The following is a 144,179-nucleotide window of genomic DNA, read 5'->3' as shown; positions in this document are numbered from 1 at the left end:
AATATATCATCAATCCATACAGTAGTAACCCGTACAGTCATTTTAAAGATTCATATCATTACCCAAGTATACATATGGTTTTTTTTATTGTCAGAGGAAATATATGTTAACAAGGAACAACACTTAGAAAGACCTAGAATTAATCTGGTAACACTTTATAATAAACATCATCTATAAAGGGTAAATAATGGTAAATAGATAGTTAATTAGCCTTTAGTTAATAGTTATTTACTGTTAGCAATGAAATGATAGTTAATAATGTTTTTTTTAATGATTTGTAATGCTATATATTTCAAACATATTATACACTTTATAAAGTGTTTGTAAATGATTAACAAAGGATTAATAAACCTTTATTATGGTTTATAAAACATCTATAAACATTACAGACACATGGACCAGATGTTTGTTAATGGTTTATAAATGTTTTATGAAGCTTTTATTATCATTATTTGGATGTTATTATAAAGATTATAATCCCTTACTAATGCTTTATGAAGCATCTATAAACATGTTTTAGATTGATAATTAATACTTTACTCATGGTTTATAAACGGTCTACAATCATTATCTGGATTGTAAAGTTGTAACAATTGTTTATAATACTTTGTAAATGTAAATAAATACTATGTAGAGCATCCATAAACATTAGTTGGATGGTCATTATTAAGTTGAATTGATGTTTATAAAACTTTAACAATTGTTTTAGACAAACTGCTTAGATTTATGTTAATGAATATGATAAAGTTGCAACTAATTCTCGTAACATTTATAACAAACCTTAACCCAGATCACCTGGTTATGATATATAATTAGTTTGAAATATTACAAGAATTAGTTGCAACTTAATGATAGTCATTAACATATATTTAAACGTTATATAAAGCATGCATAAAGCAATTGTTAAAGTTTTATAAACATCAATTCATCTAATGCTCTATAGACACCATTTACAAAGTATTATAAACATCTGTTCCAACTGTATAATAACAATCCAAATAATGATTGTAGATGGTTTATAAACCAACTATTAACCATGAGTAAAGTATGAATTTAAAACATGTTTATAGATGCTTTATAAAGCATTAGTAAGGGATTATAACCTTCAGTTCCAACTTTATAAAAACCACACAAATAATGATAACAGATGGTTCACAAAACATCTATAAACCATGAACAAATATCTGGACTATGTGTCTCTGTAATGTCTATAGATGTTTTATGAACCATAATTAAGGTTTATTAATCCTTTGTTAGTCATTAACAAACACTTTATAAATTGTATGTGTTATAATGTGTGCATCAATAAACTGTTCATATAACATCAATTATAGCACTACATATCATTAAAAAACATTATTAACTATCATTTCATTGTTTGTTAACAGGAAATAACTATGAAATAAAAGTTAATTCACTATATTTACCATTATTTACCATTTATAGATGATGGTTATTATTAAGTGTTTAGCTCTCAATAATAAATAATGATGTTCCCTCATGATAAAAACAACTCTATAGTCAGTGTATGAGAGAAGAACAAGAGCAGGAACCATGAGCAGCGCCACAGGAGAGACACAGCTTTGTTATGTGTACCAAACCAGGCCAAGTCAGAAGCAGGATTATCAATTAAAGGATTATAGGAAAAGTTTTCTTTTGAAGTGGGAAGTGCATTGTTTACCGTACAGAGCATGACAACACAAATAGAGCTAATTCCTGCTGACAGGAGTGGGCTAAATTAGAAGTGAGTGAGGGGGGAAAGAGTGACAGCACAAGGATTGTGCTGGTATCTGTTTACGTGGGTTTCTCTGCAGGGCTAAACGTCTTATTTCTCTGAGATTAGAGTTGTATAGTGTGCGTTGGTTATTTTTAATCATTTATTTTGTTATGGAGCTGGAAGGCCTTTTACACATGTGTTAATATGAATATGATAAACCCTTCCATTTAACACACCTACTTTTATTTCCACTAAGGTAACTGGTGCTGTGACACTGGTAAAGTCAGAGGACAATTGGCCAATTGATAAATCCTTTCCTTTAAACAGTTGTACATGTTTTAAGGCATGACATTTAAGTTTAAACACACACTTGTTGTCACGTGGACTCCACGGCTTTGTAGTTTCAGATTTTTTACATCTGGACTTCATTCACTGATCACAAATGTAATCTTTTAATTCAATATGTTCAACTTTCAATGGTTGTAAGCATGAAAAAAAAACAACTTTTAAACAAAAACGACATTTCTTGTATCAAAAGTAAATAAGTTAAAGCGTCTTATTTTACAATTACATTTAGACATTAGGTCAACATCAAAAAGTTATTTCATTTACAGTATATTTTTTATTTAATTCAGGATTATATCCCAGCCTATAGCATCCAATCACAGCTGGAGAAAAGCACCAGCAAACACCTGCGACCATGGAAAAGGTGTAAGCAGGTTGGAAAATGGCTGTATGGATGGATTCATGATTACATTCATCTTAACATTCAACTGTAAAGACATGATTAGGTATCACCTACTGACATAGAGGAACAATTCATTCCCTGTTTTTCCTTCTACTAAATGCCAGAGATGGGCAACTGTTATCACAGCAGGGATTTACGACCAATCCAACCATTAACACAGGGATTAACAAAGGGTTGTGTCTATTTTTGTGGTCATTTTACATATATTTAGACTTATTTTGGATGTTTTTGTTTTGCTTTTATGTATTTTTGCTTTAATTTTGTGTGTGTTTGGAGTCATTTTGTGCATTTTTGCTACCATTTTGCATATTTTCTATCGTTTTCAATGTGGGTTGTTTTGTTTTGTTTTTTTTTTGTGTTTTTGATGTAATTTTGTGCTTTTTTAAAGATAATTTCCCATGGGGTTTTTGGAGTCATCTTGTGCATTTTTGCTGTCATTTTATTTCCCTTAATTTTGGGTTGTTTTTGTTGTTTTTGTTGTTTTTTTGTGTCTTTTTGCTGTCATTTAGTGTGTTTATGGTGTCATGTGTAATTTTTTTGGGGTCATTCTGTGCATTTTTGCTGTCATTTTGTGTATTTTCTCAAATTTTATATGCAGATTTTATTTTTTAGTCATTTTGTTCCCTTTCTGTGTGTTCAGAGGTCCAAATGTGGCCCCAGGCCAGTAGTTGGCCTTGTCTGCTAAAGACATTGTTATTAATCCTGGCATTATTATTATATCAAGGAGGTTTGAAAGGTGTGTTTGTGTGTTTGTGAAAGGGTCTTTCCTTGCTTTTCTACCCTTACTGTATATCAATCAAAGAAACACCCACACTTGCCTCTGTCTTGTACAGACATAAATCAACTAAAATATACAAAACACAAGCACACAAAAGATACAAAGCCTCTCAAAAGAGAAAAAATTATTCACACAAACAAAAATGAATTATGCTGCAGGATTAAGCTACAAAACTCTTAAATCTTTCCTTCTTTTTCACTCCTAAGGAAGACAGTGATTTGCAAGGCGTACAAAAGAATTCCACCTGCTTTGTTGTATGATTGACAGTTTAACATGTCACAAAAAAAATGGATTGGCTATTTCCAGCTGCGACTAAAATTCCTGAAGGTACACAGATGCAGATTAAGAGCAATATATGGTAAAAACATGAATTTTCCTGTTGATTTGTTTTTAGATTAAAAAAAAAAAAAAAGGGACAAAAACAAATGTAGCAGATCAGAATCCCCTGTTGACTGATGGAGAGAAGAAGGAACTGACTAAATAATGAACTGCCAGATCAAATCAGTCTTTGTTTACATACTACTATGAAACACCTTTTATATACATTAAAAACAGAAATCCGTTCACATTATATTATATGTGCATATCCGTATATTTAATGTGCAGTAGTTCATGTTGTATAATAAAACATGCCAGTTTAACGGGTATTTCACTGTAATCTTGTTTCATTGAAGCTATTCAGCGCAGCATGTTGCATTATCCAGCTTGTACAATGAAAATTGAACCAAGGAAGTCGACAACCGCAAACAATATTACCCAATATTACAATCTTTAACAATTAATGTAATTTCTTGATTGCGAACATGTAATTACTTGTCTAATCTGTTTTATCTGAGTAGATTCCCAATCTGCTTTAAACAGCTTTAAAAGAGTAACTGAACCACATGTTCCTGATGAAAACAAAGGTATTTTGGTTCAGAGTTGTATTGTTTATTCTTGTTCAACTCTTGACATTTCAGTCAAAGTGTTTTAATTTGGTGTATTTTGTTCACTCTGAGTTTAAACCCTGCTACTACGACTGGATTTTGGTATTGGCTGAGAATAGGGGTTTGTGACGTTTTGGTGGCTTCTTACATCACAAACCACCACTGTTGGCCACACCCCTTTTATAGAAACTAGCACCTGTAGACTGGATTGAGAGAATTGTAAATAAAGAGGAACAGTGAGTACTGAGTAGGGAGTTAGCATAGCATGGATTGTTCTTTGGAGATTTAATAACATAGACTGGGCGTGTCTTAAATGCTCAAGGAGCTACGCCCACAATAATGGCACTTAAAAAAAACAAAAAATCCAGCCTAGATGCACATCAGCCAAATCCTCGGGGTTCAGTTACAGTTATTCAAAGTATTGTAAAAAAGGAAATATCTCTACATCTCAGACGTCCTCACGTCAGGCTATGGTGCTATGTTGCTAGCTACTGTATATAGCAGTGATAATCCTGGTTCCTCCACCACAAAACCACTAGGATGAGCACAGTGTTCTTTTTGTGTGGGAGTCTATGAGGTGATTAAGTATTCACTGTGTGTAGACGTGCTCATTTGTGTGTGAATATTCATACGCTAGCGTCTGATTTGCATAAGGGAATACTTAGAAAGAACATAAGGCAACTCACACAGAGAGCGTCGAGATGAAAAATGCTTCCAGAAATGTGGGAAACACCCAAGAAGAGATTGTTGAGCTTGCATGTGGCCATCATTACAACTGAACACACACACACACACACACACACACACACACACACACACACACACACACACACACACAATAGCATAGACGACAGCATTGTGAGTGCGCTGTGTCTTCGCTGAGGGATTTGCAGATAGCAGTGAACATAGTGCAGGATTTCTGTCATCATCGAACACATGGGGAGAGGAGTCTGCCTTGACAGCACCATTGACAGATTGCATGAATAATTTAGGAACAAAGTGAGAGGCCTCATAGACCTCTGAATCACTACCAATTGCAGCTGCGTGTTCTGACTTCAGCTTCCTTCTCATCTTTTTCAATGCATGGCGTTTTCAGAAGTTCCGCTCTTAGCAGCGTAGAGCCATGTGAACAAAAAAAGGGCAACACGCTGGATTCTCGCCATGGACGTGTCACGCAATGGCCTGAAGGACAAGGTTCCCAGAAAACAACAAAGATATGGAACTGAAGATTGCCCACAAGGCTTCTGGTAGCACTTACATCTGAGAAGGTCTTTGAATTTAATTGAAATCCGTTTAATCATCACTTTAAAGTCATTTACGTACCCGGAGGAAACAAATCAACCTTGAAGACCGACACACAAGCTAAACTACACCCATAATAAAAGAAATATAATAAACAGACAAAATCTACATGTCAGGAGTAAGTGTGGATTTTTGAAAAACGGTGAAACAGCAACACGTGTTGTGATTTAGCATTTATAGTAGGTGGTAAGAAATTAGCAATTTGGAAAGTAAATAAATGATTCCTCATTATTTATTAGGTATGTTATTCATTCAAAGTATATACTGTAAAATCAATAAGTAAAAGAGAAAAGAGTAGCTACGACATAGCACAAGTGATAAATGTAGGATGTGTTTTTTTTTTTTTAATTTTAATGGGAAAAAAAAAAACTGTCAGGATTCAATCAATGACTAATCTTAACTTAAATAAACACTAAACAAAAAAAGCAAGAACATGCATTATTAATCATAAAATTACAAAAAAAAAAAAAAAAAAACACAATATTGCAATCTACCAACATAATGTCTATATGCAAACAAAATGAATACAACTTATAGCCTATTTGAGGAAGAAACTTTTACATTAACTCATTTGAAATTAACATGTATTTACTATTTTTGATGATTTTGACAGGTGACATTTCTAGTTCAAAACAAACAGTAATGGATTACCGGTACATTGTACTTTTAAAGGAACGATGCCTTAGTCCTCAACCTCTGGAGTTGATGGGAACCCATGTGAAGTCAACATATGGATGAAAGCACCCCCTGCTGTTTGGTGATTGGGAGTAGGTCACAAAGTAGAATGGTGGTTGTTATTATTCATTGGTTTATTCCAGGCTTCTCAGAGCGTGCATAGCTTGGTAGAAGTATTCCTCACCTGGTTCAATAACATAAAACTTTGCCGCTATTTTAAAATGGATTTAGATCAATAAGCAAAAAGTTCCACTGTTTTGTTTTTCTGCTCGAGCCGTTGAGACGTTGTCGTTTCTAATGATTTCACTATGAAAAAAAAATACAAAACAAAAAAAAAAAACACAGCCCTTCTTTTCTTCTTTTGTGCTCACACCACACCATAATATTTTGCTCGCCAAAAGTAGACGTTAATATTTGTATTTTATTTCTTCCATTCATTAAAAAAATAAAATAAAATAATCAATAATAAGAAAAGTTTAGAAACTTCTGAATGAAAGGGGGCAGAAAGAAGAATAATGTGATGTAATCTGTCCCTTTGTATTAATAATCAGTTTACAACAGCATGAGAAAACAACAACAAACAAATACAATGTCTACGATGAATACAAAATAAGCATAGACACGCGTTCAATGTCAAATTTTTCTGCCATAAGAAACCAAAAATAAACAAACCAGAAAACAACACTATAGAACAAAACCATACAAGCAAAAAGGGTAAACAACAACAACAACAACAACACAACATGATGGTACTTTAGAGGAGTTCATTATATTTTAATAATATACTTTGTTTTAATTAGATGTTTAAATATTATTTTTCATTTACATTCGTTTAAATTCTTGCTCATATTGTTCCAACATATAAACAACAAAACATTCACTTTCCTTTTGATGGTTTGTTTTTTTTCGCCAAGGATCCTTTCCAGTTGGAGGACCATTTGGTTTTACCCTAAGGCTTCACAGAAGGCCCGACTGGCATTAATACAACTAATAAAAATAAAAACTAAGTGAGAACGATGCAAGATAGCCATTTTAAACCAGTTTCGGTTTATACGTTTTTTATTTTATTTTATGAAGCTCCAAAAGCTTATGTGACCTTGAAAACCTTTTAAAAAGTGTTTTTTTTTTTTTGTCTTTTCTAAAGGTTTTTTACACCTTTTTCCTCCGAGACATTTGAATGAATTATTATTGGCTTACGGTCAGAGGGTGAAACCTCATTACTCACCTGCAGAGAAAGGCGCGCTAGGTGTTAATATAGAGACTAGTTTCCTCTGACAAAATATCAAAACTTGCCAATTTCTTTTAGAAATCACACACCAAATATTGTGTAAAGTCAATTTATCTGTCTTTGTCCTTATTGTGTCTCTCTTCCGCCATCCGGTACAACTATATGTCTTTTCTTTTTCTTTATGACTTCAACTCACTGCTTTGGCAGCAGCTCTGCACATCTTAATCCACTATGAGCTGCTTTTCAGATCAAAGCTTTACGTATAACATATGTCTTCAATGACTTGTTACGTTTTCTGACTCCTTGACGTTGCATTAACCTAGATTAAAGGAGCCATGTGGCATATCAAAATGCCCCACTAAATGGAAGAATATACCTTTTTATGCAGGCAGAGAGGACATGAAGATGACAGGAGCAACAAAAAAAAGTTGCTAGCGGTCATACAAATATATATCAATAGAGAATAGAATAGAATAGAATAGAATAGAATAGAACAGAATAGAATAGAATAGAACAGAATAGACCTTTATTGATCCCCAAAAGGGAAAATTGACATTTTGCAGAAACAATAGAATAGCACACAGTAAGAACAAAATAAATACCAACGTAGGATAATAGAGCAAATATACGATTGTGGGACATAAATTAGAAAAAAAAATACAAATAAAATAAAATCAATTAACATTAACATTAACATTAACATTAAAAAGAAACAAAACATGACCTTTTATATGATACGTACAATTTCTATATTTCTCCAAGCTAACTATTTTATAATAACAATATGTTAGCGATGCAAACAGCATCTAGTGAGGTAATGTGTGACTTTAGCGCTGGAACTTATTTTAGTTCAGGGTACAAATATGGAGCTCTCAAGTGAGCCGCAGATTTTAGGTAAATAGAACAAGCAACTTTAACATTAATGTGCCCAAGTTTTTACTTCCACTGTATATGATATCTAAAGTATGGAAGAAACCAACAATATCCAAGCAATAAGTGACATAAATAAGTCCCTGTAGGATCTTCACTTTAAATTTCCTTGATATTTGACCATAATTTTTCTAAGTTGGGGAACTTTGGGGGAATAATATATGGAAAATTGCAAGATTTTTGAAAAATGTAGAGTTCTTTCAACAATTTAAAAAAAAAATGACTGACACCATGTGCTATAGGCAGAGGTAGGAGTTTCTTTGAATTTGTGTATTTGGAGAGACTGAATGAATTACAGTAGTTGGTAATTTAAACAATTTGATTCATGTTTTCCCCGTGATCAATTTCTCCTGCGTGCCAAATTAGGTGTTCTACAGGGCCGGATTTAGCTCCCGACTTTAAGTGTTACACATGTGCATTTGATAGATTTTCACATTTTAAAACTTCTAAGATAGACGTTCTTCTGCACCAACACCATTAAATAAAACCAAATGTTAAAATGATTCCACAAGCAACAAGCTGGTCAATTTCACACCATCCTGTTTGAACTCCAGCCAAGCTGCAGGAGGTGATACATTTGTACGAGCTGATAATTACACAGTGTTTAAAACGCTGTATGGAGTTTGTATTTGTGTGGACGCCAGAAAAAAAAAAAAAAAAAAAAACGGAAGCGGACGACAGTCAGAAAAAAGAAAAATCAGGCTTCAACATCAATGCCTTTTAAGTGTTTGGCTTGATGTTAAATTTAGACAACTTGCCCTAAAGAGAGTCTTCACAAGTGTGAAATTCTTCAGAGGAACACGCTTCAGAGGTGTGCTTCAAATCTCCGAGGCAACCAAAAGCATTGTAGGTGCATATCGGCCAAATCCTACTCTGCACATTGCACTCCCCTAAAGGATTATAAAAACACCAAATCCAATGTTATTTTTACTTTAAATGGCCTTGTGGGCCAGAGGTGATTAAAAGCACTACTCCTGTTTCCTGTGTCACATACAGAAGGACTAGCACACGGACATACTGTAATCTGCATTTCCAGCTCTCCCTCCTTTGCACAGCTCTTCCTCTTTTCAAAGTAGAAGTTGAGGGTTTATTAGAGTTGGTGGCCTGTGATTGTGTTTTAATGAGAGAATGACTGTGGAGGGTAGATAAGGCTGCCAGTTCAGGCTGAGAGGTCCTTGGTGGGATTAGAATAATCATCAAAAACCGCCACGTCTTTAAAAAAAAACACACACACAATGGAACAGGGCTGATCCTGACATCCTCCAATCCTCCACCCATTCATCCCTTCACCCTCTCCTCTCCCCCCCATCCCCTATACCTCGACACTAGTCGGCCAATTGACATTCCAGTGCAATGGTCTGCTACTTGCAGCGGAATGCGACATTTCCTCTCATCACATGCTGCGAGCCAAATGTGCGGTTTTACAGATTAGAAAGGGAGAGTGAAAAAATGTGAAGATGGGAAAGTGTAGAGAGGAGATGTGGTAGATGTGAGAGAGTGAGGGGGCACTGACAGGAACAGATAGAGGGAGAAGGGCGATAAGGAGACGTTTGACAACAAAGAATATTCAAACTTATCATAAAAGGGTATTTAAGTACACTCGTCACTGTGTTATGTACCTTTCCCATGTTCCTGTGTAAACTTTAACAGTCAACAATAAGTGATGAGTCCATTATAAATGGTGAAGTGATTGACAGCATGCTAGTGTTGACTTGTATCTCACAACAAAAAGGTCTTGGTGTTAGAGTTGCACCGTTCTGCGTAGAGTTTGCATGTTTTCCAATGTGTCGGCACGCTTTGTCCTCCCACAGTCTAGACACTGAAAGGTTGGGTTCACTGCATCTCATTTACCAATGTCTTTAAGAATCTTCTAAAAAAAACTTGTTTTTTATTCCCCATTTCTACACACGTCATCGTGGGTCAACACGACACATAGTGCAATCTTTTCATGACAACAATGTTAGTTTTTTTTTATGATCTATTTATTATTTTACATGAGTAAAGGGGTTAGGGAGGACAGGACAAAAAGGGACAAGCGCATGCTGTTGTCATTGTGTTCTTAAACCACAGAATTGTTGACAGCCAGCCCTGTTCTTACAGCCTCATAAATTCAGAGTGTGAGCCATTTGAGCATATTTAACATAGGATTAGCATAGGTAACTGCCAATCAGAGCCTATAAAAGGGCATGGCACTGCAGGGCCTTGAGTAGACAAACACATCATACAGAGTTAAAAAAGCAACAACAAAATGCAAAAAGATTGCTGTGGTGCTGAAATATTTGTTCCTTCCGTAAAGAACACATCAGCAACAATATATGCCATTGTTTTTTTCAGGAAATGCCACTTATATAACTATATACTGTATGGCATGGTTTCCAATTTACTTGATTAATTATTGTTGATAATTTTTTTTAAAGCTCTGTAAATGACCGTAATAGGGTGAAACTTTATTTTTATTGATTTTATTTACATTTTTATAATACAATTCAATCTAACTCAGTTTGTGTTACAGTGTTACTGTTTCAATATTAATATTATACAAATATTTGATAATTACACTTACCATTATACAAGACTATTATAATACTTTAATAATTAAAATCAGATTATTTACACTGCCCCCAACACAGTAGATTGTGAAGAGCTGTCCATGGTAGAAGTAGCTTGTGAGCCAAAGAAGGTTGGGCACCCTGCTCTATAGGATTCTGTGGTGGTGGAGCCTTTATATAACCATACATATTAAGCATATGTTTATACTGTAAATATGTAATATGAAGATGTGTGTATGATGACTGCTTTGTTCCGAGACATCAGATTCAACATCTAGAACAAAGTCAATACTGAGTTTAAATAATCATCGATAATCCAATATCTATTATAGATATATTGTAACTGTGGCAACATCTTTCTTAGGACATATTCTTCTGTTTTTCACTAATTTTTTTTATACGTGAAATAGTTTTTGTGAGCCTATATATTTTTTCTGGAATCACATGAGCAGAAATATCCTTTTAGAGGGAGGATAACCAGACCAAAACCCTTTATGTGCTGCAGTGGAGCTAAACACTTACAATGAGGCTTCAGCAGGACTCAGATGTGCTTTTTTTCTCCAGAGCATACTGGAAAAACTGAAAAACATCATTGACTATAAATCAAATGCTAAAAAATCTGTTGGCCTGTTCTTTGTGTCTGATTAATGTACTGTTTTGTTGATATTTGATTCCCTTATGCTGCGTTTACACCGAATGCATCTTCTGCGGCACCGGACGCATCTGCCGTACGAAACATCCCGCGGTGTCCGCAGGATCAAAAAATGTCCCCAGTTGGCTTCAGACACGCGTCTGAAGCGAAGCCCCGCCCACCAGCGACGCATCCAACTCGGAGAGTTTCACTGCCTGCTGAAGCGAGGAGCTGCGCTCTTTTTTGATGAGAACAGAGAACTTTTACCTGCTACTACCACCTCCTCGCTGATTCTCCTCCACGCCTAATCTGTCCTCGTCCGGTCCCGGTTATAAAGGCTGTGTCATACAGCTCCAGGTGGTCTCACACAGCTTCTACTCCATGGTTGAATGGGTGAACAGACTGCCTGACGTCATCATCAACAAAGGCTCTGATTGGCTTTTGTCATGCGAAACAGTCGCAGCAGTTCAATATTTTCAACTTTTGCGAATGTACGGATATGCGTAAAATTGGGAGCACGCTTGCACGGCCAACGCTCTTGACATGCGGATCGGACCGCACCGCCGCACAGGAAAGATTTTGCATCTGGGACGCATCTATCCATTGAATTTGTATGTAATCTGGACGTACGGACATTTTGTGACGCATCCGGCGTGAACGCAGCATTAAAGCACTTCAAAGCAGAAATAAGCTGTTACTGCTTAGGTGATATGATTGTGAAACCTATTGTAGCTCATTCATGATACACAGTGAAGTTCCCATTGGACAGAATGTCACAAGGCTTTCGCTTAGAGACTGACATCTAAGTAATTGACATGCATGTTCGATAGACTTTTGGCCACTTAGGGATAGTGAAAACAAGCACTGATACAGCTTGATTCATCCAACCAACAAAGCAGCATTATCATTTATTTGTTGTTTTTCCCTTTAGCTCCTGACTAAAAAGCCCACTTTTCACTTTCCCTTCAACTCATCCTGTAATCTTAATGAAAATCAGGAGCCATCAACAAGTAGAAACTCCACAAAAGAGAAAGAGCTCGTTACACCCTCTACTACATCTACTGAAATTCAAAGAGGCCCCAGAGGGCAGAGTGTATCCATCATTGTAATTACAAAACACAGACAAACTGAGCGTGATAAGGTGACAAAACCCTGTGGGGCCAAGGATTGGGGAACTCTGCTCAACTGGAACTTTCTCTTATTTACCTCTCTGTAAATACTGTTTAAATCACACCGGTTAATCTGAAGGGTTTACCAGAGTGGATGTGTGTATACAGTCAGTGACAGAGTGAGAGGAGGCAAGGGGATAGGGGATAGAGGAGAGAGGGGGAGCAAGAGAGAGAGAGAGTGGTGGAGTTGGTTCAAGTTTCCTACAGGGAGAGGGGATTATATTCCTCTCCTGTCATGTGTTCTGACATTCAGAATGTTATTAAACTTCAATAGGCTAAGCTTAGGGTTCACTGATTACACTTAGAGAAGCTGAATCCATTATTCAGGTTTTACATCATGTGTGTTTCCTGAAGCCAAAATCGCATCTGCACACATCTCACATGTGCATGATTCTGTGTGTACGAGTATGCATACACACACGCGCGCGCACAGAAAAATGCACACATGAAATAACAACATTTGAATATTTTTGCCATCAGTGAAGCCATGCTCTGGCTAATGTGAGTTTCTTCAATTTATGCATTGGACTTCTGGTTACCGGATGGTTGACGTCTAAAGATAGGAATACAAAGACCTAAAGTTGGATGCTGAGAATAGAAAGGAAAAAAGATTATTCACACACACACTGTATTTGCCTGCCTTGCCCAATCTGCTTTGGAGATTGGCTGGGAGTTAACCTGAGTTGCGACGGGAGGCTCCCCAACTTTGATCATTGTGGAAAGTAGCCCTGTTCCATAATCCCCTCATCTGTCATCCTGTCTGCTGCCATGTGGGTTGCCATACATCTCCGCCTCCCTCCCTGTCCCACTCTCAGTCTCCAGCATTTTTTTTTTTTTTTTTTTTTTAACTACCACCATCCATTTTTCCCTCAAGGCTGCCTCTTTGCTTCTGTTTGCTGAGAAGGACAGTTGGTGGAGCAAAAGGCAAAAAGCACAATTCAGGTTGCCAAATTTGCCCCTAACTTCAAGCAGTAAAGCAACTTTTTTATTCCCACAACAAAGGAGAAGCACATATCTCACATAGGGACTGTTAATCTTTGGAGTGCTGGACTTACAGGAGCTGGGTGTTGATTGACTATCTGTTTTGACCCTGAGTGACCCTCTGTATCTCAGATACATGAAAAGACCAATAAAGCTCCAGAGATGGATCATGACTCATCATACCCGAATACATTTTAATTTATATCGCAATCAAATGACATTATTATAGTTGTAAATCATTAGCTAATGGGATGAGTGGTGCTTTAAAACTGTATGACTAATAATGACCACATTTCATATTAAAGGCAATGCAATGTGCTTGACATGGTTAAAAAGTGCAAACAGATTTTTGAAATTGACATTAAAAATGTTAAATCAACAATAAAACTATTACAAATCTCAGCCTTATACACAGTAGAGAAAAAAGAGCTTTTAACTTGGATTTAAAAATGTTCACATTGGATGCTGACTTCAGCTTTTCTGACAGTTTTTTTTGCAGCAAAACAATTATAAGCAACTTCATCATGTTTACTGTGAACTCTGCGCTCCACTATCTGACCTGTGTCCATAGATCTGAGAGACCTGCTGGGTTCATACCTGACTAACATCTCACTGATGGATTCTGGAGCAAACCCATTCAAAATGTATATGCCAGCAGCAGAACTTTAAAGTCTATTCTGAGGCTGACTGTATAGTCGCTGACATGCAAGTATTTCAGCAATAACACTGGTCTGTGAAACAATCTATTTATATAGTGATGTATCAACACTATTGCACATTAAGTGGAAGAAAAATGTTGGCAGAACTTGAGCGAATAGACAATCTATGCTGGTTTTTGTACAAACAAAAAATAGGCTTGAATAATGAACAGAAATTCTTGGTTTGATTTATAAATGAGTAAAAACAAAGTGAAATGCAAAAGCATGTCTTATATTTAAAGGAGGAATTTTACTTGAGCAAGCAATGAGATGCAGAAATAAATCACAATTTAATCTAGGAGAAACCCACTGCTAGACCAGACTCGTGGGTGTTGCCAATCTGTCTGTTACAGTTGGTGTCATTGAAAAGTAATGAGATCATATACCAGGATAAAAAGATAAAGGTTATAAGATATCACAAGCTGGTTAGAGGATAAATTACAGATCAACAATAAGGCTTTAAAGCTAGGTATTGGTTTTTAATGGAAAGGTAATAAAACAATCTTTTTGTGGTTCACAATATTTCTAAAAACATTCCTTAGTTTGCTCTTGTAAATTAATGTATGTATTTGCTTTGGATGATGCTCTGAGGGGCACATTCACTATACTGTAGGTTTAGGGGTATTAAAACGTGTGCAAACGTCACTTCAGTCGCTAATAAGCCTTACAAACCTTAGGGATTCAGGAGTGCGTGGCTGCTGCACGTCGCAATGCGCCCTCACCCCATTTAGCGTGTTTCCCTCTGATGAATGTGTAGTAGACGAAGCTCACAAGGCGAGCAAAAAAATGGGAGGAGGACATGCAAACAAATTAATGCAGTTGGTGCAATGCAATTCATCAAATCTGGAACCGTTTGTGGCGATTGTTTTAGCACAGGGAAATTGTACGGCTGACAAGCAGGTGCAAACATGCACGTAGAGATCCCCTGTAGTAAATGTTTACACAAAACACAGCGGAAATGGAAAAAAAGGCCCCAGTTAACCTTTCTAGTATAAGAAAATAATTCATATAAAACAATAGTCAATATTAACTGCCATTGAATGAGAAAATTAAGTGTGAGTAAAGTGTGTGTGAGGGTGAGAAAAAGCTGGATGCCTGAAGTCCGGTATGTGTGTGTAAGCCAGAGGAAGCTCTGTGCGGACCTGTGTCGCTTCGGATGCACAGTTCCAGTGAGCTTCTGTGTCTTTCTCCCCATGTTTTGACCGTCAGTAAACTCTCATGTCGATTTGATGTATAATTTATGCAGTGATGGACCAATGTTCACATATGAGAGTGTGTGTCACACAGCGCTGCTCAGACCTGCTGGATGATGGTCAGTAGATTATCTTCAAATGGTGCAAACTGATTGACAGAGTCTGTTGCTGCATTAACTGAGATCAGTGGCAGATCAATAGGACTATTTTTTGTCCAAATCTGCCAATTTTTCACGGACTGATTAGGGCAAAGTTACAGGACCTGACGGAGCAGCCACATTAAATTAGTGGGGACACATATCATTAGGTTTTAAAGTTTAAAAAATAAATAAAATTATTTGTTTATTTAGTTTTCTACATTATTAAACGTTTGTGCAGCAGACAGAAGTCCATCTGCCTCTGCCTTAACTTCCTCAAATGTCACTGTGTGCATCTGTGTGCCTCACCTCTCCACTTTGAACAAGCAAAACTCTCATTTAAATAGGGCGGTCTGCACCACTTTCGCACGCACGCTAATCATTGCTGAAATCTTAGTGAATTCCTCGCAGCAGGTGAGGAAACTGCGTCACCAAAGGATTTAGGGACGCAACTGGTTTACCACCCTTCATTTCAGATCTTACTGAATTCGCCCCTTAGTGTTTAACTCGACAAAAGAAACACTAAAGACGTTACGTACCTTAAACACTTTAAATGTGGCATAGTCATTAATCAACATCCCTTTGAGCCTTCACCAGGACCTACACATTGACATGTAACTTATAGTCCCATGTCAAATAAAGAGAATGAGACTGAACGATGGTGTCTATAAATAAAAAAAAAAAATCATACAGATTTAATCTGACATGAAGTGACTGAAATGAACACATACAGCAGGGAGGCAGGTTGGGATTGCCACTACACTGCATAAAGCTGATAATACAGTATACATTGTTCTTAAATAATTAGATGTAGTAATAACAAAGGTGTTTTATTCACGAATGAGATATTTAAGTACTGCAACAGAAAATAACAGATCTATTCTGCTGTGTCACCAAATCTGATTTACAGGGAACATCAATAACTGATTGCGCCTTTAATTTGGTGTATTAAATGTAAAATTACAAATAATTTCAATAATGAAATTCAATTGGATGACTATTAAGCTATTGTTATGGATTTTTATTGTTATGAACAAATATTAATTTAATATTGAAGGAAATGTTGTTTTGCCTCAGAGCAATGCTTGGGTGAGTTTGATGTCATTGGTATTTGACATTATTAGATCCAACTACACCCTGGCCCCTTTTTTGATATAATAAATTCATTTCTCAATTTCCAGCAAATTCACATTGCAACTGTGAAACTTGCAACCATTTCTAATCATTTCTAACTGCACTTTGAAAAAACTATGTTTTTTCAATCCATCATAATTGTGTGGTGTAACTGGTGTAGTTGGCTGACTGTTGATGTGTGCCAGATGAAAAAAAAGATACATGCATGTGTTTGATCATAGCAACACTAAGTCTGTCCCTCTGGCATTTTCTGTGTTGCCAATGTGTCATTAGATGTTTTTGTCAGATTGCGTCCTACCGGATATGAGAAGAGCCAGAGGGCAGGAAGGATAAGAGATGAGAGGTGCTACGAGCTATAACGGTAAGTTCAGCCTTGCAGCTCCTCTGTAGGCGTGTATCTGTGCTTGTGTGCACCCATGTTCATGTTTTTTATCCCTGGTGTGTAGTAGCAGAGATAACTCCTGCAGCTGTTTGTGGGTGGAAAGGGCACACATTGAAAGACAATGAACAAGCACAAGAGAGGTCAGAGGAAACAGGTGAATTACAAAGGGACTCCAGAGATAGAAAATAATGAGGAACAGTTAAACTTCCATGAAGCTGGGTGCATCTTTTCTCTTTCATTTAAGAGTGAAGTAGTGTATTCAGGCTGTTCCAAGGAAAACCAGGAATCATGTCCCCGAGGGATTTCACTCTACCCACAACCTGAGCTGACAGCATCGTCTTCACCAATATTGATTACCTTTCCATGTTCATTTGGAAAAACAAGCCTCACTTGCAAAAATTACAAACAGACACTTTGGAGTTAAACTTACCTCCTTTAACAGCAAAATCACTAACACTAAATGGAACAAGGAAAACGAGAGTTTGGGAACAGACCTGAAGTCTGTAAAACCAATGAAAAACAGTTTTGGCAGGTAGAGGTTCTAAACTGAAACAAAGTGTGCATTCAAAATGCAGTCACTGTTATTGCTGTTGTGTGAAGGACAGGGCCCAACAGGTTTTGTTTTGATGTTGGTTGTTTGCTTAATTTAAGTCTTAGCATGATTTGTGATACCCAGAAGCAGGAAGAAACAATTTGTTAGTCAGCTTGTTTCACCTGGACTCATGAGTTTACACCAAGCATAAAGAATGAGACAAGCTATCAATGAAGTTAAAGTCTTAAAAGAAATAAACAGTTTTTGACTAAATTTTGAGAAAATGTGATATGAAACCAGCAGTTGGTTGGTTAGTGAGTATATAAGTCAACAACACTTTGCAGCTGCTCAAGTTCAGCTGGTGACAGAAGTACCTGGTGACTATCTTGAATACGTGGCAATTAGTGCTTAGTTATCTAGTGTTGTAGTACTCGAGACAGGTCTTGGTCTCGAGACCACATTTTGAAGGTCTTGGTCTTTTCTCAGCCTGGCCAGACTAGGGACGTTCTGCCAATACCAGCTGAGACCAGCACCGATCACTTCAGGAAAGATTTACAGAATTGTTTGTGCCCATCAAATGTATCTGAAAGAAAACTAAAATTGAAGAGATATCACTCTTTAATGTGTCATGGTTTTTACATAGATTTTTATAGTCTTGGTCTTGGCTTTTCTAGGTCTTGGTCGCGACTTGGTCTCATCTCCCAAAAGTCTTGGTATTGTCTTAGTCTCAATGCATTCTGGTCTTGGGCAAGTCTTGGTTCACATAGTGTGGTCTTGAGTACAACACTATAGCTAACAACACAAATGTTGCCATGTGAGCTCAGAAGACCATTAAACAGGCCTTTGTCTCCAGAATGCTACATCAGATAGCTGCATCTAGACACAGTCACAGAAGTTGAAAACCACAAATCATTTGAGCTGAAAAGGCTTTTTTGCCAAAAAGCCTTTTTGACACTTGGAGTTTACAAGTATTCAAAATGTTTGCATCATCTAAGCACCATGTTCACCTCTAGTGCTGCTTAAAGAGAGAAAAATAAAAACGTTCTGACATTTCTCACTCTGTTGTTTTCTTCTCTGAATAACAATCGTCGAAAAACTGAGTGCATTTGCTTCCTTGTTTGATAAAATAAAGGCCCACAGAAATCATTAGGTTTCCCAAAAAGCGAGAAAAGTGGGTTTTCTCACGGTACTCATTTTTTCCTCATGGTAAAAATTAAGGTACTTTATGTAGCTTGAGGTTATTGCCAGTTAGAGAGATGTTTGACCATACATCCATTATTTGAGGATAAATACTAAATCTTTCATTACGATAACTTGGAAAATAATGTTTTTTGTCGGCTATGATTTAGTGTGCTTGGTGTAATTTTCACACTATGTATCTTTCCATCAGAAATACACTCAGTAGGCCAACCATTTTTTTTATTTGGTAACTTATCAGTGTCTCCAGCAATAAACAATGAGCGAACTCTGCATGAGTGCGTGTCGCACGCACATCTCTGCCCATGTTTCCTGGGGACTGACCCTGCTGCTCATCAACTGCACTTATACAGAGCTTGTGCCTGTTCGAGTTGCAGTTTATTAGTGAAATAATGTGTTTCTGTGTGTGTGTCAATTAGTGTTGGAATTATGCTGGTGATGTTCATCAACAAATTTCTAATGAGAACAGGAAAGAATGAGAAACCTACACCTGGACACATCCTGATGACTATGAGCTCTCTGCATGCTTTTTCCTCCTTTGCACACATTTCTTGTTAAATGTCACACTTCTTGTTAGCTGTGAGCTAACTAAGAAGTGTGAAAGTCTAAGACAGGATAATCCAAAGTAAAAAAGATTCAGTTCACTTGTGAGGTCATTATCTTAATACCGCTGCCAAGGAGGAAATATTTTTTGTTGGCAGGATTACATCAAAAGTATTTATGGATTGTGACAACATTTTAAACAAAGATAAACCTTATGCAATGGAAAATTCCATTAGGTTTTGGAGGGGATCTGGATCAATATATTGATTCTGGATCATTTAAAAAAACAAAACAAATCCCTAAATCTCATCATTGGCGAAAATTCAAATCTTGGTTTGTAATTGTCTTTATGAAATAATACTCAGTTATGTGGGGTTGGCTCTTCAATAACCTCACCAATTTTCATTTCGATCGGATATAGATTGCGCATTTCACTGTGATTTATGGAAATAATGGGTGTGTCCATACATTTGGAGTGGACCTACTGTATTTTTATTAATGGAGACTAATCCATTAAAGTGGAAATGATGGTACCGTGATCAGGATCACTGATCCAGATAACTGCCAATATCTGACAAAGAAGATATTTGACATTTAGCGAGATATGTCATTTTTTCCTAAAAAAAGGAATTTATCGTCAATGACATTTATAAAATGAGTTAATTCTTAAAACTGACCATATTGCCTTATCTCATTGCTTTGTTTTGTAATTAATTCCAATTCTATATCCTTTCAAGAGTTATAGTGCACAGATGGACAACAACTTTTACCTTTTAAGGAGAAAGAAAATAATTTTATATGAAACGTCATCCCTTTGCAACAGGATTGTAGTATAAATGATACACATCTGACTTTTAAAATGTCCAAACTAAGGATTTGGCATTTAATCTTTTTTTTTTTTTTAAATTGTGTTTCAACTGTATTTTCGGGGTGTATGACCTGCCAAATGTAACAGTCCATCAATGGAATAGCAAACATGTGTAGAACATGCATTGTTATTGTTACAGCAATTTTATTAATGTCAATCCCCCCAACGTAGATGTATTAGGTGTGTGCGTAGAAACCCATGCATACTCAAGAACATGCAAACTCCACTCAGTTGCAGCATCTAAAACAAGTACTAAATCTGTTACATATTGTAGGCTGTAGCCCACGTACAAGGCTGTTATGTCATGTCTTACGATACTTTTAAATTTGACAAATCTTCAACCACAAGCCTTGCACATCATTCTGAACAAAAAGAATAACATACTGTTGGAAGGAATGAGGCATAAATCCACCATATACCAGTTTGACAGCAATGATTTAATGTTAGTGGGACCCAGAATGTTGGGGATAAAAGAATGAGAAAAGAGGAATTAGAAAACTTCTCTAACATTCAAATTGCTGGGTTAAAAAAAAAAAAAAGCCTGAAAAAAACGAGAAAAGAAAAGGAAAATCGTGTGACTGCTGCGACACCTCGAGAAAAAGAAGAAAGGGAGCAATGAAAAGATTCTGCAAAAGTGAGATGATAATTATACAGTACAGCTTTGGCTGTCAGGGGAGGAAAGAGAGGGTCCTCTCTGGCAGTTGATGTCACTAATCATTGGGTGTGACACAGCATGACACCCTGCAATCTCTAATGTGGCACACAGGCACCCAGACGGATACATAGACACTGAGGCACATGTGCTGCTCTAAAGGCACTGCAGCACACACCGACACGTTCTATATTTGTCATTTCATTATGATATCCTTCTTCCAGGCTGAGCAGTAAAATGAGACAACTGTTGCATGAGATGTTTCTTCCAGACATTTTCCTATTTATACACACCCGGGGTACAAGCATGCAAGAACTCATGAAATGCGGAAAGGAAAATTAAATGATAATGTTAAACTAACACAACTTTCAATCAGGCTTGTGATGATTTATGTGCAAGTGATTGCTTTTCTGACATCTCAAAGCTTGTGTTGGGAGTATAGCAACAAGGCAGTGTCTGATATATAAAAACACAGTTTTTTCTCTTCTCTGAACATGCACAAAGGAGGGCAGATCCTTTCAATTTGTAATAAATAAGCAATTCTCCAGCTCATCTCCTAATTCTGCATCAATGAAGCAAAGCCTGTCCTCGGGCATTTAAAGTCTGCTGTGGCTGCGTGCTTTAATGGATCGCCATTTTAACCTCTTCTTAAACTTTCTGTCCCTGAAGCTCTTTCTAAAGTTCATGGTTAGGAAACTGCTTTGATATGGAAGGACTCCAATAATAATGTGACAGTTTGATATATCAGATTTGGGGTTGCCATTTAAAGCAGTGAACAATTTGTATTATTACTGGTTATATTTTTGGGCCGATCTGTAAATTTATGTTAGTTTGCTTGATGAAGCAGTGGTAGGCAGGCTGCCCATTAGCAATAGCTTTTGTGGTAGGAATAACCTAGCATTGTTTTTGCAACGTTTCCTTATTTTGGTCATGTTTAGTTAAAGCTGTTGATGAAAAGTAACATAAAAAACTCACCTGTATGCCCTGCAACCCGGAAAAAGGAGGAAATGGTCAGAAAATGGCAGAGGTGAAAGTAACAGATTACAGGTACTTACGTTACTGTAATTGAGTTGCTTTAATTAGTATTTGTAGTATAGTAATTTGACTTGAAATTAAGTACGTTTTAAAAGAAGTAAATTAAATTTCTACACCCAACCATGACTGAGCAAATTATTATTTTTTGTGATTAATTTTTTTATTTCCGTTTCATGGTCTCTTCATAAACATTTACGAATGTAGATACACTTAGAGCCTGAGAATTTTTTTAAATTTTGAATTGAGTTCATTGTTGCTATTTTATTTTTAAAAAATTGTACATTTTGACAAACCTTTTATTTTATACAGATGCCTTTTTAGAAAATAAATTAAGTTCCAAATGTGCATCATTTGGTCTCTTCCTTTTTGTACAAGTTCTGTATACAAGGGAACCGTGGCAAGATTTATTACCAAAAATAAAGTGTGGGATGAAAATAACTAGTAACTTTTACTTTGAGTACTATTTAATTGAGTTACTTTTTACTTGTACTTGAGTGTTTTATGTGACTTACTTGTCGGAACGAATAGCACGTACCATCTTACCGAGAATTCAGTGAAATGACTCGGTTTCACTGAGTAAAACAAACTAAATTGTGCAACTTAAAATCGTAATCTACGCTGAATTGCCTTTGAAATGATATATCACACACGGCTATGTTGCGATAAAATAAGAAATTACCATTTCAAAAACGTCTCCAAGAGGCTCTTGACATCCAGTCATAAAATGTCTGTCAGATTACATCCCGATTCAACGAGCACTAACGGAGGAGTAGTCATTTTAAGAATCGGGCCCCCTGGCACCCTTGTGGTACATATGGAGTAATGGGCCCCATTCATATATTGGTATGTGTTGTCACGGCAAATTTGCGGTTGACCTCATTTGGTGACATGAATTATGCTCTATGTTGAATGATGTCCAGTCAAAGCTTGATGATTTTATAAAAAAAAAAGATTTATTATAAAACTAAATGAAAAGGAGTACAAAAAAAGAGTCCCATCCTGTGGGACGGAAAGGCTGCCAGGTATTAAGCAGGATGGTCCAAAAGGTCTTGTCCCCAGCTCAGGTTATACAGGACTGACCAACAGGTTCACAGTTTAAGCTTTATACAGATATGAGAAAAGGTCCCAACCCTGTAGGGAGGAGAAGGAGGGGGTCAGATGCCCAAGGGATGGAGGATGATGAAGACGTGTATGTTATGAGGAAGGCCTGCGCCACTGGTATCTGTCCTTGATAGTGTGTGTGCGTGTATATCTGCATGTGAGTTTGAGTTTGGCCTTGAAGGTTCAGGCCGGGGTTCTTATCTGTGTGTTAACATGACTCAGCTGTTCAAAAGTGCAAAGAGTAATGCAGTCATGTATTAAAACGTGACAAATTGTACACACGAACACACATTTGATGATATGATGATGAATATAATAATTGTCATAACAGTGTCAATGATTCGATACCACCGACTGTAGCAATATTTGACTCAAATAAATGAGAAAAATTATGTAATTATGTTGAATCACGTTTGAAATCAAACATCACAACGATGTTCCCATAAATTTGGAAATTACCGGAAATGGGGCGTGGGACCCCGGGCCCCCTAACCTTTTTCAAAAAAAGGGCTCCGTGATTCTCATCCTATTCATTCATAGCGTATTCATATCAAACTGAATACCAATCTAACGAGAACTAACGGAGGAGTAGTCATTTGACACGTTCGGGGTAATGGGCCCCATTTATATATTGGTTTGCGCCAATGATTCGTTACCACCAACCGTCATAATGTATGACTCGCAAATAAATGACAAATTGGGCTCAGAGCGTTGATAAATAATACATCCATAGGTTATACCTACCAAATTTCAGCCGAATCCGTTCACGAATAACAAAGTAGCGATTTTAACTAGTGCACACAACAAGAAGATGAAGATGAAGATGATGAAGAAGAAAGTGAGTGGCGTTTTGAGTCCGGTAGCCTGGCCTAAAAATTTCTAAAGTATTTCTACTTGAGTAGGATATATCAGTTGATCAAAAACATAGGAAGAACACCACCATGTTATCACGTAGTGGGTCACAACTCGTAAGTCTGGAAAGTGTTTAAAATTATAATACTTTCATTTTCAAAAACATTTCACGTTAAAGTTTATTTTCCTCCTGTGGCCTAAACTCAGCTCACGGGTCAATGTTTTCAGCAAAGTATCAAAGCATCCCTGAAGATTTAACCAATAAATCCTATAATTTACTAAATGTATCCTTTAGTTGTGACATGGTGTTAGCACAGGTAAGCTAACAATGTTTCACTATTAAATGCTTGTGTCCTTTTAGTCATTTGGCACCAGGAATTATCTCCTCATTGCACTAATGTCCCACTCGAAAGTAATTTCCTCAGATATCATTACTAATATAGTTTTAGAAGTCAAGACATCTGCCCAGAAGACAGCTGTAAGCTCTGAGTGTACATTCCCAAAGAGAGCACATTACCATAACCTCCCTGCTGCGCTGGGAATATGTGGATTGTACTGAATAATGAGGTCAGAGAATAATTATAAAGGTCAGAGTCTGTGTACCACAGTAAACCCAACATCATCCACGTTCTGGTTTTCAACACACGAGTGTGATAGAAGATAAAACGCTAAATCTGTCAGTGAGTTGAAGCAAGTTTGCTAAATACACGTCAGTGCATTGCATTTCCAAGGTCTTTTATGTTGACATATTTTTTCGTCCAACAGTTTGTCAATGAAACATTATTTAATAAGTCAGTGGATATGCTCAAAATACTGTAGGAATTCTGCTTCAGGCACAGTCACTAATTCCATGCGTCCCCCAAAGTAAATGCAAAAAATGATATTAAAATACACAAAAGAGCAAGAATGCACTAAAAAATACAGTAAAAGACAAGAAAAAAAAAAAAACTGAAAATACTCTAGATATACACAAAACTACTGCAAAAATTTACCAAAAGACAACTGAAATACACAAAATGACTCAAAAAAACATACAAAATTTACAGTAAATGACAACAAAAGTAAACAAAAAGACAAGAAAAACACCAAAAAATTACTCAGCAAACCTACAATACTATAAATAAACAAAACAACATCATAAAAACACAAAAAAAGACCAACTAAAAAACAAATAAAATAGATGCATAATATAACTCAAAAAGAGATACATTTTACAGGAAAATGACACTAAAAAACAACAGAAATGCACATAATAAACATACACAGAATGACAGAAAAAAACACAAAATTACTCTAAAATCTCTTTGTTCTTTCCAGAGTTAATGCTCAGATTGGTAATTATTCTAAATACTGACATCAATGTACATAATGTGGCCCTTTGATCAAATGAACACCTTTTTGTGGCCCCTTCCCTGATAAAAGTTGCCACCTCTGCTACTTATTTATTGGTTTCTAACAATTTGCTTCAACAGATTTTTTATTTCTTTTATTTATTTTTTTTAAATGTGCGCCACAGTGTCCATTTCTTATATTGATTCATTATCTTCAGCTTCTCAAAGATGGCTTTCCGTGCTTCCTGCAACAGGTTTGGCTACATAAGTACGTTATATAAACTGGTGAAATCAAGTGGATCCTTTATATGTGGCATTGTCTGTGTGTAAGCCCTAAGATGACCTGAGCTGGGTCTGTACTTTTTCTTTTTCAAACTGCATTGTTTGGAAAATAATACAGCCTTTGTGAGCATCTTCAAGGTAAGAGGATACAGAAGATAAATGGTGGCTTCTGGTAATAACATGTAATGACGCTGATAAAAGTCCTGGCTATGTGAAGCTTCTTTGTATACTGTAGGTCTCCTACTAGATTGACCACCATTTTCTTTGGGCTGCTACTTTCTGATTATGGGTGCATCCTGTGTGTACTAATCAATAGATTGTAAGTAAATATACATCTAGCCTGGCATGTTGTTTACTTATGTAATGTTTGTGACTTACATTTGTAAAAAAAACTAAACTACTGATTATAAAATAACTAAAATTGGGCTATATTATTTGGAGTCTATGTACATATCGGTATCAGGTAATATTATAAATTGAAAATGTATTGTTGGACAGTATTGGCACATCTGAAATACAATACCAAACATCCCTAAAATGAACTATCCATTATTCATTCACCACACAGAAACTGCTACGCCTCTGTCACAACATTGTGCATATCATGGTAGAGTCATCTGGAGTAAGGTAGAAAAAAGTACTTTTTGCAGTTAATAGTCTTTTATAAGGGTGGGGCTGTATTTCGTTCGACAGAATATCACCATATTGAAAACGTCACAAGCATACGCAGAGCTTGCAGGAGGGGCAAGTGGAGCATTGCTCCCCCAGTGGTCAAAAGTTTTACTTACAGTTTTCCCAATTTAATTAAAAAAAATACAATTCTCAATATAATCAGTCCCTCCAGGATTTTGCAGGCATTTTTTGTGATTGTTGCGGGCTGAAACGCCTGATTTCGCGGGCCATTTTTCCAAGAGTTGTGATAAAAAGTTGAGATTTTTTTTCAGCCCTAAAACATACATACATTCTACCAATTATAAATACATATTGAATACACATGTTGCGGGCATTTGGAAAAACAGCAATGCCGCTCCGCTTGATTTTGCGTTAATAGCTGCAATCGCAACATCGCAAAATCCTGGAGGGACTGTAATAATGTACGTAACATGCAAATATTTTAAGTGCCATAAAACACAAAGGATGTACAACATATATATAAGTTAGTTTGTTGTTCTACCTGAAGTGTGTAGTAAGTTTTCAGTGAAATGGCCCCAAACTTTTGAGACTTTAGGTTGGTTCTTCTTCCGTTGTGCAATTTTACTTCACAATGGAAATGGTTTAGCGACACTACTCCCAGCAGTTTATGTATGGTACTGTAGCAAAAATAAAGCAAAAAAATGTTATAAATTATGTTACTAATCATTATTGTATATGCTACACTGATGTAATAAAAAAAATAATAATAATTTGCCCCACCTTGGCAAGAATCTCAAACTTCACCTATGGTCACAAGATGTATTGTTGAAGGTACAAGTGGGGGGTGGGCATACCTTTCCATCCATGCTACATCTGTCCCAAGAGAGCTTGTCTTTTATTCTGCAGGAGATGTAGTCAATGATGCCCAATTGCTGCAGAAAATGTTGGCACAGTAATATTTTAAAAAGATATATATATTTTTGCAGAATATGTCCGTCTTTATTCTGGATTGTTTATACTTGCCACGCTGGGTGGGTGTGGTAGTGGAGGACACAAGTGCAGAGAAGGATGGAGGTAGGGGGCAGGTGTTCAAAAGTGGAGTCCATGTTTATTAAAATCTAACAAAAACCCAAATCCCAAAACTGAGGTATGTACAAAGAAAACTAGGAGTAGGGGGACAAAACCACCACAGCACACGAGGAGGCAACATTGACAATAGCCCAACCACCACTCTGTGTCCAAACACCTGATTGGGAACGAGCCTCACCTGAGGACAGAACATGACTCAGCTAATCAGTCACAACCCAAACACTGACATCACTGGGAGGAGGAGACATAAACAGGAAGACCTTTGTTAAAACACGAAACGAGAATTAGAATTGAAATAAACAGAAATACAAAAAGAGGACCACAAGCAGGGTTGGGGTCATTTATAATTGTATTTGTGTAATTAATTACAATTAGGGCATAATGTCAATCGTAACTGTAATTTTAAGAATCTGTCGCCATTGTAGTTGTAATTGAATCGGAATTGAGTTCAGATAATTGACTTTGTAATTGAAATTACCATGAAAATTCAATAAAAACTTTCAATTACAATTAAAATAAATGCATCACAGCTCTATGGCTTACACATAAGAAGTTAACAAATATTAAAATGTGTTTCATATTAAGTTTTCCCACTACTGTCCACACTCATACAGGTGGGGTTAGAGTTAGGATATAATACAATACATTTTTACAGAGTAACAACACTGTGAATGTAACTGATGTTTTGTACAAATACTTTATAGCTATTGCTAAATTTATACTCGTGTCACTAGTTGGGCTTTTACAAAAGACATTTTAATAAATGCACTAAAATTTTAACATAAAGTACTACATTGTACACACACACACACACACACACACACACAAAACAAAAAAAACCCTGCATACAATCATCACAACGTAATTGTATTGACTTTCAGGGGAAAATAATGATTAGAATTTATTTGCAATTGGAAAAAATAATGCTGGTTATTGTAATCATAATTGTATTGTAATTTAACATGGATAATTGACCATTTAATTGTAATTGAAAAATGTAATTGACCGCAACTCTGACCACAAGGGCTAAAGACAACACTAAACCAAACCAAACCTGATAATATTGTTCTAGAGGTTTTAAAATACATGATTAGTTTAGCATGAATTATCAGTCTCTGGTATGCGTCCAATTTGCAGAGTAGCACTGCATGCACTTTAAATTGGAAAAAAATTGTCCTTTTTATTGTTTTGTTGATTTTTATATTTCATATTACCTTGAGCTAAAAAAATGTATTATCTGTTTATAAACTGTATTTTAACTCTTCCCCACCCTTTCCATTTCCATTTCCTACCCTGACTCCCTCTTCCCTGTTCTCTTCCCCCCACCTAGATCTAACGCTGCTCATTTTCCTACCCCGACTCCCTCTTCCCTTCCCCCTCACCCAGGTGTAACACTGCCCTCTTTTTTTATATCCTCCCTTTAATCAAATCTTTCTTACCCTTCCTTAGTGAGGGCTGGTGATGGTCACAATTATGCAATAAAATAAATTAATTTATTTAATTTCAATAACAAAACATGCATTACTGTCTTTAAAAGATTGCACTTTTTGTAGTTGTAGTGATGACCTTTGACAGCATGTGCAGACAAAGTTAAAATACATGAATTAATAATTAAACTGTATTTTTGTCTTTTTTTTTTTCGTTTAGAGAAATATTGTCTGGTACTGTTGTTATTAGCCCAGTAATGCATGTCGTCCCACACCTACAATTTTACTCACTCGTCTGCTTTAGCAAATGATCAAATGTACTCATGCAAATGATAGTAATTAATTTCAATCACATGGAAGGGAGTGTGAAGGTGGTTTTTAATCAAATGTTGTCTCTAAGCACTTGTCAGTGTGACCCTGATGACGACCAATACGTAAGAAGAATTTTGTTGAGTCGAAAAGGTTCAGCTGGCTTATTTTTACGCTTCACATGCAACAAACAGGCTGATTCTTTTTTTTATTTTTATTTTTTTATATATATATCTTTTGGTTCAGTGAACATTTCCAGACAGAGGGAGCATTTTATCCTGTTTTGCTTTTAATATCGAAAGTCATCTTCTTTTTTGCCCAAGGCAGTGTGTGAGATTTATGGCTCCCGTGGAAATAAAACCACACAGATATCCACAGTTTTATTTCTTTATTCTGTTAAAAAAGCATGATGACTTCCTTCCAGGACACTTTGGTTAGAAAAAAATGACTCCTTAAAAGTCTGACTCCTAATATTTATATTCTTTCATATATATTTTAAAACTGACTCAGTCTTTTTTTTTTTTATTGATATATTTTTTTTTCAAATGAATAATCATTGACATCTTTTCCCAAACTTTAAAAAACAAACAAACAAAAAGAGTAGTAGTGAATCTGATGAACACTGTGATTGTGAACAGATTCCAGCAGTAAAATACAATGGAAATAAAAACAATTGGCAAATAGTCACATTGTGTTAAAATTCAAGCACTTGAAGATACCAACAGGAAATGCTTTAAAAAAAAAAAAAAAAAAAAAAAAAAAAACTAATTAAACCAAATCAAAAATGGCTTTGAAAAGAAAGAAAGAAAGAAAGAAAGAAAAAAAAACAAACACTTTAGCATCTACTGATTATTTAACATCTGTATGTGTGTATTATTTTTATTGTCTTTCAGGTGCCAGCTTCCTGGCACCTACCTCTTCGCTATAATACAAACACCTAATGTCCATTTTCAAAGTTTATTTGTTTTTGTTTTGTACAAATCTCGTTCTTTCATATAAAACATATTTCTGAACTTCGAGCCTCCGACAAAGAGTGCTGTGCTGTGTCCTTTACTCATCATCAGGAGAAGAAGACGACGTGGGATCATCTCCACTGGGGACAATAAAATAAAATAAAAATAAATCTACTATACTGTACTGAGGCAGAACAAACCCAGGAAGATAAAAGTCATTTTATATATACATAACAGATGAAGATATGTAAAATTTCAGTAAACTCTGGCAGGTCATATATCAGATTTGGTCTCTTTTTTAAAAAAAATATTAGAACAGAAACTAAAGGCTAAAAAATACATTGAAAAACAGTGGAAGCAGAGGATGAAATCTGCCCTGTACAGGTGCTTGGGTTTGGCTGTGAAATGAGAGGCTATAGCGTGCGGTACCTTATCTAAAGCTGACCTCTGACACCCGACAGCAGCAAAAATCCCATTTCAAACAACATCATAGAAAGTAAAATCACAGCCTTAGGACGCTCTCAGAACCACTGATACTTCTCTGGCCAGGACGAGGATCAATACATTTCAGGACATTTAAGGTTTTCTATTAGAGTCATTTTGACGTTGCCACTCTCCAAACATCTTACACTTTCTTGTAAAGATTTCCTGTTTTTTTCTGAATTGCTTCAAATCATCCAAGTATATGAAATTGCAGTGCTTTCCAGTGGAAAAGGGTGTGTAGGTGGAGGGATGAAAGAGAGATAGAAAGGTAGGAGGAGGACTGCGTCTGTGTGAAAGTGTGTGCACGCGTGTATTTCTGCAAAAGGCACGTAATGTACCCTTTACTAAGCCTCTGGCTGCTTGTGAAAACTGTTATTGGTTTCTCTAAAGCTTTGACAGCTTTCATCTGTAAGACTTCAAAGGATCAGGATGCCGATGGTCAAGATATTTCTTATTCTAGACAAATCTGATGCAAAGAGAAAGCTCACCAAAAAAGATGACTTTTTTTCGCATCGTGATATAATGTATTTAATACAAAAAGTGCCAGAGCGGACGTTTTTAACTCTGTTGGTAATTAAAAAGTCTTTCTCAGGTTTGTATTTGGAAAATTATGTGATTGAGAGTTGGATTAAAGAAACAAACCTTCCAATTGATTCATCTCATCTTCTATACGTGCTTTAAGGCTGGGATACACTGTGCAATTTTTTTCAATCGTTGTACTCAGCTCAAGCTCAAACTGTGCGACTCAATTGCAGAGTCTGAATGTGCGCAGCTCACGATTCATGTTCTCACACTGCACGGACCAACACTCTGACACAATCTGACTGCTCACACTGTACGTTCATACACGACACGTCGGGGTCTTGTTTCTGGAAGTGCAACGTGAAAAATTAGAACAACAACTCCGAAGCGTCACCATTAGAACAGACGAAAGAGAAGAACCCGGAAGTGGATAGACACTCGCAGCGATGTTATGGACCAGGAACTGACTGGACAGACGTGGGCAGTATGGTCCGTCAATTCTACAGCGATCCTACGGTGTTTGCGCATGCGCAGTGAGAGAGTATGAGGTAAGCCGGTCCGTGGCACTGCTTCAACTGTGCGCACATGTTTGATTTTCTTGTAACCATATGATTGCTGATCCAGAGCTTGTTGTGAGGTGGTAATTGCTTCTTCTGACCCCAAATACGTATACAACATGATGCACGACACATAATTTAGTCAAGACTGGGCTCGATCCCCAAAATAGAGTCAAAAATCGGATCAAAATGGGCCAAAAATCGGAGTGTACGCCCGCCTTTAGGGTCGTATTAGCTGCTGAAGCCCATCCCAGCAGACATAGGGCGCCATCAGATTTAACATGAAATACTTCTAGTTGGAAAAAACAGAACAATATCTTTTCTATGTGATATTCGGGGGACAATAACCAATAAATGAGCATATTAACTAAAGGGTTAGGGTTGTTTGAGGAAATCCATTTTCACAGCATCATATGGATGAATTGATGGCTTGTCATTTTATAAGAAACTTATAAGCCAGTCTTAAAAAAACAAATGGCATTTCCTTGACGTGCATTTTTAAAAGAAGGTTGAATAATAACTTTTTTGTTGTTGAAACTTTTACTCAATGTGATTGAGTAAACGTCTTCAAAAGTCTTCTAAACTACAGCTTCTGTTCCATTCTTTACATAGTTATAATTGAGGTGGTACGATGAAGACATTAGCCTGTACTGCTAAAATAACTGAAATATTCTCGGATTTTCCTTTAACGCCAAGCTAAGATTATCTCTCCCTGATTTCTCTCCACAAAACGAGCAATGCAGCGATCACAGTAACCTTGACTTACGATGAAGATGCACAATACAGTAGTTAACAGTAAAGCTGTCACTGTTTCAATTCCACCCTCCTTTGCAGCTGTTGCGAGAGGGAGGCTAAATTTCCATTTATAGGCCATGAACACAATGAGCAGGGGATAAGTGACTCCTGATAAATTAAGAGTGAATAAATGCACCCATTTGTTATTAGGAACTGAATAGAGCTGTAAATAAACCACAGTGAGCTCGAAAAATTTAAAAAAAATTTCTTCAAATCATAACCTAATTTGTTCATCTTTTTTCCATTCCACATGGACAGCAGAACCCCCCCTCCCCCCCCTGCTGTAACTATGGAAATGCAGTGAATGCCACAACAGTAGACTACAGTGTATGGTCACTCAGTACTGTACATAGCCACAAGGTATTCTATTTGTGTGCCTTCCATGTTTTAATAGAGGGTTAAAGTGAGCATTGTTTTTATGGATCGCAGTTGGGTCTCAAAGTAGAAAAACACTGGATTAGCAAAAAAAAAAAAACACCTAAAAGATCCAGCAGCATGTGTACATGTATCAGTGTAAACGTGCCTGGGTGCGTCGGCTTGTATGGCACCAAAACAAAGGCATGATGTGTAGAATGAGGTGTAGCAGCAATGCATTGCTATCGTAGGACGGTTAACGCAGATTTAAGCAGCATTAACCTTCAGATAGATTGAATCAAACTACGTCTTGACAAAAAACTCTTCACATATTACAACTGTGTAAACCATTTACTATCTCAAAATTTGGCTATGCTACACAGAACACTATGTTTTTTTTCTTTTTTTAAAAAAAAAAAAAAAACTGAAAGCAAAAGTGAGTAAATGTCCCAAAAAACAATATCAGATAATGGTGGCAGTCATAAGTTTTTGTGTCCTCTTCCGCCACATCAGTGTACAAACACATGCCCTTCCCCATTCAGAAACCATTTAGGTACGAGGTCAGAAGTGGAGGTGGAAAAATCGCACACGCAGACTAACATTAAGAGCTCCATCAAAATGGCACAGCGCAGGCGTTACAATAGTTTCTTGTTTTTTTGTTTTTTTTTTTTCACATTAATGAACGCTGTAAAAAATAAAACAAAAAAAAACAAAACAAAAAAAAAACACGGCCCCTGTAGACGACTTTTTTATTGCAGCACTTGGCCTTTCTTTTTTCTGTCTGTTTCAAACATCCACTTGTTGAAAATGTTCCACTTTGAGTGTGTAAAGAGCAATTTGAGGGGTGCCTTTTGGCAGAAATTTATGTTGTGTCCAAGTTGGGCGCGTTGACAGCCAGGAGAAAAAGGCGGGTCAAACCAGACAGCCATGATTTTTGAAGTTATCAGAGTCCAGGGGCTCTTTTTCCTGCCCTACCCTGCCGATCCCTTGCCACCAGCACGGTAACGTGAGGATCACATGCCGGAGGCACCCAGTCCCATGCTGGCGGTGTGGCTCATACAGGGCAACGTTTGGACGGTCTTGGGGAAGTCGTGAGTGAGGATTCTTCCGTTCTCTCCGCCACTCCTGTTACCGCTCATTCTGGTCAGGGTGGAGCAGCGCATGGCGTCATTGATGGATTGCTGTTGAAGAAACAGATCACAGTTAGTCTACGGTCCACATTTAGATAAATTGCACAAATGGTATAAAATATGCACTATTTAGCCCTTTTAACCATCTCAGATAGAGTTATGCTAACTCTGTGGAGGAGTTTACCTTCTCATACATGTACAGTAGAGTGGTTCACAATATAATGGTGCAAAAAAAAAGTTTTCCAAATGTTGCCAGATTACATTTTGCCTTGTTAATATTGATATTTTTAACATCTGTACCAAAAATTGGGCCAATATAACATCTGTAGAGGATGGCACACTTTTTCAGAATCTTTATTGCTCAACTAAAGAATGCATAACTTTCACTGATATCAGACGCTTTAACGATATAAAAGGAAGTATGATCATGAATAGTTTATCCCTGTATTCATAATAAATAAGTAAGAATATTACATTCAAACACTATTCCTGAACATAAAAAGAAATTAAAAAAACGTCAACATTGTTCCGCCCCTAAATGTGCAGCGATTCACTCAATTGTTGGTACAGACGCTTACAATGTCAATGTAAACAAGGCAAACTGCGATCTGGCAAAATTTGGTGAAAATGTATTTGTGAACCACCGTAGTGTACAGTCGGTATGTTGTGGTTTGTAACTCAAGTTGTCAGAACCATTAAGGTGTTTGATAATTGTGGGTAGGAAAGTACTGTGCTCGCCATTAGTCACTTAACCATTTACTCAATTTTAGCATGAAGGAGCAGACCAAAATGTGAAAGTCAAGACTTTACCAGTTTAATAGCTGCGAATCATTTGTATTTCACAATAAAATCCAATGGATTTGAATGCTGATTTCATCGTGTGTAGGTGTGTGCATCTTTCGTGTGCCCATTGCTCATGCTGATTAAATTGGGCAAAGTGAGTGCAACTGGTAAGCGCTACATGAGAATTGGAGAATTATGCCGGCGTATAATTGGAACGGTGTTGTTTTTTCTTTCAAGCCAAACAGTACAAAAACACGGTGAACTAATAGGCTTCTTGCCAGTCTTATCAGCATACTGATCAGGTGCCTCTCACTGGCTGATTAAAACATAAGAGATTCACACAGACGATCGCTCCTTGTCTTGGCCCTGACGTGATATTTTTCTGTTTATCCAGTTCCCCTAGGGAGTTTAGATGTTGGAAAAAAATAAATCAAAGGCTGTCGGTTGTAAATTGTTTCATGAAACAGACGGCTAACAGTTACAACATCACCACTACTGGAGGAGAATCCGCACATCTCTCAATGACGTACAAATCAGCACAACGTCCTTACTTTGACATCTCCTTGCATACAACAGTTGAAGTTAGACGGGTCTTGGTTAAAGCAGTGATGAAAGACATGCGAGCCATGTCGGACCGACCTCATGGTATACATATAAACGATGTTCACCACAATGGGCCCTGCGTTTGCAAGACAGTCAGCAAAAGAAGAGGATAGAGCAAAGGAGCAGGAGATTTGCTCCGAGAGACAGAGAAAGATAAATGTACCACTGTGATTTAAATTGCCTTTACACCCAAGCTCCAAAGTAAAATGTCTGAAACGTAGGCTTTTTATTATTGGAATAAGTGAAGTAATGGGATTTGACAAGAGGACTGTGAGGAACATCTTGTCAACTGAAATGAAAAAGTAAGAAAAGTTGTTCTTTATTCAAAGAAAAAAAATATTCACCCTTATCCTCGAGGCTATATCGTGGAAATGGGGACAAATTCCTCTGTGATAGTAGCAAATCAATGATGGCAGTTATTTCTTAAATATTACAATTATTGTTTAAGGTAGTCTTAACAATTTCTAAATGTTACAAAATTAACAAGGTTAGACAACGTGCATCAATTGCTCTTGTTCAGAAAAGCCAAAAGCGGTTATTAAGCATATGTTGGCCCTCATTTATCAACCATTCATATAACTTCAGATCTGTGCGCATGTTGTGTGTTTGACCATATTCAAGCAAGTTTCGGTATTTATAAATTCTAACGTGTGCGTACGATACAATCAGATCTCGTGTACGCAAGTCCGAGTGTGTGGATTTGTAGTAGTTCAGCAAGACTGAAAATAAAGTAATACAAACCTCAGCTGTCATTTAAGCATAAGAAAACACTCATTCAGAACAGATCTCAATGGATTAGTAAAGCAAACAAAATAAAAAAAAGTTTTTAAAAAAGGCCCACGTTATTACCGATACCACTTTTTTGGTTTTCCTTTCACGGAATACCGTGTAACCCTGCTAATAATTCCTCCATACGGCACATCACTGGGGGCTGTACAGAGGAAACACTGTATGACCTCATTCATGCTTTTAAATATAAATAGTTGAAAATTCTATAAATGCGCTGCAGTAATTGGTAATGTCATGAATTAAAGGTGACCTTTTTAGGACATAATAAACACAGACAAAGGACAACATTTAGTCATTTTTAAGATTTTTTTTTTAAAGCATTTCAATCATTAAATTCTTTTAATGTGCTATTTATTGCCTAAAGCTTGAGGACTGAGATCAATATACAGTACTCAGTGTCATATCCGTGTGTCTCCAGGGTCTCTGTTGTAAAGTTGCTCACTGCGCACACAGGGGGGCAGACGTCACCTGCTTACTAACTGGTTCCCTTCCACAGAGCGTTTAAATGTGCTTCTTAAATTCCAGTTGTTTTCACACGTTCAAAAAGCACATTTATGTTTTGCGCCACATCAGATTTAATGATGCCAATTTTCATCTTGGAAAAACTTATTTTCCTGATCATTTTTACGCTGGGACTGGTCAGATACGAATGTTTCATGGATCACACGTTGGTCCTGTCGTATGACCAAATGTGCACTCGTTTTCATGCAAGGTTGATAAATGAGGGCCATTGAGTCGACACACATGATTTTGTGTTCAATCTAATGAAGTAAAGTTCCTTCTTTGTATTTCATTTATCACACAGGAAGTGACACCCATAAGCAGGAAGTAGCGAACAACTAAAACAGCTGAAAACTAAGTTAATGGCGTAAAGGCAACTTTAAAATCAAGTGATTCATGCCCACGGCAGGAGATCAGTGACATAAAGACCCAAAGCTGAGGGAACGGTACAAGAGAGATACAGAGGAGCGTTTGCACTGCGGTGGAAGCCGTGAGAGGCCCTACTGTGATCACGGTTAGATGGGCAAAAGGAGGGGTGGAGGTGGATGTCATCATCATTATCATCATCATCATCATCATCATCATCATCGAGCCTTGATCACAGCGTTTTCCTACCCCGTGGCTGTGGTCTGCCTTTATATCTTAACAGTGTTGTTGGCGTACACGCCGTAGCTCTGCAGCTCTGTGTAGGGGGCGCTAGCACCACTGTCTAAGGCTGAGCAGTGAAAGGCCTGAGCGGCCGAGGCGGCGGCTGCCCGCGCGGTGGACACCTTCATTCGGCGCGACTCGGTCCGTGACTTGTAGCAAAACTCCACCAGCGCCACCAGCATGGCCAGGCCCAAGCCTCCAATCAGGATGTAGAAGACTCCTGCCACATTACTGAGGCTAAGGGCACTCGTCTTATCCTGTATTGAGGAAGGAAGAGGAGCAGAGAAAAACACTTAGGCGTTTGTGAGGGATCATGACACACATTAGCAACACAGACTAATTCATGCCCACAAAGACGAAAAACAAAGCAATTACAAAAGACAGAAATCACCAGTCCACAGACCAAAAAAAAAAAAAATATATATATATATATTTTTTTTTTTCCATTAATTTTGAGGCCTGTTTCACAAAGTAGGATTACAATAATCAGATGGACAATTTTGATTATAAATAGAACATTCACTCCAAACATCACTCCTTGAACATTAAGCTTCAGATAGACTTTTTCACCAACACAAACTGATAGACGTCCCTCCTAAATACTGCATAGTATGAGTGCTGCAATTCAAAATTATATTGGGCCTTTACACAGGAGCTCTTTGTATCAACCGGTACATTAATGACTTGATTATCAGCTTTACACAAACTATGAGCTGAATTCTGAAAGTAATGACTTGTTTTTTATTTAATCTGAGATCAGACCCATGTGTGCATAGGGCAGATTTCTGGTGATTTATCTCAGCGACTCCAATCTAAATGAACAGAGGGACCCGTAATGAAACACCCAAAAACTCATTTTTTTCTCTAAATAACTCGCTTCAGGTCTTTTTTGAAAGGGTATTAAAACATTTAATCATCACACCTGTTAGAGGATTATAGGACGATCGAGGTCGAGGCTGTCTTTAAAAGACAAAAAAGTCGAACATAGCAGGAATTTATCGTCCGTCAGACTGATTGATCCTTGTTGTGATGTCGGTGAAAAAGTCTACTTTGTCAGAATTTATTATCATAGCTCTGAAATATCTGTAAAGGTGCTAAAATGTATCACAAGTTCCATTTGTTAGAATATGAATTTTACCTCTGGTTTTCGGATCTGAGCAAATTAAACAAACAGCTATTACATTAATATCATTGTGCAACAATTATTAAAAAATAACTCTGTTTATTTATTTTATATTGAAAACTTTTTCAATATGTGATCCACACCCAAAGCCGTTTCTGGCTATATGTAGATGAAGGCCAAACTTGTCTTGATCTCTTATATACTTATATATATAATTTTATTTTATTTTATATATTTTACTACATACTGTATATACAATAGCTAATATTCTACCGTGATGTTCTTGCACTCAAATTTTTAAGTTTAGTTTTATTTATTGGCAATTATTTTATTTTTTTTATTTCACTAAGCTACATAAACTAACTTTGCTTAACCTACTTAGTGAGACAGACCTCATGCAGTAAGAAACAGACCCATTGCAAAATGAAACTGTAATTCACACATGTAAATATTCCATGCATAGTTTTTGCAAAATCAAAATCATCAAATAAACGTCAGTATGTCTGTGAGGTTTTCAGTCATCTAGGACATTTTCAATCATAGTCACTGAAATATATCTACATCTACATATAGCCCAGTATATTGAAAACTGGAGTGCTCTGTCTATTCTTACAAAAAAAATTCCTGCAGATGAATCTGTATGTACTTTTTATGAGTCAAAAAGACAGGACCAGGACAGATCCATGACCCCATTGTGAGGTCATCACAAAGTGACTCATGTCATAATCTATAAACTTTGCCTCTTTTCCTGCTTCTCTAAACTGTGTTTCACTTACTGCCGCACACACAAAACTCACTAACATGATAGAAACAATAGGACCTTCATTTCACCCGTTTGTGGTCAAAGTTCCGCGGCTGATTATTGCAAATAATTGTTGGAAGAAAAGCTATTGTTCTGCTGCTTTATTTACATATTTTCTGTTAGATGTTTAAACAAAGATGCATTATTATTTTAATGCCAAATTTGAATTTAAATATTGTATCCTTTTAGTTTTCTTTAATAACAAAAATATGTTACTCAAGGCATGAGAAGGATGTTTATGACAGTATTTTACAGTGAGTGGACTAAGATTCGGTTTGTTTTCAGACTGAGCTTTTACAAAATGTCATAAACTTTATGAAGATCATACAACTCAGATCCTAAACGTTCTCGTCTGTGACCAAACCTGGAAGATGTTTTAGGTTAAATCTATGTGTAAAGTTTTTCCGCCATTGTTTAAATAATAAATAATTTAAAACATCTAAAGTCTGGAATCATTAAAGCTAATATCTGGAGTTTCTGAGAAATGTATGATTAAAAAATACCTAACTACAGTAGTCTTTTACTATGGTCTACTGCTGGTGGTCATTCATATACATTAATGTATATAAGTCCCGCCTTTGTCCTATAGACCCTTATACAAATGGAAACGAGCGCCGTGATCGCCCAGCCAATAGGCTTTGACTTCCTGTTTTTGAGACTGTCAATCAAAGTGAATGCAGAACTGTGCACGGAAACAAGGCCGCGCGTCACAACAGCCAACAGGTAAATATGATTTTGGCTCTTACCTGACCCATAGACCTATATCAATGTGAACCGATGCGACCTTGTTATGTTCCGCCATGCGCATGCAGAAAAGTAGAGGCGTGGCTTCTGGTAGATTGGCAGTGGCAGTGGGAGGAAGTGGAGCAGTTTAGGGCGGGACATCGAGACGTTTCTCAGAAACTCCGGATATCAGCTTTAAACATGGGACGCAATGTTAAACTGTCCTTTGTGCCAATGTGACTTAAAACAAAACATGTTTATAAAAAATATTAAAATCTGTACTTTGTTGATTAGGAAAAAAAAGAAAAGCAATACTTTAATATTTCTCTAATTACAATGAATCCCCTACATAATTTGGAGGCAGAATGGTACTAAACTATTAATCTCAACAAGCACAGAAAAGGAAGATAATCACATCTTTATTACATCACAAGGCCAAATAAAGGGATTTTCACCAAAAACCTAAAGCTGCATTGACAGGATGTTTACTCAAAGCAACATCATTCATGCAAATTATGCGGCATACTTAAGGTTTTTCCAGCAAAATGACCAAGTTTGCATATATTCATGCACAATCCTAAATGAAAAAGGTCAAGGCAGGGTCGACAGCAAAGCTCCACATGCTTAAAGATAACATAGCCATAAACTATTGTTTCTATGGCATTTTTTTCTCCTAGACTGTTTGATGTTTAAAGAAAAATACTTTTGGATAAATATGAATATTTCATTCACAGCACAAGCGGGGGTATAACAACATTATATGTGTGTATTTAGGGTTGTGCAATCTATACTATAAATAAACCAATGTTTGTCTTTATATGTAATTCAACCTACTCTCAAACACAGAATCTATTTACACACAGCTAATGAACAGTGAAGCTCCGACAACACAAACTCATCATTAGGGAGACACCAGAGCAGTACTGGCCCAAATATAGGACATGTTTTGTGAAGTCATTTCTCATTGTGTGAATGTAAGTAGTTGTTTGATCATTAGCAATACCTTAATGTACTTTAGACCTGTCTTATTGGCCATACAGTGAAATGCATGTTGTTACGATTTAATACAGGCAAGAATTGTAGCAGAGTTTATGATAATTGCTTTGTACAACCCAACATTGTGTTCGTAAGCTCTTGAGTGCATAGGAATCGTTTGAATGTAATAATAACTTCCCTCTAGGATTCTTAATATAGAAAACCGAGGAATTTAAAGCACTTCAGAAGTTGATGTGATTCGTGTTGGAGGGATTTTAAATATGCTGCTGCACGCACTTTTCTTCTGCCAACCTAAACATATTTTCAAGTGCGTGAAGTTTTTTCTCAATCGGGAACCTTCAAGGAAGTCCATTTGCCTTCACAAAGCATTCAGACACTGAGATAAGTATCTATCAGTCCACCTTTCTGATAGGGATCCTATACATGGGCCAGTACAAAAGGACTGCCAGGTGCTGTGGGGAAGCACTGCTCAGTCCCAGAGGCCGAGGGCTGGGGTTGGGCTCTGGTTTTAGGAATCGGGGCAGGGGTTGTGCTGGGAGATGCTTTGAGGTGACAGGATTTAAGATTGGAGACTAACCTTTCTTCCGGAGTCCTTGCTGCCACACTCCCCTTTATCGTACCACCATTTGTTTTTCAGTTTGTCTAAGACGGCTTGCTCATTGAGTTTCAACACCGCTAGGTTTACTGGGATTCTTCCAACCATAAGGAAATAACATAAATAACATATTGTACCATGTTATCTTATGTTATTCAGTCAGAAACACACAGCAGCAAAAGTATACATGAGCTACATAATCAACAAAACAAGCAAAAACACACATCGATCTCACAACCAAACAAATAACATAGCATTAAAAGCATTAGAAACATTAGAGTCAAAGTGATTTGCATTAATACTCCATCTGACTTGTTTGATTGGCTTCTTCATACAGTAGATGTGTATTACTACATCACTTTGTGTAACCGGCACACAATTCTCACCTTCTCATTTGTGGCAAAATCAAATTATTCTGAGTTAGAAAGTGATCTCACAGAAGGCTTGCTTGGTTTAATTAACCACTGAATTTGTTCGTTCGGTCCAAATGGTCCGAAAGGTTGCCACTCTGTGTTTTTCGGATGCATCCTTGCACACACTGCCACTTTATCTCCTCCACAACAACACAGAGATTGCGTGTTGTTTTCCTTGAGTGTGGAACATGCCGGTTACCCCTCCCCCTTCCCAGCCCACCTCCACTCCCAGTGGTGGTGGTGGGCTACCCGCAAGGTTTATCAAACTGGCTCTGACCTTGGAGTCCCCGCCCCCGCTGCCGCATTCTCCCTTGTCGTACCACCACTTGTTTTTCAATTTGTCCAAGAGGCCCTGCTCGTTCAGTTTTAACACTGCCAGGTTTACTGGGTTTCTTGAAAATAATATAGAACGATAGTCATTAGGAAACACTAGGGGACAGATATAAATGTACGGCGGTGGTGATTATGAAAACACTGACTTGATATCTGAGATTCTCCTGTGATTTGTGACTGATGTGAAACAGGAGTGTTTTTAGAAGCACATGATAGTCGTTTACTAGCATGAGGCTGAAATACTGACGACCTACTGTATACAGTAAGGGCGACAGGTTTTACCAAGCAGGGGCCTCGGAGAGAGAAGGAGCATTTTGATGGTGCTTTGGATGCAGAAAACTCTCTAGAGATGGTCATTTCTATTTAGAGGGTACCTGTAGTGAAAATGTATAAAACAAAAAAAATGTGTTTAATGTATTATGTAAGTATGAATTTTTATGCGTGGTTTCTTTTTTTTTTTTTAACATTTTATCATTAAATGTCCAATAGCTCGTATTTACCCATAATAAAACATATTCAGGTCAACTTTCTCAAAGCCTATTTTATTAGGAAACCAACTGTTTCAGAACATCTGATTTCAACTTCATCTAAATCTAACAATAACACAAGCAAGTACGTAAGCGATGAGACAAATCAGACAAAAATAACTGGGACACTCAGATTAACACTAAAAAAGACAGTTTGACCAAAATGCACAAAATCTAAATCATTAACAAATAAGAATAATTCAATTTTAAAAACGTAATACACATTAAACAACTCATACACATATACCTAATGAATCAAATAAAGGAGACACAATAGATCCCTAAATGATACAGTAAATAATAATGACTCAATCCATAATCTTGAACATAATTTGTATTGCTTTATATCAACAGTAAGTGTCATCTTTAACTAACTGTAATAACTGATCGTTTGATTTGTAAATGTGAAACATCTTCTAATTAAAAGAAAACTGTTAGATATAAACTTTTGAAAACTGTGCTTTGACCTAAATAATTTGTGTATGTCTATATAGGAGTGAGCCGACCCTGATGCCCACAGCTGTGCACTAGATGAGTGAATGTTTCTTCTATTGATTTGATATTGGTATTGATTAATTTTCAATACCAATAAAGTGATTGATTGATTCAGCAAAGCAAAAACCTCTGACTACAGTATGTCTCTGTGTATACAATCTCAGGAACTGATTACGAGAGAATCTCAAAACTCTAACAATTACAATAAACAAAATATGTGCATCTTTTTATATATAAAAAAACACATTAAAATGACTTTTTAGACCATTTTTATACCGTAGGGCATTAAAATATGGACAGCCACCATTTTGGACAGGATATGACGGCCTGATGTTTTAAAAATATGTTGCATTGTGAGAGGTAGATGCGTAACAGGTCAGTTTATATTGTGGGAAGTGTAGTTTTACTGTTAGCTATAGGCGCTAAGAAGCTTTGTCTATCCACTGCCTCAGTGATAAAAGTACAGCATCCAGGTTGTAGAAGATTAAATATCACCTTTCTCACCAGCTATCTCCTTCTTGTATGCAGCCCTACGCCAACTTAGCATGTAGCATTAGCCAAACGGACAGTGCTGTTAAAGAAGGCTGTACAGTTAGGTGTCGGAAGTGCACAAATACAACTAGCAAATGTGATAAAAGCTGCGTGAAAGGATATCTGTTCATTGAAGGGAGGATGTGCCGAGGATAAGCACCTGACGGTAGCGAAAAAGAAAAGGTAACGACTCAACATTTCGTCACAAGGAAGTAAGAGGTAACAATGTGGTGGGGGTGGGATTAGTGGAATGACACCAGTCCATGTAAGCAGAAACTCTGAACATGTATGTTTATAAGCTGCATTGAGATTTTCTATGAAGAAATTCTGTCTTGACAACTTTGGCTTGGTGCTTATTAGCTTAGATCATTAGCTTAGCCCATTAGCTTAGCCCACAGATTCCTCCCAGAGCAGCTCGGCTTCAAGCGGTCCTCGCATATCACCAAATTTAGTCTGAAACGAAAAAGTTGTGTATTATGGAGCCAACATCTGGATAACTCTGATTTAGTGTCGTTATTTGGCTTAGGCTTTTTCCCCTTGTTGTTATAGCAACCATGAGCTTTACACTGCACCACTGTTCATAAACTGTAGACCAACAGAACACTGTTGCCTAGCAACAGCTCACAGGAATCAATAAACGTGCGTCATATCCTGTGCAAAACGGCGACTCTCCATAGTTTAAGGCCCGATGGTATAAAAAGTCCTTTTAATATGTTTTTTTTTTTTTTTTTTAACAAAAAGGTGATACATTAAACATATTTTTTGTTATATACATTTTTACTACAGGTACCCTTTAACAGTCAGTATTCACATTATTAAGTTAACTAACAAACAAACAAGGTTTAACCATTAACAACTTTGTGTGCAAGAGAAACCAATGCTGGGATAAAGTAAAATGAATGTGGCTTAAAAGTTACTGTATTTTCACTTCCTCTCAATATGTAGCTACTCAACTGTAACAGGGAAAGTTTGTAACCATCAGTAGATGGAGTCTTCATCTAAAGCACCCTCCCATGGAATGATCTCCTTCTTTCTGGTGGGTGTGTGCGTGCATTTCCTAGAGCTGACAGGCGGAGGACAAAAACTCTTTCCATCCACACAGAAAGGCAGAAGCTGCAGGCAGAATTTGCATAAATGAATTAAAGATTACAGCCTGTGCCAAACTCCTTTCCCTCAAATTAGTGTTAAATCTTTTGTGCTGCAATGATTTGATATGGTAATATTCTGCCTTTCGTCCCAACGAACCGGAATGAGTTTTTATACCCAACATTGAGTGCACCACACAGCTGTAGGGAACACAGGTTTCCTCAGGGCCGGTAAAACCTCCCAAATCCTTTTTTTTCAGCCCAGTAGAGTTGGAAAAGACAAAAACACAATATGGATGTTCAGGAGGCCATTGGTTAGTTGGAAATGAAGGAAGCAATAATACATTAGAGCGATGGGTTAATGTACCAAGCATGTGGCTGGATGGACGTACTGTAAGTGTGCACATGAAGGAAGAATTGGAAAAAGTTCAAAGAAAGATTAAAAACGATGGGGCAGAACGTGCTCTCAGAAGACAATCCTGTCAAATGTAAAAAACGTACAAATCTTGTGAGTTTCAAAGTTGATCAATCAAACCTGCATTGCCCAGAATGTATGTGCACTTTGCATGTTCTCTCCAGGGTTGCTTGGGTTTTTCCTCTCAACATAATTGGCGTCTATTGGTGTGTGACTGTGATGTCTTTACGTGTTAACCACGTTCATACAGCTCTTTTAACTCATTGTGACCCTGCACATGATGAAGCAGGTACAGAAGATTATTAATTTATCTATAAATCTATAAATAATCCTGCTCTAGGGGGCTTGGGCGGACAACGGAGACTAGCCCAGTTAACACAGGGCACAAAATGGGGTACACCCTGGGCTGGTCTCCAGTCTATGCAGTAAGCACACATTTACAACAATGATTCAATCCAAGATTGTAATGACCAAACTCCATGTCTTTTGGCTGCAAGTGGACACTTATGTTGAAGCCCCACAATAAAATAAAACTATGCTTCGAAAGATTGGGGTTCAAACCTATAAGTATAACCTATTCTGTGCAGTGCTAACTCCATCACACACTAAAAAGTGGGAGAAATACTTTTATTATGAAAAACAATGGTTAAATTTATATTTTACCTCTGTCATTCTTCACATGGAGTTCAAGATCAAAGCTAGATTCACTAACTTTGTGGTAACGATTAGGGGCGTGAAAAAAAAATTGATTTCATGATATATCGCGATTTTTTTTGGGTGCCAATTATAAATCAATTTTTTAATTTAAAAAAATAGATTTTTTTTTTAATTAAAAAAAAGACAAAAATATAATTTTTTAAAGTCATATTTTAGTGTATTTGTGCAATATTTCTTTACTTTATTTTATGATGGCAGTGAGTAATGCCTGCAATATTTATGTATGCACAGACATTTTATTTTCATATAATCTGTTCAGGTCAGTGTTTAAACTGACACAATAGGAGAAATTATTTTTTATTATTTTTGTCCATTGTCAGTAACTCAGGGTGATTTATCCTTAATGTTCTCACTTACAGTTGTTCCAATGCCGTCATCATGTTGTCATGGTTACTTTGAGACTTCTACACAGTAGTTTCAGTGAAAAGAAACTTGTTGCACTTTGTTTCATGATGACAGTGTGTGTGTGTGATGGCCGGGCCACACAGAGGTAACAACTACTAAATCATTTGATGATTGACACTGACATTGTTCTCTGTCCCTTTAAGAAGAACAGAGAGGTGGCGAGGGGCTGGCCTGGAGAGAGCTGGAGGCGGCCTTAAGTGGACCAGACCATTGCAGAGGGGGACTGGGGTTAAGGGGGCTGTGTTTGTCCATTAGTTTTGGTTGTTTATCCCCTGTGTTTCTGCTTATTTATATTTGGTATATGGTCCAAGCTGTATTTAAGTCGACTCCTGTCTCATTTGAGGAGGTCAGTTTGTTTGTGTCAGTTCTCTTTGCACATTCTATCTTAAAAATGTTACATTATGTTGACCTCTTTTATTGGCCTGTGTTTGTCTGTGGCCAATAAAGCACCTTTTTTTGAAATTTAAAGCTTTTGTCTCCTTGCCTCACTGCTTGGCCCCTAACAGTATGTAACACTGCATTTTCTTTTTTTCAGTGAAAATGTGCAAAAAAACACTAGTAATAAATAATAAATAGGATGTTTTGAAGCAAATAGTTTTGACTCAATTTGTCCTCTGAATGATCAATATCTTATGATGAACATATGCAGCAACCTGATTTTTTCATCTCTATGTTTAACATTGATATTAACTGGGTAGAATATCGCGATATCGTATCGCGACCCAAGTATCGTGATACATATTGCATTGCAACATCCTTGCCAATACTCACCCCTGGTAACAAATTTGAGAAATTTAGAAATGTGACATAAAAAAAGAACAGCTGAGTACAGCCATATTTTTCTACACAGTGCTCGCACTGGTTCATTAGCAATGCATTGCAGGTGTGATTGTTCTCAATGGTGTCATTCCCATATGTTGAAATGTGAAAGAACTGCAATGTTAGCTCTTTTTTGTTCTTCTTTCCATGATTAAAAGAACAAATTGAACGCACTCATCCAGTCAGGAGTGTTTATCTGCTCCCTCTCAGACATATGTGAATGACTGTAACAAGCTGAGAATACCATGCGTCAAACAGGTCAAACTGAACACAGAGAGAGGGCGATAATGGGGGCCATCCTTGGTTTCTTTCACTGTTACTGATTTACAGTTTTAGATCCATTAGAGGTTACGGACAGAATTAATTCCACCACTTCTTATCACTGACACAGCTTTTACTTGATGGATGGAAGGTAATTTGTACAATTTGTAGAAAAGAGCATATGAATGAGGGTTTCGGGAAACAGTTCTTGTCAGTTAAATGACCTCTAGCTGTCAACCAGGGTTAAACTTTAAATGAATCAACGAGGTGTTGAAAAAAAAAAAAAATAAAAAAAAAAATCTTCCCATATGGCGCTTTTCATTAAAACACATGAAGCCTATTAGTGATACATTAAAAAGCTTTGGATGCCACCCGCTTCTGCACTCTCTCTGCACTTGCCGGAGCAATTGGAATGGGAAGTTAGTTAAGGTGTTAATGTAATGTGAAATGACAGCTGCTGCTCTTGGGCATCGATGGCGGAAGTACATTCAGCATGAATTACACATTATTACATCAACTGTGCCGACAATTAATTCAATTCTGTTCACTTCACATTGGAAGGTGTGAGCCCCGGCCAAAGTGCTTACGCACGCAGCAAGTTGGGATATTAAAAGATGTATATTTATATTGTGGAGCCTCTGGGTTTGATACTCTGTGTTTTTGTGACAAAAATGTAAGACTTAGTGCAGTGGTTCCCAATCATTTTTGTGAAATCATGTGTACCCCCCTCTTCCTATCAGAAGTACCCTTGTCTCGATCATTGGTTCAATACAAATTCAAAACAAGGAGTGTAATTTAAAGAGGAATTAACAGAAAAATAAATAAAAAAAAAAAAAACTTTTATGTTATTACTACTTAGTAAGGAAATACGGTCTCCTATGGAAAATGTAGCTAATTATTCTCCGATTGTCAGAAGTGTGATAAAATGGCATCGACAGCATAAAATAATCCTGTTTCAATAAATGACATGAAAATATTTTATTTTATTGAGCAATAATACTGTTAGTTTGTGGTGAATTTGTCAAAAATTGGCAAAAAAAAAAAAAAAAAAACGAGAAAAATTTTCCCGATTATTTTTTAAATGAATTGTTAAATCTTTCCGAGTACAGTAGTCCCTCGTTTATTGCGGGGGTTCCGTTCTAAAAATAACCCACAATAGGCAAAATCCGCAAAGTAGTCAGATTTATTTTTTTACAATTATTATGCATGTTTTAAAGGTGTAAAAAAAAATGCAATGTAAAATGCATGAAAAATTGCACTGTAAAATAATCAGCGAAGCGCAATATAGCGAGGGACAACTGCACCTCCTGCAATGTGCTCCTGTACCCCAGTTTGGGAACCACTGGCTTAGTGTAATTTAAAAACATGCTTTTCACATCAGCAAGGGCTCACATACTACCTATACATAGACTGCGTAGACAGACAGAACATTTTCTTTTTGGATGAAAACGATCAAGAACACAAATCAACATGATGGTGAAAATAAAGTATGAATATATATAACTTTTTAAAACTGAACGCATTCATTGGAAGTCAAACAAATAACAATAATGTGTCATTATGATTTATGGGGAACAAGTTGACTGGAAAACACAAAAATCTTCCAAATGTTTCAAGATTATATACAGTCGATGTTCACAAAGGGGGAACAAAAAAAAAGTTGATGATCATGAACAACTTAAAGATGTTTATGCACAAGATGTGTAATAATCTGCTGAGTCAGAGGTTTACCTGAGAGGAGAGCCCTTGGGTGTGGCTATTCCATAACCTTTTGAGTCCAGGTTTCCTCCCACCTTCATGGTGTCACATGGCTTCCTCTGTTCAATGTACTCATTCATGGTCGACTCCAGCAGGTAGGCATACTTGCCCTTGGACTTCCTAACTCTCATTACACCTTCGTCTGTGGTTCTGACAAAGACGGACGGGTCAGCAGCTTTCATGTAGGACCACATCTTCTCAAACACGGCGATCTTTGACCTCTGGTAGTCAGATGGGAATACGAGAGTGGGAAAAAGAGCAAAGAGAATTATAGTCTCATCATTATCAAAGTCATACTATTGTGTTGCACAGAAATGTACGACCCATCAGATTCTGTGACCGCAGAGAGCGAGATTTCACCGTGACGTTGTGCACGTGGTCAAACACAGCCGACAACACCGGTGTAAACTCCATGTAACCGACTATATCTACGTGTTTGCGGGCTTGCATAAAACTAGATCGATTAATCAATGATTTAGTCAAATTGATCTAAAGTATAAAAAAATCGATATCCATCGCCATTTTGCCATCCGCTTTTATTTTTTTTGTTTAAACACCAAACGTTTGTTGGTGAGAAAAATAGTTTTTCAAATAATGTTTTTCATGTAGGTGCCTTAAACAACTAAATTCTCAAAATGTATCAATATTGTGTTTTTATTCTTTAATGTGTAAAAAAAACCCTCCAGAATATTGTCTGATATTAATCGCAGGCCTCTAATTCAAAACAAATCAAAATTGTATCGTGGCAGGCTTTATGACATTGGCAAATATCAAATCGCTGTTCTGATAATCGATATCGTATCGGAATGACACAGGTGATTTACACCCCTAGTAAAACCTGTTTACATGTGTATGTTACACACCGTGGCTCAGTGGTCTATTCAAGTCAATGTTGTGTCCTTGGGCAAGGCACTTTACCCACATTGCCACGTATGAATTGTGCATGAATGTTGGTGGTGGTCAGGCGTGAAATGGTAGCCACGCCTCTGTCAGTATTCCCCAGGGCAGCTGTGGCTACTTTGTAGCTTACTACCGCTGGTATGACTAACGTGAGTGACTGGTGTGAATGAATAATGGTTTCTGTCACGCACTTTGAGTCTCCTCGAAAAAAGCTCTATATAAATCCAAGCCATTATTATTATTATTATTATTATTATTATTATTATTATTATTATTTTTCACAAGCACGTATAGGATTTACACACTAGCATATAACAATTTTTTTAAATTTATTTGTTTATTTGATGTGGACATCACAGTTATATTAGTGACCCAGATGTACTGTTTTAAGTGTGTTAGCACGGGTGCTAATACACAACACTTGTCCACAGGAGGCTTTTAAAAGGTTAAAAGTAACAGAAAACACAAAAGTAAGGAGAAAATATGCACTGTAAAAAACATTACAACAATAAAAGAAAAGCAATATTCAAAGTTAAATAGAAACAGTTATAGGGCAGAGACAATACGGGCAAACAAGAAACCAGGTAAAACTATAAACATGATTTTAGCCAATTTTGGAGTCAATTTTTAAAAGCATCGTCACTCGTCTTTAATTTTAAAGGTGAGCACGTAAAAAAACTAAAATGTATCCCTTTAGGGTACATTCAGCCCTTTACAGCATCCAATTTGCTTTACATGAAAAAGTAAAAATGACAGAGAAATGATGAATATTTGTGTAAATAACTAAATATTTCAGTTGCAGATATCTAATGTTTCTCCACATTCAAAAACTCAATGAAACGCCAATATTTGCAGGGGCACACATGCTTATATCACATGGGATGAACGTCAATCTTAATCTCAAACTTTGGAAAAAACTTTTTCTAATATTGTGAAACTTTTCATAAAACAATTACACAAAATGATGTCAAATTGCCTTTGCTAATGATGTTCCCGTCCCTTCACGCTAACTTCATCCTACCACAAATTAGATTATAGAAATGAGTTCTGGCTGGTTTGAGTCTTTAAGAGCATCTTTGTGGAATTCCTAATGTTTGATAAAATTATCATGCATTTTGTTTATAGATAGATAGATCCTGCCTTTTTTGCATTTAGTGTTAGTCTCGTTTTACTCAGGTGAAAAAGAACTCAATTCATCAATTTATTTAAACTTTGAAGGGCAGTGTGGATAAATTGTAAAAACATTTTAGTTATTTATTTAATTTTAAGCATATTTCGTAAAAAAAAACAAACAAAAAAAAAACATTATTACATTATTATTAAAATATTACTTTACATGCAACTACACTTTTAAATAATGCCACAGAGCAGAAAGAGCGCTGCATCAGCGCTGCATGATAATCACAGCCAATCAGAATAAATTTGAATTGAGGAATAAAATGATGATGATCTTTGCATTTTAGAATAATCAGTGGAGCAAACGTTCTCCTCCTCACCCTGAAGAACTCTTTGGTGGAACCGGCATCCAACGTCCCATAAGCGATCTCTGTCTGCTTGGCCAAGTCCTCAGCGCTCTCTATAGGAGACACCATCCTCTCTACTGTCAGGAAAGCGGCCAGGTTGGCAGTATAGGACGAGATGATGATAAGAGTGAAGAACCACCAAACACCTCCTACGATGCGGCCTGACAGAGAGCTGAAAGGAAAGGGAAACAGGGAGCTTTTGACTGCGTTGCAGTTACAGACATGTACAGTAAAAACTATTAGAAACATGTCAAATTAAATTGACCACGGAATAAAATATCAATCACAAGTAATGCACAGACCAATGATACAAATTCAGCTTAAATCTTGGTTCTCAGCCTTTTGTGGCTCAAGTTTCCCCTTTTTCTTATTTCTGAGTCCAAGCACCCCCCTTTGTCCGACTGTAACATTTTGCCTAAAAAACTATTTAAAAGCAACAATAGAGCATAATGATGGAATGAACGAGTGAAAACAGTATGGAAAGAAACAGTATTTAGTGCAGTGGTTCCTATTAGAGATGTCCCAATACAACTTTTTCACTTCCGATACAATACCAATATTGAACCCTTGAATAATGGTCGATACCGATATTGATAGAATAAGATATCAGCACTAATCATACATACTTTTATTATTTATTTATGAGTGCGGAATGTTAAAAAAGCTTGATTATTAAAAACAGACCAATTTATTATAAACCAATGAATTACATATAATTAACCTTTTAGAATAAGAATATTATATGATTGAATAGAAGAAATTAAAAAAATAAATATGAAGATATTGAAAAAATAAATCCATTTCAGATTTTAGAAAATTCCATATTCGTTTTCTGGCTGATATCGGACCAATATCCGATATCAATATCGGATCAGGACACCCCTAATCCCCATTTTGAAATCAAGAATTTCTGCTGAACCCAAAGACATTTTGTTCTAGAATTAGTTTTTGATCATGTTTGAGCTCAGGTGTATATATATATATATATATATATTTTTTTTTTTTTTTGACTGCATTTTAGTTGAAATAGATTTATATTTCACAAAATGAAACTATAGAAATACAGTTGTTTAAGATTGTGTGTTGTTTTAGTAAAAAAAATAATGATAATTTAAAAAATTCAAAAATCTCTTAATTTTTCAGACATTTCAGGCAACCCCATTTAAACTCCAGGCGACCCCAAAAAGGGTCCCGATCCCAAGGTTTAAAAACACTGATTTAGTGGCTCGTCAATAGATTTATTTCTATAGTTTGTATCATTTCTGGTTATCTCACGTCTTGGGTGGGACCAAGACTGATCATTTAATTGTTAATTTTCCTCTTTCTCTCGCTCTTTTTAGTGCCACTGCGTACTTCTAGGGGTACACGTACCCCCATTTGAAAAACACCGCTCTATAGTAATAATTTTCATAAACAAATCAACATCATCTATGAACGAATATCACCTCATCTTTTCTGTGCATCACCAAAGTAAACATAAATGTAACGTATCATAACGGCAGGCAATAGTCTAACCCCCTTCATTTCCTCTCTAAGGTTTCTTTCTTTCAGCGGTTGAGCAGCTACAGCAGATATCTTGTAGCGTTACATGTCGACCCCCCCCCAAAACAAAAAAAAGCACTGAAGCAAAGAGCAGTCTAGCTTACGCAATGAAAATGACACAAATCTGAAACAAAAAGAGCTTTTATGCTTCACCTTTGTACTGTCAAGCCAAATGGAGCCTGAACATCAAGGCGAGATTAAACATGGAGGAAAGGGGATACGCTAAAACAGAATCATTTAAGATGCTTTTCAGATGACGGGTGGATGATGAAAGAGCAGCCAGGGAGAAAGTGAAGAGCAAACACTGGAAAAATACAGAAGCCTTTGAAAATCAGTCGGGGGAATGCAGAGCTGTCTGCAGGGTGCGTTTGTGTGTGTGTGCGTATGTCAGTGTGTGTGTGTGTGTGTGTTTGGACTTCTTCACTAGGTGAAAGAAATGCAACATGTTTTCTAGGTGATATATTGTTTCTAGAGAGTGATTGACTCATCTGTGTTAAATCTGGCAGCAAAGTATGAATTTTTTGACTTTTTTAAAAAACAGTTTTTTAAGCTTAAAATAATGTATTGTAATTTCATTAAAAAAGTCAATAATTTACATTTTGTGGTTTGCAATAACTTTGTGTCATCCAATTCCCCTTCAAATTATCCGGCTAAACCTTTATTGAGTAGAAGTTATTTATTAACGTTTCATTTAGTCAAATATCTTTTCTGTTATCATCTACTGAGCAAAACTTAGAAATGCACAGAACTGAAGCCGAACTTTCAAACTTTAGAGGCCACGGTTACATGATGTTTTTTAATTCGGAATAGATAATTCTGAATTAAATCATTCGCAGTGTTCTGCTTCGTGTTTACATGGAAATGGTCATTCCTGAACGAGGTTTACATGGAAAACTGGTTTGTTCGGCTTTAGATAATTCCGCTTTAGGTCTGAGGGTTGGGAAGGTTCTGATTGGACAGGGGGAGAACGTGACGTATCACGTCAATCATGTCTATCACACAACTGTCAGCTATAACACAGACAACCACACATGAGAACTGTTTTCACCTTTATTTTGATTTAGTTTTGAAGCAGCAGCTCAACAATAACACACGGTTTCAGTTTGGACTGCGGAGCGGAAGAGAGATAGGAACTAATCAACGGTAAAAAGCCCAGTAAATGTCTGGAAAACAATCGCCAGGAATAAATAGTTGCTCCCTGGTAAAGATATTATCTCTAACAACAGGTAAAATGATAAACTGGTGATACAACAGCCTGTGAATGCATTACGGGGACGCATTTACTTCACCTACGGGTCCTAGTGCCAGCCGTCCAGTGAAGCCTGTTCCATTTACCGCGTTTACCGAGGTCCGTGTGTGTTTAATAAGTTCGTGTGAAAGTCTGCATGTTTATGCCTCCGTCCATGCACTCTTTTCATTATATCCATGTATTTTAAGGCTCTTATTAAATAGCCTAGGCCGGAGCCCGGGCCGCCGCCATCTTGGATTCTGTCATCACCCGCGTGTCATCGCCGCAAGTCTCACAAGCACAGAACAACAAGAATGAACTTAAAGCAGAATTAGGCAAGTGAAGTGTTTACAAGAAAGATGAATTACCTAATTCTGAATTAAAAACGGAAAATAAACCAGCCACCTAACCTCGGAATTAACTTTCATTTGGAATTAAATTAGCATTGGGAATTATGTGTTTACAAGGTCAGGTTAAAGAGGAATTAAAGCTCCCATGTAAATGTGGCCATTGTAGTTCCATTAAAATGTTTAGTGTATTTTGCTAATCACAATTTCTGCTGTATTATATACAGTGAGCAATGACCAGTTTTTTTTTAATTCTTTATACTAGTTATTGCAATTTATTAAAATAGCATTAAATAAAAAGCATTGAATACAACACCAAAAAACAAAATTAATTTGGCTGAAGCTGCAAACGCGCGTATGAACAGAGGTTTGGGTTTTACCACCAGAGGCGTGCAAACTTCTCAGTTCTGACAACTGCTGGCCTCTAGAGATGGCAGTAAACAGCTGTCTCATCCTTTCTGCTTAGTTGAACATCCTTCCACTCCTCCTTTCCTCTCCATCCACACCACTCTGCTCCCTGTCTGTCTCCTGGTGACTTGTGGGGAGGGGTCTGACAGAGGTTTGTTTGGGCCAAAACAACAATGACCTACACCTCAGCGCCCTCACTCATGAATTCAAGGATTTGCGCACTCATGCAGATTTGTTTGTTTGTAGGGGATGGGTTATTTGTTAAAGAGAAAAAACAGGGTCAGAAAGAAGAAAACCCCATTGTGTGTGTGTGTGTGTGTGTGTGTGTTTTTAGCAGAGGAACTGACAAACACAGACCTGTTTGTCTTTGTTTCCTCTTATCCTCCTTTCCACTTCTAAAACCAACCTGAGAGCATAGATAAAAACAATAACTAAGCAGTTTTTTCCACACTAAGAAATGTGTAATAATATTGTCTTGTCAAGGCAATGATCAATCAGTTACCCTATTCACCCCTCCTATAATGTATTCCTGCAAACAGCAGGATTTGTCAGTGGGTGAAGTGGAAGCTCACCAGTATCCCTCTCTACCTACTAATGGCCAGGCTGATTTCACCTATGGAGAACATGTTTGATGCTCAATTCTACTGCTTTATGGTACGTTCACACCAAATGTGGTTTGGGCGTCAAAATCATTCCTTACATGCGTAGTTGGACGCTTGTGCTCATTGAATGCAGACCCCTTGTCACCAGCGTTGAAGATGCTCGAGACGCGCATCGAGGGGAGGGGCTTCTCTGTTGCTGGTGGTGTTCATACTGTACAATGGATGATTTTGTGGCGATCAGTTACGTTCGTAATTCAACCAGTGACTGTGATATGGTGGGGAACATTATTGTAATGAGAAGGCGGTGTTTATGGACGGATGTATTTTAGTGTGACTCAGTGTGTGCACTGTGATGTTAGAGGGCTATAGAGAAGTGTTGTTGAATGGAGAATAAAGTCCTGTTCATCATCTCTACATCATCCAGAAAGTGGCTTGGTTTCTGGATTCACCAGAGCTGCGCTCGGACGAGAGTCGCTTTCAGAGCTACTTCCGTCTCTCCTGTGCCCAGGTTGACGACCTGCTGACCGGCATCGGTGCTCGTATCTCCTACCAGGACACCAACTACAGGCGCTCTATTCCAGCAGATGAGTCTGTCCATCTGTCTCTGGTTAGTGTTTTTGTTCTTCTCATTATTCTGAATACGTCACGTAGGGAACGCTCCTGATTGGTCGACGCACCGTGATATGCCCCAATAGTTCAACAATCCCAACTCCAGCGTCGGCCGCGTTGGAGGTGCCGAACGCACGTCAAAAGCGTCCGCTGCGCGAAAAGCTTCAAAACGCGCCTCACAGGAGGCACGGGATGCGCAGCGGGACCTCCGACGCTCCCTAGAAGTGCGTCCACCATGTATTGTGAATGTACACCTGCCGCTTTTGACGCTTTCGACACAGCACAGAGCAGCACTGTATGTCCCATTCTTTATTCTATACTTTAAGGCTTCTTTCAAATTGAATTCCTCATTATTATAGCTCCACAGACCCCTTTTCTGATGTGCTTCTGAGAGCAACTCGTTTTGGTGCGGTCTCTTTAAATGCAAATGAGACACTCCATACCCCGCCCCCTCTCGGTTCAACTCCACCCTGCTCGGCCATTTTTCTAGTTTGATAGAAGAGATACGGCTATGTAGCGGCGCATAAACTTTTTATTCAGAGGTTATTTACAAAATGTCAACAACAGAAGACTTGTCCATCCAGCCTTACATGTTTGAGCCAGAGTCTGACCCGGCGGAGCGAGATGAAAATGAAGATGATGAACCTGCAGAACCCTAACACAAGCACTGAGCTAACGCTAGCGCCAAGCTAACATCACGAAATGCATTTTAATACAGTCTTTTCGGAGACAAAAATGGCAAAATGAAATGACTAATGAAAACTTTAGACTTTAATTAAATCACGTAGGCCATATCATCAAGGATCTAAAATGAGCACACAGCGCTAACATATGAAGTCTGAAGACGGTGCAACTGCTAAGCAACTGCTAATGCTAACAAAACAATGACAGGGACGTCTTATCATCACACTTTTTAGCGTTATTTACAGCTTACCGAAGTGCTCTGTTCATCGTCTCCAAAGATAGAAGGAATTGAACCCTCAATCAGACAAAGTCTTTGACAAATCCTTCTTTATACTGGCAGAGGTTGCAGAAGCAGTCATCCTTGAAGTGCTTCGCGCACACAAAAATGACCTTACCCACAGATGTGGGTACATTTCCGTGAAAAATAAAACTCAACCAGGCACTTTGAAAAGGTTCTGATGCTGGGAGACGGTGTAATGAAGCGTGTGGGTTACTACATCCAACAACCAAACATTTTGACTTATCCTCTCGTAACTTCTGCATCCTTGAGCTTGGACTACAAAATAAAAGCGAGAAATAAAAATGGCGAATTGCTCGAAGTGTTGGGCCTGGAGTCGATGTCTTAATTTGGCAGTTCCGCTGCAAATACTGTGATGTAATAGTTCAAAAAACGTAATAGAGAATAGAAAAATCGAAACAGATTGAAAAATATGACCAAAACAGAATATAAAGATATCTACGGAGCACCTGAAGAGACTAATTTGATTTTTTCTGTACTTCTAAACACTCTAAATATACAACAAAATGCATTTAAGGGCTAAAAAAAGTGGATTTAGCATGATATGTCCCCTTTAAGACTATTTCAGTTTTGTAGGCGTTGTATTTTATATTAAATAATCTTGTTTATTAGTTTACCAATTGATCAAACATCGTACCGTACTTTTTCAGTAGTTGATCACATTCTCCTGTGTTCAGTAATATGCCTAAATGTGGATATGTGCCTCTGTTTGCCGCAGCGTGTCCATTCAGCAAACACACATAGTAGATCAGTGTCTATATACATGCTTTAGCTGTTCTCTGTGATAAACTGACTGAATAACACCAACTTTAACCATTTACCACTTTTAAAACCACAGCTTCCTTAATGTGCCTGTACCTTTTTTAACCTCTTCTCGCTCGCTGCTCAGTAACAAATAACATCTCGTCTTCTTTGTCTCAGCATTGGTTTCCATTGGCTGTTTACTCACAGTAAAAGCTGCGGAGCATGCATCCTCACGTCTCTGAACAGTAAATCTGTGATCAACCTCATTGGTCTGCTGCAGAAGTCCATAAATTAAAGAGTGACAGCTGGCTTGGCTGAATCGCTGCTCTTTAAGCTGAGAAGAGTTTGATGAAATAGGAAAAGCCAGCGTGGGCAGGGGCAGCTTGGGTAAACCAGGTTTGAACCCGTAAGCCTGGTTCTTTTTAAATATCCCACCCAGGTCAGCTCACATTTTAATTGTTTAAATCTGCCTTAGCCTAACCTAGACAAAGCTGACGGACGACGACAGAGGAGGGTGAAAATGACATTTTTAGCATTTTTACCTGTGCCAAGCAGGTTACGTTTTGCCTGCGTTTATTTACGGTATTTCTTTATTTACCAGTAGTTATTTGTCTATGAACAGTCTAATTTAAAAACTAATGGATGGATTTTGATTGGTGTTCAGGAAATATCTGAAATGGGATATGGAACAGGTGGTGATTACCGTAGATTTTGGATACGTTTTAAGAATTCAGAAAAAAAAAAAAACCCTTATCTCTCATCAGTGGCAAAATTTCAAAAATTCATATTTCGGTCGTAATTAAATTTGACTCAGGTGTAGGGTTGGTTCCTCGATCACACCACATCAACTTTTATCCAGATGTGGAAGAAAACCTCAGCTATGAATTTTACTCATTATCTCTGAAATATTTAGGTGACAATGCAATATGGATGACTTTTATGGCGTGGCGGAGGTACATTCTAGTTGTGTTCTATTATTCACATGTCTATATTCCACAGACTGTTTATGAAGTACTTAGAAATTCCAATTGTTTAAAGGTGTAAAAACTAACGCTATCGTTTGTTTTAGTATCTTGAACTTAACTATACGGTGATCAATAATATGATTGTTTTTTTTTTTGTAATTTCCACTTTGATTAAAAATATCCCACTTGTTGAAGTCAATGTTTTATAAATTTGAGTTGGCACTATCTTGTGTTTTTTAAATGCTCTGGATGCAGGTAAAAGCAGAACTCGGCATGAAAACATACTCATACTGTGTGAATGCAAAAAGAAAAAAAAAAAAAAAAACTACAGAATTACAAGGACATAGATAATGAACGAGAGACAATATTCTCACTCAGAACATTTAACATTGATACCAAATGATGAAACTCAAGAAAACCCCAGAAACACTAAAGACACAAAAAACAGCCAAGAAGTAAATATATTATAGACACACAGAATGAGTCACAGATAAAGAGCGTGTGACAAAAGGAAATGAGATCATTAAGCAGGAAGCCAATCGGATGTTTGCAGACAGGTATTACAGTAGCTGAGAGTTGTTCTACATAAAGTCTATCCCCACAGTAAAGCTATCATATGATTTGTATACCATTTAACTTCAACTCATTTCATCATCATGAATATGAAGCACTGCACAAAAGACCAGCTCAGATCTCCAGCTACATGATCTCCACCCACATCTTCCCAGGAATCTGCTGTAGTGCTAAACTCTCATTAGAATTCCCCAGGCTGGCCTCCTCTTTTTGATATACTAATTAGCAATGACTAATGACTTTAATGAGTGTAAAAATTGAGCCTGTAATAGCAACATTATAATAGATAAGGCAATAGTGAAGGTTTAATTGATAAAGGAAATGCTGTATGTATGTGAATCTTTAGACAAACGTTAGAAGGAACAAAATGTTTGTTTATCTGGCTGCCACTCAACCAACCAGACTCCTGAGAGTCTGGTTGGTTGAGTGGTTATGGTTAAGGCTCAAACATACTCGGGCAGACTCAGGCATAGTAGTTTCCATTCAAATCCTACATTTCCAACAATCCTTAGTGCTTCTCTGTAGTCCTTGTACTCCTGGGACGTGTTTTAAAGGTACTTTCGTAGCTCGTCTGCCAGTCTCTTCTCTAAGCTCGTCTTCATCTCTCATTCATCAGGCGGGTGAAATGCAGGTTGGTGTGTTACATTTAATGCAGGTCGATACAATGCAGAGCAGTGTTTTGTGTGACACGAAGTACGCAAAGAACTTTGCGTGGTAGTCAAATCTGAGCTTTGCAGTTTATTGGCCTGGCGGACTCTTGCTTTGAGGATGTACGCTCGAGTATGTTTGAGCCTTTATTAAGGAAGTTCCTGAGCTTTTTGGTTACAGAGCAGCAGCGGTCGATGAGACACGCCTCTGGACTGCAGGGTGTCTGGTTTAAGGAGAACAGGATATAATCTCTGCTCTTTGCAGATGATGTTGTCCTGTTGGATTCTTTAAAACAGAACCTTCAGCATGGATTGGGGCTGTTTGCAGCCAAGTGTAAAGTGACCAGGATAAAAATCAACACCTAATTTTTTCTTTTTTTTTTTAAATCTCTGTAAAGAGGTAATTTGTCTGAGGACTGTTTATGCCTCAAGGGGAGGAATCTAAGTATCTTGGGGTCTTATTCACAAGTGGAAAAGGATGTAACGGGAGTGGTGCAGCGGCAGCAGTACCGCCATCTACGTACTGGTCCATTGTGGTGAAGTAGGAGCTAAGCTGAGAAGCAACGCTTTCAATTTACCGGCCAATCTACGTTCCTACCCTCACCCATGGTCATGAACTTTGAGTGATGACTCAAAGTTCGAGTCGTTAGAAATTGGGGGGAGAAGCTCTGTGCCGCAGAAGGAGCTCAGAGTAGAGACGCTGCTCCTCCAAGTCAAGTACTGGTTGCCCCCTAGCCGCCTCCTTATAGGGAGGTGTTCCTGGCATGTCCCAATGGGAGGAGGCCCAGGTGAATACTCAGGACAAAGTCACTCGGCTGGCCTGGTAACATGTTGGGGTCCCCACAGAAGAGCTGGAGGACTCGGCTTTAGATAAGCACAAGAAGATGTATCGATGGTTTGTGTATTAAAAAGCAAAAATGACAAACTTATTTAGTAGACACAGCTTTCAAATTACTACATATTTTAGGAAAGAGGTTGTATGCTTGGTCCCATCTATTAAGCTTGACTATAAAGGATACAAAGGAACTTGGAGCAGCACAGCAGAACCTGGGAGTAATCTGCTTTCAGGAAAGTAGAATGGAAACAAAGACATAATAATAAACCCATTGTGTGGAAGCAGAATCTTAAGTGTCAGCAAACACAGTGTATACAGACTAATTGGCTGCTGAATGCTCAAAAAGTACAGAAACAAACACAACTCCAATGAAAACAACCCAAGTCGGTTGAAAAAGCCACGCAGTTTCTATAAGGTTGTGAACATCGCCGAATCAACATAAAACCAAAAAAAGATGAGGTTGTAAAGTTATTTCTCCAAAACTAAAAGCATTTTCTGAGCAGTATGCAAATTATTTGTATTCTAAAAGTGGAGATTCAGATTAAATACAGCCATTGATAATTGAGGTGAATCATTCAACATGTTTGCAGAGCAAGCAGAAGACGGCGACTTCCTGCTTCATTCATGTAAGTAAAATAAAAACTCTGCATTTAATTTAGGCCTAAAATAAATTGTCAATGCATTCTGAATACATTCAAACTACTTTACAAATCTTTTCATTCTACTGACTTACATTAGGGAGCTTTGGTAATTATCACCTTCTTGACGATGCTTGGGTTGCTTGTAAATGTTGAGTTTTAAATGTTTCATTAAGCTCTTGATCCCCAATAGACTCCTCAGCGAAAAAAACACAAGCTCTTAAAAATTGTACATTACAAGATAGACACGTGAGGATAATTAACTGTACTAAAGTATTTATAACTGTGATTACCTTTTAATGCCATTTGGACTGCGCATGGCTCGCTGTGCTTCCTGAAAGTACATGCAAGCGAGCAACTCTGGTCCCCAGTTACAGCTGTGGAAGTAAAATGAGCTCTGAGCCAGAAAGCCTGATTGTTATGATGTGCGACACGGGATGCTTTCAGTGCACAGAAGACAGCAAACAACGTTGGTCCAATTTTGGGGATTTTGTTCCCAACTTTTCAACGCACCAATCTCTCTTCATATTGCAAACAAGTGCTCTGAGGGTACATGAAAAGTCAGGTGTTCATTATTATAGTTTTTGTTTGCTTCGGTCTTTGTTTGAAGGTACTGTGAGGTTTTTATTATTTTAGAAAGCTGCATGCTTAACCTTGGAGCAAAAATAATGATTTCATAGAGCATCTCTGTCTCCCTCTCTCTACCCCCCTCTAAAGGTCAACATTACCATGCCATTGAGCTGAAAAGGGAACATTATGGTAATATTACCACCCTGAAGCAAACACACCACAAGTCGTAATTAGACTATTCAACTACACCGTGGAAAATCTTGACGCAAGCATGATGACTTTAAATGAGTTGAAAGTGTTTATTACATTTTTTTTATTTTTTATTATGCAGCCATAAAAATAAATGGTGCACATTTTATCTTGTGTGATGATTACACAGGAATTAATAGAGTCTAAATAACACTACTGCCCGTAGTTACGTGATGAATGGTTACAAGCAGGGTTGGGGTCAATTACATTTTTCAATTACATATCCATCTTCAATTGTCCATGTTCAATTACAATGAAATTATGATTACGGTGGCTGGCATTTTTTCCAATTACAACAATCATTTTTCCCCTGAAAGTCAATTACATTCATGTTCCCAAATATTAAAGTTCAAATTCAATAATCACAATTACTGAGCCTGAAATAACCCCATCAACATGTCCTCTTGTGTTAGCTTTCTGTTAGCATCTCTCATTGATAACGGGTCAGTTTTGACCAAATTTCTTTTTTTCATATTTATGCCTTTTGATAGCCTTATCTCAGAAAAATATTCAGTTTTTTTTTTCCATTTCTATGCCTTACTATATATAGCTTCATCTCTGAAAGTTGGTTGTTTATCACATTATTCATGCCATTTTCACCCCAGTATAAGTGTGCTTGTCATATTTGAACTACTTTTTAGGACCTTATGGTAGCCTCATCTCAGAAAATGTTTTAATTTTCATGCAGTTTTTCTCTAATTTCCATGCCAATTTCAATTACAAAGTCAATTACAACTCAATTATGATCAGAACAGATTTTTTTTCAAATACAATTACATCATAATTATAATGAATTTTAAATTTGATTAGGTATGTAACCTAGGATGAGTCTGAGCTGGCAGGAGTTAATATCGCCCACATGAATAGGAAAAGCAATATTCTCAGCAAGAAAACGTGAATCCAGACACGATTACATCACCACTGACAACCAATAACGTCAACACACCTATAGCACGGCTCTCACAGTGCATTAAGCCGTCCTGTGTAGCAACACAAAGAGGATGAGTTGTACGTGTTTGCTCGAGAGGAGTTTCACACTTGCAGAGAAGCTGCGATGTCTCTCTGCCGTTGCCATGGAATTAAACTCAATTCTCCAAACAGTGCAGCTGAACCGAGAGAGATTTTTGTCATCCCACTTGTTCTCTCTCTCTCTCCCCCTCTCTCATGTGTCTTTAAGGGCATCCACCCTATAGTGCTCTTTGATTGTTATTATATAGGGCTTCTCAGATATCTATTTGGTTCACTGGCTGGCACACAGGGGATTTGTTGATGAGCCAAATAAGCATCAAAGTGCACATCCTTCCTGTTAAACCACTGTTAGTGCGTACATGGGTCTAGGTAGGTTACATGTGTTTGTAGTCAACTATATTCATGCACTGTGCATGTGTGATTACTGTTAAAACCCCTTCTTTGCATCTAAAAATGTGTAAGTGACTGATATGAGTGAGTATAACTGTCACTCTGAGGTATTGAAGGCCTTTGTGTGTTGAGCCTGTTGGATTGCACTTGTTTTTGTTTGTCCGTTTGCTTCTGTGCAAGATAGAAAGTTGCCTTCATGTGTTATTCCAATTAAAAAAAAAAAAAAAAAAAAAAAAAGGTAAGTTGTGCACTGCCCCAAAGATACAGTAACTATCACTTCCTACCAAATTAGGTGACGAGACGCATGGTAATGTCTGTTTTTTTTTTTTTTAGGAAAATTACAAAAAGATGAATTTCTTTGTTTCTTTTGGTTTGGTTTGCAAAATAACCAAATCTGACAGAGTCATACACAGTCCAATCTGTGTAAAGGAAGGGCTGCTGGAATGGTGAGAAAACCGTTTTTCTTTTCTGTGTGGAGTAGGTTCATCCAGGGTCTATATTTTGTACTTGAGTAAGCCTGCTGCATATATTTGCAGAACTTTGTGTCCCTGAACAAGACGAGTGGAGTTGTTGAACTTTTATATCGACTATGGAAATTGGTTTGAGCTCATTACATGTATAAATAAATACACTCAAAACAGTGTGGAGGTAAGACTTAAATTGCTTTCTTTTTGCAGTTTCTCATTTTTTGTTTGTGAAAGGAAAAATAAAGACAAAAAAAAAAGCCACAGAAAAATCTTTCCCTCCTGAAAAAACATTATGATTGAATAGTCAAATCATTTCAGGCAGCTTGAGCATACCTCAAAAGTTGAATCACCTTTTTCTTATGGCAGTTTGTGAGAGAACAACGTTTGACATTGTGTGCTGTCAGAGATAATCTTTTAAATAAGTTGTTGGAACAAGTTGTTTTTCTATCAACTTAATTCAGGGTGGCCATTCTCTGAAGTACGGTGGCTGGGAAGTGTCAGGTGAATGCATTTACAGAAACGAACACAAATGCAAAAACATCACAACACAAATGCAAAATGGCCACAACGGAAGTGTTTTCGCAACGGAAGTGTTTCCGATGGACCGGTATTATGATTTGATAGCTTGATATGAAAAATATTAGAGTATCCTAATCAACTTTCACTTACTTTCATACGCGTGTCGATGTCTTCTTCTTGTTCTTCTCTGTTCTGGCAAGTTAAAAACATCCGCCAGAAACGTGTCCGTCTGTAACACTGGTCCGTCGGAAACACTTCCGTTGCGGAAACACTTCCGTTGTGGCCATTTTGCATTCGTGTTGTGACCTTTTTGCATTTGTGTTCGTTTCTTTAAATGCACTCACCTGACACTTCCCAGCCACCGTACTGAAGACCTATAGGATCAACTCCACTTCCTCAGAGAACAGCTGTAAACTGGATAGTTCCTCTACTTTGGGCCATTCTAAGTAAATATATGCACACAAAAACTATTAAATCAAAAATCTCTATAATACTTGAGAGAGCCCTTCTGTAACACACAACTATATCACAGAACAAAGGCATAAAAATGGTCTTTCTTCATCATTTTAATCCTGTAATCAAACAAAAGCCAGGCATTATTTATACACTCATTAGCTGCCATTTGATTGGCTGATTTTTTGCATTAGCAATGTTGTGCCTAAGCATTAAATAAGACAGGCAACTGGCGGCCCGGGGGCCACATGCGGCCCTCTGTCTAATTTTGTGCGGCCCCCTAAACAAAATTGTAACTCATGAAGTTGGAAGTTATATGAAGCCCAACTAACACACAAAACTCTAAAAACACAGAAAGCAGCAGCAAAACGCACAAAATGTCAACAAAAGTACACAAAATGATAAAGACACACTAAAGAACCACTGACTGAAAAAACAAAATACACACAAAATGCAAACAAAATTGCACAAAATTACACAAAATGACAACACTAACACAAAAAAAACACATATTGACTCAAAACACACACAAAAGGGCAACAAAAATGTGCCGTATTGACAAAAAAATTGGCAAAATGAATTAATAAACACAAAAAATGTCTAGAAACTCAAAAAGCACCAAGGACACCCACACAAAAGGATTATACAAAGACAAAACTCTGTGACTGTGCTTGTTGTTTTTGATGTACTTGTCTTCTGTGCTATTTATTTGTTTTAGGAACATTTTAGTACATTTTGACACTGTAAATGTGTTTTATGTACTGCTGCCAGGACACACTTGTAAAAACGATTATTAATCTCAATGTGGTTCTCCTGACTAATTAAAACCTAATGAATGAAAAGCCTTTGTTCTTTCCCGTATTAACGCTCATATTGGTCATTATTCTAATTAATGTCGTCATAAATGTTGACAATGTGGCCCTCGCATCAGACAATCACATTTTCTGCCCATCTCTGCATGAAATGATTGTGTGCACATGCAGTGTGCGTGTGTGTGTGTGCTTGAACCCTATTACCTGTGGTCATGTGACGAGACAGAGCTGCACTATATAACAAAAAAGTCCTTATGGAACACCTGAAAAACTGGAGTGCAGCGGACAGGAGAGGTCTCTAAAGTGGTGGTAGGAGTGGAATTGATGTATTGAGTGTGTGGGTGTGTGTTTGTTTGTGAAACTGGGGGGTTTCACACTTTCAGAGCCCTCCTGTCTGCAGAGATAAACACAAGGAGGAGCCACCAGCGTGGACTGGGGCTTATTGGAGTGGCTGACTGACAGCGCTGACATTTGGAAAGAGCACAGTAAACAAGGTTTCATGGAGAATAAATAGCAGGCAAAGCAGTGCAGCTAATACACAAACGTTGAGGTACTGTACCCAATTAACGCCTCATATAGCATTAATCAAGGCAATAGAAACAGCTGAGATCACACGCACGTGCAAAGCCTCTGTAGACGTTGATGAAAGTACAACTTAAAAGTGTTTGGCATTGGACAAAAGGAGCTTTGTTTCAATAGAACCAATCCAAATAGAAAGGGATGAGGGAACATGTTGATGCTAATACAGAACAAAGTGGATCGTCATCGTTTTGTACATTTGCCTTTTAACTTTGATTAAATAGACATTCCTCACTGAAGAATGCACTTAGTACATTTTGTTCACACTCGTGAAGATGAGTACATGTACCTGCTCTGAAATGTCATTAACTTTAAACAGGCTTTATTCTTCTCAGGCCGTTCAACTCACTATGAGTAATTCTGCACAAAAAAAAGCTATGAAATTTAGTTGGCCAGTGTTTAATTTGAACAAGAAAAATCTATGAAAAACTACACCATGTCGTCTTTTTACACTCTTAGATGCAATATTTCATTCAGCCACACATCCTGCACTCCTGCTGTTTCTATGCTGGAGTCACTGGAAGCTGCACTTTTTATCAGCCAATGGTTTTCTGTCCTTCTCTGTGCAACAAAAAACAAAAAAACTAAACTGGAGATGAATCAATACCTGATTTAATCAATAAATATCAGATTCCATCAATTGATTACCAAAGCAAGCTTAGAAAGAAAATGCAAAGTGTATAAAGCAAAGCCAAATTTAATGCAGCATTGTATCTCTGGAACTCTCTTTATTAATGTTATTTTGCACTAAACACTTAAAGACACCATTGTTATTGACCACAGGAGATTAATTAATCTAATAAAATGAGATTAAAGTACAGTATTTAGGTAAATATATGCCTCGCACAACCTCCACTGCCTTTCTTTTCTCTGTATTTAATGTTTTTAATGTATTGTACTGTTTTTATTATTCTGTTTTTTTATTCTGTTTTTTTATTCTGTTTTTTTACTCTGTTTTTTTACTCTGTTTTTTTACTCTGTTTTTTTACTCTGTTTTTATTGTAAAGTGTCCTTGGGTTTCCTGAAAGGCGCTTTTAGATAAAATGAATTATTATTAAAACTGACAATCAGATGCTTTGATAATCTAATAAAGAAAAAAAAAAAAAAAAAACATTTCCAGTGATCTTTATTTTAATAAAATAGTTAGTTTACTTTTATTTTTAAAAAGAGCATTCAGGCAAAAATAATGTACGAAGTCTGCCAAACCTATTGACTTTTTTTTCTTTTTTTTTTTTTTTTTTTTATTAAAAGAAGAAATTCGAACAAAAAAAGTGTCATCATGAATGCTGGTTGATGGGAATAAAGGGGTGCATCTTACATCATAACTGATAATGAGTCACTGGACAACATTCTGAATTATCCTAACATGTTCCACTTCAGGGATTCAACTAAGTAAAAAGAATTTGGCCATAGGGCTGAGTTCTTCATTACAGCCTAACACTGCTCATACATACATACTGTACATACTGTATGTGCATACGTACGTTGGGCATTGATGATAATAAATGAAAAGAGGAACAAACCAACACATTTCAAACACTCCTTCATAAAAATAACTCAAAAACTCAGATACAGTATGTGTATTTACACACAATCCAAACTGACAGGGGCAAAATCACAGACACACAAACTCACAACCACACCATTAAATATTTTTTTTTGGCTTTTAAAAAAAATATCCCAAGTGCAGTGTTACACTGTGTTCTCCTCTAAAACAGAACTGGCAAGGCTACACGTGGTCGTGCTTACATCTGACTAAACACGGGCAGCAGCATTACACGTCTTTTTAAATCCAGCAGAACAACTCATAATGCTTCAGGGCATCCAGCAACGTGCACTTCTGCGTGTGAATCCAGGCTGTGCTAACTAGAGCAACTAGGTCACCTAAATTTTCAAGGGAAAGATGTCTCCTTCGGGGCAGAATTCGTGCAGGGTGAAACATTCGGTGCACTGGTTTTTAAGACGCGGCGCAGACACCACCATGCTGATTGTGACACTGTGTGCACACACGCTGTCCGACTGGATTTGGAGGTTTTCTGCAAAAGTGACTTAAAAAAAACTCTTAAAATACAAAAAAAACATTTAACCCCAACTTGAAATGACTTATTTATACAAAAAAAAAGCTTTTTAACTCCAGTCATAAGAAAGGTGAGAGCTAAAGTCGTGTTTAATCTTCTTAGAGACAATAAGGAAACACTGTTAGGAAAGCCACCATTAATACAAACAAATGAACAGTCTTGCTGTTACTAAGCAGATACAACTCTAAATAAGTTCATCCCTATTAATAGTAATAATTGAACTCTACAACTGACACTGTAAAACAGTTGGAGGTGGAAACACATGCATTGCCTTGAGCAGAAGAGTAATCTCTTCAGTTTTTTTTTTAGTCACAGACAGTAAAAGGTCTTGCATCAGCCATGAATCCCCCCGAGCATAACAAATGCAAAATAACCCACAAATATGCACGAACACGTGTGGTCAAAAGCACACACAGCAGTGTTACGCACACGCAAACATGCACGCAAAATGCTTCCTCAAAAAAATAGGCCATTTACAATTTGAGGAGACATGATGACATTCTCTCTCTCTCTCTCTCCTTGTGTGGCGTCTGAGGAAATCAATAGCAGATTCATTTTCTGCCAGTAGGAGAGAAACATACAAACAAAAGGCTTCTTCCTACACAAAGCTCAGCAGTCTCCAGGCAGAAAACGATAAATGTCAGGTGAAGGCTTGTCTGTGGGTGTAGGGACTTAGTAACTACATCATGAACTGGTAAGCAGCTATCTGAAGTCCCAAAGTCTGTGGGTATTTATATGGTTTTATTTTCATAACTCAGGTTGAAACAAAAATGCATTTTGTAAAAGTCAAAAGAAAATTGCCTTAATTTTTTTTTTTTTTTTTTGCAGCGCTAAACTTTGAAATGCATGTAAGCTAATGTACATTATTTGGTAAGGTTGGGTGATTTTGCCTAAAAAAAAAAAAAAAATCAGATTTCGATTCGATTTTTTTTTCCAATCAGTGCAACTTTATTGCTGTGATTGTCCTCAAGAGTTAAAATGCAAAGAACAAACCCAAAACAAAAAGTAAATGAGGCTCTGTTATTCAACAATTTCAGGCTTTAACCCAGGTTTAAGCAAAAGTGCAACAGCAACTTTACAGTAGCTTAAATTTGCCGATTAAGAAATCCGATAACTACATATTTCATAACATATAACATTAAAATAAAAAATAATAAAAAAAAACTCTTCCCTTAGCATCTCAGCATATAAGTGCGAATGAAGAAAATAATAAATGTAAACAAAGAAGGGGCTGGTTCACATCGCGTTATGGTAACCCAAAAGGATAGAACGCAAAAAAGTCCGAAAAAACTGTGGTGGGAAAAAAATAAAATAAAATAATAACATTTCACTCAAATTTGCAAAATAAAAATCGTTTTTACCTCCAAATTCAATAAACCGATTAAATCGATTTTTTTGCCCAGCCCTAGTATTTGGTCAAATTGAAATGTGTTGTTTTAAACATTTGAGATGCTAGTTCTCTATTATTAAATAAAATCTGGGTTATTGCCTCATTGATCAATGAATCAAATATCATCTACTCCAAAAAGAAAAGCAAAAGACTGAAAAAGCCGCTCAGAAGTTTGTTTTGGTCTCCACTGTTAACACTCAATCCGTGTATCATTCGTTCATTCGTTGAAAAAAAAAAAAAAAAAAAAAACGGAAAATGCCTTGTTTTTCAAATTCAAGCTCTTTTGCTTCGGTACGGAAAACAAAAACGGAAAACAAACACCTTTATTCGTTTTCTCCATTACCGATTGGCCAAAGTACGTGACCCGGAAGTGTACTCTCATCCGACGCTAACGGCTATGCTAACGGCAGTTCGGCATGACAAGATCGCTTCTTCCAACTGTGCATCCGAAACGTGTCCTTTTCACTTTAGCTGGTGTTGGGCACAGAACCTCCTCACGGACATTTCAGAGGATTTAGAGACTCCTAAGTGTTGCAGAGCTAACGATATCTTGGAATGTGTAACGCTTCACTTCCGAAGTGAACTTGAATTTGAAAAACAAGGCGTTTTTCGTTTTTTCATTTTGGTTTTGGAAACAAATATCAAATAATGAGTGTTTTTTTCATTTTTCATGTTTTTGTTACATAATGAAAAAAGAATGAACGAATGATACATGGATTACACTCTCTTATTGACATTTTCACAAAAATTTCACATATGGCATTGTGGGATGTAGAGTCCTGTAAACAGATGCATAGAACTGTTTTACTTCATTCTTTTGGTGATTTCTTGTTTTTCTTCTCCAGACAAGGAGGACAGTGTTTCGTTTGACACCATTTTTGTTCTAGCTTGTTCCTGTATTCCCCATGATATCACTGTCAATTTCATACAGATTTGGACTTTCTGTGTAAACACGAATATAAACAGCTGCCATTATTTTGCAACAACTTCCAGTCCGTGAAAACACCAGAAATGTGTTGGGAAGTCACTTTTTTGGGGCAAAACACAAGAAATCATGGTTAGAACGAAGCAAAAACATTTGTCTACAAGACTTCACAACCAAGACCGTTTACAATGGAAATCAAAACAAAGTTGCAAGCAGCCAATTTCACCTTTTTCCCTTCATTTCGGAGTAAATTATGTTCGATTCATTGATCTATGATGCATAGATGATGATTTTATCTAATAAAAAAAATAGATTGCGGGAACCAGTTTCAAAGGGATCCTTCACTGTTTGTACAAATGTGGCCTAAAACCTTTGAAATGTTCTCATTACTTTTAATAACTTTTAAAAATGGGACTACTTTACCATTTGAACGCAGCGCGCAGCCATGTTCAAATGACGTCATTGATGACGTGAATCGCCCCTTTCAGCCCATTGAGTTCTATAGGAGGTGAAGTATTCAGGATCATTTAGCAGCTTTTTCAGGCAAAATGACAACTCAGTAAAAGTAAAAAAAAAAAGTTATCAAATTACCGAAATTTGATAAACAAAATCCGTGCCCCAAAAAAAATCTGTGACTGCAGGAGGCGACAGCTCCTTCTCTGCTGTTTCGTAGACGGCATGAAGAAGAGAAGAGCAGCTACGTGCATGTAAATACAGGTAACAAGGATCGACTGCTGCTCATTAATGTTGACCCAAGTTGAATCTGTCTTGGTTGAACCGGCGTTCTTGCCAGAAATGTTTGAAGGTAATGTTTAATGGTTTAAGTCTGGATTTTTTTGCTCTCCTCTTCTTCATGCCGGGGGGCACGGATTTTGTTTATCAAATTTTGGTAAACAAAAGAGGTTTACATTGACTTTTTCAACTTTTACTGATTTTTAGAACAACCCAAAGCAGCACAAGTTGTCATTTTGACTGAAAAAGCTGCCAAATGATCCTGAATGCTTCCCCTCCTATAGAACTCAATGGGCTGAAAGGGGCGATTTACATCATATCATTTCAACATGGCTCTCAAATGGTAAAGTAGTCCCATTTTTAAAAGTTAATAAAACTAATATGGTGCAAAATAATGTGTTTTGTTAGGCATAGATCTTCTATTAAGCACATTTCAAAGATTGTAGGTCACATTTGTAAAAACGGTGAAAGATCCCTTTTAGAAACATGTTTGCTACTGGTGCTCAGCTATTGTTTACTGTCTCTCAAGGCTTGATGATACAGTTGAGTGCAGAACAGCTTCTGCATCGTCTACTCTGACACTCAAACAGGACAGAAGCATCTCTAACTTCCTGCACCTTGTTCATTAGTCTGAAAGCAGATGGTACATCTAGGAGCCAATTTCTGTTCATCAAATCTAAAAATCCTCTCTGATTCCAAGATGTAATTAACAGCTATTTACATTTAAACTTCTTTAAATTAATCTGATTCTTTTCCTCCATTCCTCTACTAAATCACACAGAACAGATACACTGGGCTTGCTGCAGTTTTAAATATTGTATGCGACCATGCGTCTTAATATTTAACGAGACAAGAAAATCTGTCTACTCATTACTCCACCTGTTTCTGTGGGCTCAGAGCGTACATTGATACTGACATTATCTACTCCTCTTATCTTCTGCTTGTCCCTGTGGAACATCTAGGAAGTCAACCTCATCGTCACTAACATTAGATACTTAATGAGCTTTCTTAATAGGTGACCTTTTAGCACAGGTTTCATAATGTGGGAAATGAGAGACTTGGAGAACCATCATCACACACATACCACTCAATATAGACACCAAGACACCGAAACAGTCAGTCTGCGTTTCCATTAGCCTGGGAAATGTGCAAAATCTAAATAGAGCAATAAAAATGGATAACACCTGAATTTTGAAAAAAAAAAAAAAAAAACACTCAAATATCACAAAAAAGTTTTTACACTTTCATGAGGAGGTATTTCAGACGTTTTGATATTGAAATGTATCGCAAAAGCGCCATGGAAAGATGTTTTCCGCAATTACATGTCACAGAAAATGACGTACCTGGTCACATGACCACTTATCTCTGAGAAAACATGGCACGGTACGTGTATTTCCTATTTCTTAGCATTACACTTAAAAATGATTACTGCCACATTAAACAGCAAACAACACAGGAATGCAGAGCGTTATAAGGAGGTTTTGAGCATCCATCTTCCTGCAGCAACGTCTCGAGGGATGAGATTTCATGGTAGTTACGAGGTTTCTCTCCAAAACAACCTTCAATGGAAACACGTTCAAAGAACAATTACACTTTGTTGAAACTTTAACAATAGCTTTTATTTTGCAAAAAACTGTAATGGAAACCCAGCTTGGGACACACTGTTGGACACACAGACTAATCATACATTATTGATTCTTGCATTAGTTTACTTGATATTTAATGCCAACTCAAGTTATTCAGGAATGACATCAGCCCGCAGCATAAACTACCTCTGTACCTCATCAGCTAAGGCTAATCTTTGCTCTGTATTACTAGTAACTTCCCATAAAAAATCTTTATCAAGATAAAAAGTCTCAACCGTGTTGTCAAAGACAAAAAGACAATCAATCCCACTAATTATGTGACAGATGAGAAAACACTAAGTTACTGTTTCTACTGTTTTGTTTCTAGCTTGTTTCGTTCTTCCGCTGAGAAAAATGACTTTTTCTGAAAAAACCTATTAATGACTTTGAAGCAATTTTCTTTTGCTCTTAGGGACACCTCAACATTAGTTTCCTACTATAAAACTATAAAAACAACACTCAGACTGGGCTTTTGATCGCAAAATTATTATTATTTTGATATCTATGTCAGACTTGAATGGTGTTCTTACTGTATTTTGGCCGTCATCCAAGTCTCTCCCCCGTCATTCTCCACACCCGCAACTTCCTCCTCCTCCCGGTCATGCCAAGTGCCCCGTTTTTTTGATCATTTCATCTCACCATTGCGACACTCTCAATAGTCTACTTAGTTCCACACATGCCCTGGTTGAGTGTGCGCTGCTGTGAGCTGGTGGGAACTTAAGCATCAATTCTCGTAGCACCATTTTTTGTTTCGTAAACTCCGTTCCTCTCCCTCTGAGCTCTGCCCATCAAAGGCGATCTCTCATCAAAAGGTGCTCTGCTGCCACCTACATGTCACCAGTTGGTCAGATATTCACCGGAGAGCTTTATCACACTGTCTCTTAGCAACCCCAGCCGAAAAAAACAATTCACGTCTATAGATGTGAATGGGACTCAATGAGTTCAACAGGAGCGGAAACACAGCGATCACAAAGACTACAGTGTTATTTGAGAGTGTTTTGTCTTACCGTGGTGAGATATCACAGCCCTGCTGCATGAAGGCGCCCAGTGAAAACCAAAGGGAATTAAAGATGCCAAACTCATTGGTTTGCTCTTGACTCTGCTGGTTTGTGTTCTGTGGAGTAGGTGTCTGACCCTGCTGGACCCCATTAGTGGCTGCAGCTTGTGTTGGACTCTGTGGCTCCGCTCCTTCCTCATAGTCCTCAGCGTGCCACTCGTACGGGCTGAAGCGACTGACGAGGAACAGAACCACGCTGACGCCAATGTAGGCGAATACTATGCACATCCAGATTTCATAAGCCAGAGGGTCCAGGAATGAAAACACGCCGGGTTTGGACTTGGTGGGTTTCTTGATCATGATTGAAATACCCAGAGACATGAAAGGCTTGGAAAAGTCGATCACCTCTTCACGTACGAGTGTTATAGTGAGTGGGGCAACAGCCACGTCTGCTTTCTGAGGAGACACATAGAGGTGGGTGAATAACTCCACAATACCATCACCGTTCAAGATGATCTCATGTCTAGATGGAAAACCAATTGTTGCGACAGTTTTATACATAAAACAAAAGTCCCAAAACTTTACATCCATGTGTTGACTGCAATTAGCAATCTATCTCTAAATATTACACAGTGTGGAAGTGCCATGACTCACCCCATAGACCAGCTCTCCCACCATGCCGTTCCACATTTTGGTCTCTGGATCTCTGGCTCCATACTTGCCGTCGGAGACAACTTTCAGTTTATATTGGTAGCTGACATGCTTAGCAATCTCGGCAGCCAGCTCAACAATGTAGCCCTCGTACTTATCGTTCCCTGTCAACATCTCATGGTTTTTCTTCAGCATCACATATGGCGACTCCTGTTGAAGGGGAGGAAACAATGTGTTGAACGATATTTTATTTACATATCTAAAAAAAAAAAATCTAATCTTTTGTATCAAAATATACTTTAGAGCATGGTTTCTCAACTGGTTTCACCCTGGGACCCACATTTTGCCACGGTCATTAAATTTTGATCTTTTTTAAAATATAAATCTATATATTTTCCAGTGCAACACGCATTTCACAGCATGCCTGTCAATAGAAATGACAAGTTCAACATAAGAGACATTAAAGAATTTATTTATTTTTGACCAGCTATCTGCAACTCACCCAGTACAGGTCTGCGACCCACTTTTGGGTCCTGACACACCAGTTGAGAATCGCTGCTTTAGAGCAGAGGTGTCAAACTTAGCCACAGATTTTGGGAGGGGAAAAAAAAAAAGCAATTTCAATATTAATGTGCTCTAGTTTGTACTTCCACTTATAACCCTTATACAATATAAGAGGGCATCAACAATAGCCAAGGAATAAGTGGTTTATATTGGTTGATTTTGTGACCAAATTTTGTGTAATTTAGAGGAATTTTGTGTAAAAAAAATTAGAGTTTTTCCCACAGTTTGGGAGGAGAAAAGTGTCTCCTATCATGTGATATAAGCATGGCAAGGCTGTTTGCCCATGAAAATATCGTAGAATTTAATTTAATTTGTGAATGTGGAGGGAGTGAGATACCTACAAATGAATTAGTTTGTAATTTACACAATGATTCATGTTTTTGCTCTCATTCTTACTTTCTCCTGCGAGTCGAAGATGATGCTCTCAGGAGCAGGATTTGGCCCCTGGGCCTTGAGTTTGACACATGCTTTGAGTCGTATCCCAGGTGACTCAGGCTCAAAGCCAGAATAAACCCCAGTGAGAAACAGTCTATCACATGATTGGTTGAGACAGGCTGAGTGGGCAACCAGTGAGACTTAAAGTTTTAATTCTTGTGCTGAGAGGCAGTAAAGCTAACCAGTCCAACACAAAGCTGACCATTAAAATTGTCAATCCTTTTACCCTTGACAAATAATTTCAAGAAGTAACTGAGGTTATTGTAATGTAGTTATCCCAATTACTGTCAGCAGATTGGGCAAATTAAACCATAGGCAGCATTCCAGTAAATGAGAAAGACTTTGATTCTCGTAAAGCTTTTATAAAATTGTGTGGTAATGGACAATATTTCTCTAAGTACCACAGAACATTATGCTACTTATTCATAGCTGTGGCTTTAGGAAAAAAGGAAGAATGGAATCAAAACGTGAATCATTATGCAGAATAGATAATTATATTGAATTAAACTGTATTATTTTTGGCTTTGTTCCTTTGAGTTATGCTGTAATTTAAATATAAAAGGTGTCTAAGTGTAATCTGAACATTGCCACACAGAGCTGTTGATAAAATGTGAGCAAAATTACAGAGCTGAGTCGGTGTCAAATCACAGGCTGTGTGTGTGCTTATGATTGTGTACTCAAGCCCTGAAACAGACAGCGATGCTGACAGGGTTTTTCACCTCTGCCCCAGTGCCAGCCTGTTCTTCTCGTTATAACGCACACTGATTGACCGTCCAAAGAAATCAAAACTGACATGACACCTGGGGCCCCTGCTTTGCTTCAGAAAAATTGTCTTTCATACACGACTCCAGTCGGCCGTGTCTGAGCACTGACCAGAATTCAGAAAACCCTAATTCCCACAAGTAGTTATGTCTGTCTGTTTTTAGTGTGAGCTCTGGAGCTGAGCAAATCCAGGCCACCAGGATTCATCGGGGTGTAGAAACGAGGGGCTTCCCTTTCTGTCTTACAGTCTTCAGTGATCGCCTGCGCTTTATGGCTGAGGGTGAAGGTAATCATTGCAACACATAACCCGAGGCCCTTGGGGAGACAAATGGCACCCCAGGGAGACACGGGGAGGAAAAGGTCCGACCGTACAGTGCTTTCACACCATGCGAGTCACAGAACGAATCTGACACACTCACACTGACCTTAAGAAAAAATCCTTCAGGACTGGGTTGTATTGATTGAACGCCGAGATCTTCTGCCACTCAACTATTTAAAGCAACATCTGCTGCACACGCAACTCTGTTCATCTCAACACTGGTGCATAAGATAAAAGCCGAGCACAGAGAGAAATGGATTTTATTATAGTGACTTGGGAGTCTATCTATTTTAGTTTGATTGTCTAACAGCCATTTCCACAATATTAGATAGTTAAAAGCTTTAAAATGCTATTTATACATTGCCAAGAACGCCGAGGCTGAAATGTGCACTGCGTTTCTTTTTATTGGAAGTCGTGCATGTAATGTGCTCCCTAATGTGGCCATTGAACATCAACGTAAAATGGAGGACTTGCCTCGGTTGAGACAGCCATTTTCTTTTTTTTTTTTTCCATTCTGCCTTTTGACTTTGATAGTCACCAAAATACCTTTTTCTGCTAAGCGGTGAGTGCCTATTACATGACAAATACAGCAGAAAACCTTCATCTGATTAATTCTCACAGGAGAGTAGCAGCGCACACTTCACTGTTCGACCTGGAATTGTTCATCAGAGCTGTTCAGTTTGCATTTCAAACACATTCCTTGGATATTCAATTATCTTACGTACACTCTCGTTCTGACCATTTAAGGTCATTATTTTTTGTTGGCAAACGAACGTATGTTTGTGAACGAGGGATTAAAAAAATGTCTGTTTTTGTCTAAAGTTGATGACATTTGGGAACTGGTGGCCTTTATGGTTGAATGTACGTAAATAATACGTACATTCAAGAGCACCTTACCTAGAAATGATTGCAGTCATTGTGATACCTGCCACGCCAGAATCTGTATTATTACACTTATCCTCTGGAGTATTTACAATTTTTCCAATGTTATTGTACTTATTCACTGTGAATTTCAAAGAACTCAAAAGATGTTACAGTCTCCCAGACTCTGCCCTTTGTTCCAAAATGTAATTATCATGTTTGTATATCTGAGGATGCACATCAGGAAAAAAGAAGAAGTAATTGTTTCAACTGTCTTCAGCTTTGGGATCTCAATAAAAAAAAACAAATGAATAAAAACAATGGAAAAGGTTACCCAGACCTTTTCCTCTCTCAGTCTATACCTTTAAACCTCAGCTACTTTTCTTCCTAAACATTTCTTTTAAAACATACCAAGATGGTGGTGACGATGTAGGTTCTGTTTTGCAGTCCGTATGTGTCATTGGCGCTTCTCACGAAGGTGGCCGTGGTCACGTACTTCTCATCTTCATTCCAATAGCCCACCTAAAACAAGAAGAGAGATAAAAAAAAAAGGTACAAAAATTATTCACAATATAAAGTTAGTAAAGTAGAAGAAAAAAGGTTTAATTGAAGTTGTTCCTCCTTTTTATTATTTGGAAAACTGCTTTAAAGAGAGGCCAATAAACCTATATTTTATGGTGGCAGTATCCTTCTTATTTTTTTCCCCCAGATCTTCCCGATTTTAGTATCTCTTTGTTTGGCAAAATAAACATGTACACCGTAATGTATTGCTAGCCACAATCACCTAAATGCTTCTTACATTCCTTTATTTGCTCAATCCCTGTGGTACTACTGTACATTATTCTATTTGCACAATTACACATTTCATTCCAATGGAAACTCAATGTGTTCAGGACGGCACAGATAAAGGATCAGAGATGATCAGCATGTGGCATAAAGTCAAATAAAAATCAATTAGATTTTGCAGAATATTAAAGTATTAAATCCCTTCTCTTTTTTGTATTTTGTGTACCTGGTTGTCAAATCACTTGTTTTTTTGTGTATAAAAAGCCATTTTTGCTCCTTAACAAAGTTGCACTCAGCACATTCAGGAATTTGCAAGAACAATTTCCGTGAGTTTAGCAAGAATGAGAAAAGCCAAATTTGAACTCAACTCAACTTTATTTAAATAGTGTAAATTACTACAAAAGTCATCTCAGCGTGCTTAACAAAATATATAATCCATTGTAAGAAAGAAAGAAACAACCCAACAACCGTGTGTACAGTAGGGGTGTGTATTGCCTGGCATCTGGCGATACTATTCCCTATCCCGATACATAGGTCACGATACGATACGATGCAATACAATATATAAGTATAAGGCGATTATTAAGAAAGAACTAATCTGTAAATGTGTACACCTTCCTGAGAACATTATGTATGAAATATTATTGGCATATTTTACACTTAAAACATTGGCTTTAACATGCCATGTGCCAACAACTTAAAATAAAAAAATAACATGTAATCTGCCTGTGGCTTTTAAACCAACTTTGACTTTTAGTGCAACATGACTTTAGTGCAACTTCACTGAGGTATATGCCTAGAACAACAAATACAGTAAATGCAGAAAGTTAGTACTTTCTTTTTAGATTTTATTGAAAAAACTTACTTATTTACGCAGTTACAATGTCTCCTGCAGTGGAAAATATTTTTCTGGTTAAATAAAGGTTAGAAAAAAGAAAAAAAATATATACAGTATATGGATGCATTTTGAATTGATCCGATAATCGCGCAACATAATATCGCCGAATTGATTTTTTTCAACACCCTGGTGTACAGTTTGAAAATGCAGAACATAATGGAAAAAACAACTAAATAAAGGAGGCCACAGGCACAGCCTCAGGCTGGCATACCTTCTTGGGTCCCGAAGGCGCTAACTCCATGATGCTAACAGTGTAGTTGGTTCTGCGACCTTTCTCGTTAAACTGAATGTGACCAGTCAATCCATCAATGCGGACCTGTAATGGAGTCACAGATACTGAATAAGTCATTGAGACGCGCTCACTCACCTGACAGTTGGATAAATAATGGCTGCTGTGAAGTAGAATAAACAGGCCATCAATGTCACGTCTGTGCGTTGGCATGTCACGCTCACACATGCTGCATGTTAAACTTAGCTTATTTGTATTTACATAGTTTTCATTTAAAAAAAGGCCTGGGTCCCTGCAGGGGTGAATGACAGTCTGTGCGCGTGTGTGTGTGTGTGTGTGTGTGTGTGTGTGTGTGTGCACGAGGTTGTCGACAGTGCAGTGTGTTTGTCTCGACTGTGAGATGAAGTTAATTGAGCGAATACAAACTGCAGTCTATCCTTGGGCAGATAGAATCTTTCTTTCACACACACACACACACACACACACGAACACACGCAAACATAGACGCATGCACAATTTTTGACACATCTCAACAGATTACATGAAAAAAAAATAAACTGGGCAAAGGTAAATTATTATGCTGTTACTAATTGTGAATCACTAGTGAATTTAGGTTTTGGCTGAATGGAACCATATTTAAAATGGCTCCATTTTGCCAACATTTCTCCCATTATCTTCATTCCTAGAAACACATCCAAGTCTATGAGCTCAAGAGGTCTCATAGCCAGTCCACTGTTTGCATTGCCATGTATTACCTTTCCAAACTCAATAGTTGATGTCATATTCCACGGCGATAATGGCCGCACGCAATTGCCTCCAGGTTTTGTTTACTAGCCACAATGTCACATTTGATACTAGAGAGCTCTCATACGACTTAATGTGAACTTTACACGACAGAATGAGACCTAATTTGTTCAGCCAGCCTCAACTCAGGAGCCGTTAGCCAATGTGCCACTCACAAATATGAGTGCGTGGGGGGGATGTGTGTGTGTACACGCCTGTGTGGGCTTGTGCACGCGTTAGCTTCTTTTCACCCATGTGTTCAGACAGACCTGCTGCAGGGCTCTCTGGATGTCTATGCCCTGTCCCCAGGGAGCGGGTGGGTTGGCAAGACACTCTCCCGCGTTCCCTCTGCGCGATATGTCTATCCTTTGTCTCCTTAAATTCTGGAAGGCTGTGGACATGACTTTAACTCCGTCATAGGTCAGAGCGCCAGTGTACTGGGGAGAGAGCAGAGTGTTTAAAGAATAAAGTACATGATTCCATGTGGAGTGAAAACAGTAGTAGTGCAGTCACTAGTGCTGAATTCCAACAAAGATTGTATATTGGAAATATTTCCACCTTTACTTTCAATACAGGGTTGTATGTTTTAGCCTTTAAAATATATGCACACATCCAAGCAGCTCATATTAACAGAAAACTTAATTAAAATAATTATATATGATTATGAAAAAACTAAAATATATTTGACATTCCACATATAAGGTCCAAACAATGAAAATCCTGAATTAAAATAGGACAATATTACAAGCACCACCAACAAATAAAATCAAATATTGTTAAATACAGGGCTGCTATAGACAATAAACTACTGTACATTCTCTTGGCAGCAAGTAAAAAGGCCATCATCAGAAGATGAAAAACCAATGAACGAGGATTGGATCAACATTGTACACGACATATACATGACGGAAAAAAAAATTATTTAAGTTGAAATTGCAAGTGGCCTTATTTTATAGAATATGGTCAAAATGGACAGAATATGTTAAGCCTACAAGATATGATTTCATGTAATGCTAAAATATAAATACTGATATTTGCTACTGTTGATCATGCTATGTAAACCAAAGGGGCACCCCCACCTCTCTCTATTGATTTTTTCTTTTGTTTTTTTCAGTGTTTAGTAGTGTTGGCAGGGTTGGGGTTAATAACATTTTTCTGTTACAATTATGTTTTCAATTACCCATCTTCAATTACAATTCAATTACGATTACAGTGACCAGCATTTTTTTCCAATTATGATAATTTTTTTATCTTCTGTAAAGTAAATTACAATTATGTTCTCCATTACTGAAGTTCAATTACAGTTTATCCCAATTACTGAGATCGAAAGACATAACCTAATGAAAGTGAACTTTTCTCTAGTGTTAGCTTTTTGTTAGCATCTCTTATGATAACAGTTCCTAAATCAGCTGTGAAATACACTAAAAACAAATATCTATCATCTAATTTCTTTTCCAGTTATTGGTTACCATGTTAGGCTTCCTAATCAATGAAAATGTAGCTTTTAATTATTTTGGTGTGGGCATATAAGCATTTTTGTGTCAGTATATGATTTCATGTAATATTGAAATATAAATACTGATAATTGCTACTGTTGATCATGCTATGTAAACCCATAGGGCATCCCCACCTCTCTATTGTTTTTTTCTTTTGTTTTGTTCTAAGTTTCATAATGTAAAAATGGAAGAGCAAAACCACATGACTTTGAAAATCTGTAACTATTTCTCTCCTAATAAAAAAAAAATAAATGTGAAAAATAAAAACAAATAAAATCCTTCAAACACTAAAATCAAGTATGTTCACTTTTGCACAAAAAAAAAAACAAAAACAAAACAAAAACAAAACAAATAACACTTCTTGCACGTGATATGTGTCTGTTCTAAGTCTTCATCGTCAAACCCAAAGTGTTCTCATAGAAGAAAATTTGCCTTGCCACTTGTTTACCAAGCGTTTTTGCTGCATTTCTTCTGCCATGTTTTAAGACCACGAGCAACAACTTTCCTCGTGTTAGCTTTAACTTTGAAAGGGGCGGGGCAGAGGAGCTTACAAGTGCGTGCATTAAACAATTCAAAGTTAGTATTAATAATACTTTTTTTTTTCTTTATTCTTTGCAGATATCCAAAATTGTGGAAGTTTGTTTTATTTAGCAAATAAAACTTACGTAAAATGAAATAATAAAACAAAAAAAAAAAAGTTTTGTAATCGTTGAGTCTAACGATCAAAATCGTAATCAAATTTAGATGAATTACACAGCCTTCGTTAAATACATACCTTTAGTACAGTCTTGGGCAGTTTGGAGTCTTTGTTATCAAACTCCATCCATTGTTGGACAACGCGGCTCACGCTCGGCGCCGAGTTGTTGACGAGCTGGAAACCGGTGATGTTGGCTCCGCCTTTTCTCAGGTCGGTCAAGTCAATGTCGAGGAAACCCTGAAGCAAGATTCCAAAAGAGGGAAGAAAAAAAAACTTCAAACTTCTCTTTAATAAAAAGGTTTCAGTGCAGGAATGCTTGTATTGTTCTGACTGCATATACCTACCCAGCATCTCCATAGAAAACTAAAGGACACTCAACAAGTCACACTTGTTGGCCATACAGCGGAAATTTTCACTTTTCGTCATATTTTTGGATTTTTCAATATCTCAAGACTGACTCTCAATATTGACAACATTCAGAAAGAGTTTAAATCATTTTAATCTAATTCTAAGGATAACCATGTGTGTCACATGATGCAGTTTTCCTTCATAAACCGAGAAAAAGATCAAATAGATGCTGCTTTCTTCCTTCCCATTAGTTTACTCATTTTATAATTCAATCTATAATATCTATAATATAATTTAATCTCATCTTTATTCAACATTTGGTATCAAATATCTAAACTGTACCCAATCTATGCAGGTTGTTATTGTATTTTAGTCGTCAAAAGTGCCAGGCTCAGTTTTTCCCACTTATGCACTTGCATGTATATTGTTTGGTGTTTTTCCTGAGGGACACGAGTTGTATGGTAGAGAAGAAGAAAAAAAAAAAAAAAATCTCATTTTATGGTGGAACATCGTGCAGCTAATCTGAGACTGACTGACGACTCACGCTCTGCTGTTAACAAAGGCTGGATCAAAACCGTATCGGCTAGTGTGAACATGTGAGGTTTGCCTGTGGCAGCAGAGAATGGAGAAGGATGTGATTTAGTGTAATGGTATCTTCAACGTGAATTCTTTCCTTTTGACAATTGTGTGGAGAGAGGCAGAGAGTGGGAGCGAGTGCTTTAGTGTCTCAGCAGGCTGTTGTCAGCGTGAGGAAGAGGAGGAGGCGGCAGAGGAGAGACGGAGTGAGGAGGGATGATTTTTCAGTGATTTGTCAGAAGTTTGAAAGCAAAGTTTTGACTGATGAGAAGAAAAGGTGACCCTCCTCTCGGAATTGTCTGTCGCTCGGAAAAAAAACACGGGAATCAATCTTTGATGACAGTGACCAGCAATTATAATGACTTTTTTATCCTCAGAAAGTAAATTACAATTGTGTTCTCAATTCTTAATCCTGTCAGCATCTCTTATGATAACAGTTCCTAAATCAGCTGGAAAATACACTAAAAACAAATATATATCATCTCATTTCTTTTCTATCTACTGGTTACCATGTTAGGCCTCTTAATCAATGAAAATATAGCTTTTAATATTTACGGTGTGGGCATATAAGCCTTTTTTGTGTCAGTGTACCTCTTGATTACAGCTTTTGAAATGGTAAAATGTGGGAAAGCTTGATATGAAACATATTTTAATACATACTACATATGTGTAGAGCTGTACACAGAACCTTAACATGGTTCCCTAGTTTTGCGTTAAATTCTAATTATAATAGAATTTTCACGGCAAATACCATTACAAAGTCAATTACATAAATTCAATAACAACTTTTTTACGATTACGACAGTAGCTGATTTTTAGAATTAGAATCACAATAATTACACCATAACTGTAATCGAGAATGGTCTTGAGGTCACATTTTAAAAACTGATTTATTTAAGTAATGTTTCTAGCCTTTTTATTCTATCTTGATTGTATTACTGTTCTCACTCCCTGGAGCACTCTGAGATTTGTGTACAAATGTCAAGTGTGTTACAAATAAAACGCATTTTTTTTATTATTATTATTATTTTAAAGGTCTTGGTCTTGCCTCGGAAGCATTTTTATTCGGTCTTGTCTCGGTCTCGGACTGCCCGGATCAGTCAAGACTTGCACTAATTCCTGCTATTTTCAATCTTTTTTTATGTGATAACAAGGGCAAAAATGTGATAAATCATAAATATCCTTAATTCATGCATTAATCCACCTCGTATAATGACTGAAACCTTCCTAATGTGACTAAGTGACGCACACACCACTACACATAAGCGGGAGAGAGAGGTGGGAGTCTGTACATTTACCTGACATAAAACAAAAAAAAACTTGTTTTCAGATATTTAGAATAATTGTGAATGTATTAGTAGCAGCAGTAGTTTTAATACATGGTTTTCTTTTTTTTTTTTTTTTCTTCAAGAATTCAGTTACATGTTCTGCTTTGATAGAGTTGCAGACGCCTTTTTGGTCCATCAAATGTATTTAAAAGGCCCATGTTGACTAAATCAACTGCTCTGTGCTTTAAACATCATAAAAGTGCTATTTAGGCTTCATACACATGCCCAAAGTGTTTTTTTCATTGATTCCCTCAATCGTTAGTTAGAGGGTGATTTGCTCCTTTCTTACTGCAGGGTGAGCCCAAACACCTCGCTCCAATTTGATGACGCCTTCCCATTTTGATGATGAATTTGACGCGGCACTGAGCTGGAGAAGCCACGCCTCCAGGAAGCTCTCTGCCATAACTGACATGTAAACAGACACGCCTACGAAGGTGAGCATTTTAGCGTCCTTCACGCGGTGCTATGTATGTATTTTCTATAGTCTATGTATGTACAGACTGTCTCATGTTTATAAAGCAGCATGAGCTCGGCTACGGAGTGGGTGGGAGGAGGGTGGGCCGTCCTCTGGCCCTACGTCACCGTGCAGGGAGGAGGAAGTCAGTGTTCCGTCTATAGACACGCCCAGTCATGAATATGCATAAGTAGGCCGCAAATCTGCCTGTTTGTGAAGAATTGCTCAGAAAGTTACTTTTCAGAGACTAAAACTCTGAAAAACAGATGAGTTTGGGAAAATAAACCTCAAATATTATGTTTTTGGGATTCTTAGAACAAATCGAGATGGATTAAAAATAGCATGACATGGAACCTTTAAAAGAAACTAAAGATAGAATGTTTTTTAACTGTCGAACCTTGTCATGGTTTTAATTTTAATTTTTCTATTTTTTATGGTCTTGGCCTCGGTTCTCAAAAGCCTTGGTTGTGTCTTGGTCTTGGTGCATTCTGGTCTCAGGCAAGTCTTGGTCTTGGATAATGTGGTTCTGAGAACAACACTAATGTTCAGTCTGCCTTCTGTGATCACTGCCGTCTCCCTAACATACCTGCACTCTCTGCCAGATGTCCATTTTTCTCACTTGAACAGACAGAGATGTGTCTTTTTTTTCTTTCTTCCTCGTAAATAAGCTAATGCGACGCAACGAGCTGTGGAGGTTACTATAGAAACAAGCTCTCACTAACAATGAGGTTATTTTGAACACATTTAGGTGCTTTTTTTTTAAGTGTACGGATGGACCTGAGCAAGACATTGTCTGTGCAATTCTAAAAGGTGGTGGAACACATAAAAGTAATTTATGCTCAAACTCTTTAATAGAGCCATTATAAACGACTGTGAGCACTTTGCGTATCAGCTGTTATTACGGTCTGAGGCTTATCATTTGAAATTAAATCTGGCAAACCAGCCAGACAAGAGAGATGGAGCCAATCTAAAACCCCCGCAGAGAGAAAGTGTTGAAGCTAGTTCCGATATATTAATGCTGTTATTACCACTGCTTCTGTTGATGCCACTTTTCTTTTTGTCAGGTTGCCTTTAGTGAGCGCTGTGGTGGAATAAACCCGATGAAAAGTGTCAGTTAATGGATAGAAGCTTGGTCTATACCTTTGGCTGCTTGACCTTTCTCTCTGTTACTGGGAGCGTGCACGGATCCTTTGCATCTCTTTTTTTTTCTTCATTTAATACACCTTTTTTGTACTCCCTGTTATTGCTTGCATGAATTGTATGTGGTAGACCTCTCTGTTACTGTTTTAATGAACTAATACAGACATGGGCAACTGGCTACATGCAGCAATCGATCTCATCTTGACAAAAAGAACAAAAGAATGCACAAAATGTTTCAAAAGAGATACAAAACAACAAAAATACATAAAATAACAAAAAAAAATCAACAAAATGACAAAAATATTCACAGAATGACTACAAAAATGGACAAAATCCCAGAAAAATACACTAAGTTAGGATAAAAATGTGCAAAATGGCAACAAAGACACAGAAAATGAATTCAATAACACAAAAAATACACAAAACAACAAGAATATCAAAAATGGCAGAAAAATAAATAGAAAATGACAACACATACTTTGTTCTTTCTTGTGTTAATGCTCGAATTTCATTATTCTAAAGGCTGACATGAATGGTGATAATGTGGCCCCCGGTGTGATTAAAGTTACTCGTCTTTGAACTAATGTAACTAATGTATGTTTTAGAAGCGAGTCATTATTTTTGAGTAAAATGTGAATTGTGAGAACCAGTGTTAATTTTGTCGAGTAACATTTTCTTCAGTTTTTGTCAACTACATTTTTTAAGTGACACAACTAGACTATGACAAATTAAAAAAAATAAATAAAAAAAAATTACAAAAACAATATCAAATGAAGCAAGACCTGTATTCGCAAGGCGAATAAGTATTTGGCAATTTGAAAAAAATGGCAAATAGAATTGTTAATGTTAAAGACATTTTATTGTGTGTCTTTTGTTAATGAGTAATGTCCCTTTATGTTGTTCTTTTACTTATTAAATTGAAAGTAATAATGCAGGAAAAACAGAAGACTGACCTTGACCTCATATATGACCTTGAGTGAAGGTCAAGGTCACACATTGAAGGGAAATGTTGTTCAATGGTACCAGTCTGAGAACTGTATCTCAATTTGTGGTTAAGTTATAGGGAAAAAAAAGTATTTATTTGTTTTTTTTGTGACGTCATGAACTTTGACCCTACATATTCGTAGAGATATGGAAAACTTTGGTTTTTGACACTTGATGTGACCTTGACTTTGACCTTGACATTTCGGCTCCAAAAAAGGCCAACTGCACATCCTTGACATAGCCCCTATGAGATGGCAAACACGTCATTAGTGCTGCATTAAGGAGTTCCACAACCAAGAAGTTGCAGAAGAAAATGAATAAGAACTCCTACGATCACAATGTATTTGGCAATTTTCAAAACTAAATCAAAATGTGCTTTAATAACCATAATCAACACTGGTGGGAACAATCTGCAATTTTTTTCTGCTTCAAAATTAGAACAATTAAACAAAACAAAGAGCAGCAAAGTTATTCCCTCGCAACAATCTTCAGTGCATAATTCTGGTGTCGCCCATTAAACGATAAAAACTGCAGCCAACTTGTCATTAGCACAGATCCAAATAATAGAGCAGATGTCAAACGTTTAAAGAAGGGAGACAGTGTTTTTTAGTGGGGTTTTTCCTGTCAATAAATTTGCATGCTTTCTGACTGAATTATTGATAAAACATGAATCACATAATCACTGGAAGTTGACACCAAAGTCTAAGTCTAATAAGGTGGTTGGTGTGTGTACAGAAAATAGAGAATGAAACACTTTCTTACCAGATTAGCCAGAATGTAGTGGTAGCTCTTTGCATTCTTCCCTTGTTCGACAATCTGTGAAAAAAAAAAATTACAAAAAAAGTTAAGAGAAAAAGTTCACTCATAGGTCAGAACTGATGCACATTTGTCCAAAGTTTAAGCGTGAAAAGGAAAGAACAGTGTTTGTGTCCCAGGTGTGTAACATGGAGTGCAGAATTCAGCGTTGGCCTTTTGCTATGACGAGAAGAGAGAAGTGTCACAGGAAGCAAAATAACAGTCATCACCAGAAATCTTGAAAAAGTCAGCGCCTCGTCTGTTTGAAGTGACTTTGCTATAAACGTCCTTTTCTGTCCTCGGCCTCAGTGATGTATTGCATTGTGACAGCTCGGCCTGTTTTCAACATTGCTGTCTGCCGTTTGTAACGATAAACAAAGGCAAAGAGATGCTTAACATTAAACCTTTAAAAAGATTTTAGCTCCTGGCTAATTAATTTAGTTCAACAACAATCCTCAAGGTTGAGGATGAAAAAACAATTAAAGGTTGCTTTAAGGACTGTGTGCATGGGAACAAACAAGTGTCTGGGGAAAAGAAAAATGGGTGAATATACAATATGCATTACTACAAACTATTTGGTATAAAATAGAGGTTGACCGATATATCGGCCAGTCGATATATCGGGCCGATATATGGACTTTTTTTCAGTGTCAGCCATCGACCGATTTTTTTTTTTTAATACAACAAATACATACAATACAACAACAAAAATTTAATCGGCCGATTCATTTTACGTGTATCGGCATCAGCCGATTGTGCGCTGCTGCGTTCGCCGATCCACCTCATTAACAGAGCGGCTGCAACAGGCTGCTCCGTGTTGCTGGAAACAGAGGCTTGGGAGCCCCTCCCCCCACTAGCAGAGCGTGAAGCAAGCTCTTCAATCCCAACGGCAAGTTTTAAACTTTCAAAGCATCTTTTAACTGTTTAACTTAACGGTTGTTCCGTGGGTCCACGTGTTGTGTCGCACTTGTAGTTGTGCGTGTGTGTTTCTTTCCCTCTCCCTCTGCTTCTCACTCAGCGCTGAGAAGTTTTTAACTTTGAGAAGCAGTTTAATATTCATTCTTGTTAATGTTGATGCAATTTAGAACAGAAACTTGAACAGTTTGTTGCTTAATGCGCATCTGACATCACATTATTTTCCTCTGTTAATTCATGTTCTGGGGTTGTGTTGGAATGGACTATTATTCATGGTTTCTTTTTGTGTTTAATACTATAATTATATATATATTTATACTTAATAATTCTGTTATTAAAATATATCTTCTGTCAGGCCAACTTTTGTCAAAGCTATTTTCAGGACAAGGAGGAACAGTTCTCTTTTATAATATTTCATGAGATGTCTCACTCGATTTTTTTTACTTGTTCTTGTTCTACATCTCCTGTTTTTATTATTTGTTAAATATTATTGACTTGGTGTCGTTCTACCTCACCTTTGTTAATGTCAATAAATGTTCCTCTTTTTTTAATTGAGACTTGTACCATTTATCATCTTTATGTAATTTTTTCTATTATATCCTTAATCTTTATACTATTATTTCCTTAATAGGATAAGGTTGTGTACGAGTATATTTAAAGTTGAATAAATGTTAAGAGTTCTATTGGTGTACTTAATTTAGTTTCTAATATATACATTTATATAATATGAGTGTTTCAACTGTCTTTCATAATCAATGTGTTTTTAAAAAAAAAAGTATATCGGCCTCAAATATCGGCTTTCAAGAGAGAGAGAGCAGGGAGGAGCGATTCAAGGTAGAGAAGTGGAAGGATGGGGAAGAGTTGATTACTGTAAAGTGAGAGTGAGATGTGAAGTTGTAGCCGTGAGGCTTAACTATGATGGTGGTGGCTGTGGGCAGAAGGAAGGAGTGAGTGGTAATACCTGAAACAGGTATTTTGGATCAACGTGTCTAAAGCTAAGCCCACAAGTTTTATCCCACATTCCAAGGCATGCTAGTGCATCGTAGACCGACGTATGTGCAAGAATACAACATGTTTAGAGTGGGAAATAAATAGAAAAATAATTAAATGGAAAACCCCACATTGATGATTCTGTTGCTATATCAACAAGAGCCAATACTCTAGCTGACATGTGGCACCAAACAGGTTACAATTATACAGGACGCCATGCAGTCAACGGCAAGATTTATGATTTTAAGATTCAAACTTAATATGTCGTCAACAAACACTGACAAAATAAATCTGTGCTTTAACAAAAAGGTTGCAAAGCAATAAAAACAAAATATATAAAGATTAAATAAAAGGCTGACCTACTGTATATGAATTCAAACTGAAAATTAAGAATGATTATAAATAAAGAAATGTATGGAAATTTCTTTTTCAATGACGGCAGCATTCACAATTTTCCCAATACATACACATACAGTACATAGGGGTTAGAGTTAGGGTACAATAGAAGTTTGAATACGGACGATAAAGAGTTTATAGTTAATACTGTAGCTAAATTCCAACTGTTGCCCCTAGTTGGGCTTTTAACTAACATATTATAATAAATGGACTAAAATCTAAATGTAAAAATACTAAAACATTGTAAACAAAAAAAATATATATATATACACAATCATCACAACGGTATATGAAAAGTTAGTAAAAATTAAAGTGAACTTTAGTAATTGAGAACAAAATTGCAATTGACTTTCAGGGGAAAAAGAATAATTGTAATTATTTGTAATTGAAAAAAAATGTTATGTAATTATAATTGAATTCGTAATTGAACTTGGAACATAATTGTAATTGACAACTGTGTGGACCCCAACCCAGGTCCACACAGTGGAGTTTATATTGCATCCACTCCATAAATGTTCTATATTTATGAAATATCCCTTTTTCTTTGTTTTGTTGACAGGTTTGAACTGCAGGCTTTAAGGGTCCGCTCTAGGGACAGACACCCCGAGTATTTTACTCAGAAATAAAACCAACAAGAGTGGCACGTCTTTGTAATGACATGGCTCAGGTGGTAGTGGGTTGGGGGTTCGATCCCAGTACCTGACTATGTGTCGAAGTGTCCTTGGGCAAGACACTGAACCCTAAGTTGCTCCCAGTGGTCGACTAGCGCCTTGCATGGCAGTCCTGTCCCACTGGTGTGTGAATGTGAGAGTGATTGGGTGAATGAGCTGATGTGTAAAGCGCTTTGAGACTGCTTCAGTGTGGGGATAAAGCGCTATATAAAACCAAGTCCATTTACCATTTACATCCAAATGTAATTATGACATGAAATAAAATTAAAAGTTCCTTTATTTGGCAAATTGTAAATATCTCATCTGGCTTTGTGTTAAATAAAGACCCTCTGAGAGAGTACAACCACAACAAATGTGTCATCACAACAGTCATTAACAGGGGGCCAAGTGGGTAGTGTGGAATTAAATTTGTGTGGCAACCAATTAATAGCCCTAATAAGGGGCTCAGAGGTTTATTTTGTAGATATATATATACTGTATATATATAATAACTATTTATTTCACTACAGCAGCAGTACAACAAAAAATAAGAAAAGAAATAGAAACATACTCATTATAATTGAATCAATAGAAATATGCAAGTTAAGGCCACAGGAAAAAACAAAGACACGTACGAGGAAATGAACAATATTTACAACAGAGAGAGAAACAGGACTGAATGCATGTGAGCAATCTGTGCAAACTTTGGGGACTGTCCTCATTTGTTTGTGTGTTATGTGTCACAAAATGCTTCTGGTCATGACAGAAGGTGGCATTTGTTATTTATAGTGACCCAGGCACAAGTGGTGCCTCGCAGGCAAGCCTCAGGCCTGGAAAACTACGTGGACGGGGAGAGGTGCGGAAGCCATGCTGCTGAAACCAATGCATCCACATCAACACAGTGGTCTGTCAAATGGGAGACTTTGGGCTGGGAGTAGCTTTTTAATTATACATGCAGATTTAAAGAGTCATTCAGAGTTCAGCCTCAAGAGAAGAGCTCGCGTTTGGGTTTTTTTTTTTTTCTCTTCTGGCGAGCGGAGAACAGGCTGTAACTGTTCTCTGGTGGCTCCTCTGTGGCACTAAAAAACGCTCTCCGAGGAGCCAACATCAACATTCAGCCTGGATGAGCAGCGCCCTCAGGATACTGTCAGTGACATTATCGTAAGACAATCTGTGCACAGTATGAGATGAATGAGATTAACACGAGAGTCAGTTCAAAGGGCAGAACAGGCTGAGGTGTTGTGTGTGTGTGTGTGTGCGTGCGTGCGTGTGTGCGTGTGTGCACGTCTGCATGTTGTCAAGGTGCAGGGGACCAAGGCAGTGCGGAGGCAGGCAGCAGATGTCCATGATTGATGGTGGACGTCTAAATGGGGAACTTCTCAGGCTCAGCTTCTGTAAACTGGTGGGAACTGATGCAATAACCTCAGCTGTGGACACAGGCACATCAATAATATACACACGCACACACACTGTTCCCCCCGTTTTACACTACTGCTGCTGCACTGTGTAGATTTCATTAAAAAATAGGGGTTTTTATAACAAATAGAACAAAACGATGTACATGTGTACCCCATCTTCATCTTACAGTCATATTAACTGTCAAAAAAAAACCGTGAAAAGAGTTGAAATACTGTAAAAATGATCTCAATAAACAACAGATGGTAACGCTGGTCTCTGTGTGGAGATTTGATGTTCTCCCTGAGTGGGCGAGGATACTCGGGTGTCTTCCAACAGTCACAAAATAAGTGTTATGTTCCAATTTGACTTATGAGTGATTGTTTATATCACGTGTCAAACTCTAGGCCCGGGGGCCAAATCCGGCCCTTTAGAGCAGTGTTTCTCAAACAGTTTAAGGCTCAAGTACCCCCTCTCTCTTATTTCTGATTCTGAGTACCCCTCCTTTATCCGACCACAACATGTTGCTCAGAATACTATGAAAAAACAACTGAATGAGTGATGATTTATTATGTTAATAAGTGGAATGAAAAGTAATTTATTCCCTTCGGAATAGATGTATTTCTACAGTTTCATCATTTCCGCTTGTCACTGTTCAGTTCATGTTCTAATCAAGATAATTTCCATCATCATTATAATGATTATAATTTTTACTACAAATAAACAACACAAAACCACATATATGAATGCTTTAATTTGTACATTTTCCACTGTCTCTCTCAAATACCTCCTGTAGTGCCATAGCGTACCCTAAGGGTACACGTACCCCCATTCGAGAAACACTGCATTAGAGCATCCAGTTTGGCCCACAGGAGAAAGTAAAATTGACATTAAAAAAAAAAAAAAAAAATATATATATATATATATATATATATTGTAAATAATAGGGATGTCCCAATAGAACTTTTTCATTTCCGATATGACACCAATATTGCAGCCTTCCGTATCGGCCGATATCAATATTGATCCAATATCAGCATGAATCATACATACTTTGATGATTTTTTTTCTTCTTTTCTTACTTATTTTGTAGTGTGGAATGTTAGAAAAGGCTTGATCGAGTGATGTTACGCAAACAGAACAATAGTCAGCAACAGCAGGTATGAGAAAAACCAATTGGTTACATCAATTTTAACCTTAAACATAATATCTACAGTATTCTACAATTAAATAAAAGAAATAAAATAATGAATTGAAAAAAAATCCAATATTTGTTTTCACGCTGATAACGGATATTAGACCGATATCAATATTCGATCGGGACACCCCTAGTAAATTACTAAATTATCTCACTTATTCTAAAATCCTGCAACTTCTCCCAAACAATCCCCACACAAAAATACTTTCATTTTCTCTTGTCACTATGATACCAAACATAATTTTACCTAATTTTATTGTATATTCTATTTACGGTATAACTATATACACTTTGTTGGTAGATTATTTAATTCTCAAAAACGGTGTTTCCTAAGTAAGTCCCCTCTAATGAATTATGAAGAATTCTCATGTTGGTATATTTCTGGGTGTATACTCCATGTCAGTTCTGGTCAGTGTGATAGAGTTAAAAAAAACTCCATCTAGTCCAAAAAAAAAGCAAATTTGACTGGAAAGAGTTATTACATTTGTGTTTACAGTCCACAATTTGCTTTCAAAATGCCATTTTAGTTTGATACTATAAAGGTGCCCCATTTAAATAAAAGGCCTATTTATGAGAAAATGCAGGGAGACACCATGTTTCTGTGCAGTGTTTAGTCTTGTGGGACATAGAGAGATTTAGTCAACAAGAAACAACTAAAACAAGAAAAACCTCAACTACTCACTCACTCTAATATCTATACTTACAAACTGCATTTAGCTTCTTTTAGCTTTAACCTCAAAAGACAATAGAAAGCCAAGAGCAACATACATCATGTGATCACCACTTCATCTTTCAGAGAAATCCTGAGTTTGACAGACCTGCCTTAGCGAGTTACGTTGGCTTAGCCATGACTGAACAATCTCTAGTGTGATGGAGGGGGAGGGGTTGGTGAACAGTCAATCGTACAGCCTTGATATTTTTTCTTTGAACAGCACAAAGGTGATGATGCTATCTAAGATGATCTGTCGGCTCTAAATGCCTGAGGTGAGTTATTTGTCTTTGTCGTCCTTGATGCTGCACAAAACGCAACAAAGGACCGACAACCAACTCCCACATTCAATTCATATCCCCTCTCTCTCTTCTCTGCTTTCTCTCTCTGTCGCTTGTTCTCCTTATTAAAAGTGAACGAGGTGGATTTTTTTGTTACTAAATCTCTGATATATTCTTAAATTTGAATAGCAATTCAATAGCTATTTATGACTCGATGACTTTTTTGCATTTGCGTTGCAGTTTTTCAACTCAAATATGGAGTTTGACGACGGGCGACCGTGGCTCAGGTGGTAGAGGGTCGTCTTCTGATCGAGAGGTTGGGGGTTCGATCCCAGTACCTGACTATGTGTCGAAGTGTCCTTGGGCAAGACACTGAACCCTAAGTTGCTCCCAGTGGTCAACTAGCGCCTTGCATGGCAGTCCTGTCCCACTGGTGTGTGAATATGAGAGTGATTGGGTGAATGAGCTGATATGTAAAGCGCTTTGAGACTGCTTCAGTGTGGGGATAAAGCGCTATATAAATCAAGTCCATTTACCATTTCACCATGTAAAAAGTGACAAAAGTAAAGCTCTAATGAGGAAAAAAAGAAGAAAGAAAAGAAATTAGGATGAAATTTGTAGAATTTAGGGTAAAGATGGGAAAAAAAACCCCAAAAAAACACTGGATACATGATTTGGTCAATTTTTTCCAAGTCGGTTATTAAGGGTCATCAACCTCACTTTGTGTTGGGGTGTTTTAGGGCAGAAATGATCCCGTACGACTAACAATAACTGTAAAATGAAATGCATCTTGGGAAGCAATGAAGTATTCTGACTCTGAATGGTACATTTATTAGATGTTTTTACCTTCTTGAGGATTCCTGTGAGCCTCTCAGTCTCACAATCAATGATAATCTGTCCTTCCTTCCTTTTGTCCAGGTCCTGGAACACTTTCAAAAAGGAAGCCTCGGTCATAGTCTCCACGTTGACTGAAGTCACCAGCCAGTATCTCTCTGCTGCCGTGTCAAGAACCTTCTGGAGCACTGACAGACCTTGACATGAGGGAACACACAGTAAAGATCTCATGTCTACAGGTTTTTGGGAGATGATGAATCATGACAAATAAACACTTGAATGGAACAATTTAAATGGTGGTGAGGAACCGTATAAATAGTTGGGCTCAATCTAACTACATGCAGAGGACATGTGTGAATTATAGGAAAAACGAGGAGGAGGAGCCAGAAACACAGCCAGGAAGACAGATAAACAAATCAGTCAATAAATAAACAATATCTGCAAAAAAATATTAAATTAGAGCTGTTTAAAAAATGTATTAGTCACTTTGAATCGATTTTCCCTAGAATTGGCTGATATTGATTCATAGAATCATAAAATCAGTTACTTAATATGTCTTTTCAACTGTGTGTAATGCAGTACTGTGGGCTTGATTCTTAATTTAAACATGAATATCTTTATAATTATAATACTGCATCAAATGCATTAGAGTACTTTCTATTATTTACAGCATGAGAGAATCTCTTCCATATTCAAGTAAAATTGGTAGTGCCAACAAAATATCCCTAACCAAATAGAAAATCTAATTGAATTGTGAATCAAATCAAATCAATTGGCAAAATTTAAATCTGCACCCAATGATACGTACAAAAACATAGAAAAGCAGTTCTAACTAGAGGTGGGAGAAAAAAAAATCAATTCTTAGATGCATCGAGATTCGGAGGTGGGCGATTCTGAATCGATTCTTTAATTTCCAGTAATCGAGAATCTAAATTTTAGAGGCCGTTTAAAAGTCTGAACAAAAAAGCAGAACTGTGGCGTGCAGCGCGTTTCCAGAGGGACACTTTAAAGAGAGCACCACAACAAGGAAGCATGGAGGTGCGGGAGTGAAGACCAGCCCCGTGCAGCTTAAAATCTGATGTTTCTTTAACGTCCACGGTGGAAATGAACTGAACAAGAGCCACGCTGTATGTAAGCTCTGTTACACTAAAATTACTTTGGGAACACAACGAACATGAGAAGCCGTATGGCACACCTTCACCCGGAGGAGGAGGCAATGCCGGCTGCTGCTGTGGCTAAAAGTACCTCTGCTAACCAGAGAACAATCGAACAAGTCACAACAAAGCTTCCACCCTCTTCAGAAAAGGTAAAGTGGATTAACAAGTCGATTGAAACATTTATTGCTAAGGATTTACGTCCTTACTCGGTCATGGAAAACCAGGGCTTTTGTGCGCTGCTGCATACTTTAGAGCCTCGATATACAGTACCATTCCTTCTCTACGGTACGTTACTGATATGGCCATCCCGAAGCTTTACAACCAAACCAAAACCGAAGTCATAGCATCGCTGCAGAGAGCGGGTAGGATAACAGTGACATGTGATGTGTGGACATCTTATAATCGCACACTTTATCTCTAATGACTGGAAGCTCATGTCATACGTCATTTTTTATTTTTTATTTTTTTCAATTGAAGTTATGTTACAAGGACTCCTTTTCACATACTTCTTCCATTAGTGTAATAAAGGATAATGAACTAACTACAAATAATATATATATAATATATTTTTATACAGTGCATGGACACAGTGAATACAACAGATATTTTGTGAATAAAACATGCATCAAAATACATTAATAATCAATTGAGAATTGAATCGAAGCCCTTTGAATCGTAATCGAATCGAATCGTGAGGTGCCTAAAGATTCCCACCCCTAATTCTAAGCAGTAAAAACTTGGTTTTTACTGCTTAGTAAAACTGGTTTAATCGGTTTTAACTCAATATATATTTATCAATATTAAAAGTCTATAGTAAAAAAACAGAACTCAACAGATTCTAAAAACTCATATTATCTTATTTTTCTCCATAAAACCAAAGCGTAAAATCCAACACTGATCTCAATGATTACTAAAGAATCAATCACTTTAGCCTTTTTTTAGAACTAATAAGAGTATTTTCGTTAGAAGGTGAATCTCCATAAGAGGGACTTTTACAGACATTATATTTAGCACAATAATATACTTGGTGTAGTTGTAATTATGACACAAACCATACATAACAAAGCATGAATAGGAGAAGCCCAAACTCCAGCTCAAAAAGTGATCCATCACATTGTCCCCTGTAGCTTTGGTAATAAAGCGTGACGAGAAAGAATGCTGACACATACAGGTGTGTGCGTTCCCGAAGCGTTACACAGCCGGGCTAAATAATCACTTCTTTCATGCAAACAAATAATCATCCTATGCCTCATCACGCATTGGTGCGCACACAGCCGGCTCCACGTCCTCCGAGCACCAGTCACAGGTGGTGCTACTCAATTACACTGTCACCCATGTGCTAGTGAGACACTTGGGTATTGGAAGAAAGAATGTAGAGCATCCTGTGATCTGAGGGCTTGGGCTGAGACAGGAAATAAAGTGCGATTAGAGAACACATTGATCTTGAGCTCTGATTTACAGTCTGACTCACTGTTGTACTTCTTTGCTCCTGGCAGTAGACCAATCAGATCCTTCTCAAGCTTCTCAAGCAGTCGCAGTTGCTCCGCAGAGTAAATAAAGCAATTTCACCCACAGCAGACTACTGTCAGCCTACCCCAAATGAATTACAGCGATTACGACATTTAGAAATGTAAACTGATACATGATGTGGCTCTGTTAGCGTTTCCTCAGCTAATCCAGGAAAACAACAGCGTGTTTATGCTTTATGAGATTTACATGTCCTCTGTGTTTGCTGGCTTGTGTTCATCAGGGTAGTTTGTCAGGGAATGCACACACAACTAAGTGATCAACCACAGCAGCAGCAGCACAAATCTTGTCCAAAAGAATGAGAAAGGATGTTACAGTCTGAAAGATGATTGCTGGGCCCTATTAGAAAGCACACCAGCTGCTCTCCAGGCAATTCATGCCTCTCTTTTTCACACCAGGCCAGTTGGGAACAAAAAGATGGATGGTAGTTCCGATCCTTGTGTGACCACAGTACAGAATATGTAAATGCATATTTAAAAAAAAAAGCTGAAAAATGTCAGGTTGTCAAATGAAAGTGACACAGCATAGTAGGACAAGGCGATGTATGACGACAGGTCCTGTTTTATGTTGCAGCTCAGAGGAGAAGAATGGTGCTTCTCTGCTCTGTCAGGTTTACCAGTGTCTGTGAAATGGAGGCTTGACATGGAAATGCAAGATTGAGAATCGTGGAGTGAATGGGATTAGTGGGTCAGCCGTTGTGAACGGAGTTCCTGTCCTGTTGGCCGTTTAAGCACCATGGACAGCATCGCAAACAAGAACTATTTTAGGATCCTTATTATTATTACTGTAGTATATAAACAGGTTTTTACAGATATGTCCAAGCATATTAAACAATGAAATGACCGTTTCACGTTAGATGTGCATTAAGTATTCAAACGGCCTGTTGGCCGTTTAAGCACCATGGACAGCGTCGCAAACAAGAACTATTTTAGGATCCTTATTATTATTACTGTAGTATATAAACAGGCTTTTGCAGATATGTCCAAGCATATTAAACAATGAAATTACCATTTCACGTTACATGCACATTAAGTATTCAAAGTGCATTATTGCTCTCTGGTGCCCAAAATAATTAAAAGATACGGAAGACAATTTTCACAAAGAAAAGATAAGATACGAAAAGATACGCACTCTGCACCTGCGCAGAGGGCACACGTGCGTTCCCTGCTCCAGCCTAAGTGTGCGAGAGAGCGTGCACGAGCCCACTTTTCCTTGTGAACAGCTCTGTTTACAAGTTGGAGTTGGCATCGCTCATACAGGCTTCCGTTCCAGAAGAAGATTTGCACTTTTCCCACTATGACAATCCATTGTCAAAGGACCCGATGCGCACGAGCACGTACGACAGCCTTACGTAAACATATCACCAGAATGGTTAACAATTAGGAGGACCAATAGTCTTGATGATAAACCCGGAAGTTGAAGCCAAAATAACATTGTCCACAATACCTTTAACTAAATAAATAAATAAGAGCAGTCAGAGAGCGCAAACCTCCACCAAGTGGCAAATCTCCTCTTTGCCAGATATTGGCAGTTATCTGGATCATTGATCCTGATTATGGTACCATGATCATTGAGACTTTAAAGGCTTATAAGAAATGTATATGCCGATTAATACAAATACAGTAGGTTGAAATGTATGGGCATCCCCTCTTATTTTAAAAAATCCCAATGAAATGGGCAATCTGGATTTGATCCGGGTGTAATTAAAGACCAACCATAATATAACTGAGTCAAATTTCATAAAGGTTGTTCAGTTATGAACCAAGATACGAATATTTAAAATGTTGCTAATGACGAGAGATGGAGATTTTTATGGTCTATCTTTGGTTCAAAATTTTAAGGACTTTTGAGACGTGAAAACATTCCCTTCTTTGGAGAAGGTAATAAATAAAAGCAGAGGATGACGTCCAACAATTTTGATTCGTCTTCATTAGATAATCCATCTTTATCAAAAAACGTATTGTCTCATCAATGTAATAAGATATATTTGTACCAAATTGTCTGGTTTTGCAATCATAATTAGATACTTGTTGTGTTTCTTTCCTTGAATTTGGTCCAACTTCTGATGTCTTTTGTTTATCCCAGTTTCAACTTTAGAAAAATTAAACATCCATCAGCCAAGACCGATAAAAATTGTTAATATCAATTTTGCTCACTTTTTAACGGTTCATTTAGCTTTTGAATGCCTTCAATTTTATTTCAATTTGTTTTTAAAACTCCTTCAGTTTTAAAAAATCCTAAAGGAACTTTGAGGATGGTTTGAGTAGCCATGCAGTGTAACCCTGCCATTTAAAGGCATCCTGGAACAGAATCTGGCTGATATACACACACTTATGGCCAAAGGCAATGCAAATAGACCAAGGTAGAATACAGAAGTAACATTTGTAATAATTACTTCAAGAATACGGTTTGGAATGAGTTTAATGGTGAAATAAAATTGGAGAGGCACTTAAGAATAAGGATTCTAAGATTAAAAACAAACTAAAAAGAATACAGTTGAAGAACTTATTTGACCCATTTAAGGACAGAAAGACAAAACAAAAAAGTAAAACACACTAATAACTGCTTGAAGGAACCACATGTAGACTCATGCACACGCACACAACACTAGCTTTCTACAATAAATGTGATTTTTCTTTGAGGCTTAAAATAACCCCACAGGACGGGGGACTGCAGCATAGTATCCAGGCAACAAAGGACTACCAATCTGAATTTCACTTCCTCCATCTGACAAACACATGAAGTGACCCTGCACCAAACACTCACAAAGAATTCTTATCAAAAATAATGAAGCAATCACAAAAAAATAACGACTAGTTATGGCCAAAAACAGCTGCAAAAAGCCCCAAACATGCACACATTTGTATCTGCAGAAGACAACATCTTCATTGATGCACAAGCCTGCACGTGGGAGTCATCACAGCCATGCTCTGACACCCACAACAGCTAAGATTATATGTGAAACCAAGACGTGAACAGAAGCATTTGTTTTTTTCTTTTGAAATGTTGAAATTGACAGCTATCACTCGTTTATCTAGCAGCTTTGACATGGGTTACTGCTGAAGACGGCTCGATAACAACAATAATCTCTTGTCCCATTGTGTGATTTATCCACTAGTCAGTAGGGGTCAATGTATCTTTTCTCTGTTGGTGTGAGTCCGTACAAAGACGTCAGTCAAGAATAAATGTTCAGATGGCTGCTCACTGTAGCACAATGGCAAAAATTGACCTTCATGCTGTCGCCATGGCAATATGAAGGCGACAAATAGCGGTAGGTAGTAGTGCAGGCTCTGGCTGTCTGTGTGAATGCACTATTAGGACATTCAGTGACTATTAGTGACAGTATCGCTGATGATGTTTAAAAATCAATGATATATTGCTTTTAAAAATGTTTTTATTTTTCAAATGAAACATTCTTTTTCTGTGTTTTGGCTCTGCATTTTAAACAGCATCGTGTGACACTTGAAGAAACGCCAACTAGGATGGAGGTTTTAAAAACTGCAGTGCGCAGTGTTGCCATGGGAACATTAAAAAAAAGATAGTTGCTCGTTGTCATCAGCTACTGTCGTCATTCACATCGTTTACGTTGCGCATCATTGCATAAACTGGAAAAAAACAACAAATTCCTAATATGATTTGCTAAACTTTTTATGTGCCAAAACAAGACATTAGCAGACGTTTGACAACGGTATTCAACCAAGGGAATGACACATGTGACTGTTGGGTTTAGTATATATAATCATTAACATTACGCAATCAGAAATATAATCAAGACCCGATTGAAATTGTATAATGTGTCCTCTTCTCTCCGATATGGATGAGAATTTGTTTGGGTGACAAAAATGCAGCAATTTCATTATTTCTACCTATTTACTTATCTTAAACACATACAATTATTTTAGCAATACGCAAGATCTTCAAAACTCATTTAATCACTACTATTGAGAAAATACATTTTGATTGTTATATTACAATGACAACGATAGCTTTGATTTAGGGTGCGAACACAACAAAGAATTATTTTTCAAAACACTAGGATTCGTTTGCTCGTATATTCAGCCTCACGTGGGCAGTTAATAAAGTCTAGAGCGGATCATACAGGCAAATTCCAGAACGATTGTTTAGATCGCACTAGTAGTGCTTACAATTAAAGCCCAGACTTTTTTTTAGCTGTGCATAGACAAAACCGTACTTGGCTGATGACCTAGAACACATGGCATTGTGGGTGGTATGTTTTGTTTCACTGCGATACAAAACAAAACACTAAACCCACCAAAAGCACAGCGATTTGTTGCTGCTCCATTGTTGAATGCTGTGAAAGAACAGATAATAGGTGGAGTTTGAGGAAAAAAATAGAATTAAGTATATAGGCTAGGGGTTAGATTTTAGGCCAGAGCCCGGCCCGATTTTATATTTTAATCTCTTTTACTTTAATATGTTTTTTTAATAAACACAAAAATACTTCTATATTGTTGTGATATAAATTCTGAAGTGATTTCTGCTAGTAGTGGGACGGGATGTTGACCGTGTTGTGCTGCGTTCTATTGTTCAGCGTTTACATTCACTGAATATTATTTGCTGGAGCGCAGGGAACAAATATGATTGCGTGCTTCAGTCAGGTTTGCGCGCCACGCGCGGGCCGCCCGGTCTGGTCTGCAATGCTGTAACGGACTGGGTTCTATGTTCTGGTTTTGTTCCACTTGTGTGTATTCAGTGGTTAACTGATGCTGAGATTTCCCATGGAAAACTGTGATAACGGCTCGAGTCACGTCATTTCAATACCTTTTGGGGAGAGCTGGGGTGCGTGTGCGCACACCCCCCCTCCCCTAGCCGCATGAGGGACCGCGCTACTAATCTACCGACAGCAATACGTTCAATAAAATAATAATTTACGTCGAGTTTGCTTCAGGCTCGGGCCTACAATTTAAGTTAATTGGTCGTGCTCGGGTTGGGTTGGGCTTTATACCCACTGGCCCGGGTCGGGCTTGATTTTTTGGACCCAATCAAAACTCTAATATAGACCGTCTCGAGATTTGTGCCAACCACAATGTGTGTAAAATCATTCAATGATGTAAATTCATGATAAAATCAGGCGGGTGGCTCCTTTCTGCTTCATTTTTGCTGCAGTACCATACATGAACTGCTGGGTGCACTGTTGCTTCACCATTTACATGGTGAAGAAGAATTGCACAACAGAAGAAGAACCAACCTAAAGTCTCAAAAGTTTGTGACCATTTAACTGAAAACGTAAACTAGTATTTTTAAAGGAACAAGAATTAATGAATTAATATATATTTTGTAAAGTCACTGTGTTTTATGGCACTGAATTTGGAAAAACTTTAATGAAAACTTTGACCACTGGGGAAGGGCAATAACAGACGAAGAACACCGAATTATTAGTGCGCGCCTTACAAGTTCCCTTTGCTCAACAGATGAGACTCTCTTCTTCTGGTTTCTGTTTGTCCGATGTGGAGAAGTCTCTATTGTAACGGCGCCCCCAGGTGACTAGTTTACATCACTGAATCAGAGGCTGTTTGGTGCAGATCAATAACTGTGACCACAAACCGAGCCAAGTCAAGGTGATAAAAGTATCAGCTGTTCTCTGCCCATTCAGCCCAAGTCTGTGATTATACTGGTGTGAAAGCAGCATCGGACACTTAAACAGTTTGAATCAAGGCCACACTTACTGATAGAGGTAAGCTACATGCATAGCCACATCAGTTATTGTTTACCCAAACTTCATTCGCACATCTCTTAGTTCACTTTGTACCAGTTTGAACATCTTCAACACACACTGCATTGTATATTCCTACAAAATGTTTCTTACCGGAGTCTGAGCTGTACATGTAGACAAACTTGGTCCAGCCGTAGTGTTCGATAACTCCCACCAGCGCGTCCTGCAGCTCGGGCCTCAGCTGGATAACAAACTGATTGGCCGTCTCGATGGGAAAGGATGGCGTGACGAAGCACACGTGCAGCGCTCCACAAAATGACATGAGCATGTTGACTGTCTTCCTGTCATACAGACCAATGATGGCGTACACGCCTTTGGAGAACTGGGAGCAAACTGTGAGAAAGAGAGAACACAAAGAACAGGCGTGTTAAGAGTCACCCTCTGGGAAATGTGGTATATCTGCAAAAATGTACACAGGCCAGATTAGATTTAAACAATACACATGGAATTGGTCAACTTTGTGGATTTACCAGCACAACATGCATAGCTGTCAATACCAATTATTTTCATTGTACATAGGGTGACCATTGCAATAACACCAAACACAGAAACATGGTCTAGGAGTCGACAAAGATATAGAGAAAAAATCTAGTAAACCCCTAAAATAATAAGACTCTAAGGGAATAGAGTGTTGAAAGTCAGATTGTATATTAAAAATACAACCAATTATGTCTGCAGCTGCTCTATTTGACATCATTTCCTCACGTACAGGAAGAAAATACATGTTTATTTATTGTTTACTGTTTTATTTCCATTTGAAAATATAGGGGTTCTCTTAAAGTGAGAACAAATGATAAGGTTGTGATGAAAGGAGGACATGCGTTTAAAAAAAAAAAACAGACTGTCCAGCACGAAGCTGGACGTAAGGCCACCCTAATCCTGTACAAGAGTCAATGGAAAGTTAATCTGACTATCTGTATTGTCTTGCCTGTTGTTCTTCTTCCACAATGCATTTGGATTGATTAGACCTTAAATGATGTCCTGTGAATTATCTTTAGTGATGAAACAATGGTCTTATAAAGGTTTCTAGAAGCTGTTGAGAACAGTTTATTTGGTACCACTTTACTTGACGTTTTATACGTAAGGCTGACATTACGCTGTCAATATCTGTCATTAGCATGAATAAGGTGTCATGAAGGCGGTCATTAAGTATCGTTTACTAAATGATGACACCTTTGGAGCTATGTTGGCATTTTTGGGGGTTAGGTGGAGGGATCTAGTGGGGTTAGGTAGGGTAGGGGTTACGGCAACAAACAACGACAGCCTTCATGACACCTTATTCATGCTAATGACAGGTGTCATGTCATATCAATGACAGCGTAATGCCAGCTTTATGTATACAACTTTAAGTAAAACATTACAGTTTTTTTTTTTTGCCCTGGCAGCTATTAGAGCAAAGATCCAGATAAAAGACAAAAAAATACTCTAAAACCAGAATATTTGATTGATCCAATGAAAATGAAACATGTTAAATGATACTGAACATCATGTTATTTCCCCGTTGTTAGTGATGCCACTCTATACACCCGAGTCATCGATTCACACTCTGTAGTGCAGGGGTGTCAGAATTCATTTTAGTTCAGGGGCCAAATACGGACCAGTTCGATCACAAGTGGGCCATAGGTTTTAGGCAGGAAAACAACATTTCAACATTAATGTGCCCAAGTTTGTACTTCCAGTTATAAATTAGACAAAGTATGGAAGGCAACAATATCAAAAGCAATAAACGACAGATATTTAAATGTCTTTTGATTTGTTTATTTTTTTTTTGTCTAATTTTTATTTAATTTGGGGATATTTTGTGGAAGAATTTGAGAAATATTGCATGGATTTCTTTCAACAACAATTTACAACTGATTCATGTTTTAGCTGTCATTTTCACTTCCTCCTGCGGGCCAACCTGGATGCTCTGGAGGGCCGGATTTGGCCCCCGGGCCATGAGTTCGACACAAGTGATGTAGTGTCAATCCAAATCTAGCCTGCTGGTGCATCCTTGTAACATAAGTGTGTGTGTGTGTTTGTTCAGTAGGACGTACTAAAGGGGGATTAGGTAAAGGGAGGTTAATCAATGTATCCCCAGGGCTCCATCGACATTTTACGGGCAGCAAGAGGTGATATCCATCATTCATGTTCTTTTCTTCCTGACTCACTCCATTTTCTTTTTTCATATTGTCTACATGTCAGTCTGACATTGTTGTTTAGTTAAAAATGGCTAAACTGTGACACTGAAATTGATGGTACAGCCTTGTAAGCTCTCAGCACTCCTGTGTCTGAACGGGGTTATTATCCCTCACAGCAATGGGTGGGTGGGTCTTTCTTATTTTCAGTATTTCCTTAACAGATTGAAGTCAATGCCTGTCCCTTCACCAAGGCCAGCTTGCCGCCAGGCCCCGACTGAAAGACAGAAAAAGGATGGCCCCAACCCAAAATGCTTAACCTGTCACATCCCCGTGCCCTCCAGGCAGGCACGTGCGTGACAGAGATAGAGGGAAAGTGAGAAACTGAGAGTGAAAGAAAAACATTCTGCAGTAATACACACACACACACACACACACACACACACACACACACACACACACACACACACACACACACACACACACACAAGCAGCCTCGACTGGTCCAAATGCCTGGTGACTCACCCTACTTAAAGCAAGCCCAGAAATAGACATTTTGCGGCTCACCACACTGACTCAGTAACAGAACAGTCTTGCCTTCATGGTCTACACATGCATTTACAGGTAAATGGACTCTCCTTCTGTTAACATTTCAATTTGCAAGCATTATACATTCCAATAGAATGTCCGAGGACCAATTTTTGTTTTCCGTGTTCCACCTGGATAAAATAAAATGAGAGCTTGTTTGACTTTTTGTGTCCTTTTACTCTAACCCAGTGGTGCACATTCTTTTTTGTCCTGTGTACCCCCTTTGCATTTTTGTCAAATCATGTGTACCCTCTCCTCATATCATAAGTTTAAGGGTGTTTTGATCCGATATCGATATCGGTCCGATATTAGTCTGAAAACGAATATCGGATTCAAATTTCCAGATTCTCCGATTTATTCATTTATTTAGTTTTTCCCCCAATTCATTTTTTATTTATTGTATTCAATTGTAGAATACTGTAGATATGTTGAAGGTTAAAATGTATGTAACCAATAATAAATAATAATTGATGAAGCCTTTTCTAACATTCCACACTACAAAATAAGCCATTACTATTTTTTTATTAAAGGAAAAAAAAAAAAAAAAAAAGATGTATGATTCGTGCTGATATCGGATCAATATCGATAACGGCTGATACGCAAAACTGCAATATCGGTATCATATCGGAAATGATAAAAATGTTATTGTGACATCCCTAATAAGTACTCCATAATTTTGCGGGCTCTCCTAAACCCCTAACTGTGTCCTGAACATTAGTTCCTTAAGACTTAATCTACAAATGCAAAACAATGAGTGGAATTTATTTAAAAATCATGCAACTTTAATGTGATGACTTCAATAGTAAGTAAATACTGTCTCCTTGGTAAAATGTAGCTAATTATTGTCTCCTATTGTCAGAAGTGTGATAAAATGGCCTCTACAGCATAACATAATACTGTTTCAATTATACTGTATTTTATTAAGCAATAGTAATGTTAGTTTGTGGTGAATTTGTTGAAAAAAAACAGCTTTAAAAGGAACTAAGAATTTTTCTCAATTATTTTTAAATGAATTGTTAAATCTAGTACCCCTGCAAAGTACTCCTGTACCCCTGTTTGGGAGCCACTGCTCTACCCTACAGCGGGTTACCATGTTTCAGTGATATGAGTCACTTCTCTTACCTACAGTACTCTGTGTAACTCTAAAAAAAGCAGCCATGTGGCACAGACCTCCTGCGTGGAGCTAACATGACAGCCATGTGCTCGTTTAATTCAACACAAGCCTCAAACTACACGTTGGTGTAGCCGTCGTTTTTTTCAGGGAGCCAATCAGCAGCGTGATAATGGCTTGTTGGCTCATCTCCACATGTGAAGTGAAACTGTTAGCAGTGCTGAAAGACTTAAAGAGGTTGCAAACCTGAGCAACACCTGTCTACCCTGGCACTGTGCACCTCCTCGCCACGGTTACAGCTGCCATGGCGGCAGGACTGTGGTTACCGAGGCAACGATCTGTTTCTCTGCCAGTGATGATTGTAGCTCAGAGATGCTGAAAGGCTCCTGGAAGATGAAGTGGGATTTTTTTTTTTTTAGGTATTTTGTAATAATTTGTTTGCCAAGAAGGAAATAGCTCATTTGGAACAGTTTAATATGGCTCGTGGAAGTTCTTTGAAAAAAAATGCAACATTATGCCAATGTCAAGGATAAGATTTATAAGTGCTTTCCATTATCATGAAAAGTGATCTTGTGTTTAGAACAGCTTATTTAGTTATTGGTCCACGTTTATGGTATACAAGTGAGTGATAGTGTTGAAATGATAAGCAATAACATGTATAAACAAAATGAATTTCATTTTCAGTAACCGATATATATTTTTATATGAGGTTCTCCTTTGTTGCCATATCCCCATAGTCTGATAGCAAACCCCCCCGGTGGAGAATGGAGATATGACAGGTGGGGCGCGACAAACAGGAGGAAATATTTCACTCTAACCCCCAATTTCCATTGGATGTGGGTCAGCTGCGTTACGTCTCCGACACACCAGCGGAGCTGATAGGTTCCACTTTAGTCTATGTGTTAATTTCCACCGGGTCCGCAGCCCTACGGCAGAGAGACACAGGATTTCTATTTCTGGCGGATGTCGGAGCCCAACGCAACAACTCAGCCCAGAGCAAATGCAGTGAAACAGGAAGTTAAGCACTTACTAAACAATAAAACATCTGGTTACTTTTCAAAATAAGACTCTTCAGATCATATTTCATCATATTATCTCTTCTCTGATGGCTGTGGCTTAAACATGTGGCTCGGACAACAACAAGAAAAAAAATGTAAACTTTATATTTTAATAAAATATTTAAAACATGTAACAAACAAAAAAGCTGTGAAACTAAATATTGTAATAGATACATATATGTCTGCAAAGTGTTAATGTGTTTCCCTGTCACCCCTTTATCGTTATTTATCTTTATTAATTAATTTATGTTTCCTCTCCTTTCTCTCTCTCTCTTTTTTTTTCCAATGACACTGTATATGTCGTTCTATCTATTTCTCTGGCTCTATTAACCACATAAATGCCCGTCTGTATCTGTACTTGTTTGTGAATATTAGTGCACTTTATTATCGTATGTCATTGTAATTCACTATTTACTCGAGTGATTATGTAAATATCTCCTCTGTCCCGTGATGTCGGCCAGACTGCACCGTGGCGCACTCACAACGCAACCAGTGGGGATTGCCGGACGGCGGACAGCGGTGCAAAACCGGATCAGAGCAGTGACGCAGCGGAGACGTATCCAGTGGAAACCCCGGGTTAAACCAACCAAGATCATTAACGCTAAACAAAATGCCTGAACACAAAAAAGTCATAATGAGAGGTCTAGAAATTCAAAGAGCAATAAATTATTAGACTGCATTAAATATGCGACCAGGAACAAAATCTAACATGGAACTAAAGTTCACCTTTGTTCAAAGTGGGGAACACCCAACAAAGTTTGAGAACCACTGGCATAACTGGAGTCAAAATTTAGAGGACGGATGTAGTTTTGCCGTGAGTGAAATAATTCATTGCTTGCCTGTGATGTTACAAAGATAGGCCAAAAAAGAAGATACACTTTATTTCAGGAGAAGGCAGAGAAAACAGTGTTATACCAAATAAAGAAGAAGGGAAACATTCAGTGTTTGTTTGTCTGTTCGCAGGATTAAGTCAAAAGTTCTAAAGTGATTTTAACAACATTTTAAACAAAGATGATGATATGGAAGATTCCATAAAAATTTAGAGGGGATCCAAATCAATGTACAGATTAACAAATAAAAAAAACCCTATCTTTAATCATAGGAAAAATTTCCAGAATCCTGGACGGTAAGTCCTTGGTCGGTAAGTCAACCAATCTTTATAAAATTAGACTCAGTTATGTCGGGTTACTTCCTCAATTAGTTTCATTTGGATTGGATCCGTATTGCACATTGTATTGCAATTCTTCCACAAAATGGGGGTGCTTATATATTTCGTTATTACCGGTAATAGGGATAGGAAATTGTTCCAAGCCTTTAAAATGTGAATGATCATGATCAGGATCACTGACCCAAATAACTGCCAATAGCTGCCAAAGAGGATGTTAGACGCTTTGCATAAGTTTGCATTTATGGAGGTTAAATGGCTCTTGTTTTATATGTGTTTTTAAACAGTCATGCCAAAGAAAATTTGCAGATTAACTGTATGACCCATGCGAGAGGTGAGGTGAACAGCAGGAATCAAGCAAGAAAACCACTTGTGCATTTTGCACAAGCCTATCAAATATAAATGATTTTGAAATGTGGGAGAAAGAAAAAACACAATTATACTCCACATAACAGTTTCTAGGGCTCTACGCAATGCAATCACTCCAAGCACCATAATGCTAAAGCTCCCATGCTACACCGTCATACATTGGACATTTGTATATTTAACAAAACAAACATTAAAATTGATTTTTTAAAAAAAATTATATTCAAAGGTTGATAACTTATTTAACAATGCAATTGATCATGGATAAAACACCAATCCTGCTATAAAACTTTTTTTTAAATTTGAAGATACGGTGTATCATTTGAGAGAATATTATTAATAATTATCTTTTATTGAGTTTAAAAGTGGCAACCCTAAGATTTTCAAACAACAAAAAACAGGTGAAAAAAAAGCTAAACGACAGACTGAAAACATATTGATTAAATGTGTATTACACATTCAACTTTCAATGGAAATGTTGACACCCCATGATAGGTAGAAGAAGCCACTCCTTGTTTGATGAATAGATCTTAATTGCTTTAATATTATATCTAAAAAAAACTACTTTTTGGTTGTTCTTTTACATAGACAGCAATCATGTGACAACAACTAAACAGAACAATGTGTGCTTGGCGCCCAGCCTGAATCGTACTAAGGAAACCAACCATGGAGATCTATGAAATGAATGAGTCGATGATAGATCTCCATTTGGATGGAATAACGTTGACCCAAAAACTTTGACAAAGTTCTTAGAAGTTCATCCACTTCTATGCCAATCATAAGTAAAATGCCAGAAAAAAAGACTAAATGCGGAGGGTTGATTCATCGTGTGCTGCTGGGAGTCGGAGGCTGATCAACATTCAGTGGATCGTCTGATGACGCAAGACACAAAACACTCGAGAACCACAAGATATGCACGCTTTTGATGCCTCCTAGAGCTTCTTTTTTTTTTTTTTCTTGAGTCAATTTTTGATTTGAATTGTGAAAAAAAAAAAACATGGTGTGTGACCTGACAAATGAGGTTTTCAATGTGTTGCATTCAAGCATGTCATGAGCTCGAGGCAACGATAAAGCTTTAAAGGGATGTTTTGAAGAACTTCCAAGTGACATGTGACATCTGTGGGCAGAAATACAAGCGTCTGTAAATACAAGTTCAATATTATAACTGTGTGTGTGTGTGCGTGTAATTGTGATAACACATATATTTAAAATTCACATGAAAATAACTTAGCATGTAATAAAAAAATAAATAAATAAAATTGAAGCTGTGCACTGAGTCCCAATTTTCCACCATCTTTTTCCAAGGAATGAAGGAGTGGATTTGCATTTGTTGTGGACAATGAGTTTGGAGCCGTGGGGAAGGAGGGGTGAAAACCCCTGAAATCCTGAAGGGACTGATATTCACACAACAGGAGGAGCTGTCACAAGCAACTCACGCAACTCACGTCCTCCCCGCTCTCTGTTTCCTGTGCCCTGCAGCTGTTCCTCTGCTTAGCATGAGCCAAATATCAAATGACAGATGTGTCTGTGCCGCCCACACAAAGAGGGCATGTTTGTGACAGTTGCTGCTGGATCTGAAGTTGAAGATGATGGGAGGACGCTACGGGGTGGGGCGGGCACCAACTGGCTAGAAATCTTTGAGTGTGAAATTACAGTTTGATTTGCAACCAAGGAGGGTTTTATACATATATGCATGACATTTATTATTTTTTTAGAAAGATTGTACATCATTTTTAAGCCTCTGATGGATTAAAACCCTTTCATTTTGACAGATGTTTATAAAAAAACAAAAAACAAAAAAAAAACATTTGATCAGTACTTTTCATAACAGTGAGGTAAGGGATTGTATAAAAAATGTCCGATTGTCTAAATCAGGGGTTCTCATCTGGTCTCACCCTGGGCCACCTACATTTTGCGACAGTCATTAAGTCGCCACCCACTTTTTATTTATTTATTTTTTTTAATTCAACCAACCAAATTTAGAATTTCTAAAATAGCAGTTGAAAACACACATATTAATCTTTTATTAAAACATATATCCATATATTTTCCCGTGCAACATGCATTTCACAGCATGCCTGTCAAAAGAAAAGACATCAAGTATTTATTTATTTTTTTAATTTTTGACTAGCTGTCCGCAACCCACCCAGTACAAGTCCGCAACCCACTTTTCATTTCATTTAATTTCATGTATTTATTTATTTGAATTAGGACATCACATATTAATCAATGTGTCAGCAAACGGCGTTACCATAAATATGGCAGAGTTAGCACGTTAGCTAAATTTAATCCCTTGTCCTATAGGCAGGTAAAGGTAGTTGAACAACAACATTCAACATTGAGTTCAGCAAAGTCACACAATGAGGCAAACATTAAACTGACTGACGACAGAAAACATGATACCACATCTACTAAGTACAATTAAAAAAAAAAAAAAAAACAAAAACAAAAAAAAAACTATAGTTAGAAATAAAAGATCCCAAGACAAAAGTGGTCCCGACCCACCAGTTGAGAATTGCTAGCCTAAATTAGTATGCCTGCCTCCCAGCAGAACACAGCAATCATCTCTGTGCAGTGTATAGTGAAATAGCGCTGCTTCTTCTTCATTTTGAAAGAAAAAAAAAATCTATGCAGCCAGATCAATTTATACTAAATGTCGTCACATACAGTATGTATTTTTAGTTCCATACAAACAGGTTACATTATGGTACATGGATGCTGTCAAATGTGTGGTTCGTGGACATTTCTTTCCTTACAGAACAAAAGCCAAAACATCTCTGCATAACCTTGATTGATACTCAAACACATTCATGCCGACAAGAAAAAAGAAGAAAAAAGAAGAAAAAAAAGAAGAGAGAAGAGAGAAGAAGAAGAGAGAAGAAGAAGAAGAAGAGAGAAGAAGAAGAAGAAGAGAGAAGAGAGAAGAGAGAAGAAGAAGAGAGAAGAGAGAAGAAGAAGAGAGAAGAAGAAGAGAGAAGAGAGAAGAGAGAAGAGAGAAGAAGAAGAAGAAAACGTGTTTCCACTACGTCCCTCTCATGGGAATTGCATGCTATACCTAGCTATATTAAGGTCAATTGCACAATGGGAAGGTTACAGCATCATGGAGCTGGGTTAAACTGGAAATGATTTGCTGATGTTCAGACATGTGCTATAGGACATTACCAGTGAACAAACCAGGTGACTTCCTGAAAAAGTACACCCTTACATATTCTCTTAATTATATAAAGTTGTATTTGCATGTTGGTAATAATTCAACTTATATTAAAAAAGAAGCTTTACAGTCTACAGTCGAATTTAATTTGCAACTTTTAACCAATTTCTGTGGTTTTTAAAATCACATTTTACCACCTTTTCCACCATATTTGGTCACTTTTAACCCATTTTATTTCTGAATAAAACAAGGATTTACATCTTTAAGATGACTATATACTACTGTATGTTAAAAAAAAAAAGTGTATTATTATTTGGGCCAATTTTTGCTCATTTTTTTGCAACGAAACCTAACCTAATTTCACTTTTTCGATGAACTCTTGTCTCCTCATTCCTGTGAGCGTCACTGTGAACAATAAGATGCTGATTTCAACTCAGCTTTTCCACACTAAGGGATAACCTTAATGAATTATATCTAGTCACAAAAGGATAAATCCTAGACGTAGAGATACAGTATGTCCACACTGTCATCCAATGTCACCTTAACCTCATACGACTGAAAATACTTTAATCTCTTTAAGTTCCATTCATTTCAATAAAGGTGGAACTGATTTCCTTTTCAAGAGTAGAACAACGGGTAGACCCAGTGAGGTACATTGTGTTTGATGACAGCCAATATGATTCATTTTCACATTTGTCATTTATTTGTGAATGTCAGGTTCATTTTTCTGAAACAGCTCTATATTTTCATGGATAAATGTCTCCTAATAAATGTCAAATCAATAAAAATGTAAATAAAAATGTTGATTCAGGGGTGATTAAAATAAATTACATAATTCACTTTGCATTAATGTTGCCACTATATCAATTATGTCACATGTCACTAGGGATGTCCCGATACAACTTTTTCACTTCCTATACAATACCAATGTTGCAGCCACGAGTATTGGCCGATACTGATATTGATCCGATGCCACATCAGCACAAATCATACATACTTTTATTACTTATTTTGTAGTGATGTTACTCAAACAGAGAACAAAAGTTAGCAACTGCCTTTCTGTGTGGACTTTGCATGTTCTCCCCAGTAAAAACTTGTAATAATTGTAGTTGCTGAAATGCCCTCTATAAGAGTGTATATGTTTGTGTATCTATGTGTTGGCCCTGTGATAAGCATATATAGGTGTAAGGCACGACTAAACCCTCAGCTGGAAGCTAATGCGAGCAGGAAATAGGCACCAGCAGACCGCCATGACACTGAGTGCAGGAATAAGTGGGTAGATAATAAGAATGAGTTAATGATTGGTCTGTAAAGCCTTGGCTTTTACTTTGATTTCACTCTGAAGTAGAATATCAGTCTTTTACCCAATGGACTGCAGATATATTGAAGTAAGAAAACAGGAGGCACATATGAATTACTATTATTAAACCATAATAAAACACACACAAACACATACCATAATATATCTTCACCTGGACCGGATTACCTTCGTAATCACAACAACTCAAAACAAGAGCCCTCAGAGAGGACAGACCTCCGCTGAAGCAACAAATATCCTCTTTGCCAGATATTGGCAGTTATCTGGATCACTGATCCTCCTGGTCATGGTATAGTACCATGATTATTCACACTTTAAAGCCTTGAAAGAAATGTCTATCCCCAACAATACAGTAGGTCTAAATGTATGGAGACCCACGTTTAAAAAAAATAAAAAAATTGCAACAAAATGTGCAATCCGGATGCGTCCAGGATGTAAGTGGGTTTGGTAACTGAGGAACCAACCTGACATAATTGAGTCAAATTTCATAAATATTGGTTAATTACAAACCAAGATATAATTTTTTGAATTTTCGCCAATGTTGAGAGGGGATTTTTTGAAACTGATACAGAATCAGTATAATGATCCGGATCCCCTAAAAAAAATGTATGGAATATTTCATGGCATAAAGTCTATCTTTGGTTAAGATTTTGTCAAAATACATCAAGTACTTTTGACTTAATCCAGACAAACAATTTAGCAGAGGTAATAATTTCCAATTTCACCATGCTCATTCTCACTCTCTTTACCCAACCCCTGTTTGTCACTTATATTTTACCAGATAAAAAAGTCATAAACTATATTAAGTTGCAAACCTGAAATAGGGAGCAAGTAGGTCAGAAAATGGATGGATGGATGGTATTAAAGGTGCAGTCCGCAACTCTCAGATCCCTCTCTCCCCCTCCATCCCCACTGCACTCTTGCCCTGCCTCCAAACTTTCCAAAGTCCCTCCCTCAGAGGAGCTAACAAGCTAATGTTTGTCTGACAGCAACGTCACAGTAATATAACATGCTTTGTTAAAAGCATATTACTGCAGCGCTTCTCTCTCTCATTGTGCACACACCTCAGCAGCAGCAGCAACAACACAGTGTCACTCACAGCAGCCCACACGGAGGCTGCTGCACGCACATGAACAACACATGCACCACAGAGTTCTAGTGTAACAATTACAAATAAAACAATGCAAATCAAACAGCAGTAATAACCTTTCAAGCAGAAAAGTTACTCCTCCAGACCATACACTGTAAGAAAGACGGCGCTCCAGGTCCGGGAAAGGGGCGGGTACTGTGAGCAACAGCTATCAGACAGTCCATCAAACACAATTCTGGCTCTGATTGGTTCTTTTTGCTCTGTCGCGATGCACTGTGGCAATCTGCTAAAGGCTGCAGGAGCAGCAGGAGGATCTCAATGAGCCTGTTTTTTTCACAAACTACTAGTTTTGTGTAAAGCTGTCCTTACTGTACATAGTGACAGCTTTAGCAAATATGACAAAAAAGTCACTTATAAGAGTTGCAGACTGCACCTTTAAGTTGAAGGTTATGTCATTTTGTATGTCATCCTCCACAATGCCACTCACAGCCAACAGGTGGCATGTATTGAAATAAAAAATTAAAGCATGTTAAGGTCCATCTGGTATTTTTAGTTTTTACTTTCAGGGTAATAACTACAAAATGCCTCCTTCAAAAACAATGATCAATTAAAAAGCTGCTATGGTGATTTATACATGAGACAGTCTGGTATGTAGTGTGGGCTGGTGAAGAGCCCCTCAGGTGATGGGAAGGGGTGGCCTCCTACACAAGCTCTACAGCGCAGCATGACTCACAAAGCCCCATCAATCTCTCTGTTTGCAGAGGACACGGACCCAGGGGATGAAAATGAAGCTCATCTGCATGAACGTTTCAAGATGTGACTGAGTAAGAGCGTATCACCGCGAGAGTTGTCCTTCCTAAATCTCTCCCAAAAGGCATGAAATCAGCTTGAGTGAATTCATGCCACCGCACACGTCCAGAGACAACTAAAAAAGAGATTATTTCATGGGTGCATATACTGAGGAGCTTGTGAAGAAGCTTTTAGAAGTGGGCTGGATTTAGCCCCAGTAAATTCACATCTCTACTCTGCACATGTTGAGGTGCTGCCTATTACAAACAGCTTTAGCTTCCCAAGCTCAAGTGAGATTCACGGCGTGATGGGAGCAATAAAAAAAAAAAAAGGCTTCTTTCACTTTTATATGCAGATTGTGTGGAGGAACATTGAACAGATGAAGATGAAATATTAAAATGGGGAGAAAGAGTCATGCCTTTGGGGAGAATTGTCTTTTAGGGATTAATCCTGGATTGGACAGGTCACACTTTTTCATATCTTTACATCAGGGATCATTGGGACATATTTATCTGGTGACATTACTCAAACCAGGCTAATGGAAGTTAAACTAACAAGAAGAGAAAAGAGCAAAAATGTGTTGAAAATGTAAGTAATTGCAGACAGAAGACAAAGAAAGAATTATGTGTGCCTCTGGGGGGAGATAATGGGGAGATGAGGAAAAAACAGATGCCAGTAGCACAGTGGGGAACATAGAAATATAGATCGCTCTTATTCCCTTCTAGTAATAAAACAATGGAGCTGCATCGCCTCATTAAATGAGTAATCGAGGGTGTGAGAGCCCTCCCCCGGCACAGAACATGTCTCTTGCTCTATTTTCTGACTCTCCCTCTAACTCCGCCTGCTCAAGCTTTTGTTTCACCTTCGTTGCTGCTTCTGCCCAGGTTTTCTGATCTGGAATGGCTCGTTCTTCTGAATGAACGCTTTCCTGAGTATTGGGTCACAAGCCCTGCCCAGGCACACTCCTGTCAGGGGTACAGAGAGCCCAATTATCCCCTCAATAACCATCTCTTCACAATTATCTCTCCATCTGCCTCTCAGTGTCGAAAGGTGCGGCGGGACGATGAATGCACACACTTAGCTTGAGAAGTGAGAGGTGAAGAAGTTGGATGTGTGTAGCAAAAGGCAAACACACAACCTGAATGCTTCCTTGACTTAATTCATGTAAGAAACACATTATTAGGTTAAAAAGATTGACAAAAAGTTTTACTAATCATTAGAACAATGACACCAGTGTAATGTGTGGTCGTGCAATGGGAAATGGTCCATCTTCACTAAATTGGTCAAAAGTAAGAATATATTTAGAGAGCAAATGATTTTCATTGTTGGATGTTTCTACCACCAATGTGTCAGCTATGGATCATTAAAATACCCCTCCTGGCCAGCAGGGGCAGTAGGTAGCTCAAAAGAAGAGTGGCAGTCATGTGTAGAGTGATGCTGAAGTCCCTCAGGGCCTGTACTGGGAAACTGGATGAGCTAACTTTTGGGATTTACTCCATGTGTCCTGTACTACGATGCTTCTTGCTGGGGTAAATCACCATGGTAACTTAAACTGGTCAGGACTAAGGCTGAACAATAAAATGCATTTGAGATATTATCACGATATCATAAAACGCAATTTTCTAATCGCAAAGGCTGCATTTTTTTTTTCTTGTCCTGTCTTGTACTGTACTGTTAAGTTCAGAGAGTGTTTTCGGAAGTGCAGTCCACATGTTTACATGTTTTAGTTATGTTGACGAGGTAAAGCCACAGATTTGTTTGCTTTATTGTTGTAATCTGTGTTTTAAAATTCACATTTTATATTTATTTAAAAGTTTAAATAAATCTGAAATTGATTATTATGAAACCAAATGATTTATTGCACAATACATGACAAGAGGCCCTTGAAAGAATAATCGCATATTAAATCGCAATATTGAGGAGAAAAAAAAAAATCGCAATTAAATCGTTCAGCCCTAGTCAGGACCAAGTTAAAATGTGGAAAAGAGCTGAGTGAGTATTAAAGCAACCGTCTTGTGACCAATCAGTTGTCTTGGAAAATGAGCTGCCCAGGAATAAACGCTCTGTGATTGATAAATTAATTTATTCATATTAGCTGTTGACAACGCTAAAAGCCTCAGTCCTGTACGAAAATAAAGGCCTTATAAAATACAAATATTGTCCACCTTATCATGTAGGCTGAGTTTGCACCCAAAATGAGGGGATACGTGCATAGAAATACATCTGTGCTGTAATCAAGTAAGTCCGTTTAATCTCTGATGCATTATTATTGCATAATCTCACAAATTTACACATTAGTCATCAATTATCTGCCTGTATTCCTTCCTTCCCATTTTTGCTGCAGAAACAGTGTTGTTTTTGGTCTTGATGATGGATTATGATTCTTTATATTATTTAAGAATTGTTTCTTGTGGTGACATAAGTTGCTTTGCACGGTTTCTCTGTGTTTGGGATTCGTCAGACGTTGCAATCTACACCCGTTTTATGTGAGCACACACACATTCAGGTTGAAATCGCCTGGCTTAAGCAAACATGTTGAAAATCGGGTTTGTAGTACAGCTGCTCTGTAACAGCAAATGTTTGGTTAGGTGAAGCCCGATAACGGAAAGTTATACCAGAAATCCTTAACCAGCTTTGTAGTACCTCAGTGTAAGAAAGAGGAAAGCGAGAATGCAAGTTTCCAAAGCTGCTATAATGTTGTGACAGAGCAACACTGGGCTCATTCTGAGACATGAGTCTAATATTGCAGGGGAACACAAGTAAAACTAGGAATGAGTGCCTTGAGTGGTGTTTAAATCCAACTGGTGCCTCAGTTTATCTGGTGACTGTTTCTGAGGCGACTTTCAAACCAGCTGGGCTCTTACATCATTTTTAAAATGTGACCGTCTCAAATAAACAGGTCATCAATGATATTATATTAGCGTTCATTTATAACAGGCCCAGGTGTAAATTGAGAAGCGAAAGAGATCATTATTCAACATTATTTGTGTTTTGATGAGCTACAATGTTTCATTTAGTCATTCTTAAATTTTGGAGTGCTGCAGGTTTTTTTAAATGTAAAAAATGGTTTGTAAAAAAAAAAGTTTGAAATCAACTGCTGTAGAAAAACTTTCCATCACTGCTAAATGTTAAAACAATTTTTTGGCTTGTGCTTTTATTTTGAAGGGCCTTTACATATGCAGCACAGTGACATCAATTCAATTTCACACCTGTAAAAGCTTATAGTCATAAATTGTTAAAGATAAAATTATGTTTTATAAAATAAAATGTTCTATCTTGCAGATGAAAACTTTAACTTTAGTTATTCACACTGCTTGACGCGATGGTTTAATCTAAATTCTTGAAATACTGTCCTATGTTACCTTTAAAGGAGAAGAGAAAACCTTCACTGTTGACAGGTAACAAGTTGATGATAATTAATATGCTACGACTCAACAAACTTGAATGATGTTGGTGAGATTTATTTGGTTTTTTTTCATGAAGTTACAAACCAATCCTGACACTCATATACTAAAACCTTTTTAGGAGTTTTTGTTTTTGGATTAAGTCCTTGCACCGGGCACGAGCACGTACAATGGCCTTATGTAAACATATCACCAGAATGATTGACAATTAGGAGGACCAATAGTCTTGATGATCCACCTGGAAGTTGAAGCCAAAATTACATTGTCCACAATACCTTTAATGTGCACATGTGATGGTAATTGTTCCTTTGGGTTTGCTCGGCTGGCATGAAATCCATTAAAGGTGCAGTCTGCAGCCCTTATAAAAGGGACTTTTTGTCATATTTGCTAAAGCCGTCACTATGTAAGGACAGATTTACATCTAACTAGTAGTTTGTGTGAAAAAAACAGGCTCATTGAGTCCCTCCTGCTGCTCCTGGAGCCTTTGACAGATTGCCAGAATGCACCGCGACCGAGCAAAATGAAGCAATCAGAGCCAGGATTGTGTTTGATGGACTGTTGACAGCTGTTGCTCACAGGCCCCGCCCCTTTCCTAGAGCTAGAGTGCCGTCTTTTTTACAGTGTATGGTCTGGAGGAGTAGAAGATGGAATTGGTGACTTTTCTGCTTGAAAGGTAATTACTGCTGCTTGATTTACATTATGTTTGATTTGTAATTGTTACACTAGAACTCTGTGGTGCATGTGCTGTTCATGTGCGCGCAGCAGCAAGTGACACTATGTTGTTGCTGCTGCTGCTGAGGTGTGGCACATAGAGAGAGAGAAGCGCTGCAGTAATATGCTTCTAGCTGAGCATGTTATATTACTGTGACGTTGCTGTCAGACTAATCTCTACTGCATTAGCTTGTTAGCCCCTCTGAGGGAGGGACTTTGGAAAGTTTGGAGAGAAGGCAAGAGAGCAGCGGGGAGGGAGGAGGAGAGAGGGATCTGAGAGTTGTGGACTGCACCTTTAAGTCTTTTACAGACGTGAGCTCTGGTATGTTTTCAACACTAGCCTTATGCTGTCAGTATAAACACACTTTGTCACATTGTTTACTAGACTTGTTGCTCATTAAAGTACATAAAAATGTCACCAGAAGCAGGTTATGACAAAGACAATAGGAAGCCTAGGTTCCCGTTTCTGTTGCAAAATAACAACAGCTGCCATCATCATGCTCTCATCCCTCCACTCAGCAGCGCAGATTCAGGTTCTACTCTCTATGCATGTTGTTTTCTAATTGCCAGCCTTGCACGTCTCAGCGCAGACTTCAACATCCCAGCTGCAGTTGCCTCCAGAGAGCACAGATTTGAGTAAATACTTGGTGGCCTTGTGTGAATGCTGACATAGACTCAGAGCTGGCTCAGACAGACAAACAGCCAATAAGGAGAGAAACAGGGACATGTTGCTCACAGCTGACAGGAAAGTGTTTGGGACTAAATGAGATATTTGATAAGGATATTATTAAAGGTTTGTTGTCTCGGCTGCTGATGCTGAAATCACTGATCTCAATAAGGCTCGGGGTGTCCAATGTGTGTTTTTTGAGAAAATGGTCATATGAGGGTACGGAAATTAAATGACAGGTTTCCTTCTATCTTCTACCTGGCCTTTTGTCTTTCCTTTCAGTAGCAACACAAACACATACAACACAGGAAACAATCACTGCCCCCTTCTGCTCTGCACTCTATCACTCTGCTGCTCGGGGAGCAGTTTTGTCTGATCTACATTGATTGCTATGGGCCGTGCTCCATCCCTGGTGATCTGCAGCAAAAAAAGAAAAAAAAAAAAAACCCAAGGCTTCTAATTCATCAAACCAACACCTGCCAGACTTTCCCCCAACATAACTAAATCTACTTTGTTTTGACAACTTTCTTTGGTTTTCGCAAATGCATTCCCAACTTAAACGTCTTTTTCAATAACTTAAATGGACAAGCATGCACATTGGATGCCACTCGCCACAGCTCAATGATGACACCAGGGCTGCTACACAGAAAATACAATACTCCACAGGCTCAGTGACACCAGCCAGCAGGCCTGAATCTGCATCTCAATATCCCTTGCAGGCAAAGCTTTTGCTGGCAGTCTGATGTGGGCAGCTGTTTGTGCTCTGAGTTGGAAGAAAGTGAGGCAAAAAAGTATTAAAAAAGAAACAAAAAGTGGCTTTGGGGAAGATACATTTTTTTTCCTACATATTCTTTGTCCTGGCAGAACCCAATATGCAAAGTTTTAAGCATCATTGTGCTTTAAAGAGGTTCCATTTTCTTTTTTCTGTCTGGTTATTATTACATATTTATGCTCTTAACTCCACGGAGTGATAGCTTTGGATGTGCCGCATTGAATAATACATTAAATGCATCTGCTTGGGCTTTATCTCTTGTTAGCTATTGTGTGTGTGAGTGAGTGTGTGACCACCGAATTTCACAAAGCAGTCTCACATGCTTGCACACATTTCTGTTTAGCAGACAGACCATGATATTACACTGATGGTGAATTTAAGCGAGAATAACTTTGCAGGAGACACACCGTCTCAGACGTCTAAATCATTGTTTTTTTTTTTCTCACAAATGTCAAAGGAAAAATGTTGTTTTTGGTGGTTCCTAAACAAAAAGGGAGGGGGGGGGGTTCCTAACCTTCATTCACTTTCAAGGTTATTAATTATCTTATTTGTTAATATTAGCTCAATATGAAGCTGGAGTTTATTGCAAGATGTTTGCTTTTGTTATCTATCTTTTCTTTTCTTTTTTTGAGGTTTCCTCCAGTTTGGGCAGTTTTTTTTTTTATGATGAATTGGAATGGAAATATGCACCTGCCATCAGTCAAATGTGCTTAACCTCCCAGGCAGTGGAAGATAAATAAAAGTGGCATTAATATATTTGTAATACCCAAACACAGCTTATGTAGCTGCACAGAACAGGATGAAAGAAAGATGCAGTTATTGATGAAGTTGAGAGATACTCAAAGAAATTGTATTGCATTAGTCTCGTATCAAAACAATATTCAATCCTATTTCAATTGAGAGTGAGATTGGTTGGTTTACAGTTAAACATGATTTGCTAGTGTTCATTTTTAGTCACTAACTTAGTCTTTGAAGCCTGAGAAAAACTTGTTCACTTTTTTAGTCCAATGTGAAGAATTTACACAATATTATTCACCACAGAGAGCCTCCCTTTGGTTAATTCAAGGTTAACATCCATCGAACATCTTCCTCCTTCTTCTCGACAGCCATAAACCTTCTCTTCTCTTTTCTACACAGCTTCGTCCGCAACACCCTTTGTCTAATACATTCACTATCTCGCTTCTGCACATGTCCAAGCCACCTCGATCGGGCTTCTCTGACCTTAATCTCTCGACCCTTTAGCTGTTGCTCTGATGGACTCTTTTTCTACCCTTGTCCATCCTGGTGACTCTCGAAGAAAATCTCCACCTCTAACTCTCTGCCACCTAAAGCTCAGGTGTTCGTCGTTCAGACAGAGAAAGTGTCTGAAAACAATCACTGTAGCTTAAACAACAAACTTTGAAACCTTCCTTTCTTTCCTTCTGGATGAAATCCTTCTGTCAATCATCATGACACTCGCCGACATCCGCTCCAATGTGTCGGCAATCTTAACTTTGCCGTCGTCTGTCATCTACCTTCACTATTTCTACCTACGCCCTTCATCTGCACCTTTTAACCTCTTTCACTCTCATTCACATTTGTATGCCAGTATTCCACACCAACGTCTCTGCAATTGTGCATGGTGACTTTCTGCCTGATACCATGTTAACATTTCCACCACATTGCAAACAGGTAGGGGCTGAGAGTGGATGCTGGTGACGTGTAACACTGACCACTCAAAAGTGTCTCACTGTATTGAAATGTGTCCTGCAGGGGGTTTTATGTACTTCTCTGCCTTGATTACTTCACAAGTACCACAGTGCCTCACTGAGCTTACTCTAACATGCTTCCTCTACTTTCACAAAGACCCTCTCCATTATTAATTTATACTTCACTTTTGAATTTCATCACAATGCAAAAAAGGGGGATAAATGGGGAGAATGTTTTTTTTTTTAATTTTTTTTTTTAATTAAGTTATTGGGACATGTACTTTGGAAATGGCCTGGACAAACTGATTGAGAAGCAGGGCAAACAATTTAAAATAAAGTCATGTAAAATAATTAAAAAAATAAGTAACGCTTCACATATAGCTGGATAAGTTGTCAGTGCAAGTAAGCTTGAATAACAATAAATCAAGATGTCAGAACGGGTCATAAATGTACTGTGTTGCGTACTTTTGCGAGTTCACTATTTCAGAGGATTACCTTTCATAACCACCTGCAGCCCTGACAGCTCATGTTTCATGCTCTGTTTGCCATCCCAGTCTCAACCACCAAAGCGTCCAAAACTGATACATTCTGCAACTTGCTTTGGTGTGATTTTTTGACTCATCTCACTCTTGCATGTAACCTGAAGAAACAGCACCTACACATTGCACGATTACTCAATTCTATGCACACAAGCTCCTTCTCTATTTATCGTGTTCTCTGCACTGTCACCATCTCACCTCTATGACCAGACTCTGGTTATTATCATACAGATAGTAATGAAAAACATCTGCATTAAAATAATAATAAAAAATTACACATCATATAGGGAAAGATAAGCAACATTTCTTATCTGAGCATCATTTTACACATGATCTCTTCCAAACCACCTCTCCCTGCACACGGGGCCATACCTTTTTATTGATCCAGTCATATCTTTCCTTTCGGCATGCCTAAAGGGGACACAGCCTCATTTCCATTCTCATGTGCTCTATTGATCAGCTGAGGACTCGTCTGTGCAGTGCTCACTTCATTTATCGTCACAAACTCATAGGTCTTATTTCCAGTCTTCTTAAACTCACTCTCCAAGCCACTACCTGCGTTCCATCGACAACAACAATCTTCTCCATGAACACTAATTAGTTTAAATGAAAGGTTGATTACCTGTATAGCTAAACAAGGCAGGAAATCAAGAGCAAGTTAGTGATCCGGGAAGACAAATCTGCATCTAATTTTGAGTTGCAGTCTGAAATGTAACATATTGCAGAAAGTGGCAGAAAGACTCAATAAACAGATTTTTTTATTCGTCCACTAGAAATAGTCCAGGCTTAGTGAAAAAAGCCACCACACGTACAACATCAAAGAGAGTAGCAGATCATATAGGCATGAGCCGGCAGCCACTGTGACATGAAGCTACTGAATCAGTGATGTGCGCATTAGAAACCAAGTCAATAGCAGATTATGGTAATGTGATATCTAAGCCAGTGGGAACAGTGACTAATATTCTGTATGTACTCACATCTGTGGCAGTTATTTTTACCTTCAAGAACATTAGAAATAAGTCCATCCATGAAGCACTTTTTACCGAAAATATAACATATGAACACTGAAATTGGCAACAGCCAAAAGGAATACCTGCTGTTTCAGACACTTTGTGCTTCTTATTCCAATCTCTCAAAAAGTAAGCAAAATGGGTTAAAAGAATGATGAACACAGTGAATATGCTCAATGAGGGTGGCCATTTTTATAACTATCCTAAAGACTCCACCAGAGGACAATATAATGAGTTCCTTTGTCATCAGCTCACCATTGTTTTAGCCCATAACATCTTTTGTTATTTCTTTGCATTGATTTCCCCGTCAACTTTGCCTTTTTTTACCCAAAGCCACCTTCCAAAGTTATCAATTCCAACTAATTAGGCAGGTGGCAGTGAATGTGTATGCATGTGTGCGTGCGTGTGTGTGTACCGTGTGTGCGTGGTAGGTATTGATTCTAGAGGAAGTGGCTGGTCATAAGAGCCAGCTGATTGAGTGACATCCTCATCCGGAGTTTCATTCATCCTGGTACACAAGGGCCCATTCACGCTGCTGCTTTTCACACTCGCCGACCCCGAGAGCCCCGGGTGCATTCCCACACTCTACATGAGGTGAACTGTCACTCGCTCAAAATCTCCTTCAGAAGACGGCAGAATAGCTAAACCCAGATGCACACTTACATGGAGACTAAATAGGTATTCAAGACCAGGCTGGTTTTTCTCGTTTGACTCATTATACACGACCCCCAAAGCTTTTTTTTTTTATCTCCATCGCCTCCTCGTCCGAATCCTTCTATAAACTAAAAATGACACTCAGGAGGAAGAGTTGTCATTTCCGTTTTCTGTTTTGCTCTGCACGTTTCCAACATGCTGGATCCACAGCCCAACATTAATGTGCAAAAATGCTAATGGCATGAAGTGAGCAAAAAAAAAAAAAAAAAGCATATGTAGGTATTTGTGTTGATAAAGTGTGTTACGTGAGGAAGTCGTACTAATTCCAACAGCTTTTGTGGAGAGTTCGGCTAATTAACTTAATTAAAATAAAGGGGGGGAGAAAAAAAACAGACGTTTCACACATTAGCAATTTGACTCCTCCTTTTACTGTCTAATGTGTGTGCCTCACGCTGTGACAAAGACATTAATTTAACACCCTCTTCCCCCTCGACCAGCACTGTCCACCACCACCATCCGCCTCCCTGCTGCTATATATAGAGGTTCCATGTTTGATCCAAAAATGACATTCCTGCAAATCCTCGCTGTGCATGCTTTCTTTTCACATTCTCGTCACACTTCCTGTATGAGCAGAGGACAGTCTCATTAATGAGGGCATCCAGGGTGTGTTTACATTTCATTACACACCTCTCCCTTGCTGACGGGCCTGAATGGCTCACGGGTAGGGTTTGTGATGGTTGGAAGGACGGTTGGAAGATAATCTCCACAGCTCAAATCAAAAATAAAATCTTACCTCAGGGAAGAATGTAATTTATGAAACGTGTGGCGATGTGGAACAAAAGATGTTATATTTGTGTGACAAAGCAAATCAACAGATGTCTTACCACAAATTACGCCTGCACCGTATGCTTTACTTCTGATCCAAACATAACAAAGCTGCAACAATCACCTTCCACCAAACTATGTGAGTCAGGATAATGTTTGCATTGCATTAGGTGTCCTAATACACCTGTTTATAGCCGACATTAAAGCACAGCAAAAGGAAATGAAATAATAAACTGCGCTACAATCCCAAGGCGGTTTGGTAGTGGAAGTTGCAAGGGACTGGATGTCCAATAATCAAATGTTTGTCACTGAGGCGATGTTGCCCACCTGCTAGAGAGGCAGACACGCAGCCATCAAAAATTCTGTGTGTGTTTTGGCGTTTGGTAAAAATGGAAAAATAATTGCAGAGGACTAATGTAAAATCTAATCAGAATACAAACGAAGAACATAATCAGAGACAACAAATTAGACTGAACTTGATTATGTTGATGAGGGACTGAGGAAGATGTCAGATTAGTAAAGTTCATAGACATCCTATAATAATAATGCTTATGAATCGCTTTTGAAACTTCTTTGTACAGGTCATAAATCTTGCAGCTATACTTTCTACATTTAAAATTCATCACAAACACTATTTGTAATGCAAATGCTGGCTTAGATGTATCTGTTTTACATTCAGAAGAATAAAAAAAAAAGAAACACAGGACTGTCTTATCTTTTTTTTATTTGTGCATTTGTGTGCGTCTGTTATGGTTTAAGGGGGCGTGAGGTTAATGGTGTGTGTTCTGCAGGAGGACGATAATCGGATTGTGATCCGTGGCTAATTAGGAATGCGTTTAGAGTTGTTTTCCTCCCTCTTTGTTTTTTAATCGCCCGCTAGCTCTGATTTGCGCTTTGCCTTTTTATTTTCTATAAATAAAGAGAGAGAAATATATGCACAGTTGGGATGGAAAGCATGCAGATGTATTTAAAGCACATAGATGTGAAAAACCCTGGTGTTGTTTGGATGCTGATGCAGATGCAGAGGTGGTGTTTTTATATTCCCCATTGGCAGCTAGCGCACAAATCATGCACCAATCACTCACGGATAAAATGAGCTATTTGCGCACGCATGCACGCAACAGTTAATGAGATAACCGACACTTGCTTATATGGAAGCCCAAGAGATTTATAATTAAATAAATAAAAACATTTTGAAATAAATACCATTTTGATAAATAACCGACAAATATATAATATGGCCATTAAATTGTAAATTAAGGTAATATTATTTAATGTGTTTTATTATTATTTAAATATTATTATTTTATTATAATGAAATATTTCATAATGATTACTTTAATAATGTCATACTTTTTCAAAAAATAACTTATTTATTTTCCAAGATTTTATCAAATGAAAAAGTCAATTTTTATTTAATAATGTCCTTTTCCACCATGCCCTTTTTATTTCATAATGTCGTTTTTCAGCAGAATGACTTGGTCTGTCAATCAAAGCTAGTGGGTTGGACCTCAGCTTGATCCTGTAAGATCGATTAGTTTCCCTGGACACCGGTCATGGCCGTTCGCAGTGGTAGAAACGAGGTGTAGCAACACATTAAAATGAGAAGGAATATACAAAAAAGTATGAATAATAATACAAAATAAAGCAAGAAAAGTGCTGTGAGATGTGTATTAATTTTGAGTGAGGGAGCGGGTGTGTGTGTGTGTTAAGGCCTGAGTCCAGTCCGACGCGGTGACCGGGGCAGGGAGCGAGATTTATGTTTACATTGCAGGTAGTTAATAAAGTACAGCTCTCAAACACCAACGCCACCTGTTGTTTCTGCGCGGTTCCACTTTTATATGATGTCTCCGGGATTTAACACTGGAAGGGGAGCTACATTCAGCTCTGGAGAGTAAGGCTCTCCCCTGTGTCCCCCAACCATGGTTAGGAGATGAAAGTAGAAAAGGTTTCAACAAGAGAATTATAACTTCCACTCGGTCCATGAATGGATAATAATCTGCTTTTGGCTTGCAGTTTTTTGGCGTCCATAGGTAGTCATAGCAATCACAGAAGAATGTGTGTTGTAACAAAAAAAACTATAGATCGTTTACATAAACCGAATGGATACTATGAAAGTTAAGGTTACATTTCTCATTAGAAATGTCATCAAAACATTTCTAAAGCCAAAATCTATCTTGAAATAAGGAAATTTGCCACTAAAATATACAAGATGTCCGCCATCTTTTTCATTGAGGAGTCAGCAGTCACGTGACGTCAGTCCGTTGAAAAGACTGGGCGGAGCACGAACCCCTTTGAACACCAACCTTGGAATGATGTTTTTTCATTGTAAAATGTATGTATATATGTATGTATGTGTGTTTGTGCTGTGATGTGTGTTTTGTTAAGTGTAAAAAAATTAAAAAAAAAACATGAACCCTCAGTGTTGAAAATGAACGCCAAAGGGGTCACTGACTCTACGGGGTCCTAACCGATCGTCAATATGTGATGAGTTGGGGATGAGACTGTGTTGCACTCAAACGTGTGACGCACTCGTGGCGCTCAGGCTTCTCAGCATTAGTGATAAGGCTCCACGCTTGAATCGATACTGCGAGTGCTGCTGCTCATGTCTGTGTAAAGGATCAGCCAGTCACTTAACTGGCTCCACCTTATGTGCTTTGATTGACAAGACCAAGTCATGGTGCTGAACAAACGACATTATGAAATAAAAAAGGCCATTGTGGAAAACGATATTATGAAATAAAAAATGACTTTTTAAAAAATGTTTTTTTTTTTTTTAATTTCATAAAATCTTGGAAAAATAAATAAGTCATCTTTTTTTTTTTTTTAAGTATGACATTGTTAAAACAATCATTATGAAATATTTAATTATAATAAAACAATAATATAGAGATATTAAAAAAAATAGTAAAAACACTATTCAAAATAATGACCTTTTTTTTTTTTTTTTTTACAATTTAATGGCTTTATTATATATTTGTCTGTTATTTATCAAAATTTCATTTCTTTCAAAATGTAGTTTTCATGTATTTAATTTCATTAATTACATTTTTTGGGCTTCCATACGCCAGATCTTCGCCTGCGTGCGTTTTCATATCTCTCCACTGAGCTCAAAGTTGATCAACAGATTCAAAAGCAGGATGATAATAGCGCGTTTCCATTCAGATGATATTTACTCACACGCATATGTCATGGAGAAGCTGTTTCCCATTTTAACCATATCCACCTGCGGCACCAGTTTGGGGACGTCCTGGTGGTGCGAAAGGGCGAAGCGAAAAACCTCATATTCGTGCGATTCAGTTGGGAACAACCCTCCTGTTGAACATCAAACATTGATGAGAATTTGAAGAAGAAAATGTATAAATATATCATCGCAAAAGACACACGTAAAAGACACAAGTAGAAAGTGTTATTGTTGATTTAATGGCTTCATTTTTGGAGAGACAAAGGGCTCTGGTGCCCGTGCGTAAATTCTCACCTATGTGAATGTTACTTGGAAAACTTGAGCTCGATCCCAAGCACATCCCCAGTAAACTGGTGTAGAGGATGGTGAGGCTTCGCTGCATATTTCCTTTTGCATTGGCGAAGAGAAGAAGAGCCGGAATCCAAGCATAGGTTTGTCCGTGAGGTGAAGTTTAAAAATCCTCCGATCGCCTCCAGCCAGAGCCGCGTTTTTTCAGCACCGACACCCGATGGAGAGGAACGACTGCGGTGAGGTGAGGAGAGGAGGGGAGGAAGCACCTTTCACTCTCCTCTGCTCCGTCTGACGATGCTCTCCCGTCCTTGGTTTGTGCTGCTGTGAGAGACAGTGAATGACTTCAGCATGAGCTGCACTGCAAAAATCATGCCCGTCTGGAAAAGAGGCGCTGATTCCTAATGACGAGCGAACCCCGACCCCCCTTTCAAAACAAAAGACCTCTGCACATTTAGACTAGATGAATCCACCTGTTTAGTACAAGCACGTGTGATGCACAATGTTGATTAAAAAAAAATACATTTTATTCAATCTGAACCCACGGAAAAAGTCAAACGCTCTCCCCAATGAAAGGTGTCACAAACGGAAATAGAAACAGCCATGTACACGTGCGTTACCTGAGTATAATGATTGGGTGATTTTTTTTTTTTTTTTAAATTTAATTAAATTTTTTTATCATTAAATCATTGACAAATACGTACAAGAATAAACAAACGTGACATTTTCCAATCTATAAAAAAAAAAACCACACACACACACAAGAACGTCCCAAGGGAAGATCATCTCAAAGCAATCCATCATTTGCTCAATTCACTCAAGACCAAACAGCAGCATGGTAAACAAACTAAATAAAACAATGTAATGAAACAGGGAATATCGTCCGTGCATATCTGAAAAGGAATGGATGATTTTTGCTGTGCACGTTTGGAGCGCACAAAATACCAACACATTTTGTGAATAATGTGTCATTTCCAAACACTAAACCGCGTCATAAAAGATCATATGTCTTTAATGGCAACTTATTTTAAATTTTCTACCAATTACTGTACTTGAACACGAATCAATAGCATACCTGTATACAATGGGGGGGAAAAACAAACAAACTTTATTTCATTACCTTAAAAATAATTGCTAGGTATAGGAAGTTCATGATGATTGATATGGGATGAATATCTTCTATACAGTTGGTCCATAAGTATTATCATAACTAATGAACAAATTGCAATTATCAACATTAAGATGTATAAAAACTGTCATCAATGTGTAAATGGGGACAACTTTTTATATATGTTCATTAGTGATGCAATTAAGAACAAAGCAAATTGCAAAATTGATGGATTTTATTTTATTATAGGACAATAATGTGTTTGAAGCTAAAATAATATAAGTTTTGGGTTTGGGTTATTTTGAGCAATTTAAAGGTATCATCTAGACTATTGGTTCTCCTAATTGTCAATCATTCTGACACGAGGCCGCCGTACATGCTCGTCCCCAGCTAGTTTCCACTTGCTGCGCATGTGCACTAAATGTGCGTTCACACTGAAAGCGACTGGAGTGACTGAAGCGACTAGATTACATTATCTCCCCTCACGCAACGTGACTTGCTTGATTTGAGTGACTAGTCAAGTGCCAACTCCTCCAGCCGTCACTGTGTGTAGAGCCGAGGCCGCAGCCCCTCCCACTTGCTACGGTGAGACGGCTGTAGCTGAGGTCTGCAGCCAGAACTTCTTGAATTTACCGGGGCAAAATTAAAGCGGTTCACTTTTTGAATGAGTCTACTTCCTGCGTGAACTCATCCTTTAGTAGCCAGTAAGTTGATCTACTTAAACCGTAAAAGTGGCGCCGTCTATGATATAGCCAGAGAAGAAGTGATCAACCCTCTCTCTCCCCTGTCAGCGGGACACACACACACACACACACACACACACACACACACACACACACACACACACACACACACACACACACACACACACACACACACACACACACACACACACACACACACACACACACACACACACACACACACACACACACACACACACACAGTTCCCTGGTCATCACATCACTGGAGCGATGAAGTGGTGGAGTGACCAAAAAGCACCACTATATTCAAGCGACTCAAAACGGGCGATTGAAGTGACCGCAGTCGCTACAGTCGCGTTCGGTATGAACGCACCTTTACGAGTGTTTATGTGTCTCGTGAGCTACGGTTTCAGCCATTTATTGAAGCTTGCCATTGTCAACGGAGCTGTGCACGAGGCTCGTGCACGCTCTCTCGCACATGTTTAGTAGGCGTTCCTTCTTGGGAGCAGGTAGAGTGTTGCGCATGTGCATTATTTCAAAAAGTGGAAAGGGCGTTTAGTTTTTAAAAAAGAAAATGCTCCTCTACACCGTTAATACAAACAGAAAAGCTTTTGGAGTATGTACATACATTTTTCCATATGTAGCCTACATGGCTAATATACATGTTATGTATTAACAACATAATATAATATATAAATAAATACACTGATCGGAAGGGAGGGGGATAAAGTAGCACTTATATCTCCCTCCCCCATTTTTTATTCAGTTTTGAAAATGTATGTTCCTGACATTTTCATCACTACATACATCAATAGAATATTATATACATAGACAAGGCTGATACATGAATACTTCCACAACATCTTTGATGACAATAAACCATGTTAGATGTTATCGCTCTTCCTCAGCTCTGTACTTTAAAAACATAGATTGTTTGTGCATTAATCTAAATATATGAAAACTTTTGCATTGCTTGTGTTCAAGTTAATTATGGTAAAATATCCTTCCTTATTCCAGAACAGGCTCACAACTTCAGCTTTGTATTCATATATTTCAATAATCCCTCTCAAACATTTTAAAGTTCTCATTGTTTTGAATACTTATAACAAATCTTAAACTACGGTAATTGGATGCCTTCCATTAAAATATGTTATTTGCTGGCTGGGTAGTGAAATCGACAAAATAAAGAATTAAAGGTATGATTTATAGAATGAATAAGTAATAATAAAGCAACAGATGAGATACAAATAATAGAAACAAAAGAGTTCAAAGGATGACAAATTCAGATGCAGCCAGCCTCATATTGAGTCATGCTCTGGGGTAAGTAACAAATGTTGAGCAAGGACATTAAAATCTGGTTCTGTTTTAAGACCACATGAGGGAAGAGATAGTTTGGCTTTGAAAAAAAGGTTTATTGTTCGGGTCCAGATGGAGCTTCTGCTGCAAAGGCTGCTCAAGTCTGTGTGATCTGCTGAGTATGACTGATGATCAAAATGTAACCTCAGTGCTCCAGCATAATGATACATAAAAACAAAGTACTCAAGCACCTTAGAGCTCAGGTGACCCAGCATAACAATGATTATAAATGGGGTTATAGATAAATATCTCAGGATTATTACATCATCACTATTGTTTTCCATGTACTTTATTATTCTTATTATAGAATAGATTTGTTGTTCTTTATTCAATAGTTTGCGGTAGTACTGATTTCGAGGGATTCTACTGACTCCGAGGGGTTTCGTTTTTGCATTCTCCATTTTTACTTGCATTTTATTTGGAAAATTAAGTTTGTCTTATTATAATAGATCTTTTTTTCCAATAACTCCTTCCCCAAAATTTAAATAAAATTAAAATGCTCTCATTTAAACCTATTGGGATAGTCAACACAGCGTTCCTTTCTCTTAGACATTAAGTTTATGATATCATTAATACTTACAAGGGATAATATGGAGGTGTATACTGACTATGAGGGGTTTTACAGACTCCCAGTGTCACACCTTGGGGTGGTGGTGGTGGCAGCATGCAGGCGTAGGGTTCATAGAACCAGTCCATTTTTAATGCCCAAGCCAACAAAAAAAAAAAAAACAATCCAAAATGGCACAAGAAAGCAAAAAACCACTGTAACACAAAAACAGGGTAACATCAACAATGAACCAGCAGCCATTCTGTGCCCAAGCACTCAGCGAACTAGTGAAGGAGGCCTGATTGGGAACGAGCCACACCTGAGTGCAAAACATGAGGCAGCGAATCACTCACAACCCAAACACACTGACATTTACTGGGAGGAGGAGACATGAATAGGAATACCTAAGAGTTTACAAAACATGAAACTACCTGAAACAAAGACCCTGAACTAAAAGCAGACCACAAGAGCTAAATACAAACAAAAGTTAACAGACCCAGACACCCAGGAGTTTGCGCATTGTCACAAAATATTTATTTATTTTTTAACAAAATGCAGTTTGTCTAGTTTTTATAGACATGAAATGAAAAGTAAGTATATTTTAAGATTCGGGAAGTCAGGCTTACATCACAGATGACGTTTGCGGCGGTAATTAAATGGGCGCCATCTTAAAATGGAGGAAAACAACTTGTCCGTCACCTGTTTGTCCGATGACAAAAATATCTTTATTTCACTACAGGAGTGATTTGAACCCCGGTATGGCATACAACTAACAAGAAACCTTACTAGAAGAGGCCTGAGGATGATATAAGGCTAAGTTATCAGTGCTAGGAATATCTGAGTGTCCATACAAAGTCCCAGCCAACACTTGGATGAACAATCTAAAAAGAAATGGCCCAATTTGTTCTTTAGATCTTTATAATTACCTAATAAATAAACCCTGTGAGTAACCCGCATGGTAAATATCCTGCGGTAAAATCCTCACACGCCATTAATCACAGTGTACTTTATAACGGAGCTACAACAGATATAAATACAACTTATCGCCATCTCGAGTGAAAATAAAGCCACTGAGATGCTCCTAAAATCCTCAATCCACAAATTCAGGAGCCACAGGCCTTTTTTAAGGCCTGTGGCTCGTAACCTGTTTCTAGAGATGTATTAATCCAGTTCACAATATTAGTGCTAATTAGTGGAAACACATTTTTAAATATTGGAGTTGGGATTGGATCCAAAAGACAGGTTGTTGTTTTAGAAGCACTAACTATTGATATCAGTCATTAGCTTTGTTTCTATTTGTTAGATTTTTATCAGTAAAGAAGGTGATGAAGTCATCACTGCTCAGGGTAACAGGAATAGAGGGTTCAACAGAGCTGTGGCTTTTGGTGAGCCTAGCTACCATATTGAATAAAAACCAAGGATTATTGTTGTTTTCCTCTATTCAAGTGAGTAATTTGAAGTTCTAGCTTTGCAAAGAGCTTTTATTTATAAGCTAACAAACTCTTTCTCCAGGCAACATGAACTTCTACCATGTTTGAAGAGAGCCACTTCCTTTCCAATTTTTGAGATTCCTGATCCGAAAGACGCATATCAGAATTATACCTGGAAGCGACTTTTTATGGCACGTTGTCTGCTTTTTAAGCGGAGCAATAGCATGTGCAGAGCTGTGTGCAGTGACAACATTGCACTGTTGACAAGATCATTTATTTTCTCTGTCGTAAGATATTGATAGCTACTCTCTCTAGCTTTTTCAGACAGTGATCTACTACTGATTTTCTGAATTCAAAGGATAACAAAAAAATATCTGAAAGAATAAGATTTTGAAGATTTATTGTCAGGTGATCAATGTCTAAACCATATGTTAGAACAAGGTCCAGGGCATGATTAAGATAATGAGTTGGTTTGTTTACATTTTGTGTGAAACCGATTGAATGTAATAGTGAGGCAAATCATTTATTTAGGCTTTTGATTTCATCATCAACATGAATGTTAAAGTCACCTACTATGACAGCTTTATCAGTGCTCAGCACCAGATCAGTGAGAAAGTCAGAGAATGCAAATATGTATCAGGAGGATGGTAAACTATAACAAGTAAGAAGGTTTTTTTCTATGCTATTTTTTTGATTACAAATTTCAAGAGAAAGGCTTTCAAATTAATCATGGTTAAGTTTGGTGTTTGGGGTGACTGATAAGCTTGAGTGAAAAACTACTGCCACACCCCCTCTTTGACTGCTCTCACAGGGAATATGGCGGTTATCATAGCTGGGAGGGCTGGCTTCATTTTTGAACCAGGTCTCCGTGAGGTGTAATAAATTGAATTGATGGTCAGTTATAAGATCATTCACTATAAGAGATTTAGATGAAAGCGATCTGATGTTTAATAGTCCACATCTAATAGTTTTTTCATTGTTTTGTGTTCTGTTTGTAGTTTTAATTTTGATTCCATTTTTATGGTTAGCTCCTCTACTGTGGGTTTTAGTTTGAACTGTATGTTGCTCTATACTGCTCAGCACAGTGTTTATAGGGTATAAGTGCTCTGTGCTTTGAGTAAGGGACTTATCTATGTAAGAGTCTGTAGCTGCTTGTTTATTCTCAGCTAGTCATGCATGTGTAGAGCTGTGAATCACAGACTGTAATATGTTGTAAACATTGTTTTACCCCCAAACAAATATGGCAAATGGTGTTGCTAGGCAGAAACATCACACTTCCCGAATGGATTAACTTATTAACAATGGACTACAGAAATGTAAGACACGTAATAGATTTATTTATTCTTTATGTCAGTCTGAACAGAATTTACTGAACGACCCTAAAGCCATTAGATCCTGTGCCTCCTCTAGAGAGTATTGTTTGACTGGTGTTCGATGGTCTTGTGTCCTTTCAGGATCACCTAAAATCAATGCACTCCTGGTTCAGAGTGAGTGCCCTTATACCGAGATCAATTGTTTCCCTGCAGGAGATGATCTGTTCTAAGATAACTCTAACTAGCAAAAAGTCATTAAATGATGTTCTAAGTGTGAATATAATGTTGTTACCTTTACAGTCAATGGATTATCCCATCTGAACACATTGCATTAACTACACCACCATTTTTAATAGACATGTGACATTGATGAATGCTTTCCAATCCTCTAAGGAAGTTCCAGAGAGAAATTTACGAGTTTTTATGTCAAGGCGGAGTTAAAATAAAAGCTGTTGTTAGTGCCTAAGGTCGTGCACCAAACAGACATATTAAAATGAGTTCTTTTTTAAAAAATAATTTGTCACTTCTATTTACACATTTGTTGGAAATATAAAAAGTTCTTTTCTAGTTTTTTTAAAGCGGCGGACAATGAAAATACCCAATTGCAAAGATTTATTGGACCATTTTGAATGAATATGCAACATTTAAATTCTGAATAAGAATAAAGACTTCTGCTTTGTGTGCTCCCCCCAAGCCCTACCTCCAATCCACTGTGTCACGCGGCGCGGGACTGGCGAGCAGCTGATAAGCATGGGTTGTGATATAAACCGTGTATATGCAGACAGCAACATCCAATTATTTTCTGTATGGGATGTCTGTGCTTCTCGTGTTGAGCGCAGAATGTAAAACTTGCCAACAATGCTCATTTTATGTGATTGATTGCATATCTTGAGCAATGCTGCAATGTGCCTGCAAGGTTAAAAAAAGGACTTGGTAAATTCTGCCTTTTACATAATCAGGAGTTACCCATTTGTACACAAGCTGCACTGAGTTGGACACTTGTTTCATGAAAGTTAAAGTAACTTTTACAACTCAGGGGCGGATTCACTAAGATCTGAAATAAAGGGTAGTAAACCAGTTGCATCCCTAAAGCCTCTGGTGACACAGTTTCCTCACCTGCTGCAAGGAATTCACTAAGATTGCAGCAATGATTTGTGCACGTGCAGAAGTGGTGCAGACTGCCCTATTTAAATGAGTATCTTGCTTGTTCAATGTGGAGATGTGAGTGCAAAGAAGCACACTATGATATTTGAGGAAGTTCAATTAGAGACAGATGGACTTCTCTGTCTGTTGCACAAACATTTAATAATGTAGAAAACTAAATAAACTAATAAAAATGTTTTTGAAAAAACAAAACCATAAACAACAACAACTTTAAAACCAAATGATATTTTTCCCCCCTAATTTCATGTGGCTGCTCCATCAGGTACTGTAACTTAGCTCTGATCAGTCCATCAAAAACATGCAGATTTGGACAGAAACCGTCTTATTGATCTGTTGACGCCATTGATCTGACTTAATACAGCAACAGTCTGTTAATCAGTCTGCACCATTTGTAGATGATTTACTAACCATCATCCAGCAGGTCTGACCTCCTGAGAAGCGCTGTCACCACACCCTCATATATGAGTATTGTGCCATCACTGTGTAAATTACGCATCCGATCAGCTGATTCTCGCCTGATGCCCCTTCCATGAACGTGACACCACAGTATTACGGTCAAAACCTCACTGAAGTGGTGCGTTCATAGGGTGCACAGCATCCTTTCTCCACCGCAGCGTCACCAGACTCCACACACGCACTTTGGGTGTAAGCTTCCTCACACACACTTTACTCAGTTTATTTTCTCATTCAACGGCTGTTACATTGACTATTGTGTTTTTTAAATTGTTTTCTTATACTAGAAAGGTTAATTGGGGCCTTTTTTTCCATCTCCGCTATGTACTGTGTAAACATTTACTGCAGCAGATCTCTGCGTGTGTGTTTGCACCTGCTTGTCAGTCGTACTATTTTACTGTGCTAAAACAATCACCGCAAACAGTTCCAGATTTGATGAATTGCATTGCACCCACTGCATTAATTTATTTGCATGTCCTCCTCCCATTTTTTTTTTCCCCCTTGTGAATCACATATAGAGTATAGTGTGTAGTGAACTGTTCAGCATTATATTCATTGTAATGAAGGTGATTCAATACATACTATTAGATGGTGCAGTTGATTGATTATACATCAATGCAGATTGTATATTAAAACCGTTCAGTATGTATAGGAAGAAACATAAACATTATCAAGTTAATACTTCTTCTTGCTCCTTTTTGAACTGATCATTGTCATTTTCCCCTTATTTTTATTTTAATTTTATTCAATTTCTGTTCAAAATGCCAAACAAAATAGACAAATCAAATAAATAATAAGCCTAATCCTTGAAAAATATCCCTGTTGCGCTCCAGTTTAAGCGTCAAGAGAGGAAAAAGCTCCCCCTGTATTTTATGTCTGTAGTGGAACCTTTGCTGTTAAATGCTTAAGTATGTGATCAAGCAGTAGGCGAAACCCATAAAAAGGAATTGTTGCAGAAATGACAAGAGAGAAAAAAAACTGTGTTAAAAAGCCGAGGGTGTAGGTGTGGATTAGCACAAAAGTGTCACTATGCCATAAACCACATCTCCAGAGACCAAAGGAAACCACTGACACAAAGGATGAAGACACAGGCAAATATTAGGATGCATACGGCAGAGAGACAGAGAGGTGAGAAACACTCCTGTAGTAGTTCACATGCTTTTTTTTCTTATTGAGGCGCTGTTGCACATGTAATTTACACATTTTTCAGCATTATTGCTGATGTTGCAGTCAGTGAGCAGCTGTAAAATTATAAGGGAGTTTTATTGTAATGAACAAATTCCATATTCAGTAATATTTCACAATACCACTTGTATACGCTATTATTCCTCAAATCTTCAGAATGCCCCTAATCTGAGATAGATGTTAAATCAGCCAATATTGTATTACTAACCATTTAGAAAAGACTTTCTAATTACATATATTGTATTACTAATACAATATATATCTAATACAATATTGGAAAGCATGATTAGCTTTAGCCGATACCAAAGGAAACCCTATAAAATTTGTCTATAACACAAACAAAGAATGAGAAATTAAAGAGTTACAAAAATATATTCCACTTTAACGTGGTACCCTTTATTTTACTTAAACTCAATGTTGTCTGTGTGAGAGTTTGCATATTTTCATGCGAATGAACACTGCCATACTATACTTAAAAAAAGCGCCCCCCCAAACATATTGGTAAGGTCAGAAGCAGGGAAACTTATAATGTTTTTTAAAAAAATCAAAAAATCGAAATCAAAAACAAAACACCAGTTCACCCATATCATTTGCATACATACATTAGTTGTATTTTTTGTCTTTTTTTTCCCTTTTTAATAATATTGTATTGCATTGATCATTGTATCATAAACTAATAACGGTTATAAAGTTCTCTTCGTCTGTGTAAAGTAGCCTAGGTTAAAAGAAACCTGATGCATTGTGGGAGTCATATTTCCAAAGTTATTTGAGCAAAGCATGAGTGAGTACAACTTCTCCTAATCCTCAAAAGTAAAATAAACACAATATAATGGGGTTATTTTTAATATAAGATTAGCCTAAACTGTAATTATAACATAATGACTGAGAGCTAAACTTTCTCATCAGAAATCTTTCCAATCCTATGAGAATTTCCAAGTCATTTGGTTTTAAAAACATCACCCATTATCAAATTTCCATTAAACCAGATCAATTGAGCATTCCATTGTTTCCCATTTAGGAGGGAAACACAGCAAGACACAATTCATTAAGTCACAATGTGAACATTGTCCCATCTCTCTCAGTGCTGCTGCGCTACTGTGTCATATACAGAGCAGAGTAATGGATTCTGATAGTTGTTGGCTTGTTCCTCACATAATCTGCTGCACACTTGATTATTGAAGTTGTTGGATAATGTTCTGTCTCTGTTTAAGTAGACTACAACAGCTTTGGACAAGCGTCTAGCATTAGAACACGATCGATAGAGGAAGCAGACAAGTGTGGAGTCCGTTCATGTCTGATTTCTTTTCCGCAGCCTAATTAGGATGAATTATTGACACGTGGCCTAATTGGTTGCCCCTGTAATTGATTTTGATACTACCCAATGAGAAGCTCCTCCTTTCAGAAGGCGGCAAGAGAGAACCATTTTTTGCACCATTCACAGAGTTATCCACATGTTGCATGTGGTCAGGGGTGTGAATTGCAATCCATCAAAATGGCAGATGGTCCTCAGATTTTATTGTTTTAAAAGAACGGTCAACGACAGAAATTATTGGGTTAACGCAAACCCTGGTACGCACTGCTATATATCAGAAGCAACGTTGGGGCTCGGGGGTGGATTCACTAAAGGTTCAGGGGTATTTAAACACGTGCAAACGTCACTCCAAGTGCTAATAAGGGGTACAAACCCCAGGGAATCAGGACTGCACCGCGTCAATGCGCCCACAATCCATTTAGCGCATTTCCCTCTGATGAATATGTAAAGTAGGCGGATCTCATCAGGGGCACAAAAAAATGGGAGGAGGAAATGCTAATAAAATAATGCAGTGGGAGCAATGCAATTCATCAAACCTGGAACTGTTTGCGGTGATTGTTTTAGCACAGGAAAATAGTACGACTGACAAGCAGGTGCAAACACAGATGCAGAGATCAGCTGCAGTAAATGTTTACACAAAACACAGCTGGAAAAAAGACTGTTAACCAGTTAATTTTTATTTTATTTTGAAAAATGATGATTAACAATTTCAGGAAAATTGAGTCCTTTGAGGTTTAAAACGATGTGATAAAAGCATTGGAAAATTGCGATCCTCCAAATATTGTAGAGTTTCACTGAATTAGTGTATTTGGAAGGGCAGAGATATCTACAACTGAATTATTTACATAATAATTCATGTGTTTTCTGTCTTTTATTACTTTTTCCTGCGGGCCAAATTGGACAGTCTAAAGGGCTGGATTTGAGTTTGACAGAGATGTGTCCTAATGTCATTTCAACACTTCACAGGTGTGTGCAACCATTGTCCGTATCTTTCTTTCTTGCTCCCCCCTCTCTCTCTCTCTCTCTCCCTCTCTCTCTCTCTCTTTCTCTCTTCTCTCTGACTCTTTTCCTTACTCTCCTGTGCTTCCTGCATAATTGCCTTTCCCATTCACTGGCCACGGGGGAAGTGGAGCTCTCACGTTACCGTGGTAATACTGATTGATGGAGGCGATACTTGCACGGTTACAGAACATCGAGCATCATCGCGCACATACATGACAAATTTTGGGGAACAAATTATAATAGCCTCCATCATGATTAATTCCCTCTGGGTAAAGGGAAATATTGTGAATATCCATGAACCCATGGACTTGTAGATGCACGACAGGCCCAGACTGGTGTGGCCTCTTCTCCAACTGTTCAGATAAAGGCAAATTATGGAGTTGTGTTGCTTCAAAAAGGATCTACAGAAATGATTAATTTAGAAAAATGTGACATTATTTGTTCATTTTCTCTCTCCTGATTGAGAGGCAGTTATGGGTTATTCAATGTGAAAATGGACAATTAGTGTTAAAACCCAAATATATCTAAATCATCAGTTTGAAGCGTGTTCATTTACAATTGCTAACTCTCTTGATGTTTATTGCGAGATACAATAAAAACCACAGTAATGAGCTGTGAACAAAGATGGAGAAACTTCCTGGTTATTTAGTAATTGCACATTTGTTCCTAAAATATCGCAAACATTAATAAGTAAAACTCCCGTTAGCATTTGTAATGTAGCCAGGGAGGGTTTTGGAATAAACAAATCATTAAACATTTTTTTAAACATATTTTTAAACCTTCAAATGCGTCTCCAGGTGAAAATAATGATGATGCTGTGATGACAATAAAGAGATAAAACAGCTCTTTTATAGATTACAGTAACCAAGATGATGGGCACGTCTTTGTGTTTTGCATAAAACCTTTGACTTCCTCTACCATCTGTTTGTTCTTCAAACACTCACTTAAGCAATTACCTGAAAATAAAAACGAGAGCATCTGTTTGTAATTCCCAGACGACTTCAGCTATGCAGCTCAGGTGGATCTGCAGCAAAGACATGTTACCTGACAATATTCTGAGATTTCAAGTGAACATTTCTCTCATTAACCAGAGCGTTTACGACCAATCATAACAAATGAACGTTCTGCACGGCTAACGAGGTCAGCCCCAATGAGATCCGACACACTTAAAGGGACGGGCAACGAAAAATAAATGATTAACAGAAACGCGATCTGCCAATCAAACTGACCAGTGTTTAAACAGTGGAACGTTTTCATGAAAAATGGCCGTGAGCATTATTTTAAATCATGGATGTTGAGAAAATGTCATCCATTCATTAATCTTCTATAGGTGTTTTTTACTGTACAGCACATGTGTCAAACTCAAGGCCCAATCAGGCCCTTTAGAGCATATAATTTGGCCTACAGGAGAAAATAAAAATGACAAATTACAGATTTACATAAATTATTGTGTAAATTACCAAATAATTTCACAAAATTTCTCTAAATTACACAAAAATGTGTAACAAAATCAAGAATTTTTAAAGTAAATTGAACTGATATTGAAAACTAGGGCACAATAATGTTAAAGTTGTTGTTTTATCCCACCAAAAATCTACGGCCCACTTGAGATCAACTGTTCTGTATTTGGCCCCTGAACTAAAATAAGTTTGACACCCTACTGTACAGGATCACTGGGTTTGACAATAAGCATTAGGGTTAGGGTTAAGCTTAGGTACACCCCATATACATAGGCAGAGTTTAGATTCTTGCCAGGGGAGGCAGCAAAAAAAATC

At 37.7% G+C, this 144,179-nt stretch overlaps 1 protein-coding gene across 5 annotated transcripts; it reads right to left on the bottom strand.

Moving 5' to 3' along the window:
* Positions 1-33,145: 33,145 nt before the first annotated feature.
* gria1a (glutamate receptor, ionotropic, AMPA 1a) lies at positions 33,146-131,228 on the bottom strand. 5 transcript variants are annotated; one of them, XM_028458918.1, is made up of 16 exons: positions 130,837-131,228; positions 130,539-130,673; positions 104,429-104,668; positions 95,930-96,114; positions 88,517-88,570; positions 83,003-83,161; positions 81,001-81,168; positions 79,931-80,035; positions 78,447-78,557; positions 75,098-75,304; positions 74,454-74,899; positions 51,542-51,740; positions 49,119-49,366; positions 42,077-42,191; positions 37,270-37,404; positions 33,146-33,874 (listed from the first exon to the last, which is right to left on the bottom strand). In XM_028458918.1, exons 1-16 carry the CDS (start codon positions 130,922-130,924, stop codon positions 33,707-33,709), a joined length of 2,763 nt encoding a protein of 920 aa, XP_028314719.1. In that variant the 5' UTR covers positions 130,925-131,228; the 3' UTR covers positions 33,146-33,706. The 5 variants fall into 5 exon arrangements, 4 of the variants coding, with proteins under 4 accessions (XP_028314719.1, XP_028314723.1, XP_028314720.1 ...); XM_028458922.1 differs by lacking the exon at positions 42,077-42,191 and adding an exon at positions 41,369-41,483; XM_028458919.1 differs by having other exon boundaries at positions 33,742-33,874; positions 37,115-37,404.
* Between the last annotated feature and the right edge of the window lie 12,951 nt (positions 131,229-144,179).

The sequence above is a fragment of the Gouania willdenowi genome, chromosome 10, assembly GCF_900634775.1.
Source record: "Gouania willdenowi chromosome 10, fGouWil2.1, whole genome shotgun sequence".
Lineage (NCBI taxonomy): Eukaryota > Metazoa > Chordata > Actinopteri > Blenniiformes > Gobiesocidae > Gouania > Gouania willdenowi.
Note: the sequence above shows the minus strand (reverse complement) of the source record. Positions and strands in the feature narration are given on the sequence as shown.

What these genes read in the sequence shown, in the direction of transcription:
- gria1a (XM_028458918.1), bottom strand. Translation starts at nt 130,924, where the DNA reads ATGCAGCGAAGCCTCACCATCCTCTACACCAGTTTACTGGGGATGTGC. An exon ending in CATGTACAGCTCAGACTCCG is followed by an intron (nt 96,115 to 104,428) that starts GTAAGAAACATT and finishes CCTCATGTCAAG; the next exon opens with GTCTGTCAGTGCTCCAGAAG. An exon ending in ACATCGTCACCACCATCTTG is followed by an intron (nt 75,305 to 78,446) that starts GTATGTTTTAAA and finishes CCCCTTCAACAG; the next exon opens with GAGTCGCCATATGTGATGCT.